Source organism: Oncorhynchus mykiss, unplaced genomic scaffold (assembly GCF_013265735.2).
Source record: "Oncorhynchus mykiss isolate Arlee unplaced genomic scaffold, USDA_OmykA_1.1 un_scaffold_189, whole genome shotgun sequence".
Taxonomy (NCBI): Eukaryota; Metazoa; Chordata; class Actinopteri; order Salmoniformes; family Salmonidae; genus Oncorhynchus; species Oncorhynchus mykiss.
This window is the reverse complement of record NW_023493675.1, coordinates 245,055-389,233: the sequence shown is the minus strand read 5'-3', so window position 1 is coordinate 389,233 and position 144,179 is coordinate 245,055. Positions and strand designations below refer to the sequence as shown.

The following is a 144,179-nucleotide window of genomic DNA, read 5'->3' as shown; positions in this document are numbered from 1 at the left end:
CCCTCATCACTGTCAAGCGCTCCCTAAAACACTTCAGCAAGCAGGCTAATCGACCTGGCCCAGATATCCTGGTAGGATATTTACCTCATCCCGTCAGTAGAGGATGCCTGGTTGCTCTTTAAAAAGTAATTTATTTCCTCACCATCTTAAATATTCAAAAAATGTAGAACTAAGAACTGATATAGTCCTTGGTTCACCCCAGACTTGACTGCCCTTGAACAAAAGAAAAACATCCTGTGGCGTTCTGCATTAGCATTGAATAGCCAGCGATATGCAACTTTTCAGGGAAGTCAGGAACCAATATACACAGTCAGCTAGGAAAGCTAAGGGCTAACTTTTTCAAACAGAAATTTGCATCGTGTAGCACTAATTCCAAAATGCGCTACGCAGGCGGAGAAAAATCCTGGATCATTGTTACTCTAACTTCCACGACGCATACTAAGCCCCATCCTCCTTTCGGCAAATCTGACCACGACTCCATTTTGTTGCTCCCAGCCTATAGACAGAAACTAAAACAGGATACGCCCGTGCTCATGTCTGTTCAACGCTGGTCTGACCAATCTGACCACGACTCCATTTTGTTGCTCCCAGCCTATAGACAGAAACAAGACCAGGATGTCTTGCTCCCAGGCAGACTAAAAAACTTTTTTGTCCGCTTTGAGGACAATACAGTGCCACTGACATGGCCTGCAACCAAAACATGCGGCCTCTCCTTCACTGCAGCCGAGGTGAGTAAAACATTTAAACATGTTAACCCTCGCAAGGCTGCAGGCCCAGACGGCATCCAAATCAAATCAAATCAAATCAAATTTTATTTGTCACATACACGTGGTTAGCAGATGTTAATGCGAGTGTAGCGAAATGCTTGTGCTTCTAGTTCCGACAATGCAGTAATAACAAGTAATCTAACTAACAATTCCAAAACTACTGTCTTGTACACAGTGTAAGGGGATAAAGAATATGTACATAAGGATATATGAATGAGTGATGGTACAGAGCAGCATAGGCAAGATACAGTAGATGGTATCGGGTACAGTATGTACAAATGAGATGAGTATGCAAACAAAGTGGCATAGTATAGTATAAAGTGGCTAGTGATACATGTATTACATAAGGATACCGTCGATGATATAGAGTACAGTATATACGTATGCATATGAGATGAATAATGTAGGGTAAGTAACATTTATATAAGGTAGCATTGTTTAAAGTGGCTAGTGATATATTTACATCATTTCCCATCAATTCCCATTATTAAAGTGGCTGGAGTTGAGTCAGTGTCAGTGTGTTGGCAGCAGCCACTCAGTGTTAGTGGTGGCTGTTTAACAGTCTGATGGCCTTGAGATAGAAGCTGTTTTTCAGTCTCTCGGTCCCAGCTTTGATGCACCTGTACTGACCTCGCCTTCTGGATGATAGCGGGGTGAACAGGCAGTGGCTCGGGTGGTTGATGTCCTTGATGATCTTTATGGCCTTCCTGTGACATCGGGTGGTGTAGGTGTCCTGGAGGGCAGGTAGTTTGCCCCCGGTGATGCGTTGTGCAGACCTCACTACCCTCTGGAGAGCCTTACGGTTGAGGGCGGTGCAGTTGCCATACCAGGCGGTGATACAGCCCGCCAGGATGCTCTCGATTGTGCATCTGTAGAAGTTTGTGAGTGCTTTTGGTGACAAGCCGAATTTCTTCAGCCTCCTGAGGTTGAAGAGGCGCTGCTGCGCCTTCTTCACGATGCTGTCTGTGTGAGTGGACCAATTCAGTTTGTCTGTGATGTGTATGCCGAGGAACTTAAAACTTGCTACCCTCTCCACTACTGTTCCATCGATGTGGATAGGGGGGTGTTCCCTCTGCTGTTTCCTGAAGTCCACAATCATCTCCTTAGTTTTGTTGACGTTGAGTGTGAGGTTGTTTTCCTGACGCATCCCCAGCCGCGCCCTCGGAGCATGCGCAGACCAGCTGGCTGGTGTGTTTACGGACATATTCAATCAATCCCTATCCCAGTCTGCTGTTCCCACATGCTTCAAGAGGGCCACCATTTTTCCTGTTCCCAAGAAAGCTAAGGTAACTGAGCTAAACGTCTACCGCCCCCCCGTAGCACTCACTTCCGTCATCATGAAGTGCTTTGAGAGACTAGTCAAGGACCATATCACCTCCACCCTACCTGACACCCTAGACCCACTCCATTTTGCTTACCGCCGCAATAGGTGCACAGACGACGCAATCTCAACCACACTGCACACTGCCCTAACCATCTGGACAAGAGGAATACCTATGTAAGAATGCTGTTCATCGACTACAGCTCAGCATTTAACACCATAGTACCCTCCAAACTCGTCATTAAGCTCGATACCCTGGGTCTCGACCCCGCCCTGTGCAACTGGGTCCTGGACTTCCTGATAGGCCGCCCCCAGGTGGTGAGGGTAGGTAACAACATCTCCACCCCACTGATCCTCAACACTGGGGCCCCACAATGGTGCGTTCTCAGCCGCATTTTTCTACAGCTGGCCATGCTTTCCACCTGGCTACCCCTACCCGAGAAACAGCTCTGCACCCCCTGCAGCTACTATCCCTACCCGGTAAAGAGCTCTGCACCCCCTGCAGCAACTACCCCTACCCGGTAAAGAGCTCTGCACCCCCTGCAGCAACTACCCCTACCCGAGAAACAGCTCTGCACCCACTGCAGCTACTACCACTACCCGAGTAACTGCACCCACTGCAGCTACTACCACTACCCGAGTAACAGCTCTGCACCCCCTGCAGCTACTACCCCTACCCGAGAAACAGCTCTGCACCCCCTGCAGCTACTACCCCTACCCGAGAAACAGCTCTGCACCCCCTGCAGCTACTACCCCTACCCGAGAAACGGCTCTGCACCCCCTGCAGCTACTACCCCTACCCGAGAAACAGCTCTGCACCCCCTGCAGCTACTCCCCCTACCCGAGAAACAGCTCTGCACCCCCTACAGCAACTTAGTTAAGCCTATTTATTTCCTTACCTTCCTAATCTTACTATATTTGAACATGTTGTACACATGTACTTTTCTATTGTGTTACTGACTGTACCTTTGTTTATCCCATGTGTAACTGTGTTGTTGTTTTTGTAGCACTGCTTTGCTTTATCTTGGTCCCAGTTGTAAATGAGAACTTGGATAAATAAAGGTGAAAAAAAGGCATTATTTATTTATTTAGAAGTTCACTTTTTTTTTTTACATGAGCTTAGCATATGTGGGAACTCCTTCAAGACTGGTTGTCCTGGTAACAGATAGAGGGCAGATCTATTTTCATTTGTTCAAACTAAACTACAGCACTTACTTTGATGTGTCAAATCTGATCCTTTCTTCTCTGCTCCTCCTCTCACAGTTCCACTCAGCCCCGTTGTTTTCCTGCAGTCCACCAGCAGCACAGACAACCTCTTCATACCCAGCAGTAAGGTGCTACCGGGAGAGGCACGATACAGGGACTCCGGGGGGGAGGAAGGGCTAGCGTTGTCCTGGTAACCATAAAGAGGGGACACATACACATATCATTATGGATGCTGATGTCACTATTGCCATAAAGTGCCTTACAGAAACCCAGACCCAGATAGAGCAAGCTGTATGCTAGACCAGACTAAGCTGTATGCTAGACCAGACCAAGCTGTATGCTAGACCAGACCAAGCTGTACCATCTGGTGTTCTGATCTGGAGAGACTCTTCTCTGCCTCGTCAGCATCAGGATGTTGTCGAGGCTCCCCAGAGGATCCATAATAGTCATGTCTCTCTCCTGTGTGAACTAGAACATCAAACAGGTGGTAAACTTATGATCTACTATTACAATCACAGAGCCTTACAAGAGGCATTAATATGTCTAAAAAGGGCCTAAAAACGGCTGATTTTATAAAATATTGTTTGTGATGCAAATGTAAAAGGATCATTCGATGAATTGGGTGAATTTTGCGTCCCATTGATCTTTGATATTCTAAGTATAAATGATGCACCAATATTGACTTTTAAAAGCCTGTTATATTAGATGAAGAGCACTTTAATATAGACCACATGGAAAATTCCATTAATCTAATATAAAAGTAACAAAAATATACGTACCAATGACGGATTGCACCTTTAACAATTGATTCACATTTAAGTCTCAAAAATATATGTTCCAATGGCAATTAAACATGTCCTACAGTACTGAACAACATATTCAAGTGTTGAACTTCAGTATAATGCCCCTTTAAAAACACACGTGTTTTTAAGACAGAACTCACTGGTGTTAATCGGATCTTCTGTCTCCTCCTCTTTCACTCCCAAAACGACTTCCTCCTTCACCTTTATTGAGGCAGCATCTTCTTCCTCTCATTCCCCTATAACATCCTCCTCTTTCATCCTGACAGCTTCTACCACCTCTTCCACTCTGGCAGCCTCTATCCCCTCTCCCACTCCTAAAGGTTCTGTATCTTTTTTCACAGCAACATCCTCTTCTTCTTCTTTCACTATAACAGCCTCCTCTTCCATTCTGAAAGCTTCTTCCTCTCCTTTCACTATAACAGCCTCCTCTTCTTCTTCTTTTACGACAATGTTCAGCTCTAGAGCTTCTTTCTCCGTCCAGCAGACCTCCTCTTCTTTAGCAGGGGAATTGTAGTTTAGTGAGCTCATGGTCCGGGATGTTAGCTAGTTATTTAGCATTAGATAATAGACTAGTGCTAACCTCAGTATCAATCTTTAAAGTTTGCAAATTGAACAAGCACATTAGGTTAAAGTTCACCAGTAGATACGTCAACAGAATTTTGTTTAAAACACTGAGATTAGCTAATGTACATTAACATGGTCTAAATAATCAATCTTACAGTTTTATGTTGGCTAGCAGGCTACCGAGGTGGTTGAAAGAGTTGGCGCCTTGTTGTTCCTGAAGAAGCGTCCCGTCCAGTCCATTATACGTCACGCAAGAAGCATCACCTAAAAGACGCTCATCGCCATCTGTTGACTGGAGTGGGTAACGCAGTTTGGAAACAATCGTTACAACACTTTTTGTGTTGGAAAGAACGTCATAATAATTTAACAATAAGTTGATATATTTTCTATTCCATCTTACAAATAATACTTTCCTGTACACAGAAGTAGAAGCTTAATATGAACATGTATATTGATTGAATTTAATAGACAATTTGTAAAACACATACATAAGGTTGCTCCAGCTGGTGACGCCTCCACATACAATTTAAGAAAATCATGAAGGATAACACAATCATGCTTAACAGATATATATATATATATATATATACACAAGACAATCACAATATAATAAACAACAGGCACCAAAAAAGCAGACCACATGCCATACCGGGCATTTCCCTCTCCCCTCCACCTACTTTAGGTGGGACGGCAGAGTAGCCTAGTGGTTAGAGCTTTGGACTAGTAACCGAAAGGTTGCAAGTTCAAATCCCTGAGCTGACATCCCCTTTGTCTTTCTCAACCACATTTTTGAATCATCTGCATATAGGAAAAGGTCACATGTACAGGCAGATTTCAGATCATTTATATACAATAGAAATAAAAGTGGACCCAGTATACTCCCTTGGGGAACCCCGCAGTTCCAGATTTTGGGTTTAGACAGGGTCCCATCCACATTCCACCATCTGTTTTCTTCCTTGCAGGTAAGGGCTGACCCCATTTCACTGCTAAATTGTTAAAGCCAATCCAAACTTCCCAATGCTGCCCCCAAGCCCTAAGAAGTTAAAGCCCATGGCTCTTAGTTTGATGAACAGAATCTCAAGATCCACTGTATCGAACGCCTTTTGAAGATCTAACATAACCGTACCACAAAATGTTCCTCCGTCTACTTCCTTCCTTATGCCCTCAGTCAGATATAGTAGGCGGGTGTCAGGTGGAATGGGATTTCCTGAAGCCAAATTGGAGCTCATATAATAGGTAATGTAAGGAAATAGAACTGTCAATCTGCTTGAACATAATCTTTTTCCGTGACCTTCGATAAAGCACACGGGATTGAGAGTTAGGCCGATAGTTTCCATGATCTAACGTATTCTCTTTTTTTTTAAATATAAAAGGAATGACCCTTGCAGGTTTTAGTTCACTGGGGGAAATACCCCTAGTTCAAAGAGACGGAGTCACAATGTGAGTTACTCATGACAATACCGCAGCATCCTTTAGAAAATCTGGCAGGAATCTTGTCAAGGCCCGTTGCTATGGAACGGTCAAGTTCTTTCAGCCACTCCAGCACAGTTCACTAAAAAGACACCTTTTCAAATGAAAAAAAAAATCTACTTGAATACCCTGCTGTGAGTAAAACTGCTGGACATGACCCTCCCCCCCCCCCCCATAGCAACCTGATTGACAAGGTAACTTGCTAACTATTGTGTTAGCTATAGATGTAAAATGATGGCGTCGACGGAGATGATTAGTTCTTAATTAAACAACTCTGCGGTATTTTGTTTGTTTTTGTACTATTTGTTTTACGTTATTTGCTCAGGAATTGTTTTGTTTCATTCCATACAGCCGGGAAGGCTAATGGATATTTGGCTTGACACCTAAAACCCTCACAAAACCTTTACAGATGCACAATTGAGAGCATCCTGTCGGGCTGTACCACTGCCCACAACTACAAAGCTCTCCAGAGGGTGGTGCGATCTGCCCAACGCATTATCGGGGGGGGGCAAACTTCTCGACCTCCAACAGCACCTGATGCCATAGGAAGGCCAAAAATAACATCAACCACCCGAGCCACTGTCTGTTCACCCCGCTATCATCCAGAAGGCGAGGTCAGCACAGGTGCATCAAAGCTGGGACCGAGAGACTGAAAAACAGCTTATATCTCAAGGCCATCAGACTGTTAAACAGCCATCACTAGCACATTAGAGGCTGCTGCCTATTGGCATAGACCAGAAATCACTGGCCACTTTAAGGAATGGAACACTAGTCACTTTAATAGTGTTTACATATCTTGCATTACTCATCTCATATGTATATACTGTATTCTATACTATTCCACTGTAACTTAGTCCGTTCCGCTCTGACGTCGCTCGTCCATATACGTATTCAGTCTTAATTCATTCCTACTTAGATGTGTGTGTATTGGTTATATGTTGCGTAATCTGTTAGATATTACTGCACTGTCCAAGCTAGAAGAACAAGCATATCGCTGCACCCGCAAAAAACATCTGCTAACCACGTATATGTGACCAATACAATTTCATTTTGGTAAAATTACAGACACTACCATCTTACACTACTTCTAACAAATGGTAAAATTACAGACACTACCATCTTACACTACTTCTAACAAATGTGTCAAATATGGCTATTGGATCTTCCCAGACTCTTGTCATCGGATGGGCCCCAGCCATCAATCTGCAAGTTTCTTTTGATCTGTGGAAGCTTGCAAGTTGATTAGTGACAATAGATTCATCAAGTATTTGCTTGTTAGTTTGATGAAAATATAATTGAAACTTAAAAGTGAAAATTATTTTGTTTAGAATTTATTTCCTGTTGGGAAGTTTACATTATAGGACCATTCAGGACACTACTATGATACACATCCATCCCTATGATATCCTATGATACTGTGATACACATCCCTGTGATATCCTATGATACTATGATATACATCCCTGTGATATCCTATGATACTATGATATACATCCCTGTGATATCCTATGATATCCTATGATTCCCTATGATACACACCCCTATGATTCCCTATGATACTGTGATACACACCCCTATGATTCCCTATGATACTGTGATACACATCCCTATGGGCCAGTGCTTAATTATCCCCAAAATCAGTCTGAGATAAGTTTATTTACATAAGAATACATGCAGTAGAGAAAACACTGGAAAGTCAATACCTAACACAAATTTCCCGAGTCTCTGCAGCCTACTCTCCACCACGTATCAGGCTTGCACCTCTCCGATGTCCCACTGTTCAGAGGCATATATTTGTCCTACTGTTCAGCAGCCTAAATCTGTCCTCTTTCCTACTGTTCAGTAGCCTACATCCTGATCTCCTGTGTGTTTTATCTCATGTGTTCTCATGTTACCTAACTGATCAAAACGATTTCCACACTGGGAGGAGTGGTAAGGCTTCTCCCCTGTGTGTGTATTCGCTCATGTGTTTTCAAGTTCAATAACTGGGTAAAACTCTTTCCACACTGGGAGCAGTGGTACAGCTTTTCTGCTGTGTGTATTCTCTCATGCCGTTTCAGGTCCCCTAACTGGTTAAAACCCCTTCCACACTGGGAGCAGCGATAAGCCTTCTCTCCTGTGTGTATTCTCTCATGCCGTTTCAGGTCCCCTAACTGGTTAAAACCCTTTCCACACTGGGAGCAGTGGTAAGATTTCTCTCCTGTGTGTATTCTCTCATGTCGTTTCAGGTCCCCTAACTGGTTACAACCCTTTCCACACTGAGAGCAGTGACAAGGCTTCTCTACTGTGTGTGATCTCTCGTGTTTTTTAAGGTAGCTTTTCTGATTAAAACTCTTTCCACACTGGGAGCAGTGGTAAGGCTTCTCCCCTGTGTGTAATTGCTCGTGAGTTTTCAGGTTACAAAAGTGGATAAAACGTTTTCCACACTGAGAGCAGTGGTAAGGCTTCTCCCCTGTATGTATTATCTCATGTGTTTTCAGGTTACGTAAGTGGGTAAAACTCTTTCCACACTGGGAGCAGTGGTACAGCTTTTCTGCTGCGTGTATTCTCTCATGTCGTTTCAGGTCACCTAAGTGGTTACAACCCTTTCCACACTGGGAGCAATAGTACAGATTTTCTCCTGTGTGTATTCTTTCATGTCGTTTCAGGTCACCTAGGTGGTTACAAGCCTTTCCACACTGGGAGCAGTGGTACAGCTTTTCTCCTGTGTGTATTCTCTCATGTCGTTTCAGGTCACCTAACTGGTTACAACCCTTCCCACACTGGGAGCAGTGGTAAGGCTTTTCTCCTGTGTGTACTCTCTCGTGTTTTTTCAGGTAGCTTTTCTGGTTAAAACTCTTTCCACACTGGGAGCAGCAGTAAGGCTTATCACCTGTGTGTACTTGCTCATGTGTTTTCAGGTTATTTAAGTGGGCAAAATCCTTTCCACACTGGGAGCAATGGTAAGGCTTCTCCCCTGTGTGTATTCTCTCATGTGTTTTCAGGTTACGTAAGTGGGTAAAACTCCTTCCACACTGGGAGCAGCAGTACAGCTTTTCTCCTGTGTGTATTCTCTCATGTGTTTTCAGATTACACAAGTAGGTAAAACTCTTTCCACACTGGGGGCAGTGGTAAGGCCTCTCCTCTGTGTGTATTCTCTCGTGTTTTTTTAGGTAGCTTTTCTGGTTAAAACCCTTTCCACACTGGGAGCAGTCGTAAGGCTTCTTCCCTGTGTGTATTCTCTTATGTTGGATCAGGTGTCCTTTCTGGTTAAAACTCTTTCCACACTGGGAGCAGTGGTAAGGCTTCTCCCCGGTGTGTATTATCTCGTGTTGTTTCAGGTCCCATAACCGGTTACAACCCTTTCCACAGTGGGAGCACTGGTGTCTTCTTGCTGGTTTGGACGTCCCTGGCTCTGGTTCCTCTGAGTCTGGTCTTTCTCCTGCCAAAGATAGTGTGTTTTTTTAAAATAGAGACCTGAATGAAACCTCCACATGATAAAACGGCCTTGCTACGAGAGTAAATCCTAATCAGATCCCTCAATAACCTAAGGCCAGTTTTAACAATCTTGGTGTGACATTAAAACAAATGTTGTAGAGTTTCCTAGTAATTACTGATAATGTTTACATTACATATTTTATTCATTCTGTTTTACAAGTCAGAACACAAAAAACGAAACAGTTCTATGACACAGACGTCGCTGGATTCCAATCAGCAGGTGGTTCTAAATATATAACTTTCATAGCTGTATGATACAGAATGTGACCTACACACTTCCTTAAACATAAAATAACTAAAGAAGTAATTTTGTGTGGAAGTGCAAAACTTGTTTTTATGTCGAAGACAGAAAGCACATCAGTAACATCTCCCCGTTGTTGAAAGGGTTCGGCACGCTATGTAATGTTTTCTATCTTGACTGTCACTGATGTCATGACATTTTGGCTAAAGTAAAAAAAATAAGGTGAAATATTTTGTGTAGATGTTCCTAAAAACTGATAGTAACTATATAGAGTAAGTTTATATACAGCCATATTATAAAGTCTGACAGGGCTTGTTCATTCACATGAATTCACTATGACATCATCATATGTTTCTAAAACTGATAGAAACTACACCGAACAAAAATATAAACGCAACATGTAAAGTGAGGCAATCGAGGCAAAGGGTGGCTAATTTTAAGAATCTCAAATTATAAAATATATTTATTTGTTTAACATTTTTTTGGTTACTACATGATTCCATTTTGTGTTATTTCATAGTTGATGTCTTCATTATTATTCTACAATGTAGAAAAGAGTACAAATAAAACACCTGGAATGAGTTGGTGTGCCCAAACTTTTGACTGGTACTGTAAATTCCTCTACCATAAGCTGCCTCCAACGTCGTTTTAGAGAATTTGCCAGTACTTCCAACCGGCCTCACGCAGACTACACCCACCCAGGACCTCCACATCAGGCTTCTTTCACCTGCGGGAGACTGAGACCAGCCACCTGGACAGCTGATGAAACGGAGTAGAACGTCTCTCTGTCATAAAGCCATTTTGTGGGGAAAAACTTATTCTGATTGGCTGGGCCTGGCTCGTCAGTGGGTGTGGCTACGCCCTCCCAGGCCCCCCCATTGCTACGCCCCTGCCCAGTCACGTGAAGTCTATAGATCAGGGCCTAATTCTGATTGGCTGTGCCTGGCTCCCCAGTGGGTGGGCCTATGCCCAGTCATGTGAAGTCCATAGATCAGGGCCTAATGAATGTATTGGCATTGACTGACGTATATGATCTGTAAATCATTGAAATGGTTGCGTTTATATTTTGTTCAGTCATATATATATATATATATATATATACAGCCATGTTCTCCCCACTGTATAGCCATATTATAAAGGATGAAAAGGCTTGTTCATTTACATGTCATGAATTCACTATGACATGATATTTGTATATGTTTTATTAGACTTATATTATGTTATAGGTCATATGGGTTAGTGTTTTATTATGTAATAGATCATATGGGTTGAGTAGTGTTTTATGATGTAATAGATCATATGGGTTGAGTAGTGTTTTATGATGTAATAGATCATATGGGTTAGTGTTTTATTATGTAATAGACCATATGGGTTGAAAAGTGTTTTATTATGTAATAGATCATATGTGAAGAATGGCGCTGAAGTTTTACGATCCCGCAACCAATTATTCGATTGCGTATGTTTCTTCGCGTTATTTGTAACTTATTTTGTACATAATGTTTCTGCCACTGTGTCTTATAACCGAAAACATCTACGAGATCTCAGGACAGCGATTACTCACCCCGTACTGGAGAAATACTTTTTCTTCAATGAGTCGGACGGGAAGGATTTACTTCAGACGCCCGACAAGGCCCTCATCTCCGTCATTCACAGGAGAAAGAGACGGAGGGGAAGGATTAACTTCAGACGCCCGACAAGGCCCTCATCTCCGTCATTCACAGGAGAAAGAGACGGAGGGGAAGGATAAACTTCAGACGCCCGACAAGGCCCTCATCTCCGTCATTCACAGGAGAAAGAGACGGAGGGGAAGGATAAACTTCAGACGCCCGACAAGGCCCTCATCTCCGTCATTCACAGGAGAAAGAGACGGAGGGGAAGGATAAACTTCAGACGCCCGACAAGGCCCTCATCTCCGTCATTCACAGGAGAAAGAGACGGAGGGGAAGGATCAACTTCAGACGCCCGACAAGGCCCTCATCTCCGTCATTCACAGGAGAAAGAGACGGAGGGGAAGGATAAACTTCAGACGCCCGACAAGGCCCTCATCTCCGTCATTCACAGGAGAAAGAGACGGAGGTCTGGGTGCCTTGTAAGGATCCGTCGCCGAGAGGGCAATCTACCTTTACCATCAGTTCTATTAGCCAACGTACAATCAATCAATAATAAAAGACGAAGTACGATCACGTATATCCTACCAACGGGACATTAAAAACTGTTTCACCGAGTCATGATATCACAACCAGCCATTGTTGGGAGTCCCATAGGGCGACGCAGAATTGGCCCAGCGTCATCCGATGTATGCCGTCATTGTAAATAAGAATTTGATCTTAACTTTTTATGGCTGCAGGGGCAGTATTAAGTAGCTTGGATGAAAAGGTGCCCATTGTAAATGGCCAGCTCCTCAGTCTCAGTTGCTAATATATGCATATTATTATTAGTGTTGGATAGAAAACACTCTGAAGTTTCTAAAACTGTTAGAATTATGTCTGTGAGTATAACAGAACTTATATTGCAGGCAAAAACCTGAGAAATTCCACTTCCTGTTTGGATTTTTTCTGGGGGTGGCAGATTTTCAACCAAGCTCTCATTGAAATGACAGCGAGATATGGATGAGTTTTCACTTCCTACGCCTTCCACTAGATGTCAACAGTCAATAGAACTTTGTCTGATGACTAATGTGAAGGGGAGTCGAATGAGACAGGAAATAGTCACCACTGCCACGAGTTGACCATGCTTTCACTATGCGCGTTCACAGGGGAAGGACCAGCGTTCCACCGGTCATCTGAAGTCATTCTAATTCTCCGGTTGGAACGTTATTCAAGATGTATGTAAACTACATTCTAAAGATTGATTCAGTACATCGTTTGACATGTTTCTACTGACTGTTACGGAACTTTTGGACATTTTGTCACGTTATAGCAGATGCGCTTTGCGACTTTGAAATTGTTTACCAAACGCGCTAACCAAAGTAGCGAATTGGACATAAATAAGGGACATTTTCAAACAAATCAAGCATTTATTGTGGACCTGGGATTCCTAGGACTGCATTCTGATGAAGTTCATCAAAGGTAAGGAAACATTTATCATGTATTTTCTGGTTTCTGTTGACTCCAACATGGCGGCTAATTTGGCTTCTGTTCTGAGTTCCGTCTCAGATTATTGCATGGGTTGCTTTTTCGTTATGTTTTTTTGAAATCTGACACAGCGGTTGAATTAAGGAGAGGTATATCTATAGTTCCATGTGTATAACTTGTATTATCATCTCCATTTATGATGAGTATTTCTGTTGAAAAGATGTGGCTCTCTGCAAAATCACTGGATGTTTCTGGAACTAGTGAATGTAACGCGCCAATGTAACCTCAGATTTTTTTATATAAAGATGAACTTTATCAAACAAAACATACATGTATTGTATAACATGAAGTCCTATGAGTGTCATCTGATGAAGATAATTCAAGGTTAGGGATCCGCTTTCTGTGACTGAAGGTACGTAACAGCAATATTTAGACCACATCAAAATATTTTCCAACGGCACAGGTTTCATAAATTCACAAATAGCGATTAAATATTCACTCACTCTTTGAAAATCTTCCTCTGATTGGTCATCCAAAGGGTCCCAGCTATCGTCGTTTTGTTAGATAAAATCCTTCTTTATATCCCAAAATGTTCGTATGGTTGGCGCCATGATTTGTGTAATCCACTCGTTCAACATGCAGAGATAGGAATTTGAAAATCTAAACTTGAAACTTTGTTTCAACAAGTCAAAATATGTTTCTATTGACTATTTAGAATAATATTTAGACACCCGTTCGATAAAATATTAAACGAAGACAACAACCCACAACTGAGAAAAGGGAAAAGGCTGCCTAAGTATGATACACAAGTAATATTTAAAAAAAAAAAAAATTTAGTAATATAATAATAATAATAATATTAATATTTAATATTGCCTGTAAACATTAATTTCTTTAAATTGGAAATTGTCACTTCTCTTGCGTTCTGTGCAACAGGAATGGAACAGTTCCGTATTTCACTGAAAGAATAAACGTTTTGTCCTCAAAATGATAGTTTCCAGATTTTACCATATCAATGACCAAAGGCTCGTATTTCTGTGTTCATTATATTATAATTAAGTCTGATGTGATATTTGACAGAGTAGTCTGACTGTGCAGTGGTAGGCAACAGCAAGCTCATAAGCATTCATTCAAACAGCACATTACTGCGTTTGCCAGCAGCTCTTAGCAATGCTGAGATGCACAGCGCTGTTTATGACTTCAAGCCTATCAACTCCTGAGATTAGGCTGGCAAAACTAAAGTGCCTATAAGAACATCCAATAGTCAAAGGTATATGAAATACAAATGGTATAGAGAGACATAGTCGACATAGTCGATTCCTATAATAACTACAACCTAAAACGTCTTAACTGGGAATATTGAACTTTTTTCATGTTTCATGTTCGGAACTTAAACGCTTTTTTTACATGATACAATTTTACTTTAACTTTCTTCTCCAACACTTTGTTTTTGCATTATTTAAACCAAATTGAACATGTTTCATTATTTATTTGAGACTAAATAGATTTTATTATGTATTATATTAAGTTCAAATAAAATTGTTCATTGTTCATTTAGTATTGTTGTAATTGTCATTATTACAAATATATATATATATATATATATATATAGTGCCTTGCGAAAGTATTCGGCCCCCTTTGAACTTTGCGACCTTTTGCCACATTTCAGGCTTCAAACATAAAGATTTTTTTGTTGTTGTGAAGAATCAACAACAAGTGGGACACAATCATGAAGTGGAACGACATTTATTGGATATTTCAAACTCTTTTAACAAATCAAAAACTGAAAAATTGGGCGTGCAGATGTGTCCCAGATGTGCTCAATTGGAATCAGGTCTTGGGAACGGGCGGGCCAGTCCATAGCATCAATGCCTTCCTCTTGCAGGAACTGCTGACACACTCCAGCCACATGAGGTCTAGCATTGTCTTACATTAGGAGGAACCCAGGGCCAACCGCACCAGCATATGGTCTCACAAAGGGTCTGAGGATCTCATCTCGGTACCTAATGGCAGTCAGGCTACCTCTGGCGAGCACATGGAGGGCTGTGTGGCCCCCCAAAGAAATGCCACCCCACACCATGACTGACCCACCGCCAAACCGGTCGTGCTGGAGGATGTTGCAGGCAGCAGAACGTTCTCCATGGCATCTCCAGACTCTGTCTCGTCTGTCACATGTGCTCAGTGTGAACCTGCTTTCATCTGTGAAGAGCACAGGGCGCCAGTGGCGAATTTGTCAATCTTGGTGTTCTCTGGCAAATGCCAAACGTCCTGCACGGTGTTGGGCTGTAAGCACAGCCCCCACCTGTGGACATCGGGCCCTCATACCACCCTCATGGAGTCTGTTTCTGACCGTTTGAGCAGACACATGCACATTTGTGGCCTGCTGGAGGTCATTTTGCAGGGCTCTGGCAGTGCTCCTCCTGCTCCTCCTTGCACAAAGGCGGAGGTAGCGGTCCTGCTGCTGGGTTGTTGTCCTCCTACGGCCTCCTCCACGTCTCCTGATGTACTGGCCTGTCTCCTGGTAGCGCCTCCATGCTCTGGACACTACGCTGACAGACACAGCAAACCTTCTTGTCACAGCTCGCATTGATGTGCCATCCTGGATGAGCTGCACTACCTGAGCCACTTGTGTGGGTTGTTGAATCTGTCTCATGCTACCACTAGAGTGAAAGCACCGCCAGCATTCAAAAGTGACCAAAACATCAGCCAGGAAGCATAGGAACTGAGAAGTGGTCTGTGGTCCCCACCTGCAGAACCACTCCTTTATTGGGTGTGTCTTGCTAATTGCCTATAATTTCCACCTGTTGTCTATTCCATTTGCACAACAGCATGTGAAATTTATTGTCAATCAGTGTTGCTTCCTAAGTGGACAGTTTGATTTCACAGAAGTGTGATTGACTTGGAGTTACATTGTGTTGTTTAAGTGTTCCCTTTATTTTTTTGAGCAGTGTATATATATATATAAAAATCTGCCGATTAATCGGTATCAGCTTTTTTTGGTCCTCCAATAAATCGGAATCGGCGTTGAAAAATCATACATCGGTCGACCTGTACTGTACGTACATACCCCAACCAGAAGTCATGGATTACAGGCAACATCCCCACTGAGATAAAGGGTAGAGCTGCCGCTTTCAAGGACTCTAATCTGGGAAGTTTATAAGAAATCCCACTATGCCCTCCGACGACCCATCAAACAGGCAAAGATTCAATACAGGACTAAGATCGAATCGTACTACACCGGCTACGAGGTTCGTTGGATATTTGCAGGGCTTGTAAACTATTACAGACTACAAAGAGAAGCAGAGCCAAGAACTGCCCCGTGACACGAGACTACCAGATGAGCTAAATTACTTCTATGCTCGCTTCGAGGCAAGTAACACTGAAGCATGCATGAAAGCATTAGCTGTTCCGGGTCAACATTCGCAAGACCACAGGTCCAGACGGATTCCCCGGATGTGTACTCCAAGCACTGACCAACTAGCAAGTGTCTTCACTGACATTTTCAACCTTGTCCTGACCGAGTCTGTAATACCAACATGTTTCAAGCAGACCACCATAGTTCCTGTGTCCACGAACACTAATTAAGGTAACCTACCTAAATTACTACCGACCCGTAGCACTCACGTCTGTAGCCATGAAGTGCTTTGAAAGGCTGGTCATGGCTCACATTACACCATTATCCCAGAAACCCTAGACCCACTCCATTTTCAAACTGCCCCAACAGATCCACAGATGATGCCATCTCTATTGCACTCCACACTGCCCTTTCCCAACTGGACAAAAGGAACATGATTGTGACAATGCTATTCATTGACTACAGCTCAGCATTCAAAACCATTGTGTCCTCAAAGCTCATCACTAAGCTAAGGACCCTGAGACTAAACACCTCCCTCTGCAACTGGATCCTGGACTTCCTGACGGGCTGCCCTCAGGTGGTAAGGGTAGGTAACAACACATTAGCCACGCTGATCCTCAACACGGGGGCCACTCAGGGGTGTGTACTCCCTGTTCACTCATGACTGCACGGCTAGGTACGACTCCAACACCATCATTAAGTTTGCCGATGACAACAGTGGTAGGCTTGATCACCAACAATGATGAGACAGCCTATAGGGAGGAGGTCAGAGACTTGGTCGTGTAGTGCCAGGACAACAACCTCTCCTTCACCGTGATCAAGACAAAGGAGATGATTGTGGACTACAGGAAAAGGAGGACTGAACACACCCCCACTCTCATCAATGGGCTGCAGTGGAGCAGGTTGAGAGCTTCAAGTTCCTTGAGGTCCACATCACCAACAAACTAATATGGTCCAGACACTCTAAGAAAGTTGTGAAGAGGGCACGACAAAGCCTATTCCTCAGGAGACTGAAAAGGTTCAACAACTGCACCATCGAGAGCATCCTGCCTGACTGGTTGCATCACTGTCTGGTATGGCAACTGCTTGACCTCCGACCGCAAGGAACTACAGAGGGTAGTACGAATGGCCCAGTACATCACTGGGGCCAAGCAATCTGCCATCCAGGACCTCTATACAAGGTGGTGTCAGAGGAAGGCCTTAAAAATTGTCAAAGACTTCAGCCACCCTAGTCAAAGACTGTTCTCTCTTTTACTGCACGGCAAGCGGTACCAGAGCGCCAAGTCTAGGTCCAAAAGGCTTTTTTCCCGGTTGTGTAAAGAACAACAGTAATTGAGTGGGCAGCGTTCATATATGGTGTATTCAGTGGGAAAGTCAACCTGAACATGTGTAACGGAGGTGAGAACGCGCCGTAAGCTCACTCCACAGCTTGAAACGTCACAGATGGAGCTGTCCAACTGGTACCTTTTGTATCGCTCCATCGATTCATTGTCAAGGAGAACGGTCACATGTGATGAGAAGCAGAGGATCACTAGTTTGAGTCCAGTATGGGGACAGAGGAGGAAGCTAAACTGTTAGCAGCACACTGATGTCAAAAAAGTTAGTAATTTCCAAATTAAACCATGTTCTTTAAGGTCTATATAGTATATATATATATTAAACCATGTTCTTTAAGGTCTATATAGTATATATATATATTAAACCATGTTCTTTAAGGTCTATATAGTATATATATATTAAACCATGTTCTGTTAAGGTCTATATAGTATATATATATATTAAACCATGTTCTTTAAGGTCTATATAGTATATATATATATTAAACCATGTTCTGTTAAGGTCTATATAGTATATATATATTAAACCATGTTCTTTAAGGTCTATATAGTATATATATATTAAACCATGTTCTTTAAGGTCTATATAGTATATATATTAAACCATGTTCTTTAAGGTCTGTATGTTGGAGTTCATTTGTCCTGATAAAGTAGGAAATTGAGTAAATTTGGTCCATTAGAGACGGAGGCCAAGACAAAAAAAGAAGCTTGTTTTAAAATATATATTTGACGGAGGCCAAGTCTCACAAAAAATGCTTTTCATTTATAAATATTTAATGGCTTACAGAGTTGGTTTTAAACTATATATTTGTTGTGCAGATCAGATGTTAATTAAGCAATACAGACCACATTGAAGTGTCTTGAGTTTAGTTTGTGTGTTCTAGAGTCTTGTGAAGATGGGGGGGGGGGGGTTGACTGGGACAGGCAATGTAACATCGATAATGTTTTGAGAAAAAGTGTTTGTAAAACAAGCACCTTACATCAGATCATCTTGAAACTGTCTCTCTAAAGCGAACTTTCATCAAGGTTTTATATGGTCTATTGGTTTCCCTCTAAAGCTAACTTTCATCAAGGTTTTATATGGTCTATTGGTTTCTCTCTAAAGCTAACTTTCATCAAGGTTTTATATGGTCTATTGGTTTCTCTCTAAAGCTAACTATCATCAAGGTTGTATATGGTCTATTGGTTTCTCTCTAAAGCTACCTTTCATCAAGGTTTTATATGGTCTATTGGTTTCTCTCTAAAGCTAACTTTCATCAAGGTTTTATATGGTCTATTGGTTCCTCTCTAAAGCTAACTTTCATCAAGGTTTTATATGGTCTATTGGTTCCTCTCTAAAGCTAACTTTCATCAAGGTTTTATATGGTCTACTGGTTTCTCTCTTTTCATTGGCAGAATCCTTTTTCAGTGTTATGATATTCATAACATCCATATCCACCAGTCTATCTTCCTGTCAACTAACAGAACTCCACTGGTTGTCCTGGTAACAGATACCAGTGGGCAGATCTATTGTATTTGTTCAAACTAAACTACAGCACTTACTTTGATGTATCAAATCTGATCCTTTCTTCTCTTCTCCTCCTCTCACAGTTCCACTCAGCCCCATTGTTTTCCTGCAGTCCACCAGCAGCACAGACAACCTCTTCATACCCAGCAGTAAGGTGCTACCGGGAGAGGCATGACATGGGGACTCTGGGAGGGAGGAAGGGCTAGCGTTGTCCTGGTAACCATAAAGAGGGGACACAGACACATGTCATTATAGATGCTGATGTCACGGTTGTCATAAAGTGCTTTACAGAAACCCAGCCCAGACCCCGATAGAGCAAGCTGTATGCTAGACCAGACCAAGCTGTACCATCTGGTGTTCTGATCTGGAGAGACTCTTCTCTGCCTCGTCAGCATCAGGATGTTGTTGAGGCTCCCCAGAGGATCCACCATAGTCATGTCTCTCTCCTGTGTGAATGAGAACATCAAACTGATGGTAAACTTATGATCTTCTATTACAATCACAGAGACTTACAAGAGGCATGAATATGTCTAAAAAGAGCCTAAAACTTTCATCATGATTTTGTAAAATACTGTTTGTGTTGCAAATGTTAAAGGGTCGTGCCTTTTAGTAGAAATTATGCACCTATATTGAATTTTAAAAGCCTGTTATATTAGATGAGGTGCACTTTAACATGTAGACCACCCAGAGAATTCAATACATCTCATTTAAAAGTCCCAAAAATATATGAACCGATGGCAGATTGCCCCTTAATAAACAATTCCTACATTACTGAACAACATATTCAAGTGTAGAACTTCAGTAGAATGCCCTTTGAAAACAACACATTAGTTCAAGAACTGCATAGTTTGTGCCCCTGTGTTTAAGAGAGTACTCACTGGTGTTAATCGGGTATTCAGTCTCCTCCTCTTTCACTCCCAAAACGTTTTCTTCCTCCTGTTTTATTGAGATAGCCTCCTCTTCCTCTTTTGCTCTAAAAGGGTCTTCCTCTTCTTTCTCCACATTCTCTTCTTTCAATGTTATGGCATCTTCCTCCTCTTTGATTCTGAAAGCTTCTACCTCCTCTTCCACGCTGACAACCTCTTTCCCATCTTCCTCTTTCACTGTAATATCATCCTCTTCTTCTTTCAATGTGATAGCCTCCTCTTCCTCCTTTTTCATCCTGAAAGCTTCTTCCTCTCCTTTCCTCAGAGCTTCTTTCTCCTTCAAGTTTAGTGAGCTCATGCCAGTTCGCAGTTGTAAAGGAGAACTTGTTCTCAACTAGTCTACCTGGTTAAATAAAGGTGAAATAAATAAAAATAAAAAATGCTCCGGGAGATTAGCCTAGTGCAGAACCAATGTAACACATTTGCTAATTTAACAAGCAAATTGCGTTTAAATGAACGAGTAGATAGGTAAACAGAATGATGTTCTAAACACTAAGATGAATATACACAAGATTGGTCGAAAGATCTTAAACGTTTCAGTTTTATGTTTGCTAGCAAACCACCGCGATGGCTGAATCAGAAAGCCTTTTGTCGCTGTTGAAGAAGCCTACTGTTCCGTCCACTAGATTTTACGTCACGCAAGAAACATCACCTGAAGGACTCACATCGCCGCCTGCTGACTGGTGTGGGTAACGCAGACTGGGGGGGGGGGGGGGGGGGGGGGGATCCATTAAAACGTCTATTCTGGCAAGCAATGTTATAAGAAGTCATTTAAAAACAACCAGATGTTATGCTTTCTCTTACTTCTTTGCAGCCAATACTTTCCTCCAGGTTTGGCCTGCTCATTAGGTAGGATTAGGTGACAGATTGACAATGGTGGCATATTCCAAGCTCAATTGACCAAGGCTCATCGCTAACAACACATATTAACACCTCACATAATGCTGCCCAAAAACAATGAAAACTTCTCTCACCCAGTGGCATATGGACTATTTAGGTGAGTGTTGGTGTTGCCTCATGAAGTAGTGCCCACTTTGTTTAAGGACAGATAGGACATGGACAGACAGGGCTCTACCTTTGTAGAGCACAAGCCCCTTTGCCCTTCCAGTCTCTGAAGTGCCCTTTTGGGTGGTGGTATAATTTGTATTCATTTTTTGCCATAGTTATTCTGAACTGAACTGAACTGCTTGCAAGTTATTGTTATCTTCACCCCAAAAATTAAAATATCTAAGATTTGTTTTTCTATTTTTCTCAGACTTCAAAAGTGGTCTCCTGATGTGGTTGAATTATTGTTGAGAACATCTAATGTTGTTGTTTGTCTACTTCCGGTGTGATTTTGAGAGCGAAAAACCAGAAAAAACACAGGGACAAATCAGAAACCTTGAAAAAATAAACATAGATATATTAGATGTTGTCATGTTGTTTTCATGAGTGTTTGAGATTAGGTCCCTGAATGGTCAAAAACCTCTTCAAATAGAAGTACGTTTACACAAAATATCTTACAGGTCGACCCTCTCTCACTCTCTCATCATGTCACAAGCTGAATATCTTACAGGTCGACCCTCTCTCACTCTCTCATCATGTCACAAGCTGAATATCTTACAGGTCGACCCTCTCTCACTCTCTCATCATGTCACAAGCTGAATATCTTACAGGTCGACCCTCTCTCACTCTCTCATCATGTCACAAGCTGAATATCTTACAGGTCGACCCTCTCTCACTCTCTCATCATGTCACAAGCTGAATATCTTACAGGTCGACCCTCTCTCACTCTCTCATCATGTCACAAGCTGAATATCTTACAGGTCGACCCTCTCACTCTCTCTCATCATGTCACAAGCTGAATATCTTACAGGTCGACCCTCTTCCACTCTCTCATCATGTCACAAGCTGAATATCTTACAGGTCGACCCTCTCTCACTCTCTCATCATGTCACAAGCTGTCAGCCTCCCAGAGGAAGGGCAATAAAAAGGCCCCAGCTCACTCAACTGCCCCTCCCTCTCAAACAGCCATCAACCCAGAACATCCTGAAGACAGAACATCTAAAAGATCATCTGGGAATCCTTTCTTCCTCATGGAGCTTTTTGAAAGTGAGTTCAATATTCAATGTTTGTCCAGCGCCTTCAGAAAATATTCAATGTTTGTCCAGCGCCTTCAGAAAATATTCAATGTTTGTTCAGCGCCTTCAGAAAATATTCAATGTTTGTTCAGCGCCTTCAGAAAATATTCAATGTTTGTCCAGCGCCTTCAGAAAATATTCAATGTTTGTTCAGCGCCTTCAGAAAATATTCAATGTTTGTTCAGCGCCTTCGGACAATATTCAATGTTTGTTCAGTGCCTTCAGAAAATATTCAATGTTTGTTCAGCGCCTTCAGAAAATATTCAATGTTTGTCCAGCGCCTTCAGAAAATATTCAATGTTTGTCCAGCGCCTTCAGAAAATATTCAATGTTTGTTCAGCGCCTTCAGAAAATATTCAATGTTTGTTCAGCGCCTTCGGACAATATTCAATGTTTGTTCAGTGCCTTCAGAAAATATTCAATGTTTGTCCAGTGCCTTCAGAAAATATTCAATGTTTGTCCAGTGCCTTCAGAAAATATTCAATGTTTGTCCAGTGCCTTCAGAAAATATTCAATGTTTGTTCAGCGCCTTCAGAAAATATTCAATGTTTGTCCAGTGCCTTCAGAAAATATTCAATGTTTGTCCAGTGCCTTCAGAAAATATTCAATGTTTGTTCAGCGCCTTCAGAAAATATTCAATGTTTGTCCAGTGCCTTCAGAAAATATTCAATGTTTGTTCAGTGCCTTCAGAAAATATTCAATGTTTGTCCAGTGCCTTCAGAAAATATTCAATGTTTGTTCAGTGCCTTCAGAAAATATTCAGACCCCTTTTGTTCCATTACAGCTTATTCTAAAATGTATTAAATTACATGTGTTCCTCATCAATCTACACACAATAGCCCAATAATAATTGAATTGACCACAAGTGGACTCCAATCAAGTTGTAGAAACATCTCAAGGATGATCAATGGGAAACAGGATGCGCCTGAGTTCAATTACGAGGATCAGAGCAAAGGGTCTGAAAACTTATGTAAATAAGATTTATGTTTTTTTGTTTTTAATACATTTGCTAAAATTTCTAAAAGCCTTTTATCGCTTCATCATTATGGGGTATTGTGATGTCATTATGGGGTATTGTGATGTCATTATGGGGTATTGTGATGTCATTATGGGGTATTGTGATGTCATTATGGGGTATTGTGTGTAGATTGTTGAGGAAATTGTTATATTTAATCCATTTTAGAATAAGGCTGTAACGTAACAAAATTTGAAAAAAGTCAAGGGGTCTGAATACTTTCCAAAGGCATTGGAAGTGATTGAGGAGAGAGCATCATTACTATATTCTGATTAAAATCATTGACAAAATCATTGACACTTACTCACTTAAGAGAACACCTGACCAAAGCAATGCGTGACCCATGCAGAATTAAAACTATATTCATCTTAATGAGAAATATAATCTAATAAACAAATGTTTGCATAACCAAAGACATGAAAACGGGTGGGAACATTGTATTTAGCTAGGATTTCATAAGGCCAGGAATGTCATTGAGAATAACAATAGACAATAGTTAATGTTGCTAGTTCAGGGATGAAGATAGTGCAGGTTGATGAATGTTAAGGATGTGTTCACAGTGTGGATGTTGACAGAGGGGGATTCCAACCCCAAAGTAATAGTGGTACAAAATATCATAAAGGTCATTTAACATTCTGGTTTAGGGGGTAATAACTTTATGGAAACCACTATTCACACTGGGTACAGACATAGAAAACTGGTTAACATTCTGGTTTAGGGGGTAATAACTTCATGGAAACCACTAATCACACTGGGTACAGACATAGAAAACCATCACACCAAGGAGGTGTAACAGGGATGAATGGCTATTCAATATACAACAGTAGTCTTCTGTAACAAGCAATACCTGGTAAATATGTTTACTGTTGTTCAGATAGAGCCCGATCAGCATACTGTAGTTCAGATAGAGCCCGATCAGCATACTGTAGTTCAGATAGAGCCTGATCAGCATACTGTAGTTCAGATAGAGCCTGATCAGCATACTGTAGTTCAGATAGAGCCCGATCAGCATACTGTAGTTCAGATAGAGCCCGATCAGCATACTGTAGTTCAGATAGAGCCTGATCAGCATACTGTAGTTCAGATAGAGCCCGATCAGCATACTGTTGTTCAGATAGAGCCTGATCAGCATACTGTAGTTCAGATAGAGCCCGATCAGCATACTGTAGTTCAGATAGAGCCTGATCAGCATACTGTAGTTCAGATAGAGCCTGATCAGCATACTGTAGTTCAGATAGAGCCCGATCAGCAGACTGTAGTTCAGATAGAGCCCGATCAGCATACTGTAGTTCAGATAGAGCCCGATCAGCATACTGTAGTTCAGATAGAGCCCAATCAGCATACTGTAGTTCAGATAGAGCCTGATCAGCATACTGTAGTTCAGATAGAGCCTGATCAGCATACTGTAGTTCAGATAGAGCCCGATCAGCATACTGTAGTTCAGATAGAGCCTGATCAGCAGACTGTAGTTCAGATAGAGCCTGATCAGCATACTGTAGTTCAGATAGAGCCTGATCAGCAGGGTGGGCAATATAGTAAACAACTGTATCGTCTGCAGACAGATGCAGGTAACAGTTTATTTTGGCAAAACAACATTGTTAATGTAAACAATATAGTTGTTAATTAGACATTCTAACATATAACACAATGCCGAGGTACTAAAGATTTTATATGCAACATTTGACACACAAAAGTACTCGTTACAATTTTGAATGCTAAGCAGGACAAGGAAAATATTCAAATTCACACACTTATTAAGAGAATCTACGTGGTCATTCCTACTGCCTCTGATCTGGTGGGCTCTACTAAACAGAGAACAACCCTGGTCATTCCTACTGCCTCTGATCTGGCTCTACTAAACAGAGAACATCCCTGGTCATTCCTACTACCTCTGATCTGGTGGGCTCTACTAAACAGAGAACATCCCTGGTCATTTCTACTGCCTCTGATCTGGCTCTACTAAACAGAGAACATCCCTGGTCATTTCTACTGCCTCTGATCTGGCTCTACTAAACAGAGAACATCCCTGGTCATACCTACTGCCTCTGATCTGGCTCTACTAAATAGAGAACATCCCTGGTCATTTCTACTGCCTCTGATCTGAGCTCTACTAAACACAAATGCATCGTTTGAAAACAAGAAAATGCTACCGTCTGCTTTGCTTAATATGAGGAATTTGAAATGATTTACACTTTTAACTTTTGATAATTCAGTATATTTAGAACCAAAGACTTTTACTCGAGTAGTATTTTACTGGGTGACTTTCAATTAACTTTCTTAAGGTTTCTAAACATTTACTCCTGAAGACATGTGGATACTTTTTACACCACATACAGGATATATATATATAGTCCCTTGAATGAGAAGGTGTGTCCAAACTTTTGACTGGTATACAGTACCAGTATATATTTCTTTATTTTTTATATATATATATATATATAGTACCAGTCAAAAGTTTGGACCTACTCATTCAAGGGACTTTCTTTATTTGGGCGGCGCACAACGTCGTCTGGGTTTGGCCAGGGTAATTGTAAATAAGAATTTGTTCTTAACTAACTTGCCTAGTTAAAGGTTACACACACACATATACACAGACACACACATACACAGACCACAAAGGTATTTTGTTGACATTTACATATGTCCCCATTACCAGTAAAACATCCTCAAAACCTACTTCTTTCACTTACTTTCGTGGAGTCATTACATCATCTACCTACGTTATATAGGAATGTAGGTCATCTACCTACGTTATATCAGAATGGCACGTCAGCTTTGACATCGGTTTTGCACATCGGCGTTAAACTAGACATCAGGCTGATGCCGATGTTGGCATTTTTATCAAATATTGTCCGATTCCGATATGCTCACCAATATATCATCCATCAGATGGAACTACTCAGACGTTCATCCATCACTACCAAATATCACTTGATTATCAGAGGGGTCTATTATGACATCAGAAAGAACTACTCAGACATTCCAAATATCACTTGATTATCAGAGGGGTCTATTATGACATCAGAAAGAACTACTCAGACATTCCAAATATCACTTGATTATCAGAGGGGTGTATTATGACATCAGAAAGAACTACTCAGACATTCCAAATATCACTTGATTATCAGAGGGGTGTATTATGACATCAGATAGAACTACTCAGACATTCCAAATATCACTTGATTATCAGAGGGGTGTATTATGACATCAGAAAGAACTACTCAGACATTCCAAATATCACTTGATTATCAGAGGGGTGTATTATGACATCAGATAGAACTACTCAGACATTCCAAATATCACTTGATTATCAGAGGGGTGTATTATGACATCATATAGAACTACTCAGACATTCCAAATATCACTTGATTATCAGAGGGGTGTATTATGACATCATATAGAACTACTCAGACATTCCAAATATCACTTGATTATCAGAGGGGTGTATTATGACATCATATAGAACTACTCAGACATTCCAAATATCACTTGATTATCAGAGGGGTGTATTATGACATCATATAGAACTACTCAGACATTCCAAATATCACTTGATTATCAGAGGGGTGTATTATGACATCATATAGAACTACTCAGACATTCCAAATATCACTTGATTATCAGAGGGGTGTATTATGACATCATATAGAACTACTCAGACATTCCAAATATCACTTGATTATCAGAGGGGTGTATTATGACATCAGATAGAACTACTCAGACATTCCAAATATCACTTGATTATCAGAGGGGTGTATTATGACATCATATAGAACTACTCAGACATTCCAAATATCACTTGATTATCAGAGGGGTGTATTATGACATCAGATAGAACTACTCAGACATTCCAAATATCACTTGATTATCAGAGGGGTGTATTATGACATCAGATAGAACTACTCAGACATTCCAAATATCACTTGATTATCAGAGGGGTGTATTATGACATCAGATAGAACTACTCAGACATTCCAAATATCACTTGATTATCAGAGGGGTGTATTATGACATCAGATAGAACTACTCAGACATTCCAAATATCACTTGATTATCAGAGGGGTGTATTATGACATCATATAGAACTACTCAGACATTCCAAATAGCACTTGATTATCAGAGGGGTGTATTATGACATCATATAGAACTACTCAGACATTCCAAATATCACTTGATTATCAGAGGGGTGTATTATGACATCATATAGAACTACTCAGACATTCCAAATCAGGCTTCATCCATATCATGAAGGTGGATATTGATCCAACCATTTCCAAAGTAATGACCGGGCTGATGGAAACAGGATATGCCTGTACACTTTTCTAAATGCCTACAGAAGATTGTTGGTTTGTTTTACATGGTGGGGTGTTTTTGTGTCAGTAAACATTTATGAGTGAGAAATGGCAGTGGAAACTCCTTTATGAGCAAATATTTATATAATAACCATCATATCGAAGTTAACTTGGAGTCACGCGATGATATATTGTGTGGTCCTCCCACAACGACTTGGGAACCCATGTAGTTTATTAGGCTACAGATTAAATAAATGATGAACTTCACAGGGTGGTGAAAGTTCATGTGTTGAGCTTGATGCTCCTTTCCAATACATTTTGAGGGTCTTATTCTGGTGACATGATGATTGATGCTTGGTTGCCATTTGACAAATAAAATAATGTCGCTCTTATCCATAATAATCTCATCATGTAGGTAGCCTACCAGCACTGTATCTTTGAGCTGTTGGCTACAGTGCACGGGACAAGAGGACTTTTGCTACATAACTCAACGGTTTTTCAAAACCATCAGTAGAGTTGAAAATGCGTAGAATAGGACTGTACAGCCTTACCTGCATTCCCACCTGTACAGTTACTAGAGAGTAGAATAGGACTGTACAGCCTTACCTGCATTCCCACCTGTACAGTTACTAGAGAGTAGAATAGGACTGTACAGCCTTACCTGCATCCCCACCTGTACAGTTACTAGAGAGTAGAATAGGACTGTACAGCCTTACCTGCATTCCCACCTGTACAGTTACTAGAGAGTAGAATAGGACTGTACAGCCTTACCTGCATTCCCACCTTACAGTTAGAGAGTAGGCGAAGTTCCTCAATGTGGGGAAGAATACCTCTAACGTGGAATTTTTAAAAATGTAATTACATTTTTTATTTAAACTTTATTTAACCAGGAAGGGCTCATTGAGATTACAATCTCTTTTACAAGAGTGTCCTGGCCAAGATAGGCAGCACCAAGTCATTACAAAAAATTACAGACAGACAACATGAAAAACTACAAGTAATCTAGTAAAAACCATTGAATTCACAAGAATATAAAACAGCAAATTAAAAACATTGACAGGTCAGGGAATCAGCCTCAAAATCCTTCATCAGTGACTTAAAAACACCAATCGGGACAAGTTCTTCCAGTTTAAAACTATTTTGTAAGGCGTTCCAAGACGATGGCACAGAGTACATCCCTGGTTTTACAAGCACTATACTCCACCAACTGAGCTACAGGACCACAAGGAATGATCAAGGAATGACGCAGATAAACACACACAGCCTGAGTTTCAGAAATATAATTGTATCAAAGACCGTAACATTGAAACTGCATATTTAGTTACAATCAAATATTATTTGTCACAGCCTTACCTGTGGAATAGGACTGTACAGCCTTACCTGTGGAATAGGACTGTACAGCCGTACCTGTGGAATAGCAGCTGACGTGATTTTACTGACATAAAACTTTGGATGGAAACGTGGTTAATCAAGCTATATACAGATCAAATCAAATCAAATCAAATTTATTTATATAGCCCTTCGTACATAAGCTGATATCTCAAAGTGCTGTACAGAAACCCAGCCTAAAACCCCAAACAGCAAGCAATGCAGGTGTAGAAGCACAGGCTAATTATGTTCCTCTCAGGAAGCTCCGTGGTTAATCAAGCTATATACAGGCTAATTATGTTCCTCTCGGGAAGCTCCGTGGTTAATCAAGCTGTATACAGGCTAATTATGTTCCTCTCGGGAAGCTCCGTGGTTAATCAAGCTGTATACAGGCTAATTATGTTCCTCTCAGGAAGCTCCGTGGTTAATCAAGCTGTATACAGGCTAATTATGTTCCTCTCGGGAAGCTCCGTGGTTAATCAAGCTGTATACAGGCTAATTATTCTCCTCTCAGGAAGCTCCGTGGTTAATCAAGCTGTATACAGGCTAATTATTCTCCTCTCAGGAAGCTCCGTGGTTAATCAAGCTGTATACAGGCTAATTATTCTCCTCTCAGGAAGCTCCGTGGTTAATCAAGCTGTATACAGGCTAATTATTCTCCTCTCAGGAAGCTCCGTGGTTAATCAAGCTGTATACAGGCTAATTATTCTCCTCTCAGGAAGCTCTGTGGTTAATCAAGCTGTATACAGGCTAATTATTCTCCTCTCAGGAAGCTCCGTGGTTAATCAAGCTGTATACAGGCTAATTATTCTCCTCTCAGGAAGCTCCGTGGTTAATCAAGCTGTATACAGGCTAATTATTCTCCTCTCAGGAAGCTCCGTGGTTAATCAAGCTGTATACAGGCTAATTAATTATTATACAGGCTAAATAGCCTGCAGAGTTCTGTCCTACTATCCAGGTCTGTACCCAAACAATTTGAACTTCTACTTTTAAAAATCCACCTCTCTAAAAACAAGTCTCTCACCGTTGCCGCCTGCTATAGACCACCCTCTGCCCCCAGCTGTGCTCTGGACACCATATGTGAACTGATTGCCCCCCATCTATCTTCAGAGATCGTGCTGCTAGGCGACCTAAACTGGAACATGCTTAACACCCCAGCCATCCTACAATCTAAACTTGATGCCCTCAATCTCACACAAATTATCAATGAACCTACCAGGTACCTCCCAAAGCCTTAAACACGGGCACCCTCATAGATATCATCCTAACCAACTTCCCCTCTAAATACACCTCTGCTGTCTTCAACCAAGATCTCAGCGATCACTGCCTCATTGCCTGCATCCGTAATGGGTCAGCGGTCAAACGACCTCCTCTCATCACTGTAAAACACTTCAGCGAGCAGGCCTTTCTAATCGACCTGGCCGGGGTATCCTGGAAGGATATTGACCTCATCCCGTCAGTAGAGGATGCCTGGATATTTTTTTTAAATGCCTTCCTAATCATCTTTAAACATGCCCCATTCAAGAAATTTAGAACCAGGAACAGATATAGCCCTTGGTTCTCCCCAGACCTGACTGCCCTTAACCAACACAAAAACATTCTATGGCGTTCTGCATTAGCATCGAACAGCCCCCGTGATATGCAGCTGTTCAGGGAAGCTAGAAACCATTATACACAGGCAGTTAGAAAAGCCAAGGCTAGCTTTTTCAAGCAGAAATTTGCTTCCTGCAACACTAACTCAAAAAAGTTCTGGGACACTGTAAAGTCCATGGAGAATAAGAACACCTCCTCCCAGCTGCTCACTGCACTGAAGATAGGAAACACTGTCACCACTGATAAATCCACCATAATTGAGAATTTCAATAAGCATTTTTCTACGGCTGGCCATGCTTTCCACCTGGCTACTCCTACCCCTGTCAACAGCACTGCACCCCCAACAGCAACTCGCCCAAGCCTTCCCCATTTCTCCTTCTCCCAAATCCATTCAGCTGATGTTCTGAAAGAGCTGCAAAATCTGGACCCCTACAAATCAGCCGGGCTAGACAATCTGGACCCTTTCTTTCTAAAATTATCTGCCGAAATTGTTGCCACCCCTATTACTAGCCTGTTCAACCTCTCTTTCTGAGATTCCCAAAGATTGGAAAGCAGCTGCGGTCATCCCCCTCTTCAAAGGGGGGGACACTCTTGACCCAAACTGCTACAGACCTATATCTATCCTACCATGCCTTTCTAAGGTCTTCGAAAGCCAAGTCAACAAACAGATTACCGACCATTTCGGATCTCACCATACCTTCTCTGCTATGCAATCTGGTTTCAGAGCTGGTCATGGGTGCACCTCAGCCACGCTCAAGGTCCTAAACGATATCTTAACCGCCATCGATAAGAAACATTACTGTGCAGCCGTATTCATTGATCTGGCCAAGGCTTTCGACTCTGTCAATCACCACATCCTCATCGGCAGACTCAACAGCCTTGGTTTCTCAAATGATTGCCTCGCCTGGTTCACCAACTACTTCTCTGATAGAGTTCAGTGTGTCAAATCGGAGGGTCTGTTGTCCGGACCCCTGGCAGTCTCTATGGGGGTGCCACAGGGTTCAATTCTTGGACCGACTCTCTTCTCTGTATACATCAATGAGGTCGCTCTTACTGCTGGTGAGTCTCTGATCCACCTCTACGCAGACGACACCATTCTGTATACTTCCGGCCCTTCTTTGGACACTGTGTTAACAACCCTCCAGGCAAGCTTCAATGCCATACAACTCTCCTTCCGTGGCCTCCAATTGCTCTTAAATACAAGTAAAACTAAATGCATGCTCTTCAACCGATCGCTACCTGCACCTACCAACCTGTCCAACATCACTACTCTGGACGGCTCTGACTTAGAATACGTGGACAACTACAAATACTTAGGTGTCTGGTTAGACTGTAAACTCTCCTTCCAGACCCATATCAAACATCTCCAATCCAAAGTTAAATCTAGAATTGGCTTCCTATTTCGCAACAAAGCATCCTTCACTCATGCTGCCAAACATACCCTTGTAAAACTGACCATCCTACCAATCCTCGACTTTGGCGATGTCATTTACAAAATAGCCCTACTCAACAATTTGGAAGCAGTCTATCACAGCGCAATCCGTTTTGTCACCAAAGCCCCATATACTACCCACCATTGCGACCTGTACGCTCTCGTTGGCTGGCCCTCGCTTCATACTCATCGCCAAACCCACTGGCTCCATGTCATCTACAAGACCCTGCTAGGTAAAGTCCCCCCTTATCTCAGCTCGCTGGTCACCATAGCATCTCCCACCTGTAGCACACGCTCCAGCAGGTATATCTCTCTAGTCACCCCCAAAACCAATTCTTTCTTTGGCCGCCTCTCTTTCCAGTTCTCTGCTGCCAATGACTGCCAATGACTGGAACGAACTACAAAAATCTCTGAAACTGGAAACACTTATCTCCCTCACTAGCTTTAAGCACCAACTGTCAGAGCAGCTCACAGATTACTGCACCTGTACATAGCCCACCTATAATTTAGCCCAAACAACTACCTCTTTCCCAACTGTATTTAATTTATTTATTTTGCTCCTTTGCACACCATTATTTTTATTTCTACTTTGCACATTCTTCCATTGCAAAACTACCATTCCAGTGTTTTATTTGCTATATTGTATTTACCTTGCCACCATGGCCTTTTTTGCCTTTACCTCCCTTCTCACCTCATTTGCTCACATTGTATATAGACTTGTTTACACTGTATTATTGACTGTATGTTTGTTTTACTCCATGTGTAACTCTGTGTCGTTGTATCTGTCGAACTGCTTTGCTTTATCTTGGCCAGGTCGCAATTGTAAATGAGAACTTGTTCTCAACTTGCCTACCTGGTTAAATAAAGGTAAAATAAATAAAATAAATAATTGTGTTCCTCTCAGGAAGCTCCGTGGTTAATCAAGCTGTATACAGGCTAATTAATGTCCTCTCAGGAAGCTCCGGTAAACAGTGGTTGTAGTGCACTGCTGCCACCACCAGGCCTGGAGTGCATTTTGACTTTGTTGATAGCTAACTGCTGTGTTGCTAAAAACGTAGCAGCTAACTAGCTGGCTACCGATCAACCTATTGTGTGTATTGAACATTGATATTGGACTGTAGCAGCTAGCTGGCTACTGATCAACCTATTGTGTGTATTGAACATTCATATTGGACAGCCTTACCTATAGAGTAGCACCACCACCCATCAGCCCATTCTCTTCTTGATGTCAAAGCTGCTTATGATTAATAATCTTATTTATTTCAAGACACACTAAGATGGCCCCATACTATTCCTTTAAAGCCCCTCTGTCAGATATAAATCATCAGAGTGGGAAACCAACTGACATGGAAACAATGGAGCAAATGTATCACTATCAGAGGGGTGTATTATGACATCAGATAGAACTACTCAGACACTCCAAATATCACTTGATTATCAGAGGGGTGTATTATGACATCAGAGAGAACTACTCAGACATTCCAAATCAGGCTTCATCCATATCATGAAGGTGGATACTGATCCAACCATTTCAAAAGTAATGACCGGGCTGATGGAAACAGGATATGCCTTTACAATTTTATAAATCCAGACAGGCAATTTGTTTGTTCATTTTACAGGGTGGGATCCTTTTGTGTCAGTAAAAATGTATGAGCAGGAAATAGAGGTGGAAACTCCTTTATGCGCAAATATTTATATAATAACCATCATATTGAAGTTAAACGTGGAGTCATGTGATGATATGTTGTCAGGTCCTCCCACTATGACTTGGGAACCTATGTAGTTTATTAGGCTACAGATTAAATAAATGATGAACTTCACAGGGTGGTGAAAGTGCATGTGTTGAGCTTGATGCTCCTTTCCAATACATTTTGATGGTCTTATTCTGGTGACATGATGATTGATGCTTAGCTGCCATTTGACAAATAATATTATAAAATAATATGGCTCTCATCCATAATAATCTCATCATGTACAGTGGGGAGAACAAGTATTTGATACACTGCCGATTTTGCAGGTTTTCCTACTTACAAAGCATGTAGAGGTCTGTAATTTGTATCATAGGTACACTTCAACTGTAAGAGACGGAATCTAAAACAAAAATCAAGAAAATCCCATTGTATGATTTTTAAGTAATTAATTTGCATTTTATTGCATGACATAAGTATTTGATACATCAGATTCAACACCTGCTGCTTATTCAAACCAGCCCACTGGGCACAGACATCAGTTCAACATCTAGTTTCTATTTACATTTCTTTGAGTCCTCAACTAAAGTGAATTCAACATGAAATCAACACAAAATGTCACCTGTCATTGGATTTAGGTTCCCAGTTGGGTGAAAAATAAAGATTCCTGATGTTGATGGCTTTTTACAAATCCAATCAGTTTTCTACATTGATCTAACATCATCACATGGATTTATTTAGTTGAAATGACGTGGAAACAACATTTATTCATACAGTGAGAGGCTTGGGTCAATCCGTGAGCGAGTCAGTGAATATTTTCATGTCATTAAATCATCAGTGGGCTACAATGCAAATGTCAACAATGGAACAAATGCATCACATCCAAATATCACTGTATTATCTGTAGTGCTGGAGGAATACCCAGATAAACACACAGTCAGAGTTTAAAAAAGGACCATTTAAACACATGGAATCTGATCTACTCTATATTCAAACTGACAGACTCCATATTCAGTTTTAGTTTCTAATAAAAACAAACAAATATATGTTTGAGTATACTTTGTACAATTCAATTTCATCTGGTAAAAACAATTAAACACAGTCAATAAAATAAGACAATGGGAGCACTGTGTATGTTCTCTGATGAATTTTAAGTCAATGTGATGTGAAATATCAATTTACACACTAGAAGTATTTATTCTATCCTGTGTGGATTTTCATATGACTTTTAAGTGACTGTGATGAGTAATATGTCTTCCCACAGTCTGAACATTTGTAAGGCTTCTCCCCTGTGTGCAGTCTCATGTGTTCTTTCAGCTTTCCTAACCGGTTAAAACACTTTCCACACTGGGAACAGTCGTAAGAATAGGACTGTACAGCCTTACCTGCATCCCCACCTGTACAGTTACTAGAGAGTAGAATAGGACTGTACAGCCTTACCTGCATTCCCACCTGTACAGTTACTAGAGAGTAGAATAGGACTGTACAGCCTTACCTGCATCCCCACCTGTACAGTTACTAGAGAGTAGAATAGGACTGTACAGCCTTACCTGCATTCCCACCTGTACAGTTACTAGAGAGTAGAATAGGACTGTACAGCCTTACCTGCATTCCCACCTGTACAGTTACTAGAGAGTAGGCGAAGTTCCTCAATCTGGGGAAGAATACCTCTAATGTGGAATTTATAAAAATTTAATTACATTTTTTATTTAAACTTTATTTAACCAGGAAGGGTTCATTAAGATTAAAATCTATTTTTTCAAGAGTGTCCTGGCCAGTATTTAACATTCATATTGGACTGTACAGCCTTACCTGCGGAATAGGACTGTACAGCCTTACCTGTGGAATAGGACTGTACAGCCTTACCTGTGGAATAGGACTGTACAGCCTTACCTGTGGAATAGGACTGTACAGCATTACCTGTGGAATAGGACTGTACAGCATTACCTGCGGAATAGGACTGTACAGCATTACCTGCGGAATAGGACTGTACAGCCTTACCTGTGGAATAGGACTGTACAGCATTACCTGCGGAATAGGACTGTACAGCCTTACCTGTGGAATAGGACTGTACAGCCTTACCTGTGGAATAGGACTGTACAGCCTTACCTGTGGAATAGGACTGTACAGCCTTACCTGTGGAATAGCAGCTGACGTGAGTTTTTTGTACGGTATGACTTTACTGACATAAAACTTTGGATGGAAACGTGGTTAATCAAGCTATATACAGGCTAATTATGTTCCTCTCAGGAAGCTCCGTGGTTAATCAAGCTGTATACAGGCTAATTATTCTCCTCTCAGGAAGCTCCGTGGTTAATCAAGCTATATACAGGCTAATTATGTTCCTCTCAGGAAGCTCCGTGGTTAATCAAGCTGTATACAGGCTAATTATTCTCCTCTCAGGAAGCTCCGTGGTTAATCAAGCTATATACAGGCTAATTATGTTCCTCTCAGGAAGCTCCGTGGTTAATCAAGCTGTATACAGGCTAATTATTCTCCTCTCAGGAAGCTCCGTGGTTAATCAAGCTGTATACAGGCTAATTATTCTCCTCTCAGGAAGCTCCGTGGTTAATCAAGCTGTATACAGGCTAATTATTCTCCTCTCAGGAAGCTCCGTGGTTAATCAAGCTGTATACAGGCTAATTATGTTCCTCTCAGGAAGCTCCGTGGTTAATCAAGCTGTATACAGGCTAATTATTCTCCTCTCAGGAAGCTCCGTGGTTAATCAAGCTGTATACAGGCTAATTATTCTCCTCTCAGGAAGCTCCGTGGTTAATCAAGCTGTATACACGCTAATTATTTTCCTCCCAGGAAGCTCCGTGGTTAATCAAGCTGTATACAGGCTAATTATTCTCCTCTCAGGAAGCTCCGTGGTTAATCAAGCTGTATACACGCTAATTATTTTCCTCCCAGGAAGCTCCGTGGTTAATCAAGCTGTATACAGGCTAATTATTCTCCTCTCATGAAGCTCCGGTAAACAGTGGTTGTAGTGCACTGCTGCTACCACCAGGCCTGGAGTGCATTTTGACTTTGTTGATAGCTAGCTGCCGTGTTGCTAACAACGTAGCACCTAACTAACTGGCTACCGATCAACCTATTGTGTGTATTGAACATTCATATTGGACAGTTTTACCTATAGAGTAGCACCACCACCCATCAGCCCATTCTCTTCTTGATGTCAAAGCTGCAGTGTATTGTTGCTGTAGGAGTTTATGATTAATAATCCTATTTACTTCAAGCCCCACTAAGATGTCACCATACTATTCATTTAAAGCCCCTCTGTCAGATATAAATCATCAGAGTGGGAAACCAACTGACATGGAAACAATGTAGCAAATGTATCACTATCAGAGTGTATTATGACATCATATAGAACGACTCAGACATTCCAAACATCACTTGATTATCAGAGGGGTGAATTATGACATCATATAGAACTACTCAGACATTCCAAACATTACTTGATTATCTGAGGGGTGTATTATGACATCATATAGAACTACTCAGACATTCCAAATCAGGCTTCATCCACATCATGAAGGTGGATATTGATCCAACCATTTCAAAAGTAATGACTGGGCTGATGGAAACAGGATATGCCTGAACAATTTTATAAATCCAGACAGGCAATTTGTTTGTTCATTTTACAGGGTGGGATCCTTTTGTGTCAGTAAAAATGTATGAGCAGGAAATAGCGGTGGAAACTCCTTTATGCGCAAATATTTATATAATAACCATCACATCTTAGTTAACTTGGAGTCAAGTGATGAAATGTTGATTGGTCCTCCCACTACGACTTGGAAACCCATGTAGTTTATTAGGCTACAGATGAAATAAGTTATGAACTTCACAGGGTGGTGAAAGTGCATGTGTTGAGCTTGATGCTCCTTTCCAATACATTTTGATGGTCTTCTTCTGGTGACATGATGATAGATGCTTAGCTGCCATTTGACAAATGAAATAATATGGCTCTCATCCATAATAATCTCATCATGTACAGTGGGGAGAACAAGTATTTGATTCACTGCCGATTTGTCAGGTTTCCCTACTTACAAAGCATGTAGAGGTCTGTAATTTTTATCATAGGTACACTTCAACTGTAAGAGACGGAATCTAAAACAAAAATCAAGAAAATCCCATTGTATGATTTTTAAGTAATTAATTAGCATTTTATTGCATGACATAAGTATTTGATACATCAGATCCAACACCTGCCGCTTATTCAAACCAGCCCACTGGGCACAGACGTCAGTCCAACATCTAGTTTCTATTTACATGTCTTCGAGTCCTCAACTAAAGTGAATTCAACATGAAATCTACACAAAATGTCACCTGTCATTGGATTCAGGTTCCCAGTTGGGTGAAAAATATGTTGATGGCTTTTTACAAATCAGTTTTCTACATTGATCTAACATCATCACATGGATTTATTTAGTTGAAATGACGTGGAAACAACATTTATTCATACAGTGAGAGGCTTGGGTCAATCCGTGAGCGAGTCAGTGAATATTTTCATGTCATTAAATCATCAGTGGGCTACAATGCAAATGTCAACAATGGAACTAATGCATCACATCCAAATATCACTGTATTATCTGTAGTGCTGGAGGAATGACACACCCAGATAAACACACAGTCAGAGTTTAAAAAAGGACCATTTAAACACATGGAATCTGATCTACTCTATTTTCAAACTGACAGACTCCATATTCACTTCATGTTTTCTAATAAAAACATTCAAATATATGTTTGAGTATACTTTGTACAATTCAATTTCATAAACAATTAAACACAGTCAATAAAATAAGACAATGGGAGCACTGTGTATGTTCTCTGATGAGTTGTGAGTCAATGTGATGTGAAATATCAATTTACACACTAGAAGTATTTATTCTATCCTGTGTGGATTTTCATATGACTTTTAAGTGACTGTGATGAGTAATATGTCTTCCCACAGTCTGAACATTTGTAAGGCTTCTCCCCTGTGTGCAGTCTCATGTGTTCTTTCAGCTTTCCTAACCGGTTAAAACACTTTCCACACTGGGAACAGTCGTAAGAATAGGACTGTACAGCCTTACCTGCATTCCCACCTGTACAGTTACTAGAGAGTAGAATAGGACTGTACAGCCTTACCTGCATCCCCACCTGTACAGTTACTAGAGAGTAGAATAGGACTGTACAGCCTTACCTGCATCCCCACCTGTACAGTTACTAGAGAGTAGAATAGGACTGTACAGCCTTACCTGCATCCCCACCTGTACAGTTACTAGAGAGTAGAATAGGACTGTACAGCCTTACCTGCATTCCCACCTGTACAGTTACTAGAGAGTAGAATAGGACTGTACAGCCTTACCTGCATCCCCACCTGTACAGTTACTAGAGAGTAGAATAGGACTGTACAGCCTTACCTGCATCCCCACCTGTACAGTTACTAGAGAGTAGAATAGGACTGTACAGCCTTACCTGCATCCCCACCTGTACAGTTACTAGAGAGTAGAATAGGACTGTACAGCCTTACCTGCATTCCCACCTGTACAGTTACTAGAGAGTAGAATAGGACTGTACAGCCTTACCTGCATCCCCACCTGTACAGTTACTAGAGAGTAGAATAGGACTGTACAGCCTTACCTGCATTCCCACCTGTACAGTTACTAGAGAGTAGAATAGGACTGTACAGCCTTACCTGCATCCCCACCTGTACAGTTACTAGAGAGTAGAATAGGACTGTACAGCCTTACCTGCATTCCCACCTGTACAGTTACTAGAGAGTAGAATAGGACTGTACAGCCTTACCTGCATTCCCACCTGTACAGTTACTAGAGAGTAGAATAGGACTGTACAGCCTTACCTGCATTCCCACCTGTACAGTTACTAGAGAGTAGAATAGGACTGTACAGCCTTACCTGCATCCCCACCTGTACAGTTACTAGAGAGTAGAATAGGACTGTACAGCCTTACCTGCATCCCCACCTGTACAGTTACTAGAGAGTAGAATAGGACTGTACAGCCTTACCTGCATTCCCACCTGTACAGTTACTAGAGAGTAGAATAGGACTGTACAGCCTTACCTGCATTCCCACCTGTACAGTTACTAGAGAGTAGAATAGGACTGTACAGCCTTACCTGCATCCCCACCTGTACAGTTACTAGAGAGTAGAATAGGACTGTACAGCCTTACCTGCATTCCCACCTGTACAGTTACTAGAGAGTAGAATAGGACTGTACAGCCTTACCTGCATCCCCACCTGTACAGTTACTAGAGAGTAGAATAGGACTGTACAGCCTTACCTGCATTCCCACCTGTACAGTTACTAGAGAGTAGAATAGGACTGTACAGCCTTACCTGCATCCCCACCTGTACAGTTACTAGAGAGTAGAATAGGACTGTACAGCCTTACCTGCATCCCCACCTGTACAGTTACTAGAGAGTAGAATAGGACTGTACAGCCTTACCTGCATTCCCACCTGTACAGTTACTAGAGAGTAGAATAGGACTGTACAGCCTTACCTGCATCCCCACCTGTACAGTTACTAGAGAGTAGAATAGGACTGTACAGCCTTACCTGCATCCCCACCTGTACAGTTACTAGAGAGTAGAATAGGACTGTACAGCCTTACCTGCATCCCCACCTGTACAGTTACTAGAGAGTAGAATAGGACTGTACAGCCTTACCTGCATCCCCACCTGTACAGTTACTAGAGAGTAGAATAGGACTGTACAGCCTTACCTGCATTCCCACCTGTACAGTTACTAGAGAGTAGAATAGGACTGTACAGCCTTACCTGCATCCCCACCTGTACAGTTACTAGAGAGTAGAATAGGACTGTACAGCCTTACCTGCATCCCTACCTGTACAGTTACTAGAGAGTAGAATAGGACTGTACAGCCTTACCTGCATCCCCACCTGTACAGTTACTAGAGAGTAGAATAGGACTGTACAGCCTTACCTGCATCCCCACCTGTACAGTTACTAGAGAGTAGAATAGGACTGTACAGCCTTACCTGCATCCCCACCTGTACAGTTACTAGAGAGTAGAATAGGACTGTACAGCCTTACCTGCATCCCCACCTGTACAGTTACTAGAGAGTAGAATAGGACTGTACAGCCTTACCTGCATCCCTACCTGTACAGTTACTAGAGAGTAGAATAGGACTGTACAGCCTTACCTGCATCCCCACCTGTACAGTTACTAGAGAGTAGAATAGGACTGTACAGCCTTACCTGCATCCCCACCTGTACAGTTACTAGAGAGTAGAATAGGACTGTACAGCCTTACCTGCATTCCCACCTGTACAGTTACTAGAGAGTAGAATAGGACTGTACAGCCTTACCTGCATCCCCACCTGTACAGTTACTAGAGAGTAGAATAGGACTGTACAGCCTTACCTGCATTCCCACCTGTACAGTTACTAGAGAGTAGGCGAAGTTCCTCAATCTGGGGAAGAATACCTCTAATGTGGAATTTATAAAAATGTAATTACATTTTTTATTTAAACTTTATTTAACCAGGAAGGGTTCATTAAGATTAAAATCTATTTTTTCAAGAGTGTCCTGGCCAGTATTTAACATTCATATTGGACTGTACAGCCTTACCTGTGGAATAGGACTGTACAGCCTTACCTGTGGAATAGGACTGTACAGCCTTACCTGTGGAATAGGACTGTGCAGCCTTACCTGCGGAATAGGACTGTACAGCCTTACCTGTGGAATAGCAGCTGACGTGAGTTTTTTGTACGGTATGACTTTACTGACATAAAACTTTGGATGGAAACGTGGTTAATCAAGCTATATACAGGCTAATTATGTTCCTCTCAGGAAGCTCCGTGGTTAATCAAGCTATATACAGGCTAATTATGTTCCTCTCAGGAAGCTCCGTGGTTAATCAAGTTATATACAGGCTAATTGTTTTCCTCTCAGGAAGCTCCGTGGTTAATCAAGCTGTATACAGGCTAATTATGTTCCTCTCAGGAAGCTCCGTGGTTAATCAAGCTGTATACAGGCTAATTATGTTCCTCTCAGGAAGCTCCGTGGTTAATCAAGCTATATACAGGCTAATTATTCTCCTCTCAGGAAGCTCCGTGGTTAATCAAGCTATATACAGGCTAATTATGTTCCTCTCAGGAAGCTCCGTGGTTAATCAAGCTATATACAGGCTAATTATTCTCCTCTCAGGAAGCTCCGTGGTTAATCAAGCTATATACAGGCTAATTATGTTCCTCTCAGGAAGCTCCGTGGTTAATCAAGCTATATACAGGCTAATTATTCTCCTCTCAGGAAGCTCCGTGGTTAATCAAGCTATATACAGGCTAATTATGTTCCTCTCAGGAAGCTCCGTGGTTAATCAAGCTATATACAGGCTAATTATTCTCCTCTCAGGAAGCTCCGTGGTTAATCAAGCTATATACAGGCTAATTATTCTCCTCTCATGAAGCTCCGGTAAACAGTGGTTGTAGTGCACTGCTGCTACCACCAGGCCTGGAGTGCATTTTGACTTTGTTGATAGCTAGCTGCCGTGTTGCTAACAACGTAGCACCTAACTAACTGGCTACCGATCAACCTATTGTGTGTATTGAACATTCATATTGGACAGCCTTACCTATAGAGTAGCACCACCACCCATCAGCCCGTTCTCTTCTTGATGTCAAAGCTGCAGTGTATTGTTGCTGTAGGAGTTTATGATTAATAATCCTATTTACTTCAAGCCCCACTAAGATGTCACCATACTATTCATTTAAAGCCCCTCTGTCAGATATAAATCATCAGAGTGGGAAACCAACTGACATGGAAACAATGTAGCAAATGTATCACTATCAGAGGGGTGCATTATGACATCATATAGAACGACTCAGACATTCCAAACATCACTTGATTATCAGAGGGGTGAATTATGACATCATATAGAACTACTCAGACATTCCAAATCAGGCTTCATCCACATCATGAAGGTGGATATTGATCCAACCATTTCAAAAGTAATGACCGGGCTGATGGAAACAGGATATGCCTGTACAATTTTATAAATCCAGACAGGCAATTTGTTTGTTCATTTTACAGGGTGGGATCCTTTTGTGTCAGTAAAAATGTATGAGCAGGAAATAGCGGTGGAAACTCCTTTATGTACAAATATTTATATAATAACCATCATGTCTTAGTTAACTTGGAGTCACGTGATGATATGTTGTGTGGTCCTCCCACTACGACTTGGGAAACCATGCAGTTTATTAGGCTACAGATTAAATAAATGATGAACTTCACAGGGTGGTGAAAGTGCATGTGTTGAGCTTGATGCTCCTTTCCAATACATTTTGAGGGTCTTCTTCTGGTGACATGATGATGATTGATGCTTGGCTGCCATTTGACAAATAAAATAATATGGCTCTCATCCATAATAATCTCATCATGTACAGTGGGGAGAACAAGTATTTGATTCACTGCCGATTTGTCAGGTTTCCCTACTTACAAAGCATTTAGAGGTCTGTAATGTTTATCATAGGTACACTTCCACTGTAAGAGACGGAATCTAAAACAAAAATCAAGGAAATCACATTGTATAATTTTTAAGTAATTAATTTGCATTTTATTGCATGACATAAGTATTTGATACATCAGATTCAACACCTGCTGCTTATTCAAACCAGCCCACTGGGCTCAGACGTCAGTTCTACATCTAGTTTCTATTTACATTTCTTTGATTCGTCAACTAAAGTGAATTCAACACGAAATCAACACAAAATGTCACTTGTCATTGGATTTAAATTGCAAGTTCAGTGAATAAAAAAAAAATTACCTTATGTTGATGCTTTTTACAAATCCAATCAGTTTTCTACATTGATCTAACATCATCACATGGATTTATTTAGTTGAAATGACGTGGAAACAACATTTATTCATACAGTGGGAGGCGTCAATGAACAGTTTCATGTCATTAAATCATCAGTGGGCCAACAACACAAATGTCAACAATGGAACTAATGCATCACATCCAAATATCACTTGATTATCTGTAGTGCTGGAGGAATGACACACAGATAATGGGAGCACTGTGTATGTCCTCTGATGAATTTTAAGTCAATGAGATGTGAAATATCAATTTACACACTAGAAGTAATTATTCTATCCTGTGTGGATTTTCATATGACTTTTAAGTGACTGTGATGAGTAATATGTCTTCCCACAGTCTGAGCATTTGTAAGGCTTCTCCCCTGTGTGCAGTCTCATGTGTTCTTTCAGCTTTCCTAACCGGTTAAAACACTTTCCACACTGGGAACAGTGGTAAGGTTTCTCCCCTGTGTGTATTCGTTCATGAGCTTTCAGGCTTCCTAACTGGCTAAAACTCTTTCCACACTGGGAGCAATGGAAAGGCTTCTCCCCTGTGTGTATTCGCTCATGAGATCTCATGTTTCCTAACTGGTTAAAACTCTTTCCACACTGGGAGCAATGGTGTGGCTTCGACCCTGTGTGTGTCCTCTGATGTCTGTTCAGGCTTCCTAACTTGGTAAACCTAGTTCCACACTGGGAGCAGTGGTAAGGCTTCTCCCCTGTGTGTATTCGCTCATGAGATTTCATGTTTCCTAACTTGTTAAAACTCTTTCCACACTCGGCGCAATGGAAAAGCTTCTCCCCTGTGTGTATTCGCTCATGAACTTTCAGCTTTCCTAACTGGTTAAAACTCTTTCCACACTGGGCGCAATTGTGTGGCTTCTCTCCTGGTTGTGTCCTCTCATGTCTTTTCAGGCTTCCTAATTTGGTAATACTCTTTCCAATCTGGGAGCAGAGGTGTTGTCTTGCTGGTTTGGACGTCTCTGGTTCCGCCGAGTTTGGTTTTCCTCCTGCCAAAGACAGTGTTTATTTAAAGAGAGACATGAATGAAATCTCCACATGATAAAACTGCCTTATGAGGTTTAATCAGATCCCTCAATAACCCGAGGCCAGTTTTCAAACATTTCATAATTTAAAACAATCTTGGTGTGATTTTAAAACAAATGTTGTAGAGCATCCTGGTAATTACTGATATGTTTACATTACTTATTTTTAATTCTGTTTTACAAGTCAGAACACAAAACACTAGACAGTCCTATGACACGGACATCGCTGGATTCCTATCAAGCAGGTGGTTCTAAATATATAACATTCATGGCTGTATGATACAGAATGTGACCTACACACTTCCTTAAACATAAAATAAGAAATAAAAGGGAAGTTCACACATTTCTAACATTTTGACTATCATTAATGTCACGATATTTTGGGTAAAGTAAAAAAAGAATGAAATATTTTGGGAAGATTAAAAATATAAATATGTAAAGTGTTGGTCCCATGTTTCATGAAATAAAATATCCCCGAATTTTTCCACATGCATGAAAGCTTATTTACCTGAAATTTGGTGAACAAATTTGTTTACATCCGTTAGTGAACATTTCTCCTTTGCCAAGATAATCCATCCACCTGACAGGTGTGGCATTTCAAGAACCTGATTAAACAGCATGCTCATTACACCTTGCGCTGGGGCCAATAAAAGGCCACTAAAATGTGCCGTTTTGTCACACAACAATGCCACAGATGTCTCAGAGGGAGCGTGCAATTGGCATGTGACTGCAGGAATGTCCACTGGAGCTGTTGTCAGGGAATTTAATGTACAGTACCAGTCAAAAGTTTGGACTCACCTACTCATTCAAGGGTCTTTCTTTATTTTTACTATTTTCTACATTGTGGAATAATAGTGAAGACATCAAAACTAGGAAAAAACAATATGGAATCATGTAGTAACCAAAAAGTGTTAAACAAATCTAAATATATATTAGATTCTTCAAAGTAGCCACCCTTTGCCTTGATGACAGCTTGGCATTCTCTCAACCAGCTTCACCTGGAATGCTTTTCCAACAGTCTTGTAGGAGTTCCCACATATTCTGAGCATTTGTTGGCTGCTTTTCCTTCACTCTGCGGTCCAACTCATCCCAAACCATCTCAATTGGGTTGAGGTCGGGTGATTGTGGAGGCCAAGGTCATCTGATGCTGTACTCCATCACTCTCCTTCTTGGTAAAATAGCCCTTACACAGCCTGGAGGTGTGTTTGGTCATTGTCCTGTTGAAAAACAAATGATAGGCCCACTAAGCTCAAACCAGATGGGATGGCGTATCGCTGCAGAATGCTGTGGTAGCCATGCTGGTTGAGTGTGCATTGAATTCTAAATAATTCACAGACAGTGTGACCAGCAAAGTACCCCCACTCCACCTCCTCCATGCTTCACGGTGCACACATGCAGAGATCATCTGTTCACCTACTCTGTCTCACAAAGAACCCGAAAATCTCAAATTTGGACAAAGGACAGATCTAATGTCCATTGCTCGTGTTTCTTGGCCCAAGCAAGTCTCTTCTTATTATTGGTGTCCTTGAGTAGTGGGTTTCTTCGCAGAAATTCAACATTGAAGGCCTGATTCACACAGTCTCCTCTGAACATGTTGATGTCTGTTACTTCTACTCTGTGAAGCAGTTATTTGTGCTGCAATTTGAATAATGAACTTCTCCTCTGCAGCAGATAATCCATCCACCTGACAGGTGTGGCATATCAAGAAGGGAGACTCTGCAGGTCTCAGAGGGAGTTTGCAATTGGCATGCTGACTGCAGGAATATCCACTGGAGCAGTTTCCAGAGAATTGAATGTTTATCTCTCTACCATAAGCTTAGGCAGAAATTAACATTCAATTAATTATAGAGAATTTGGCATCCAATCGGCTTCACAACCGCAGACCACGTACAGCCAGCTCAGGACCTCCACATTGTCTTAGACCTGCCACCCAGACAGCTTCATTGGCTGGGCTGGTCTTGGCTCCCCAGCGGGTAGGCCTGTCTTCCAAGTGGGTGGGCTTATGCCCTCCCAGGCCCACCCATGGCTGTTCCCCTGCCCAGTAATGTGAAGTCCATAGGCCGAATTAATTTATTTACAATGACTGACTTACTGACTTATATGATATGATATGAACTGTAACTCGTTGAAATTGTTACATGTTGCGTTTATACTTTTGTTCAGTATATAGTACCATTAGGTATAATAATATATATATATATATATATATATATATATATATATATATATATATATATATATATATATATATATATATATATATATATATATTTTTTCAGTACCAGACAAAAGTTTGGACACACCTGCTCATTCCAAGGTTTTTCTTTATTTTTTATTATTTTCTACATTATTATTCTACAATGAAGACATCAAAACTATGAAATATATATTTTATGTTTGAGATTCTTCAAAGTAGCCTCCCTTTGCCTTGATGACAGCTTTTTGCACACTCTTGGCATTCTCTCAACCATCTTCATGAGGTAAAATCAAATGTTAAACATGTTTAGCAGATGTTATTGCGGCTTAATGCTTGTTGCTCCAACAGTGCAGTAATAACTAACAAGTAATATCTAACAATTTCACAACAATACACACACGTCTAAAGTAAAGGAATTAATAATATATAAATATTTGGACGAGCGATGTCAGAGTGGCATAGACTAAGATACAGTAGAATAGCATAGAATACAGTATGTACACATGAGATGAGTAATGCCAGATATGTAAACATTATTAAAGTGACTAGTGTTTCATTCCTTAAAGTGGCCAGTGATTTCTGGTCTATGCCAATAGGGCAGCAGCCTCTAATGTGCTAGTGATGGCTGTTTAACAGTCTGATGGCCTTGAGATAGAAGCTGTTTAACAGTCTGAAGGCCTTGAGATAAACAGCTTCTTTCAGTCTCTCGGTCCCAGCTTTGATGCACCTGTTCTGACCTCGCCTTCTGGATGATAGCGGGGTGAACAGGCAGTGGCTCGGGTGGTTGTTGTCCTTGATGATCTTTTTGGCCTTCCTGCGACATCGGGTGCTGTACGTGTCCTGGAGGGCAGGTAGTTTGCCTCCGGTGATGCGTTGGGCAGACCACACCACCCTCTGGAGAGCCTTGCGGTTGCGGGCGGTGCAGTTTCCGTACCAGCCCGACAAGATGCTCTCAATTGTGCATCTGTAAAGGTTTGTGAGGGTTTAAGGTGCTGTTGTGCCTTCTTCACCACACTGTCTGTGTGGGTGGACCATTTCAGATTGTCAGTGATGTGTAGGCTGAGGAACTTAAAGCTTTCCACCTTCTCCACTGCGGTCCCATCGATGTGGATGGGGACGTGCTCCCTCTGCTGTTTCCTGAAGTCCACAATCAGCTGTTTTGTTTTCGTTGGGTGTGAGGTTAATTTCCTGGCACCACACTCCCAGGGCCCTCACCTTCTCCCTGTAGGCTGCCTCGTAATTGTTGGTAATCAGGCCCACTACTGTTGTGTTGTCTGCAAACTTGATGATTGAGTTGGAGGCGTGTGTGACCACGCAGTCATGGGTGAACAGGGCGTATGGGAGGGGGCTGAGCAAGCATCCTTGTGGGGCCCCAGTGATGAGGATCAGCGAAGTGGAGGTGTTGTTTCCTACCTTCACCACCTGGGGGCGGCCCGTCAGGAAGTCCAGGACCCAGTTGCACAGGGCGGGGTTCAGACCCAGGCTTAATGATGAGCTTGAAGGGTACTATGGTGTTGAATGCTGAGCTACAGTCAATGAACAGTTTTCTTATTCCTTATTCCTTATTTCTAATTCCTCTTGTCCAGATGGGATAGTGCAGTGTGCAGTATGATGGTGATTGCATCGTCTGTGGATCTAATGGGGCGGTAAGCAAATTGAAGTGGGTCTAGGGTGTCAGGTAGAGGTGATATGATCCTTGACTAGTCTCTCAAAGCACTTCACGATGACAGAAGTGAGTGCTACAGGACGATAGTCATTTAGTTCAGTTACCTTTGCTTTTTGGGGTACATGAACAATGGTGGACATCTTGAAGCATGTGGGGACAGCAGACTGGGATAGGGAGAGATTGAATATGTTGAATATGTTGAGCCAGTTGGTCTGCACATGCTCTAAGGATGAGACTTGGGATGCCGTCTGAACCTGGCAGCTTTGCAAGGGTTAACACGCTTAAATGTCTTACTCATTTCGGCCACGGAGAAGTGTCGGTGGCACTGTGTTATCCTCATAGCGGGCAAAGAAGGTGTTTAGCTTGTCCGGAAGCAAGACGGCGGTATCCGCGACGTGGCTGGTTTTCCCTTTCTAGTCGGTGATTGTCTGTAAACCCTGCCACATACAGACCCTGCTATATACGTCTCGCGTCTAAGCCGGTGTATTGCGACTCCACTTTGTCTCTATACTGACGTTTTGCCTGTTTGATTGCCTTACGGAGGGAATAACTACACTGTTCGTATTCATCCATATTCCCAGTAACCTTTCCATGGTTAAATGTGATGGTCTGTGCTTTCAGTTTAGCGTGGATGCTGCCATCTATCCACGGTTTCTGGTTAGGGTAGGTTGTGCCTTGTTAAAAGTTAATTTGTGTTAATTTCTTTCTTTTTTAATGCATTTGAGCCAATCAGTTGTGTTGTGACAAGGTAGAGTTGGTATAGAGAAGATGTGATGAGGTGCTCTCATGAGGACCGCCACAGGAAAGGAAGACCCAGTTAGGACGAGTTAATGGCACCTCAGATTGCAGCCCAAATAAATGCTTCAGAGAGTTCCAGTAACAGGCACATCTCAACATCAACTGTTCAGAGGAGACTGTTTAGAAGGACACCAATAAGAAGAAGAGACTTGCTTGGGCCAAGAAACACGAGCAATGGACATTAGACCGGTGGATATCTGTCCTTTGGTCTAATGAGTCCAAATGTGAGATTTTTGGAGAGAGCTGCATCAGATGACCTAGCCTCCACAAATCAACTGGCCTCAACCCAATGAAATTTTTACATTTTTTTATGTATCCGTTATTTTACCAGGTAAGTTGACTGAGAACACATTCTCATTTGCAGCAACGACCTGGGGAATAGTTACAGGGGAGAGGAGGGGGATGAATGAGCCAATTGTAAACTGGGGATTATTAGGTGACCGTGATGGTTTGATGGCCAGATTGGGAATTTAGCCAGGACACAGGGGTTAACACCCCTACTCTTACGATAAGTGCCATGGGATCTTTAATGACCGCAGAGAGTCAGGACACCCGTTTAACGGTGTCCTGACAACTGAGATGGTTTTGGATGAGTTGGATGGCAGAGTGAAGGAAAAGCAGCCAACAAGTGCCCAGCATATGTGGGAACTCCTCCTAAAATTGTCTGAGACTCCAGTCACCCAAGTTATAGACTGTTTTCTTTGCTACCCCACGGCAAGCAGTGGGGTAGGGGCTTGTAAGTAAGCATTTCACGTTAAAGTCCACACTTGTTGTATTCAGCATTTCACGTTAAAGTCCACACTTGTTGTATTCAGCATTTCACGTTAAAGTCCACACTTGTTGTATTCAGCATTTCACGTTAAAGTCCACACTTGTTGTATTCAGCATTTCACGTTAAAGTCCACACTTGTTGTATTCAGCGCATGTGGCAAATAAAGTTTGGTTTGAAGACTGTTGGAAAATAATTCCAGGTGAAGCTGGTTGAGAGAATGCCAAGAGTCTGCAAAGCTGTATTTGTATTAGTCGGGGACAGCCCTACTGGGAACAGATACCAGTGGGCAGATCTATTTATTTGTTCAAACTAAACTACAGCACTTACTTTTATGAGTAAAATCTGATCCTTCCTTCTCTTCTCCTCCTCTCACAGTTCCAGTCAGCTCCGTTGTTTTCCTGCAGTCCACCAGCAGCACAGACAACCTCTTCATACCCAGCAGTAAGGTGCTACCGGGAGAGGCACGACACGGGGACTCTGGGTGGGAGGAAGGGCTAGCTTTGTCCTGGTAACGATAAAGAGGGGACACAGAGACATATCATGATGGATGCTGATGTCACTGTTGACATAAAGTGCTCTACAGAAACCCAGCCCAGAGCCCGATAGAGCAAGCTGTATGCTAGACCAGACCAAGCTGTACCATCTGATGTTCTGATCTGGAGAGACTCCTCTCTGCCTCGTCAGCATCAGGATGTTGTTGAGGCTCCCCAGAGGATCCACGAAAGTCATGTCTCTCTCCTGTGTGAACGAGAACATCAAACAGATGGTGAACTTATGATCTTCTATTGCAATCAACGAAATGGGTGCTGTTGCGTCCCTTTGATATTTTAAGTAGAAATGATGCACCAATATTTAATTTTAAAAGCCTGTTATACTAGATGAGGGGAACTTTAATATAGACCACATGGAGAATGAGAATTCAATACATCGAAATCCTATAACAATGGCAGATTGCCCCTTAAACAATTCCTACAGTACTGAACAACATATTCAAGTGTAGAACTTCAGTAGAATGCCCCTTTAAAAACACACATTAGTTCAACAACGGCATAGTTTGTGCCCCTGTTTAAGACAGTACTCACGGGTGTTAATCGGAACTTCTGTCTCCTCCTCTTTTATTGAGATATCCTCCTCTTCCTCTTTTACTCCAAATGGTTCTTCCTCTTCTTTCAATGTTATGGCATCTTCCTCCTTTTTGATTCTGAAAGCTTCTACCTCCTCCCCTTCCACTCTGACAACCCCATCTCCTACTCTGACAATCCCATCTTCCTCTTTAACTGTAATATCATCCTCTTCTTCTTTCAATGTGATAGCCTCCTCTTCCTCCTTTTTCATCCTGAAAGCTTCTTCCTCTCCTTTCATCAGAGCTTTTTCTCCGTCGAGCTTAGTGAGCTCATGCTCCGAGCGATTAGCCTAGTGCAATATCAATGTAACACATTTGCTAATTTAACAAGCAAATCACGTTTAAATGAACTAGTAGATAGAACATAACGTAAACATAATTATGTTCTAAACACTAAGAGTAATATACACAATATTGGTCTAAAGAGCATCAATGTTTTACGTTCGCTAGCAAACCACCGCGGTGGGTGAATCAGAAGCCCTTTGTCGCTGTTGAGGACGCTTCCAGTTCCGTCCACTAGATTATACGTCACGCAAGAAGCATCACGTGAAAGACTCACATCGCTTCCCGCTGACTGGAGTGGCTAACGCAGATTGGAAAAGTATTAATTACAATGTTTATTCTGGAAAGCAATACCATAAGTAGTCATTTCAAAACAACCAGATGTTGTTTTCTCTTACTTCTTACAGCCAATACTTTACTCCAGGGCTGACCTGCCCATTAGACAGGATTAGGTGGCAGATTGAAGAGGGTGGCATATTCGAGCTAAATTGACCAAGGCTCCTCACTAACAACACTTCACATAATGGTGCCCAAAAACAATGAAAACTTCTCTCACCCAGTGGCATATGGGATATTTAGGTGAGTGTTGCTGTTGCCACATGAAGCAGTGCCCACTTTGCAAAAGGCAACATGGACAGATATGCCTCTACCTGTGTAGAGAAAGATGCCCCATTGTCCTTCCTGTCTCTGAAGTGCCCTTTATGGTGGTGGTATAGTTTGTATTATTTTTTTCTCATAGTTATTCTGAACCCACTGTCTGCAAGTCGTTGTTAAATTCGCCTGAGTGATTTGTATTTTCCTTAACTTTCTGAAGAGGAAACAGCCCAGAAATGCCCCTGTCTGAGTGCATTTGTCTACCACTATGTGTAGCTGTTAGCGATGATGCTAATGATCCACTATGTGTAGCTGTTAGCGATGATGCTAATGATCCACTATGTGTAGCTGTTAGCGATGATGCTAATGATCCACTATGTGTAGCTGTTAGCGATGATGCTAATGATCCACTATGTGTAGCTGTTAGCGATGACACTAATGATCCACTATGAGTAGCTGTTTTTATTTATTTATTTTTTAACCTTTATTTAACTAGGCAAGTCAGTTAAGAACTAATTCTTATTTACATTGACGCCCTACCACTTGCCATACCCTAACCCGGACGATGCTGTGTGCCGCCCCATGGGACTCCCAATCACGGACGGTTGTGATACAGCCCAGGATCAAACCAGGGTCTGTAGTGACGCTTCTAGCACTGAGATGCAGTGTCTTAGACCGCTGCGCCACTCGGGAACCAATGACGGTGTGTAGTGTCTGAGTGCAGTCTACCACTATGTGTAGCTGTTAGCGATGATGCTAATGACAACCATCTTCTGGTTGATGGAAAAGCTTTCCCACAAACCTTGTCAATTAAATGTTAACAACAAAGCAGTCTGTTCCTACCTGGCAGAATGATATCATGATTATTTGCATCAATCCAGTTGTGATTTGTTCAGCAAACTCTGCAATTACATGTGTGCTACAGAGACACTACAAACCAAGCAAGGCTCTTGCTGGTGCCACTTGTGGCAACACATGGACCATATGGTTTAATGGTGATCTCTATTCTGCACCATATGGTTTAACAGTGATCTCCATTCTACACCATATGGTTTAATGGTGATCTCCATTCTGCACCATATGGTTTAAAGGTGATCTCTATTCTGCACCATATGGTTTAATGGTGATCTCCATTCTGCACCATATGGTTTAACAGTGATCTCCATTCTGCACCATATGGTTTAACAGTGATCTCCATTCTACACCATATGGTTTAATGGTGATCTCCATTCTGCACCATATGGTTTAAAGGTGATCTCTATTCTGCACCATATGGTTTAATGGTGATCTCTATTCTGCACCATATGGTTTAATGGTGATCTCCATTCTGCACCATATGGTTTAACAGTGATCTCCATTCTGCACCATATGGTTTAATGGTGATCTCCATTCTGCACCATATGGTTTAACAGTGATCTCCATTCTGCACCATATGGTTTAATGGTGATCTCCATTCTGCACCATATGGTTTAATGGTGATCTCCATTCTGCACCATATGGTTTAATGGTGATCTCCATTCTATGAAAGCTGCTCTTCTCATTCCAACCACAACCATAAATAACTCTCTTAATTCAGGCACTGTGCCTTATTCCCTGAAGACTCTGCCTCCATTAAACCAACCTTGAAAACACCTGGACTGGTGTCCACCTTCAGGTCGCCAGCTGTACAGTGTTTCCTCCGACACATTGGTGCGGCTGGCTTCCGGGGTAAGAGAGCAGTGTGTCAAGAAGCAGTGCGGCTGGCTTCCGGGGTAAGAGAGCAGTGTGTCAAGAAGCAGTTCGGCTGGCAGGGTCGTGTTTCGGTGGACGCATTGTTCTCAACCTTCGCCTCTCCTGAGTCTGTACGGGAGTTACAGCGATGGGACATCACGAAATTTGGGACAAAAAGGGGGAGATTTTGTTTTTTGAATAGACCAGGACCCCAACACCCTAAACAATTACAGACCAATTGTTCTGCCTTTATTTTATCAGGCAGGTAAAATTAAGAACAAATTCTTATTGATGGCCTGGCTGTAATATACAAAGCCACTCTGTTAGATGTGATCAGACATTTAAAGCCACTCTGTTAGATGTGACCAGACTACTAGCGTCCCACCTCGACAACAGCCAGTGAATTGCAGGGCGCCATATTCAAAACAACAGAAATCCTATAATTAAAATTCCTCAAACATACAAGTATTTTACACCATTTTAAAGATCAACTTCTTGTAAATCCAGCTGAGTGCCCGATTTCAAATAGGCTTTATAGCGAAAGCACACCAACCGATTATGTTAGGTCAGCACCTAGTCACAGATAACCATACAGCCATTTTCCAGCCATGGAGAGGGCTCATAAAAGTAAGAAATAGCGATTTAAATGAATCACTAACCTTTGGTGATCTTCATCAGATGGCACTCACAGGACTTCATGTTACACAATAAATGCGTGTTTTGTTCGATAAAGTTAATCTTTGTCCAAAAATCTCATTTGAAATTGTTGTCATGTTCAGAATATTGCATTGTCTCAAACAAACATCCGGTGAAAGTGCAGAGAGCCACATCAATTAACAGAAATACTCATCATAAACATGGATAAAAGGTACAAGTGTTGAACATACGAATACAGATAAACTTCTCCTTAATGCAACCGCTGTGTCAGATTTGAAAAATGCTTTACGGCGAAAGCACACTTTGCGATTATGTTAGGTCAGCCCCTAGCCACAGAGAACCATACAGCCATTTTCCAACCACGGAGAGGAGTCACAAAAGTCTGAAATAGAGATTAAAATTAATCACTTACCTTTGATGATCTTCATCTGGTGGCACTCCCAGGTCTCCATGTTAGACAATAAATGTTTAAATGTTTAAATAAATGTAAATCTTTGTGTCCAAATACCTCATTTTGTTGGTGCGTTTTGTCCAGTAATCCGAATGCAGAAGGAGCGTGCACTAAGTCCAGCCGAAAAGTTTTTAAAAAGTACAACAAAAGTTAGTAGAAACATGCCAAACGATGTTTAAAATCAATCCTCAGGTTGTTTTTGTCAATAATATTTCAACCGGACAAAAGCTTCGTCAATAGGAAAGGAAAAACAAGAAAGGCGCGTTCCCGATCAGGCGCATGGCTGATAAATGGAAATTTCCACTGGCCACTGATTGAAAGTGCTGTTTCTCCCTCATTTTTTCAGATTAAAAGCCTGAAACAATGCCCAAACATTGGTCACATGTAGAGGAAGCCATAGAGCTCGTGAACTGGGTCCTAAGCCTTTGCACCTGGCTACTCCTACCCCGGTCAACAGCACTGCACCCCCCACAACAACTCGCCCAAGCCTTCCCCATTTCTCCTTCTCCCAAATCTGCTCAGCTGATGTTCTGAATGAGCTGCAAAATCTGGATCCCTACAAATCAGCCGGGCTAGACAATCTGGACCCTTTCTTTCTAAAATTATCTGCCAAAATTGTTGCCACCCCTATTACTAGCCTGTTCAACCTCTCTTTCGTGTCGTCTGAGATTCCCAAAGATTGGAAAGCCGCTGCGGTCATCCCCCTCTTCAAAGGGGGTGACACTCTTGACCCAAACTGCTACAGACCTATATCTATCCTACCATGCCTTTCTAAGGTCTTCGAAAGCCAAGTCAACAAACAGATTACCGACCATTTCGAATCTCACCATACCTTCTCTGCTATGCAATCTGGTTTCAGAGCTGGTCATGGGTGCACCTCAGCCACGCTCAAGGTCCTAAATGATATCTTAACCGCCATCGATAAGAAACATTACTGTGCAGCCGTATTCATTGATCTGGCCAAGGCTTTCGACTCTGTCAATCACCACATCCTCATCGGCAGACTCGACAGCCTTGGTTTCTCAAATGATTGCCTCGCCTGGTTCCCCAACTACTTCTCTGATAGATTTCAGTGTGTCAAATCGGAGGGTCTGCTGTCCGGACCTCTGGCAGTCTCTATGGGGGTGCCACAGGGTTCAATTCTTGGACCGGCTCTCTTCTCTGTATACATCAATGAGGTCGCTCTTGCTGCTGGTGAGTCTCTGATCCACCTCTACGCAGACGACACCATTCTGTATACTTCTGGCCCTTCTTTGGACACTGTGTTAACAACCCTCCAGGCAAGCTTCAATGCCATACAACTCTCCTTCCGTGGCCTCCAATTGCTCTTAAATACAAGTAAAACTAAATGCATGCTCTTCAACCGATCGCTACCTGTACCTACCCGCCTGTCCAACATTACTACTCTGGACGGCTCTGACTTAGAATACGTGGACAACTACAAATACTTAGGTGTCTGGTTAGACTGTAAACTCTCCTTCCAGACCCATATCAAACATCTCCAATCCAAAGTTAAATCTAGAATTGGCTTCCTATTTCGCAACAAAGCATCCTTCACTCATGCTGCCAAACATACCCTTGTAAAACTGACCATCCTACCAATCCTCGACTTTGGCGATGTCATTTACAAAATAGCCTCCAATACCCTACTCAACAAATTGGATGCAGTCTATCACAGTGCAATCCGTTTTGTCACCAAAGCCCCATATACTACCCACCATTGCGACCTGTACGCTCTCGTTGGCTGGCCCTCGCTTCATACTCGTCGCCAAACCCACCGGCTCCATGTCATCTACAAGACCCTGCTAGGTAAAGTCCCCCCTTATCTCAGCTCGCTGGTCACCATTGCATCTCCCACCTGTAGCACACGCTCCAGCAGGTATATCTCTCTAGTCACCCCCAAAACCAATTATTTCTTTGGCCGCCTCTCCTTCCAGTTCTCTGCTGCCAATGACTGGAACGAACTACAAAAATCTCTGAAACTGGAAACGCTTATCTCCCTCACTAGCTTTAAGCACCAGCTGTCAGAGCAGCTCACAGATTACTGCACCTGTACATAGCCCACCTATAATTTAGCCCAAACAACTACCTCTTTCCCTACTGTATTTTATTTATTTATTTATTTTGCTCCTTTGCACCCCATTATTTTTATTTCTACTTTGCACATTCTCCCATTGCAAATCTACCATTCCAGTGTTTTACTTGCTATATTGTATTTACTTTGCCACCATGGCCTTTTTGCCTTTACCTCCCTTATCTCACCTCATTTGCTCACATCGTATATAGACTTGTTTATACTGTATTATTGACTGTATGTTTGTTTTACTCCATGTGTAACTCTGTGTTGTTGTATGTGTGGAACTGCTTTGCTTTATCTTGGCCAGGTCGCAATTGTAAATGAGAACTTGCCTACCTGGTTAAATAAAGGTGAAAAAAAAAAAAAAGGTGAAAAAAAAAGTATGGTTTTTGTCATAAATAATTAAATAATATTTCAACCGGAGAAAAGCTTCGTCAATAGAAAAGGAGAAACAAGAAAGACGCGCTTGGCTCATGTCTGGAAATTTCCACTGTCCTCTCATTGAAAGTGCTGTATCGCCCTCACTTTTCAGAGTAAAAGCCTGAAACAATGCCTAAACACTGGTCACATGTAGAGGAAGCCATAGAGCTCTTGAACTGGGTCCTAAGTCTTTGTATGGTGGATAGGCTTTCAATGGAAAAACATCCTTTAAAAATAATGGTACTTCCTGGTTGGATTTTCCTCGTTTTCACCTGCCATATCCATTCTGTTATACTCGCAGACATTATTTTAAGTTTTGGAAACTTTAGAGTGGAAGATTTAGGCAGTTTAATTTGGGCTTTTCATCCAAAATTCCAAATGCTGCACCCCTACCCTAGTGAAGTTAAAGCCACTCTGTTAGATGTGACCACCCTATTAAAGACACTCTGTGTACTTCCCTGGTTAGGTTGCCGACGCATGCCAGATCTCATCTTACAACGTCTGAATAAGTATTTAACATATCAGCCAACCACATCATATGATATAGCATTCCGATGACCTACTGCACAGTTAAAGATGTGACACGCAACCATTGGTTGATGCAATGCAACATCTGCACGTCTCGTCGGTCAGGAACTCCACCAAGATCTGTATGTCATCATCATACTATTCATTTACAGCCCCTCTGTCAGATATAAATCATCAGAGTGGGAAACCAACTGACATGGAAACAATGGAGCAAATGTATCACTATCAGAGTGTATTATGACATCAGATAGAACTACTCAGACATTCCAAATATCACTTGATTATCAGAGGGGTGAATTATGACATCATATAGAACTACTCAGACATTCCAAATATCACTTGATTATCAGAGGGGTGAATTATGACATCATATAGAACTACTCAGACATTCCAAATCAAGCTTCATCTGTAAAATGTGACCATGCTATTTATTTTACAGCCACTCTGTCAGATATAAATCATCAGAGTGGGCCACCAACTGAAATGGGTATGGGGAGAAACACCTCTGGTAGTGGGGTTACTAAGAGTCTGGAAGGTTACCGTTGTGGCTTGTTCCAGCAATGCATTGAAGGGTTCCCGCCAAGGTACGGAGGCCCTCCACAACGTTAAGAAGTAACTCCTTGTGTCTTCCAATGGTGGCTCCTTGGAGGGAAACAATGGAGCAAAATGCATCACATCCAAATAGATTATCTGTAGTGCTGGAGGAATGACACACTCAGATAAACACACACATAGCCAGAGTTTTTAAATGATAATTTAATCACAGAGCAGTCTACATTAACACGGGCGTACTGTATATTTAAACTGAAATACTCCATATTCAATTCATGTTTTTCTAATAAAAACATACAAATCTATTTTTTGTACAGTTCGATTTCATATGGCATAATCAAAAAACACATTCTTCGTAAAAAATATAAGACAACGGGAGCACTGTAAGTTCTCTGATGATGTGATGTGAAATATCAATTTACAGGTCCTGGGAGCATTGGAAGGCTTATCTCCTGTGTGTGTCCTCATGTCTTTTCAGGTTCGCTAGCGAGGAAAATTTCTTTCTACACTGGGAGCAGTGGTAAGGCTTCTCCCCTGTGTGCAATCTCTTATGTTCTTTCAGGTGACTTAACTGGGCAAAACTCTTTCCACACTGAGAGCAGTGGTAAGGCTTCTCTCCGGTGTGTGTTCTTTGATGACGTTTCAGGTGACCTAACTGTGTAAAACGCTTTGCACACTGGGAGCAGTGGTATGGCTTTTCCCCTGTATGTATTCTCTCATGTTCTTTCAGGTCCCTTGACTGGTTAAAACTCTTTCCACACTGGGAGCAGTGGTGTGGCTTTTCTCCTGTATGTATTCTCTCATGATCTTTCAGGTCCCTTGACTGGTTAAAACTCTTTCCACACTGGGAGCAGTGGTATGGCTTTTCTCCTGTATGTATTCTCTCGTGCATTTTCAGGGACCCTATCCGGGTAAAACTCTTTCCACACTGGGAGCAGTGATGAGGAGTATTTCCTGTGTGTGTCCTTTCATGTCTTTTCAGGCTCGCTGACAAGGAAAAGTTCTTTCCACACTGGGAGCATTGGAAAGGTTTATCGCCTGTGTGCGTCTTCTCATGTATTTTCAGGCATCCTGATGAGGAAAATCTCTTTACACACAAGGAGCAGGGGTAAGGCTTGTCTCCTGTGTGCATTCTCTCATGCATTTTCAGGGACCCTATCCGGGTAAAACTCTTTCCACACTGGGAGCAGTGGTAAGGTTTATCACCTGTGTGTGTCCTCTCGTGTCTTTTCATGTTCCCTAACTGGGTAAAACTCTTCGCACACTGGGAGCAGTGGTATGGTCTTGCTGGTTTGGCCATTTCTTCCTCTGGTTCCTCAGAGTCTGGTCTTTCTCCTGCCAAAAACAAACAAAGTGTTTATTTAATCATAGAGACATGAATGAAACTTCCACATGATTCCACATATTTAATCCAAATCAGATCCATTTTACAGTGTGGCTTTAGAGGAATACAGAGAGATTCTGGTAACTAGCATTAGCGCAATGACTGGAAGTCTACAGGTACAGTCGCATATGCTAAATAAAATAAGGGCTAAATAAAACAAAGGCTAAATAAAATAAGGGTTAAATAAAATAAGGGTTAAATAAAATAAGGGTAAAATAAAAGAAAGAGGGAAAAAGAAAGACATCCAGTCATTTCACTAACACTAGTTATCATTGGCTCACAAAACAACCTCTTAAGTTCCTTCCTGCTGCACACAGACACCATAACAACGGTATCCAGGACTGACAGAAAGAATCTCACGCTGTTCCTACATTAAAAAACAACATATTCAATGTAGAACTTAACTAGAATGTCCATACAGGGGGATTCCTCACTACGTGTCATCCTTCTACAGTAGAATGTCCATACAGGGGGATTCGTCACTACGTGTCATCCTTTTACAGTAGAATGTCCATACAGGGGGATTCGTCACTACATGTCATCCTTCTACAGTAGAATGTCCATACAGGGGGAGATGAGATGATAATGTAGCAATACAGAGCCTGTTCTTCCATTTACAGCTGTTTTGGAGATGAGATGATAATGTAGCAATACAGAGCCTGTTCTTCCATTTACAGCTGTTATGGAGATGAGATGATAATGTAGCAATACAAAGCCTGTTCTTCTATTTACAGCTGTTATGGAGATGAGATGATAATGTAGCAATACAGAGCCTGTTCTTCTATTTACGGCTGTTATGGAGATGAGATGATAATGAAGCAATACAGAGCCTGTTCTTCCATTTACAGCTGTTATGGAGATGAGATGATAATGGAGCAATACAGAGCCTGTTCTTCTATTTACAGCTGTTATGGAGATGATCATGTAGCAATACAGAGCCTGTTCTTCTATATGGAGATGAGATGATCATGTAGCAATACAGAGCCTGTTATTCTATATGGAGATGAAATGATAATGGAGCAATACAGAGCTTGTTCTTCCATTTACAGCTAAATTGAATTGCCTTGAGGTTTGTGTTTTTACAGTCTTGTAAAGACAGGGGGGTTTACAGGGACAGGCAATGTGACATCCATCACTTTATTAACAATTTATCAGCGCTGGTTAATAAAGTAGCTTAAAAAAGAATTTTCTGCTGCTTCCCCCACGGATCGGATCTGGATCCAACCAGGTCTATACGGAACCGAGACATTTGGTTTGTTCACAGGTTATGGATCCAACCAGGTCTATACGGAACCGAGACATTTGGTTTGTTCACAGGTTATGATCCAACCAGGTCTATACGGAACCGAGACATTTGGTTTGTTCACAGGTTATGGATCCAACCAGGTCTATACGGAACCGAGACATTTGGTTTGTTCACAGGTTATGGATCCAACCAGGTCTATACGGAACCGAGACATTTGGTTTGTTCACAGGTTATGGATCCAACCAGGTCTATACGGAACCGAGACATTTGGTTTGTTCACAGGTTATGGATCCAACCAGGTCTATACGGAACCGAGACATTTGGTTTGTTCACAGGTTATGGATCCAACCAGGTCTATACGGAACCGAGACATTTGGTTTGTTCACAGGTTATGGATCCAACCAGGTCTATACGGAACCGAGACATTTGGTTTGTTCACAGGTTATGGATCCAACCAGGTCTATACGGAACCGAGACATTTGGTTTGTTCACAGGTTATGGATCCAACCAGGTCTATACGGAACCGAGACATTTGGTTTGTTCACAGGTTATGGATCCAACCAGGTCTATACGGAAGGTTATGGATCCAACCAGGTCTATACGGAAGGTTATGGATCCAACCAGGTCTATACGGAACCAAGACATTTGGTTTGTTCACAGGTTATGGATCCAACCAGGTCTATACGGAAACGAGACATTTGGTTTGTTCACAGGTTATGGATCCAACCAGGTCTATACGGAACCGAGACATTTGGTTTGTTCACAGGTTATGGATCCAACCAGGTCTATACGGAACCGAGACATTTGGTTTGTTCACAGGTTATGGATCCAACCAGGTCTATATGGAACCGAGACATTTGGTTTGTTCACAGGTTATGGATCCAACCAGGTCTATACGGAACCGAGACATTTGGTTTGTTCTCAGGTTATGGATCCAACCAGGTCTATACGGAACAGAGACATTTGGTTTGTTCACAGGTTATGGATCCAACCAGGTCTATACGGAACAGAGACATTTGGTTTGTTCACAGGTTATGAATCCAACCAGGTCTATACGGAACAGAGACATTTGGTTTGTTCACAGGTTATGGATCCAACCAGGTCTATACGGAACCGAGACATTTGGTTTGTTCACAGGTTATGGATCCAACCAGGTCTATACGGAACCGAGACATTTGGTTTGTTCACAGGTTATGGATCCAACCAGGTCTATACGGAACCGAGACATTTGGTTTGTTCACAGGTTATGGATCCAACCAGGTCTATACGGAACCGAGACATTTGGTTTGTTCACAGGTTATGGATCCAACCAGGTCTATACGGAACCGAGACATTTGGTTTGTTCACAGGTTATGGATCCAACCAGGTCTATACGGAACCGAGACATTTGGTTTGTTCACAGGTTATGGATCCAACCAGGTCTATACGGAACAGAGACATTTGGTTTGTTCACAGGTTATGGATCCAACCAGGTCTATATGGAACCGAGACATTTGGTTTGTTCACAGGTTATGGATCCAACCAGGTCTATACGGAACCGAGACATTTGGTTTGTTCACAGGTTATGGATCCAACCAGGTCTATATGGAACAGAGACATTTGGTTTGTTCACAGGTTATGGATCCAACCAGGTCTATACGGAACCGAGACATTTGGTTTGATCACAGGTTTTGGATCCAACCAGGTCTATACGGAAGGTTATGGATCCAACCAGGTCTATACGGAAGGTTATGGATCCAACCAGGTCTATACGGAAGGTTATGGATCCAACCAGGTCTATACGGAAGGTTATGGATCCAACCAGGTCTATATGGAACCGAGACATTTGGTTTGTTCACAGGTTATGGATCCAACCAGGTCTATACGGAACCGAGACATTTGGTTTGTTCACAGGTTATGGATCCAACCAGGTCTATATGGAACAGAGACATTTGGTTTGTTCACAGGTTATGGATCCAACCAGGTCTATATGGAACCGAGACATTTGGTTTGTTCACAGGTTATGGATCCAACCAGGTCTATACGGAACCGAGACATTTGGTTTGATCACAGGTTATGGATCCAACCAGGTCTATACGGAAGGTTATGGATCCAACCAGGTCTATACGGAAGGTTATGGATCCAACCAGGTCTATACGGAAGGTTATGGATCCAACCAGGTCTATACGGAAGGTTATGGATCCAACCAGGTCTATATGGAACCGAGACATTTGGTTTGTTCACAGGTTATGGATCCAACCAGGTCTATACGGAAGGTCATGGATTCAACCAGGTCTATACGGAAGGTCATGGATCCAACCAGGTCTATACGGAAGGTCATGGATCCAACCAGGTCTATACGGAAGGTCATGGATCCAACCAGGTCTATACGGAAGGTTATGGATCCAACCAGGTCTATACGGAAGGTTATGGATCCAACCAGGTCTATACGGAAGGTTATGGATCCAACCAGGTCTATACGGAAGGTTATGGATCCAACCAGGTCTATACGGAAGGTTATGGATCCAACCAGGTCTATAAGGAAGGTTATGGATCCAACCAGGTCTATACGGAAGGTTATGGATCCAACCAGGTCTATACGGAAGGTTATGGATCCAACCAGGTCTATACGGAAGGTCATGGATCCACATTGAACATCCTTTGTTTTGTTTTTTTTCTGAAATAAATGGAGGAATTTCTTTTACATTCATTTATTAGTTAACGTTTTGAACTTTAAATTTCAACGTCTCCCCACCAACCATCAACCCCATTCACATGGGATTTGCGGAATGTTGCCCGGAAAAATAATAATTGGTCAACGTTTATATGGTCCCCTTTCACCCAGCTTACCTTTTACCACATTCTGGTCAGCAATTGCCTTTAATATCGCCATCGATTAGCTGCAACTGAGCAAGAGACATTCAACCTTTGACCTTGTTGTTTGCGATCGTTGTAAATGGTAAATAATTAGTCAATATTTAGCTTTTAAATTGTGTTAATTTAACTGTTATTCACGGTACATACATCTTTATGTGCACCCAATATCCTTATTAATTTGGGTTTCAACACCTGAGGAAGTGGAAACTCAAATCACATTAGCTAGATCTCTAAATAATAATACTACTCCTAACAGGCCCATTGGCCGCCGGCCATGTCACCTTCATAATATATAAATCACATTAGCTAGATCTCTAAATAATAATACTACTCCTAACAGGCCCATGGGGCGCCGGCCATGTCACCTTCATAATATATTTTTTGTAAGCGTCAATTTTGACCATCCCACCCAACTATAAAACCAGCCTGGAACAAACTTGGGATTGTTCATGTAATAGGAACACACACACACTGCACACACCCTTTGATTTTCCCATGAAGAACTTAAACAATTTCAACAATATTTTTTATTCAATAGCTGGCCGAATTTCACGAAACTGGCACTTGACAACAACAAAAAATAAATTGCTCTTGGATCACTAAGATTCGATTGATCTATTTCATAATAATTGTTATGTTATTTTTATGTATAAATAATAAAAGCCTAAATTACTTAAGTATCCATTTTATTTTGACTAATAAATCCTAAATATTGGTGCGTAACGGTAATGACAAGAGGGTTTTGAAACGGTAATGACAAGAGGGTTTTGAAACGGTAATGACAAGAGGGTTTTGAAACGGTAATGACAAGAGGGTTTTGAAACGGTAATGACAAGAGGGTTTTGAAACGGTAATGACAAGAGGGTTTTGAAACGGTAATGACAAGAGGGTTTCATTACGGTAATGACAAGAGGGTTTCATTACGGTAATGACAAGAGGGTTTCATTACGGTAATGACAAGAGGGTTTCATTACAGTAATGACAAGAGGGTTTTGAAACGGTAATGACAAGAGGGTTTTGTAACGGTAATGACAAGAGGGTTTTGTAACGGTAATGACAAGAGGGTTTTGAAACGGTAATGACAAGAGGGTTTCATTACGGTAATGACAAGAGGGTTTTGAAACGGTAATGACAAGAGGGTTTTGTAACGGTAATGACAAGAGGGTTTTGTAACGGTAATGACAAGAGGGTTTCATTACGGTAATGACAAGACGGTTTTGAAACGGTAATGACAAGAGGGTTTCATTACGGTAATGACAAGAGGGTTTCATTACGGTAATGACAAGAGGGTTTCATTATGGTAATGACAAGAGGGTTTCATTACGGTAATGACAAGAGGGTTTCGTAACGGTAATGATAAGCTGGTTTCAGAAATGAGCGTTGCATAGATTGCCTTCAAAAAAACTGTACTAGAAATTCAGTACCCCAATACATTATCAGACTGTGTCATTTGTTAACACCAATTTCATAATAATAAAATCACTGATCTTAATGATGACCCCCTCTTATGTAAGTATTGTAATACCACGCATGTATTCAGATCCAGAGTCATCGTGGAGGTACTCAGATCCAGAGTCATCGTGGAGGTACTCAGATCCATAGTCATCGTGGAGGTCCTCAGATCCAGAGTCCTCGTGGAGGTCCTCAGATCCAGAGTCCTCGTGGAGGTACTAAGATCCAGAGTCATTGTGGAGGTACTCAGATCCAGAGTCAACGTGGAGGTACTCAGATCCAGAGTCATCGTGGAGGTACTCAGATCCAGAGTCATCGTGGAGGTCCTCAGATCCAGAGTCATCGTGGAGGTACTCAGATCCAGAGTCATCGCGGAGGTACTCAGATCCAGAGTCATCGTGGAGGTCCTCAGATCCAGAGTCATCGTGGAGGTCCTCAGATCCAGAGTCATCGTGGAGGTCCTCAGATCCAGAGTCATCGTGGAGGTCCTCAGATCCAGAGTCATCGTGGAGGTACTCAGATCCAGAATCATCGTGGAGGTACTCAGATCCAGAGTCAACATGGAGGTACTCAGATCCAGAGTCCTCGTGGAGGTACTCAGATCCAGAGTCATCATGGAGGTCCTCAGATCCAGAGTCATCGTGGAGGTCCTCAGATCCAGAGTCATCGCGGAGGTCCTCAGATCCAGAGTCATCGTGGAGGTACTCAGATCCAGAGTCATCATGGAGGTCCTCAGATCCAGAGTCATCGTGGAGGTTCTCAGATCCAGAGTCATCGTGGAGGTCCTCAGATCCAGAGTCATCATGGAGGTCCTCAGATCCAGAGTCATCGTGGAAGTCCTCAGATCCAGAGTCATCGTGGAGGTCCTCAGATCCAGAGTCATCGTGGAGGTCCTCAGATCCAGAGTCATCGTGGAGGTCCTCAGATCCAGAGTCATCGTGGAGGTCCTCAGATCCAGAGTCATCGTGGAGGTCCTCAGATCCAGAGTCATCGTGGAGGTCCTCAGATCCAGAGTCATCGTGGAGGTCCTCAGATCCAGAGTCATCGTGGAGGTCCTCAGATCCAGAGTCATCGCGGAGGTCCTCAGATCCAGAGTCATCGTGGAGGTCCTCAGATCCAGAGTCATCGTGGAGAAGAAACTAAAGTATGTGGGCGTAGCGTTTGGACCGGAGCAAGGACATTGGGTAGCCGTCTGAAACAGAGAACGCCTCGTTATATTTTTGCCGATAGTTCAGCAACTTCTGCTGTTCTCTTGGTGTGGTGCAAAGTGAAGTACGCCTCTGTTTCATGAAGCTGCCGAAGCAGTTCTTCCATTGCCAGGAGAAATGGTAATGCATGTTAATATACAGTACCAGTAAAAAGTTTGGACACACCTACTCATTCAAGGCCTTTTCTTTATTTTCACTATTTTCTACATTGTGGAATAACAGTAAAGATATCAAAACTATGAAATAACACACATGGAATCATGTAGTAACCAAAAACAAAGAAGTGTTAAACAAATCCAGAATATCTTTTATATTTGAGATTCTTCAGAAAGCCATCCTTTGCCTTGATGACAGCTTTGCTTTACTCTTGGCATTCTGTGGACGGGTCTCGGGTCTGTTCCTACTTTATTATGACGGTAGGTTTGTATCTTTAGTCGCATACGAGATCTCAGACAGAACGGGCACCATTTTGACGACACTTGGGTGAATGACGCGTCTTGCCGTAGAGATCCGCCATTTACATAATCACTAATGTGAACTGATGTACAGTCTAATCCTGTTCTGTACACCGGGTCATATTGTTTACCCAGTAACTAATATGAACTGATGTACAGTCTAATCCTGTTCTGTACACTGGGTCATACTGTTCACCCAGGAACTAATGTGAACTGATGTACAGTCTAATCCTGTTCTGGCCACCGGGTCATACTGTTCACCCATTAACTTAGACTGCAGTGATGCTGACATGCCATCAATGACGATACAGTCAGAATCTTTCTGGACTCTGTTTATTTACTAAGGTTCCCCTGAACTAGCTGGTGCCGAGGCAGCGGCTGCTCTTCCTGGGGTCCAAAGAAGGAATCAAAACACAACAAACAAAACCCAGTACTCCATTAACATCCAGAGACCCACACAGCTGAGTGCATTCGTCTCAAGATACCCAGGCCCAGACAGACATATACCACAGTGGTATCACATACCTAGGCCCAGACAGACATATACCACAGTGGTATCACATACCCAGGCCCAGACAGACATATATCACAGTGGTATCACATACCTAGGCCCAGACAGACATATATCACAGTGGTATCACATACCCAGGCCCAGACAGACATATATCACAGTGGTATCACATACCCAGGCCCAGACAGACATATATCACAGTGGTATCACATACCTAGGCCCAGACAAACATATATCACAGTGGTATCACATACCCAGGCCCAGACAAACATATATCACAGTGGTATCACATACCCAGGCCCAGACAGACATATATCACAGTGGTATCACATACCCAGGCCCAGACAAACATATATCACAGTGGTATCACATACCTAGGCCCAGACAGACATATATCACAGTGGTATCACATACCCAGGCCCAGACAGACATATATCACAGTGGTATCACATACCTAGGCCCAGACAGACATATATCACAGTGGTATCACATACCCAGGCCCAGACAGACATATACCACAGTGGTATCACATACCCAGGCCCAGACAGACATATATCACAGTGGTATCACATATCTAGGCCCAGACAAACATATATCACAGTGGTATCACATACCCAGGCCCAGACAGACATATACCACAGTGGTATCACATTCCTAGACAGACATATATCACAGTGGTATCACATACACAGGCCCAGACAGACATATATCACAGTGGTATCACATACCCAGGCCCAGACAGACATATATCACAGTGGTATCACATACCCAGGCCCAGACAGACATATATCACAGTGGTATCACATACCCAGGCCCAGACAGACATATATCACAGTGGTATCACATACCCAGGCCCAGACAGACATATATCACAGTGGTATCACATACCTAGGCCCAGACAGACATATATCACAGTGGTATCACATACCCAGGCCCAGACAAACATATATCACAGTGGTATCACATACCCAGGCCCAGACAGACATATATCACAGTGGTATCACATACCTAGGCCCAGACAGACATATATCACAGTGGTATCACATACCCAGGCCCAGACAGACATATATCACAGTGGTATCACATACCTAGGCCCAGACAGACATATATCACAGTGGTATCACATACCCAGGCCCAGACAAACATCTATCACAGTGGTATCACATTCCTAGACAGACATATATCACAGTGGTATCACATACACAGGCCCAGACAGACATATATCACAGTGGTATCACATACCCAGGCCCAGACAGACATATATCACAGTGGTATCACATACCCAGGCCCAGACAGACATATATCACAGTGGTATCACATACCCAGGCCCAGACAGACATATATCACAGTGGTATCACATACCTAGGCCCAGACAGACATATATCACAGTGGTATCACATACCCAGGCCCAGACAAACATATATCACAGTGGTATCACATACCCAGGCCCAGACAGACATATATCACAGTGGTATCACATACCTAGGCCCAGACAGACATATATCACAGTGGTATCACATACCCAGGCCCAGACAGACATATATCACAGTGGTATCACATACCCAGGCCCAGACAGACATATATCACTGTGGTATCACATACCTAGGCCCAGACAGACATATATCACAGTGGTATCACATACCCAGGCCCAGACAGACATATATCACAGTGGTATCACATACCCAGGCCCAGACAGACATATATCACAGTGGTATCACATACCTAGGCCCAGACAAACATATATCACAGTGGTATCACATACCCAGGCCCAGACAAACATATATCACAGTGGTATCACATACCCAGGCCCAGACAGACATATATCACAGTGGTATCACATACCCAGGCCCAGACAAACATATATCACAGTGGTATCACATACCTAGGCCCAGACAGACATATATCACAGTGGTATCACATACCCAGGCCCAGACAGACATATATCACAGTGGTATCACATACCTAGGCCCAGACAGACATATATCACAGTGGTATCACATACCCAGGCCCAGACAGACATATACCACAGTGGTATCACATACCCAGGCCCAGACAGACATATATCACAGTGGTATCACATATCTAGGCCCAGACAAACATATATCACAGTGGTATCACATATCCAGGCCCAGACAGACATATACCACAGTGGTATCACATACCCAGGCCCAGACAGACATATACCACAGTGGTATCACATACCCAGGCCCAGACAGACATATATCACAGTGGTATCACATACCCAGGCCCAGACAGACATATACCACAGTGGTATAACATACCTAGACCCAGACAAACATATATCACAGTGGTATCACATACCCAGGCCCAGACAAACATATACCACAGTGGTATCACATACCCAGGCCCAGACAGACATATATCACAGTGGTATCACATACCCAGACAAACATATATCACAGTGGTATCACATACCCAGGCCCAGACCCAGACAAACATATATAGCAGACCCAGGCCCAGACAAACATATATAGCATACCCAGGCCCAGACAAACATATATCACATACCCAGGCCCAGACAAACATATACCACAGTGGTATCACATACCCAGGCCCAGACAAACATATACCACAGTGGTATCACATACCCAGGCCCAGACAGACATATACCACAGTGGTATCACATACCCAGGCCCAGACAAACATATACCACAGTGGTATCACATACCCAGGCCCAGACAAACATATACCACAGTGGTATCACATACCCAGGCCCAGACAAACATATACCACAGTGGTATCACATACCCAGGCCCAGACAAACATATACCACAGTGGTATCACATACCCAGGCCCAGACAAACATATACCACAGTGGTATCACATACCCAGGCCCAGACAAACATATACCACAGTGGTATCACATACCCAGGCCCAGACAAACATATACCACAGTGGTATCACATACCCAGGCCCAGACAAACATATACCACAGTGGTATCACATACCCAGGCCCAGACAGACATATATCACAGTGGTATCACATACCTAGGCCCAGACAGACATATATCACAGTGGTATCACATACCCAGGCCAAGACAGACATATACCACAGTGGTATCACATACCCAGGCCCAGACAGACATATATCACAGTGGTATCACATATCTAGGCCCAGACAAACATATATCACAGTGGTATCACATACCCAGGCCCAGACAGACATATACCACAGTGGTATCACATACCCAGGCCCAGACAGACATATACCACAGTGGTATCACATACCCAGGCCCAGACAGACATATATCACAGTGGTATCACATACCCAGGCCCAGACAGACATATACCACAGTGGTATAACATACCTAGGCCCAGACAAACATATATCACAGTGGTATCACATACCCAGGCCCAGACAAACATATACCACAGTGGTATCACATACCCAGGCCCAGACAGACATATATCACAGTGGTATCACATACCCAGACAAACATATATCACAGTGGTATCACATACCCAGGCCCAGACCCAGACAAACATATATAGCAGACCCAGGCCCAGACAAACATATATAGCATACCCAGGCCCAGACAAACATATATCAAATACCCAGGCCCAGACAAACATATACCACAGTGGTATCACATACCCAGGCCCAGACAAACATATACCACAGTGGTATCACATACCCAGGCCCAGACAGACATATACCACAGTGGTATCACATACCCAGGCCCAGACAAACATATACCACAGTGGTATCACATACCCAGGCCCAGACAAACATATACCACAGTGGTATCACATACCCAGGCCCAGACAAACATATACCACAGTGGTATCACATACCCAGGCCCAGACAAACATATACCACAGTGGTATCACATACCCAGGCCCAGACAAACATATACCACAGTGGTATCACATACCCAGGCCCAGACAAACATATACCACAGTGGTATCACATACCCAGGCCCAGACAAACATATACCACAGTGGTATCACATACCCAGGCCCAGACAAACATATACCACAGTGGTATCACATACCCAGGCCCAGACAAACATATACCACAGTGGTACCACATACCCAGGCCCAGACAAACATATACCACAGTGGTATCACATACCCAGGCCCAGACAAACATATACCACAGTGGTATCACATACCCAGGCCCAGACAAACATATACCACAGTGGTATCACATACCCAGGCCCAGACAAACATATACCACAGTGGTATCACATACCCAGGCCCAGACAGACATATACCACAGTGGTATCACATACCCAGGCCCAGACAGACATATACCACAGTGGTATCACATACCCAGGCCCAGACAAACATATACCACAGTGGTATCACATACCCAGGCCCAGACAAACATATACAGTGGTATCACAACCACCACATAATCATATAATACAACATCTATTATAAAACAATGTCTCTCTTCACACTCCCCGTCCTGCCGTAAGGTGTTCTTTAGTCTGGTTTTAATCTCTTTTTATTGTTATCTTGAGTTGCCTGGGTGACAGAGAGTTCTATTTAATACTGTCTATCTTGAGTTACCTGGGTGACAGAGAGTTCTATTTAATACTGTCTATCTTGAGTTACCTGGGTGACAGAGAGTTCTATTTAATACTGTCTATCTTGAGTTGCCTGGGTGACAGAGTTCTATTTAATACTGTCTATCTTGAGTTGCCTGGGTGACAGAGTTCTATTTAATACTGTCTATCTTGAGTTACCTGGGTGACAGAGAGTTCTATTTAATACTGTCTATCTTGAGTTACCTGGGTGACAGAGAGTTATATTTAATACTGGAACCAGCATGGAACCCTAGAGATGTGTTATTGACTGTGAGTATGGACCAGCATGGAACCCTAGAGATGTGTTATTGACTGTGAGTATGGACCAGCATGGAACCCTAGGGATGTGTTATTGACTGTGACTATGGACCAGCATGGAACCCTAGAGATGTGTTATTGACTGTGAGTATGGACCAGCATGGAACCCTAGAGATGTGTTATTAACTGTGAGTATGGACCAGCATGGAACCCTAGAGATGTGTTATTGACTGTGACTATGGACCAGCATGGAACCCTAGAGATGTGTTATTGACTGTGACTATGGACCAGCATGGAACCCTAGAGATGTGTTATTGACTGTGACTATGGACCAGCATGGAACCCTAGAGATGTGTTATTGACTGTGACTATGGACCAGCATGGAACCCTAGAGATGTGTTATTGACTGTGACTATGGACCAGCATGGAACCCTAGAGATGTGTTATTGACTGTGACTATGGACCAGCATGGAACCCTAGAGATGTGTTATTGGCTGTGACTATGGACCAGCATGGAACCCTAGAGATGTGTTATTGACTGTGAGTATGGACCAGCATGGAATCCTAGATACAGTTGAGGTCGTAAGTTTTTCAACCACTCCACATATTTATTGTTAACAAACTATAGTTTTGGCAAGTTAGTTAGGACATCTACTTTGTGCATGACACAAGTAATTTTTCCAATATTTGTTTACAGACAGATTATTTAACTTATAATTCACTGTATCACAATTCAGTGGGTCAGAAGTTGACATAAACTAAGTTGGCTTTGCCTTTAAACAGCTTGGAAAATTCCAGAAAATGATGTCATGGCTTTAGAAGCTTTTGATAGACTAATTTACATCATTTTTGTCAATTGGAGGTGTACCTGTGGATGTATTTCAAGGCCTACCTTCAAACTCAGTGCCTCTTTGCTTGACATCATGAGAAAATCAAAAGAAATCAGCCAAGACCTCAGAAAAAAAATTGTAGACCTCCACAAGTCTGGTTCATCCGTGGGAGCAATTTCCAAACGCCTGAAGGTACCACGTTCATCTGTACAAACAACAGTACGCAAGTATAAACACCATGGGACCATGCAGCTGTCATACCGCTCAGGAAGGAGACGCGTTCTGTCTCCTAGAGATGAACGTACTATGGTGCGAAAAGTGCAAACCAATCCCAGAACAACAGCAAAGGACCTTGTGAAGATCCTGGAGGAAACAGGTACAAAATGATCTACATCCACAGTAAAACAAGTTCTATATTGACATAACCTGAAAGGCCGCTCAGCAAGGAAGAAGCCACTGCTCCAAAACTGCCATAAAAAAGCCAGACTACGGTTTGCAACTGCACATGGGGACAAAGATCATACTTTTTGGAGAAATGTCCTCTGGTCTGATGAAACAAAAATAGAACTGTTTGGCCATAATGACCATCATTATTTTTGGAGGAAAAAGGGGGAGGCTTGTAAGCCGAAGAACACCATCCCAACTGTGAAGCACGGGGGTGACAGCATCATGTTGTGTGGGTACTTTGCTGCAGGAGGGACTGTTACACTTCACTAAATAAATGGCATCAGGAGGAAGGACAATTATTATGGATATATTGAAACAGCATCTCATGACATCAGTCAGGAAGTTAAAGCTTGTTTGCAAACGGGTCTTCCAAATCGACAATGGTCCCAAGCACACTTCCAAAGTTGTAGCAAAATGACTTAACTTGACAACAAAGTCAAGGTATTGGAGTGGCCATCACAAAGCCCTGACCTCAATCCTATAGAAAATGTGTGGGCAGAACTGAAAAGGCGTGTGCGAGCAAGGAGGCCTACATACCTGACCCAGTTACACCATCTCTGTCAGGAGGAATGGGCCAAAATTCACCCAACTTATTTTGGGAAGCTTGTGGAAGGCTACCCAAAATGTTTGACCCAAGTTAAACAATTTAAAGGTAATGCTACCAAATACTAATTGAGTGTATGTGAACTTCTGACCCACTGGGAATGTGATGAAAGAAATAAAAGCTGAAATAAATCATTCTCTCTACTATTATTCTGACATTTCACATTCTTAAAATAAAGTGGTGATCCTAACTGACCTAAGACAGGGCATTTTAACAAGGATTTAATGTCAGGAATTATGAAAAACTGAGTTTAAATATATTTGGCTAAGGTGTATGTTAGTAAGGTTTCATATAAACAATTAGATTTATATTTTAGAGTAAGGTTTCATGTAAAAAAATGATTTATGTGAGTAAGGTTTCATATCAACAATTTGATCGATATTTTTGAGTAAGGTTTCATGAAAACAGTATGACTTCAAGTTGCATAAACAAAAACACAAATTCCCAGTCAGAAACATAAGTCAGAACACAGCCTCTCTATTCTCTCATGTGATTTCAGGTCCTCTGACTGAGAAAATGTCTTTCCACATTGAGAACAGTGGAAAGGCTTCTCTCCTGAATGTGTTCTTTCATGTGATTTCAGGTGCTTTAACAGGTTAAAACTCTTCCCACATTGGGAGCAGTGGTAAGACTTCTTTCCAGAGTGTATTCTGTTATGTATTTTCAGGCTCCCTAACTGGGTGAAACTCTTGCCACACTGAGAACATTGGTAAGGCTTTTCTCCTGTGTGTATTCTCTCATGCCTTTTCATGTTAACTAACAAGGTAAAACTCTTTCCACATTGGGCACATTGGAATGGCTTTTCTCCTGTGTGTATTCTCTCATGCCTTTTCATGTTAACTAACACGGTAAAACTCTTTCCACATTGGGAACATTGGAATGGCTTTTCTCCCGTGTGTGTCCTCTCATGCTCTTGAAGGTTCCGTAACTTCATAAAACTCTTTCCACAATGGGAACAGTGGTGTCGTCTTGCCGGTTTGGGAGTCTCTGGTTCTGGTTTCCCTGAAGGACTCTTCCCGCTATCGGAGAATCTCTTCCTACTGGAGTGAGAATCTGGTCTCTTTCCTGCCAAAGACATTTTATTTTGTTAAACAAAGACCTGAATGAAACCTGAAACATGATACAACTTTATTTCTATTAGGGTTGCAAAAACCCAGGTAGCTTTTCACAAAAATCCCAAGTTTTCCAGATATCCTGGTTGGGGATAGAGGTCTTCACGGGTCCAAAAAGTTGGACCCGTTCTGAAAGGGACCTGGGGTTCTACCACCCGGATCCGAAAGGGACCTGGGGTTCTACCACCCGGATCCTAAAGGGACCTGGGGTTCTACCACCCGGATCCTAAAGGGACCTGGGGTTCTACCACCCGGATCCTAAAGGGACCTGGGGTTCTACCACCCGGATCCGAAAGGGACCTTGGGTTCTACCACCCGGATCCGAAAGGGACCTTGGGTTCTACCACCCGGATCCGAACGGGACCTGGGGTTCTACCACCCGGATCCGAACGGGCCCTGGGGTTCTACCACCCGGATCCTAAAGGGACCTGGGGTTTTACCACCCGGATCCTAAAGGGACCTGGGGTTCTACCACCCGGATCCGAAAGGGACCTTGGGTTCTACCACCCGGATCCGAACGGGACCTGGGGTTCTACCACCCGGATCCTAAAGGGACCTGGAGTTCTACCACCCGGATCCTAAAGGGACCTGGGGTTCTACCACCCGGATCCTAAAGGGACCTGGGGTACTACCACCCGGATCCTAAAGGGACCTGGGGTTCTACCACCCGGATCCTAAAGGGACCTGGGGTTCTACCACCCGGATCCGAACGGGACCTGGGGTTCTACCACCCGGATCCTAAAGGGACCTGGAGTTCTACCACCCGGATCCTAAAGGGACCTGGGGTTCTACCACCCGGATCCTAAAGGGACCTGGGGTTCTACCACCCGGATCCTAAAGGGACCTGGGGTTCTACCACCCGGATCCTAAAGGGACCTGGGGTTCTACCACCCGGATCCTAAAGGGACCTGGGGTTCTACCACCCGGATCCTAAAGGGACCTGGGGTTCTACCACCCGGATCCTAAAGAGACCTGGGGTTCTACCACCCGGATCCTAAAGGGACCTGGGGTTCTACCACCCGGATCCGAACGGGACCTGGAGTTCTACCACCCGGATCCTAAAGGGACCTGGAGTTCTACCACCCGGATCCTAAAGGGACCTGGGGTTCTACCACCCGGATCCTAAAGGGACCTGGGGTTCTACCACCCGGATCCTAAAGGGACCTGGGGTTCTACCACCCGGATCCGAACGGGACCTGGGGTTCTACCACCCGGATCCTAAAGGGACCTGGAGTTCTACCACCCGGATCCTAAAGGGACCTGGGGTTCTACCACCCGGATCCTAAAGGGACCTGGAGTTCTACCACCCGGATCCTAAAGGGACCTGGGGTTCTACCACCCGGATCCTAAAGGGACCTGGGGTTCTACCACCCGGATCCGAACGGGACCTGGGGTTCTACCACCCGGATCCGAACGGAACCTGGGGTTCTACCACCCGGATCCTAAAGGGACCTGGGGTTCTACCACCCGGATCCGAACTAACAAAAAGCAGCAGGAAAGTTGTATTTTGTTAAAACTACTTTATTATCTGAAGCTGACAGAGTAGGAGAAGAGCGGGAGAGGGGCCGTACTATGAAAGCCCGGGCTACAGTAGACTAATAGCTACCATTACTAGGTTACTTATAAAATAAGATAGTACCTGTCTTGGACTAAAAACCCGGGAGAAACTAGTTAAGCTACATAGCTAAGGTTAGCTAGCTACTCTAATTCAGGCCGGGGGGGCATACGCTTTAAGATCCTACAGTTACAAACAACAACAACAACTCTAATTCAGACTATTAGGTAGCAGTCTACCTGTTGGCTCTTGGTCGTTGCAGACTATCCTTCTCCTTGACCTTTTATTCCGTCATTTTAATTCCATCTTCTATTAATTAATCCATTTTGCTGTTTGCCTACAATCCTAAGTGACTTGACCAGCCACTACTGAAGTGCTTTAGTAGAAGAAAGAGATGAACTGAACTGAACGTTGATCCTCCCCATCGGGCTTCTGTTTTCCAAACTGACTTCCTGTCCTGATTGGTTAACATGTTGTGCAGAAGGCCGTGCCACGGGAGGAAAACGCAAGGTCATGTGTCTCCTAACTTTTGCCACACAGAGAGGATCTGTAGCCTAGCGCTGCTTTGATCACTTGTGATTGGACAACAACAAGCGTCATGTGCAACGCTCCACTTTCGTGAAAAGCAAGAGCAGCAACAGAAATGATTTTAAAAATAAATAAAATGTCTCTCTCTACTGCAGAAGTCACGTTCAGATCTGTATGGGCCCTTATCTCTCTACTGCAGAAGTCACGTTCAGATCTGTATGGGCCCTTCTCTCTCTACTGCAGAAGCCACGTTCAGATCTGTATGGGCCCTTCTCTCTCTACTGCAGAAACCACGTTCAGATCTGTATGGGCCCTTCTCTCTCTACTGCAGAAGCCACGTTCAGATCTGTATGGGCCCTTCTCTCTCTACTGCAGAAGTCACGTTCAGATCTGTATGGGCCCTTCTCTCTCTACTGCAGAAGCCACGTTCAGATCTGTATGGGCCATTCTCTCTCTACTGCAGAAGTCACGTTCAGATCTGTATGGGCCCTTCTCTCTCTACTGCAGAAGCCACGTTCAGATCTGTATGGGCCCTTCTCTCTCTACTGCAGAAGTCACGTTCAGATCTGTATGGGCCCTTCTCTCTCTACTGCAGAAGCCACGTTCAGATCTGTATGGGCCATTCTCTCTCTACTGCAGAAGTCACGTTCAGATCTGTATGGGCCCTTCTCTCTCTACTGCAGAAGTCACGTTCAGATCTGTATGGGCCCTTCTCTCTCTACTGTAGAAGCCACGTTCAGATCTGTATGGGCCCTTCTCTCTCTACTGCAGAAGTCACGTTCAGATCTGTATGGGCCCTTCTCTCTCTACTGCAGAAGCCACGTTCAGATCTGTATGGGCCCTTCTCTCTCTACTGCAGAAGCCACGTTCAGATCTGTATGGGCCCTTCTCTCTCTACTGCAGAAGTCACGTTCAGATCTGTATGGGCCCTTCTCTCTCTACTGCAGAAGTCACGTTCAGATCTGTATGGGCCCTTCTCTCTCTACTGCAGAAGTCACGTTCAGATCTGTATGGGCCCTTCTCTCTCTACTGCAGAAGTCACGTTCAGATCTGTATGGGCCCTTCTCTCTCTACTGCAGAAGTCACGTTCAGATCTGTATGGGCCCTTCTCTCTCTACTGCAGAAGTCACGTTCAGATCTGTATGGGCCATTCTCTCTCTACTGCAGAAGCCACGTTCAGATCTGTATGGGCCCTTCTCTCTCTACTGCAGAAGTCACGTTCAGATCTGTATGGGCCCTTCTCTCTCTACTGCAGAAACCACGTTCAGATCTGTATGGGCCCTTCTCTCTCTACTGCAGAAGCCACGTTCAGATCTATATGGGCCCTTCTCTCTCTACTGCAGAAGTCACGTTCAGATCTGTATGGGCCCTTCTCTCTCTACTGCAGAAGCCACGTTCAGATCTGTATGGGCCCTTCTCTCTCTACTGCAGAAGTCACGTTCAGATCTGTATGGGCCTTTCTCTCTCTACTGCAGAAGTCACGTTCAGATCTGTATGGGCCCTTCTCTCTCTACTGCAGAAGCCACGTTCAGATCTGTATGGGCCCTTCTCTCTCTACTGCAGAAGCCACGTTCAGATCTGTATGGGCCCTTCTCTCTCTACTGCAGAAACCACGTTCAGATCTGTATGGGCCCTTCTCTCTCTACTGCAGAAGCCACGTTCAGATCTGTATGGGCCCTTCTCTCTCTACTGCAGAAGCCACGTTCAGATCTGTATGGGCCCTTCTCTCTCTACTGCAGAAGTCACGTTCAGATCTGTATGGGCCATTCTCTCTCTACTGCAGAAGCCACGTTCAGATCTGTATGGGCCCTTCTCTCTCTACTGCAGAAGCCACGTTCAGATCTGTATGGGCCCTTCTCTCTCTACTGCAGAAGTCACGTTCAGATCTGTATGGGCCCTTCTCTCTCTACTGCAGAAGTCACGTTCAGATCTGTATGGGCCCTTCTCTCTCTACTGCAGAAGTCACGTTCAGATCTGTATGGGCCCTTCTCTCTCTACTGTAGAAGCCACGTTCAGATCTGTATGGGCCCTTCTCTCTCTACTGCAGAAGTCACGTTCAGATCTATATGGGCCCTTCTCTCTCTACTGCAGAAGTCACGTTCAGATCTGTATGGGCCCTTCTCTCTCTACTGCAGAAGTCACGTTCAGATCTGTATGGGCCCTTCTCTCTCTACTGCAGAAGCCACATTCAGATCTGTATGGGCCCTTCTCTCTCTACTGCAGAAGCCACGTTCAGATCTGTATGGGCCCTTCTCTCTCTACTGCAGAAGTCACGTTCAGATCTGTATGGGCCCTTCTCTCTCTACTGCAGAAGTCACGTTCAGATCTGTATGGGCCCTTCTCTCTCTACTGCAGAAGTCACGTTCAGATCTGTATGGGCCCTTCTCTCTCTACTGCAGAAGTCACGTTCAGATCTGTATGGGCCATTCTCTCTCTACTGCAGAAGCCACGTTCAGATCTGTATGGGCCCTTCTCTCTCTACTGCAGAAGTCACGTTCAGATCTGTATGGGCCCTTCTCTCTCTACTGCAGAAACCACGTTCAGATCTGTATGGGCCCTTCTCTCTCTACTGCAGAAGCCACGTTCAGATCTGTATGGGCCCTTCTCTCTCTACTGCAGAAGTCACGTTCAGATCTGTATGGGCCATTCTCTCTCTACTGCAGAAGCCACGTTCAGATCTGTATGGGCCCTTCTCTCTCTACTGCAGAAGTCACGTTCAGATCTGTATGGGCCCTTCTCTCTCTACTCCACGTTCAGATCTGTATGGGCCCTTCTCTCTCTACTGCAGAAGTCACGTTCAGATCTGTATGGGCCCTTCTCTCTCTACTGCAGAAGTCACGTTCAGATCTGTATGGGCCCTTCTCTCTCTACTGCAGAAGTCACGTTCAGATCTGTATGGGCCCTTCTCTCTCTACTGCAGAAGCCACGTTCAGATCTGTATGGGCCCTTCTCTCTCTACTGCAGAAGTCACGTTCAGATCTGTATGGGCCCTTCTATCTCTACTGCAGAAGTCACGTTCAGATCTGTATGGGCCCTTCTATCTCTACTGCAGAAGTCACGTTCAGATCTGTATGGGCCCTTCTCTCTCTACTGCAGAAGTCACGTTCAGATCTGTATGGGCCCTTCTCTCTCTACTGCAGAAGTCACGTTCAGATCTGTATGGGCCCTTCTCTCTCTACTGCAGAAGTCACGTTCAGATCTGTATGGGCCCTTCTCTCTCTACTGCAGAAGCCACGTTCAGATCTGTATGGGCCCTTCTCTCTCTACTGCAGAAGTCACGTTCAGATCTGTATGGGCCCTTCTATCTCTACTGCAGAAGTCACGTTCAGATCTGTATGGGCCCTTCTATCTCTACTGCAGAAGTCACGTTCAGATCTGTATGGGCCCTTCTCTCTCTACTGCAGAAGTCACGTTCAGATCTGTATGGGCCCTTCTCTCTCTACTGCAGAAGTCACGTTCAGATCTGTATGGGCCCTTCTCTCTCTACTGCAGAAGTCACGTTCAGATCTGTATGGGCCCTTCTCTCTCTACTCCACGTTCAGATCTGTATGGGCCCTTCTCTCTCTACTGCAGAAGTCACGTTCAGATCTGTATGGGCCCTTCTCTCTCTACTGCAGAAGTCACGTTCAGATCTGTATGGGCCCTTCTCTCTCTACTGCAGAAGTCACGTTCAGATCTGTATGGGCCCTTCTCTCTCTACTGCAGAAGCCACGTTCAGATCTGTATGGGCCCTTCTCTCTCTACTGCAGAAGTCACGTTCAGATCTGTATGGGCCCTTCTCTCTCTACTGCAGAAGTCACGTTCAGATCTGTATGGGCCCTTCTCTCTCTACTGCAGAAGTCACGTTCAGATCTGTATGGGCCCTTCTCTCTCTACTCCACGTTCAGATCTGTATGGGCCCTTCTCTCTCTACTGCAGAAGTCACGTTCAGATCTGTATGGGCCCTTCTCTCTCTACTGCAGAAGTCACGTTCAGATCTGTATGGGCCCTTCTCTCTCTACTGCAGAAGTCACGTTCAGATCTGTATGGGCCCTTCTCTCTCTACTGCAGAAGCCACGTTCAGATCTGTATGGGCCCTTCTCTCTCTACTGCAGAAGTCACGTTCAGATCTGTATGGGCCCTTCTATCTCTACTGCAGAAGTCACGTTCAGATCTGTATGGGCCCTTCTATCTCTACTGCAGAAGTCACGTTCAGATCGGTATGGGCCCTTCTATCTCTACTGCAGAAGTCACGTTCAGATCTGTATGGGCCCTTCTCTCTCTACTGCAGAAGTCACGTTCAGATCTGTATGGGCCTTTCTCTCTCTACTGCAGAAGTCACGTTCAGATCTGTATGGGCCTTTCTCTCTCTACTGCAGAAGTCACGTTCAGATCTGTATGGGCCCTTCTCTCTCTACTGCAGAAGTCACGTTCAGATCTGTATGGGCCTTTCTCTCTCTACTGCAGAAGCCACGTTCAGATCTGTATGGGCCCTTCTCTCTCTACTGCAGAAGTCACGTTCAGATCTGTATGGGCCCTTCTCTCTCTACTGCAGAAGTCACGTTCAGATCTGTATGGGCCCTTCTCTCTCTACTGCAGAAGTCACGTTCAGATCTGTATGGGCCCTTCTCTCTCTACTGCAGAAGTCACGTTCAGATCTGTATGGGCCCTTCTCTCTCTACTGCAGAAGCCACGTTCAGATCTGTATGGGCCCTTCTCTCTCTACTGCAGAAGCCACGTTCAGATCTGTATGGGCCCTTCTCTCTCTACTGCAGAAGTCACGTTCAGATCTGTATGGGCCCTTCTCTCTCTACTGCAGAAGCCACGTTCAGATCTGTATGGGCCCTTCTCTCTCTACTGCAGAAGTCACGTTCAGATCTGTATGGGCCTTTCTCTCTCTACTGCAGAAGTCACGTTCAGATCTGTATGGGCCTTTCTCTCTCTACTGCAGAAGTCACGTTCAGATCTGTATGGGCCCTTCTCTCTCTGCTGCAGAAACCACGTTCAGATCTGTATGGGCCCTTCTCTCTCTACTGCAGAAGTCACGTTCAGATCTGTATGGGCCCTTCTCTCTCTACTGCAGAAGTCACGTTCAGATCTGTATGGGCCCTTCTCTCTCTACTGCAGAAGTCACGTTCAGATCTGTATGGGCCCTTCTCTCTCTACTGCAGAAGTCACGTTCAGATCTGTATGGGCCCTTCTCTCTCTACTGCAGAAGCCACGTTCAGATCTGTATGGGCCCTTCTCTCTCTACTGCAGAAGTCACGTTCAGATCTGTATGGGCCCTTCTCTCTCTACTGCAGAAGTCACGTTCAGATCTGTATGGGCCCTTCTATCTCTACTGCAGAAGTCACGTTCAGATCTGTATGGGCCCTTCTATCTCTACTGCAGAAGTCACGTTCAGATCTGTATGGGCCCTTCTCTCTCTACTGCAGAAGTCACGTTCAGATCTGTATGGGCCCTTCTCTCTCTACTGCAGAAGTCACGTTCAGATCTGTATGGGCCCTTCTCTCTCTACTGCAGAAGTCACGTTCAGATCTGTATGGGCCCTTCTCTCTCTACTGCAGAAGTCACGTTCAGATCTGTATGGGCCCTTCTCTCTCTACTGCAGAAGCCACGTTCAGATCTGCATGGGCCCTTCTCTCTCTACTGCAGAAGTCACGTTCAGATCTGTATGGGCCCTTCTCTCTCTACTGCAGAAACCACGTTCAGATCTGTATGGGCCCTTCTCTCTCTACTGCAGAAACCACGTTCAGATCTGTATGGGCCCTTCTCTCTCTACTGCAGAAGTCACGTTCAGATCTGTATGGGCCCTTCTCTCTCTACTGCAGAAGTCACGTTCAGATCTGTATGGGCCCTTCTCTCTCTACTGCAGAAGTCACGTTCAGATCTGTATGGGCCCTTCTCTCTCTAATGCAGAAGTCACGTTCGGATCTGTATGGGCCCTTCTCTCTCTACTCCACGTTCAGATCTGTATGGGCCCTTCTCTCTCTACTGCAGAAGTCACGTTCAGATCTGTATGGGCCCTTCTCTCTCTACTCCACGTTCAGATCTGTATGGGCCCTTCTCTCTCTACTCCACGTTCAGATCTGTATGGGCCCTTCTCTCTCTACTCCACGTTCGGATCTGTATGGGCCCTTCTCTCTCTACTCCACGTTCAGATCTGTATGGGCCCTTTTCTCTCTACTGCAGAAGTCACGTTCAGATCTGTATGGGCCCTTCTATCTCTACTGCAGAAACCACGTTCAGATCTGTATGGGCCCTTCTCTCTCTACTGCAGAAACCACGTTCAGATCTGTATGGGCCCTTCTCTCTCTACTGCAGAAGCCACGTTCAGATCTGTATGGGCCCTTCTCTCTCTACTGCAGAAGTCACGTTCAGATCTGTATGGGCCCTTCTCTCTCTACTGCAGAAGTCACGTTCAGATCTGTATGGGCCCTTCTCTCTCTACTGCAGAAGTCACGTTCAGATCTGTATGGGCCCTTCTCTCTCTGCTGCAGAAACCACGTTCAGATCTGTATGGGCCCTTCTCTCTCTACTGCAGAAGTCACGTTCAGATCTGTATGGGCCCTTCTCTCTCTACTGCAGAAGCCACGTTCAGATCTGTATGGGCCCTTCTCTCTCTACTGCAGAAGTCACGTTCAGATCTGTATGGGCCCTTCTCTCTCTACTCCACGTTCAGATCTGTATGGGCCCTTCTCTCTCTACTCCACGTTCAGATCTGTATGGGCCCTTCCGGACGAGTCAGTTAAAATCACACCCTCAGACTGAAGTATGTTGCAAACGATAGAACAGTGGAATAATTCAGTTTGAGCCGACAGGGAGGAGGTCAGAGACCTGTCCATGTGGTGCCAGGACAACAACCTCTCCCTCAACGTGATCAAGACAAAGGAGATGATTATGGACTACAGGAAAAAGAGGACCGAGCACACCCCCATTCTCATCGATGGGGCTGCAGTGGAGCAGGTTGAGAGCTTCAAGTTCCTTGGTTTTCCACATCATCAACAAACTAACATGGTTCAAGCACACCAAGACACCTGTGAAGAGGGCACGGTAAAACCTATTCCCCCTCAGGAGACTGAAAATATTTGGCATAGGTCCTCAGATCCTCAAAAGGTCCTACAGCAGCACCAGCGAGAGAATCCTGACTGGTTGCATCACTGTCTGGTATGGCAACTGCTTGACCTCCGCCCGCAAGGAACAACAGAGGGTAGTGCGAACGGCCCAGTACATCACGGGGGCCAAGCTTCCTGCCGTCCAGGACCTCTATACTAGGTGGTGTCAGAGGAAGGCCCTAAAAAATGTAAAAGACTCCAGCCACCCTAATCATAGACTGTTCTCTCTGCTACCGCACGGCAAGCGGTACCGGAACGCCAAGTCTAGGTCCAAGAGGCTTCTAAACAGCTTCAACCCCCAAGCCCCACTATAGGTAGGGGTTATAACAGGTGGGATATCTAACAACACTATAGGTAGGGGTTATAACAGGTAGGATATCTAACAACACTATAGGTAGGTGTTATAACAGGTAGGATACCTAACAACACTATAGGTAGGTGTTATAACAGGTAGGATATCTAACAACACTATAGGTAGGTGTTATAACAGGTAGGATATCTAATAACACTATAGGTAGGTGTTATAACAGGTAGGATATCTAACAACACTATAGGTAGGTGTTATAACAGGTAGGATATCTAATAACACTATAGGTAGGTGTTATAACAGGTAGGATATCTAATAACACTATAGGTAGGTGTTATAACAGGTAGGATATCTAATAACACTATAGGTAGGTGTTATAACAGGTAGGATATCTAACAACACTATAGGTAGGTGTTATAACAGGTAGGATATCTAATAACACTATAGGTAGGTGTTATAACAGGTAGGATATCTAACAACACTATAGGTAGGTGTTATAACAGGTAGGATATCTAACAACACTATAGGTAGGTGTTATAACAGGTAGGATATCTAATAACACTATAGGTAGGTGTTATAACAGGTAGGATATCTAACAACACTATAGGTAGGTGTTATAACAGGTAGGATATCTAACAACACTATAGGTAGGTGTTATAACAGGTAGGATATCTAACAACACTATAGGTAGGTGTTATAACAGGTAGGATATCTAATAACACTATAGGTAGGTGTTATAACAGGTAGGATATCTAACAACACTATAGGTAGGTGTTATAACAGGTAGGATATCTAATAACACTATAGGTAGGTGTTATAACAGGTAGGATATCTAACAACACTATAGGTGTTATAACAGGTGCTCATGTCAAAATAGGGGGATATCTTTCTTTAAGTGGTGGGGTTGCTCTTTGCTATAACACAAACTCCAGATTGTGGCTTTATGTTAATTACATGGGGTTTATACACCCATGTTTATTGACAACACCTATTTAACCCCTACTGCTTTCACCTATGCAATAGGTGGTCCTAGTAAATAATGAAAGTTACCAGCACAGCCACTGACGATTTTATTAACTTATTCTCATTACCGAAACGAGCCTAAAAATGATGCGGTAATGAGAAATGTGTGTTTTGGTAAAGAGAGGCCCTCAGCTTCATCTGGAAGAAATAGGAGACAGATGTTATGAGTCAGTAAACTACTGACCACATCACTAAAGCCCATTCATGCCTCCATGTTGGTAAGGTAATGGTTCTCTAAGTGTTTACCACATCACTAAAGCCCATTAATGTCTCCATGTTGGTAAGGTAATGGTTCTCTAAGTGTTGACCACATCACTAAAGCCCATTAATGCCTCCATGTTGGTAAGGTAATGGTTCTCTAAGTGTTGACCACATCACTAAAGCCCATTCATGCCTCCATGTTGGTAAGGTAATGGTTCTCTAAGTGTTTACCACATCACTAAAGCCCATTAATGCCTCCATGTTGGTAAGGTAATGGTTCTCTAAGTGTTGACCACATCACTAAAGCCCATTAATGCCTCCATGTTGGTAAGGTAATGGTTCTCTAAGTGTTGACCACATCATTAAAGCCCATTCATACCTCCATGTTGGTAAGGTAATGGTTCTCTAAGTGTTGACCACATCACTAAAGCCCATTCATGTCTCCATGTTGGTAAGGTAATGGGTCTCTTAAGTTTTTCCCAATCTTATCTTTTTTGTCATTTCGGTAATGTCAAGGTCAAGTGTCGTAAAGGGGGTGTTTGAGAATAAGATCCTCATTCTGAACGCATAAGTGAAAAAGGTTAACGAACTTGGGCTCATCTCAGTGCTCCTCCACTAGACGATGCATCATGGGGGAATAAAACTGAATAAAAACAAATATTGTAGTTTTTTTACAGCAACTTGAACAAGTGTTACGGTAATGAGAAATATGTCCACTTACACGTTTTTATACAAATATTAGTAACTTTTAAATTTCAGCACCTCGTCTTCAAACATGTGACCGAACAATCTTCAAGGACTGAAGAGTTTGTTTCCCCGTTTTTAAGACACTACTTACTGGTGTTACTCAGATCTCCCGTCTCCTCTTCCTCCTCTTTCAACGTGACAGTAATCTGCCCCTCCTCTTCCTCCTCTTTCAACGTGACAGTAATCTGCCCCTCCTCTTCTTCCTCTTTCAACGTGACAGTAATCTGCCCCTCCTCTTCTTCCTCTTTCAACGTGACAGTAATCTGCCCCTCCTCTTCTTCCTCTTTCAACGTGACAGTAATCTGCCCCTCCATCTTCACTCCAAAAACTTCTTCCTCCTCTTGTTTAACAGTAACATCCTCCTCTTTCACTCTGAAAGCTTCTTTCTCTTCTTTCACAGTAACAGCCTCCTCTTCTTTCACAGTAACAGCCTCCTCTTCTTTCACTGTAACAGCCTCCTCTTCTTTCACTGTAACTGCCTCCTCTTCTTTCACTGTAACAGCCTCCTCTTCTTTCACTGTAACAGCCTCCTCTTCTTTCACTCTGAAAGCTTCAATCGCTTCTTCTTTCACAGTAACAGACTCATCCTCTACTTCTTGTTTAACTGTGTCAGCCTCTTCTTCTTTCTCCGTCCAGCAGACCTCTTCTTCTTCAGCAGGAGTGGAGTAGCTTAGTGAACTCATGGTCGGGGATGTTAACTAGCTAGCTACTTAGCATTAGCGATTAGCCTAGTGCAAAACTAATTTAGCAAGCTAGCTACCTGACAAACAACGTAAATATTAACGTTACATTAAATGGGCAAACAAGTAGACACGACAGAAGTATGTTTAAAACACAGTGACTGTTTTCGATAATGTTGGATACGGAGGTGGCCGACGAACGGTTGTTACTGTTGATGAAGTGTCCCGTCCACTACATTAGACGTCACACTAGAAGTATCGCCTGAAATCTGCACATCTGCCATCTGCTGACTGGAGTGGGTAACGCGGTAGTATTTATTTTATTTTGGGGGGGGAAACATTTGTTTCATAGAAGTGTGATATTTTATGTAAACGTACGTGTGTGAACGAACGCGTGTGTTCATGAATTAGTGCAGATTTTGTAAAGAGGGAATTTAAATACTATACTACACAACAGTAGTAGGTCTGATTACCAACAATGACGAGACATCAACAAAGCTGGGACCGAGAGACTGAAAAACAGCTTCTATCTCAAGGCCATCATACTGTTTTTTAATCAATCACTAAGCTGGTTAATACCCGTTTACTCAACCCTGCACCTTAGAGGCTGTATGTACACAGACATGGAATCACTGGTCACTTAAAAAAATGTTTACATACTTTTGTACCCACCTCATATGCATATACTGTATTCTACAGTATTTTAGTCAATGCCACTCCGACATCGCTCATCCTAATATTTATATATTTCTTAATTCCATTATTTTACTTTTAGACGTGTGTGCATTGTTGTGAATCGTTAGATACTACTGCACTGTTGGAGCTAGGAACACAATCATATCGCTACACCCGCAATAACATCGGCTAAATATGTGTATGTGGCCAATACAATTGGATTTGATTTTAAAGAGCATCTGTGTGAGCATTTAAGCCCTAGTTCATGCAGCGCTCTATCGCCGCACCAAACAAACAAAAATATGTAACTTTCTCTTAGGAAAGATTAGCGACAGAGTGGCCTGTCGGCTCAAACTGAATTATTCCACTGTTCTGTCGTTAGCAACATACTTCAGTCTGAGACTGACATCATTGAAGTCGATTGTTGTGACGTCTAAATGAGGGGTGTTGCAGAAAACAAAGTAATCAACGATTGGCTCATCCTCAACCAATCAGAGTAACAACGCCAGACGAACCGTCACTCCAAAACTAGACTCATTGTCTAGGTCTCCCTCTAAACCTGATTAAACTAAACATGGGTAAATGATGCGTCTTGGCCAGAGAGATCTGGCACATACAAAATGACACCGATTGGCCAGATGGTGGCGCTATAAACAAGAGATTGAAAATGTACACTTTGAAAGGTCATGCTCCCTTCACCCCGTTTTACTCAGTCAGGAAATTCGGTACAAAAATCCCTCTCCTCCACCAGTAACCACAGCCACAAGTCAGAAGGCCCGCCTCCTCGACCAATCAGACGGGGGAGCGTGTACGCTGACCGGATTCATAAGTGCCATGGGATATTTAGTGACCACAGAGTTGAGACACCAGTTTAAAGTCCCATCTTCTTCCATTTTGTTGAGGAACATTCCATTGTTAGTTAGTAATTCAACATAATTCAAGTGAAATTAGTGTTGTAAATATGTATGGTATAAAATACAGTGATCTGTCTTTGCAATTACAGTCTTCTTGTTAATTTCAGCTTCATATTTCTCTTTGGCTTTTGTTTGTCTGTTTTTCCTCTTGGTGGCATTCATACGTCTTTGTGTCAACAACTTGAAATGGAACCCCATTTAAATAGGAGCCTTTTCCTCTCCCAACTGTTGTTTTCCTGTTAAAGGTGAAGGTCAACTTCTGGTGAAGGTCAACAACATGATATATTACTATTAGAATGAAAGGCATCTGGTGAAGGTCAACAACATGCTATATTACTATTAGAATGAAAGGCATCTGGTGAAGGTCAACAACATGATATATTACTATTAGAATGAAAGGCATCTGGTGAAGGTCAACAACATGATATATTACTATTAGAATGAAAGGCTGGGCATCTGGTGAAGGTCAACAACATGATATATTACTATTAGAACGAAAGGCTGGACATCTGGTGAAGGTCAACAACATGATATATTACTATTAGAATGAAAGGCTGGACATCTGGTGAAGGTCAACAACATGATATATTACTATTAGAATGAAAGGCTGGACATCTGGTGAAGGTCAACAACATGATATATTACTATTAGAATGAAAGGCATATGGTGAAGGTCAACAACATGATATATTACTATTAGAATGAAAGGCATCTGGTGAAGGTCAACAACATGATATATTACTATTAGAATGAAAGGCATCTGGTGAAGGTCAACAACATGATATATTACTATTAGAAAGAAAGGCTGGGCATCTGGTGAAGGTCAACAACATGATATATTACTATTAGAATGAAAGGCTGGACATCTGGTGAAGGTCAACAACATGATATATTACTATTAGAATGAAAGGCTGGACATCTGGTGAAGGTCAACAACATGATATATTACTATTAGAATGAAAGGCTGGACATCTGGTGAAGGTCAACAACATGATATATTACTATTAGAATGAAAGGCATCTGGTGAAGGTCAACAACATGATATATTACTATTAGAATGAAAGGCTGGGCATCTGGTGAAGGTCAACAACATGATATATTACTATTAGAATGAAAGGCTGGACATCTGGTGAAGGTCAACAACATGATATATTACTATTAGAATGAAAGGCATCTGGTGAAGGTCAACAACATGATATATTACTATTAGAATGAAAGGCTGGGCATCTGGTGAAGGTCAACAACATGATATATTACTATTAGAATGAAAGGCATCTGGTGAAGGTCAACAACATGGTATATTACTATTAGAATGAAAGGCATCTGGTGAAGGTCAACAACATGATATATTACTATTAGAATGAAAGGCTGGACATCTGGTGAAGGTCAACAACATGATATATTACTATTAGAATGAAAGGCTGGACATCTGGTGAAGGTCAACAACATGATATATTACTATTAGAATGAAAGGCATCTGGTGAAGGTCAACAACATGATATATTACTATTAGAATGAAAGGCATCTGGTGAAGGTCAACAACATGATATATTACTATTAGAATGAAAGGCTGGGCATCTGGTGAAGGTCAACAACATGATATATTACTATTAGAATGAAAGGCATCTGGTGAAGGTCAACAACATGATATATTACTATTAGAATGAAAGGCTGGGCATCTGGTGAAGGTCAACAACATGATATATTACTATTAGAATGAAAGGCTGGGCATCTGGTGAAGGTCAACAACATGATATATTACTATTAGAATGAAAGGCTGGGCATCTGGTGAAGGTCAACAACATGATATATTACTATTAGAATGAAAGGCTGGGCATCTGGTGAAGGTCAACAACATGATATATTACTATTAGAATGAAAGGCATCTGGTGAAGGTCAACAACATGATATATTACTATTAGAATGAAAGGCTGGGCATCTGGTGAAGGTCAACAACATGATATATTACTATTAGAATGAAAGGCTGGGCATCTGGTGAAGGTCAACAACATGATATATTACTATTAGAATGAAAGGCTGGGCATCTGGTGAAGGTCAACAACATGATATATTACTATTAGAATGAAAGGCATCTGGTGAAGGTCAACAACATGATATATTACTATTAGAATGAAAGGCATCTGGTGAAGGTCAACAACATGATATATTACTATTAGAATGAAAGGCATCTGGTGAAGGTCAACAACATTATATATTACTATTAGAATGAAAGGCATCTGGTGAAGGTCAACAACATGATATATTACTATTAGAATGAAAGGCTGGGCATGTGGTGAAGGTCAACAACATGATATATTACTATTAGAATGAAAGGCTGGGCATCTGGTGAAGGTCAACAACATGATATATTACTATTAGAACGAAAGGCTGGGCATCTGGTGAAGGTCAACAACATTATATATTACTATTAGAATGAAAGGCTTGTATGGAAACCAACATCGTTTCTCTGTCCAATAGAATAACTCCTCTGTCCAATAGAATAACTCCTCTGTCCAATAGAATAACTCCTCTGTCCAATAGAATAACTCCTCTGTCCAATAGAATAACTCCTCTGTCCAATAGAATAACTCCTCTGTCCAATAGAATAACTCCTCTGTCCAATAGAATAACTCCTCTGTCCAATAGAATAACTCCTCTGTGCTTGGAATGGAATACCTTATGACAGCGAGCTCATTTTAGATGAGGGTATTAACAGAGATGAGGGTATTAACAGAGATGAGGGTATTAACAGAGATGAGGGTATTAACAGAGACGAGGGTATTAACAGAGATGAGGGTATTAACAGAGATGAGGGTATTAACAGAGATGAGGGTATTAACAGAGATGAGGGTATTAACAGAGATGAGGGTATTAACAGAGATGAGGGTATTAACAGAGATGAGGGTATTAACAGAGATGAGGGTATTAACAGTCAGCTACTACTACTAGGGACATTGGTCCTTCCTCAATGTTATGAATGTTAGGGGACATTGGTCCTTTCTCAATGTTATGAATGTTAGGGACATTGGTCCTTCCTCAATGTTATGAATGTTAGGGATATTGGTTCTTCCTCAATGTTATGAATGTTAGGGACATTGGTCCTTCCTCAATGTTATGAATGTTAGGGACATCGGTCCTTCCTCAATGTTATGAATGTTAGGGATATTGGTTCTTCCTCAATGTTATGAATGTTAGGGGACATTGGTCCTTCCTCAATGTTATGAATGTTAGGGACATTGGTCCTTTCTCAATGTTGTGAATTTGAGTGACATTGCCAATTCTTGTTCCCGAATGTATTTAGATATTTGGTTCTCAAACTTGAACTCGAGATGCAGAGCATTCATTAATTATTCAGACTGCTTCACTTTTTAGTATTTGGGGAGTTTCTCCCATTTTTCTCTGCAGATCCTCTCAAGATCTGTCAGGTTGGATGGGGAGATGTTGCTGCACAGCTATTTTCAAGTCTCTCCAGAGATGTTCAATCGAGTTCAAGTCTGGGCTCTGTCTTGGCCACTCGGTGACATTCAGAGACTTGGCCCGAAGCCACACCTGCGTCGTCTTGGCTGTGTGCTTAGGGCCGTTGTTCTGTTGGAAGGGTGAACCTTCGCCCCAGTCTGAGGTCCTGAGCGCTCTGGAGCAGATTTTCATCAAGAATCTCTCTGTACTTTTCTCCGTTCATCTTTCCATCGATCATCTCCTTGACCAAGGCCCTTCTCCCCTGATTGGTCAGTTTGTCTGGGCGGCCAACTCTAGGAAGAGTCTTGGTGGTTCCAAACTCCTTCCATTTAAGAATGATAGAGGCCACTGTGTTCTTGGGGACCGTCAATGTTGCAGAAATGTTTTGTCTCCCTTCCCCAGATCTGTGCCTCGACACAATCCTGTCTCGGAGCTCTATGTTTAACCCCATGGCTTGCTTTTTGCTCTGACATGCACTGTCAACTGTTGGACCTTATATATAAAATCAAGTCCAATCAATTGAATTTACCACAGGTGGACTCCCAATGAAGTTGGAGAAACATCTCAAGGATGCTCAACGGAAACAGGATGCACCGAAGGTCATTTTTGAGACTCATAGCAAAGGGTCTGAATACTTAAACAAGGTATTTCATTTTTTTTCTTCTCATTTTGAATACATTTGCAAACATTTCTAAAAACCTGTTTTTCGCTTTGTCATTATGGGGTATTGTGATGTCATTATGGGGTATTGTGATGTCATTATAAGGTATTGTGATGTCATTATGGGGTATTGTGATGTCATTATGGGGTATTGTGTGTTGATTGATGAGCATTTTTATATATTTCTAATCCATTTTAGAATAAGGCTGTAACGTCACAAAATGTGGAAAAGGCAAGGTGTCTGAATACTTTCCAAATGTAATTTAAAAAAAATGTGTTTCATGCAAATCGGAATACACTCCCTCATCTGATTGGTCAAGTAGACGGACCTTCTGACTTTGTGACTGTGGTAAACTTTGGAATTTTGTGGAAAACACCGGAAACGCTACTCTTCTGGCACCGAATGATGTGGCATCTATGGCCAAAAGTCTCTAAACAAAATGTTTTCCAGACTTGTACCTAAAATAAAATGGCTGCTATTTGACCAATAACCCTGCAGGTGGGCGTGGTCTGGCACATAAATCAGTCCAAGGATATTCGTATTGTAACAACATTTGGTACACATGTTGCAAACACGGTCAAGACTCAATATATGCAAGAACATTCATATCTACCACACGGTAGGTGATCTGTTTGACTCAGAGTGGTGAAATTTGGCACACATGCTCAGGGATATGAGTCTAGCTAACTCAAATTATATCTCAAGACACCACTGGGCTAATTTTGACGAAACTTGGGTGAATGATGTGTTTTTGCAATAGATCCGGCATTTGCTAAATTACACTGATTGGCCCAAAGGGGGCGCTGCATCATTCGTGGGGGTCAACATGTTTACTGTTGCCTTTTTTCTATTCAATTCAACTCTCCTTAAAGTCGGCATCTGAACAGTGATTGGCTAGATCTGATAGATCTGAACAGTGATTGGCTAGATCTGATAGATCTGAACAGTGATTGGCTAGATCTGATAGATCTAAACAGTGATTGGCTAGATCTGATAGATCTGAACAGTGATTGGCTAGATCTGATAGATCTAAACAGTGATTGGCTAGATCTGATAGATCTGAACAGTGATTGGCTAGATCTGATAGATCTAAACAGTGATTGGCTAGATCTGAACAGTGATTGGCTAGATCTGATAAATCTGAACAGTGATTGGCTAGATCTGATAGATCTAAACAGTGATTGGCTAGATCTGATAGATCTGAACAGTGATTGGCTAGATCTGATAGATCTAAACAGTGATTGGCTAGATCTGATAGATCTGAACAGTGATTGGCTAGATCTGATAGATCTGAACAGTGATTGGCTAGATCTGATAGATCTGAACAGTGATTGGCTAGATCTGATAGATCTGAACAGTGCGTAAGGCAATTTCATATTAATTCAAGTAGACGAACAGATAATATTAAAATGAACAGACTAGGGCTATACTGCTCCTACATGGTGTAACAATACATCATGTAGATGTATATAATGAACAGACTAGGTCTATACTGCTCCTACATGGTGTAACAATACATCATGTATATAATGAACAGACTAGGTCTATACTGCTCCTACATGGTGTAACAATACATCATGTATATAATGAACAGACTAGGTCTATACTGCTCCTACATGGTGTAACAATACATCATGTATATAATGAACAGACTAGGTCTATACTGCTCCTACATGGTGTAACAATACATAATGTAGATGTACAGTGCCTTGCGAAAGTATTCGGCCCCCTTGAACTTTGCAACCTTTTGCCACATTTCAGGCTTCAAACATAAAGATATAAAACTATTTTTTTGTGAAGAATCAACAACAAGTGGGACACAATCATGAAGTGGAACGACATTTATTGGATATTTCAAACTTTTTTAACACATCAAAAACTGAAAAATTGGGCGTGCAAAATTATTCAGCCCCCTTAAGTTAATACTTTGTAGCACCACCTTTTGCTGTGATTACAGCTGTAAGTCGCTTGGGGCATGTCTCTATCAGTTTTGCACACCGAGAGACTGAAATTTTTTCCAATTCCTCCTTGCAAAACAGCTCGAGCTCAGTGAGGTTGGATGGAGAGCATTTGTGAACAGCAGTTTTCAGTTCTTTCCACAGATTCTCGATTGGATTCAGGTCTGGACTTTGACCTGGCCATTCTAACACCTGGATATGTTTATTTTTGAACCATTCCATTGTAGATTTTGCTTTATGTTTTGGATCATTGTCTTGTTGGAAGACAAATCTCCGTCCCAGTCTCAGGTCTTTTGCAGACTCCATCAGGTTCTTCCAGAATGGTCCTGTATTTGGCTCCATCCATCTTCCCATCAATTTTAACCATCTTCCCTGTCCCTGCTGAAGAAAAGCAGGCCCAAACCATGATGCTGCCACCACCATGTTTGACAGTGGGGATGGTGTGTTCAGGGTGATGAGCTGTGTTGCTTTTACGCCAAACACAACGTTTTGCATTGTTGCCAAAAAGTTAAATTTTGGTTTCATCTGACCAGAGCACCTTCTTCCACATGTTTGGTGTGTCTCCCAGGTGGCTTGTGGCAAACTTTAAACAACACTCTTTATGGATATCTTTAAGAAATGGCTTTCTTCTTGCCACTCTTCCATAAAGGCCAGATTTGTGCAATATACGACTGATTGCTGTCCTATGGACAGAGTCTCCCACCTCAGCTGTAGATCTCTGCAGTTCATCCAGAGTGATCATGGGCCTCTTGGCTGCATCTCTGATCAGTCTTCTCCTTGTATGAGCTGAAAGTTTAGAGGGACGGCCAGGTCTTGGTAGATTTGCAGTGGTCTGATACTCCTTCCATTTCAATATTATCGCTTGCACAGTGCTCCTTGGGATGTTTAAAGCTTGGGAAATCTTTTTGTATCCAAATCCGGCTTTAAACTTCTTCACAACAGTATATCGGACCTGCCTGGTGTGTTCCTTGTTCTTCATGATGCTCTCTGCGCTTTTAACGGACCTCTGAGACTATCACAGTGCAGGTGCATTTATACGGAGACTAGATTACACATTATCACATTCATCATTAGTCATTTAGGTCAACATTCAGAGATCCTGACTGAACTTCTGGAGAGAGTTTGCTGCACTGAAAGTAAAGGGGCTGAATAATTTTGCACGCCCAATTTTTCAGTTTTTGATGTGTTAAAAAAGTTTAAAATATCCAATAAATGTTGTTCCACTTCATGATTGTGTCCCACTTGTTGTTGATTCTTCACAAAAAAAATACAGTTTTATATCTTTATGTTTGAAGCCTGAAATGTGGCAAAAGGTCGCAAAGTTCAAGGGGGCCGAGTACTTTCGCAAGGCACTGTATATAATGAACAGACTAGGTCTATACTGCTCCTACATGGTGTAACAATACATCATGTAGATAATGAACAGACTAGGTCTATACTGCTCCTACATGGTGTAACAATACATAGATGAAAAATGAACATCCACTAGTAGCTAACACAAAATATGATTTGAATCCAGAAAAATGTGTTGCATTCATCAAATCCTTTTTGAAATCATCAACAGTGTTTTCTCTGACATGGTGGAATAACGGAACTCTCAAGACAACTGGGAACTCTGGGAAAAAAAACAAGGTCAAATCACGATGTCAGTGATCTTCAGGTTGGAAAGTTGGGGGTCTATACACACACGTACACATGGATTTAGTGTTGTAGATATGTGGTAGTAGAGTAGAGGCCTGAGGACACACAATATGTTGTAGATATGTGGTAGTAGAGTAGAGGCCTGAGGGCACACAATATGTTGTAGATATGTGGTAGTGGAGTAGAGGCCTGAGGACACACAATATGTTGTAGATATGTGGTAGTAGAGTAGAGGCCTGAGGACACACAATATGTTGTAGATATGTGGTAGTGGAGTAGAGGCCTGAGGACACACAATATGTTGTAGATATGTGGTAGTAGAGTAGAGGCCTGAGGACACACAATATGTTGTAGATATGTGGTAGTAGAGTAGAGGCCTGAGGGAACACAATATGTTGTAGATATGTGGTAGTAGAGTAGAGGCCTGAGGACACACAATATGTTGTAGATATGTGGTAGTAGAGTAGAGGCCTGAGGGAAGACACTTAATATGTTGTAGATATGTGGTAGTAGAGTAGAGGCCTGAGGACACACAATATGTTGTAGATATGTGGTAGTAGAGTAGAGGCCTGAGGGAAGACACTTAATATGTTGTAGATATGTGATAGTAGAGTAGAGGCCTGAGGGCACACAATATGTTGTAGATATGTGGTAGTAGAGTAGATGCCTGAGGACACACACTATGTTGTAGATATGTGATAGTAGAGTAGAGGCCTGAGGGCACACAATATGTTGTATATATGTGGTAGTAGAGTAGAGGCCTGAGGACACACACTATGTTGTAGATATGTGGTAGTAGAGTAGAGGCCTGAGGGCACACAATATGTTGTAGATATGTGGTAGTAGAGTAGAGGCCTGAGGACACACAATATGTTGTAGATATGTGGTAGTAGAGTAGAGGCCTGAGGGCACACTCTATGTTGTAGATATGTGGTAGTAGAGTAGAGGCCTGAGGGCACACACTATGTTGTAGATATGTGATAGTATAGTAGAGGCCTGAGGGCACACAATATGTTGTATATATGTAGTAGTAGAGTAGAGGCCTGAGGACACACACTATGTTGTAGATATGTGGTAGTAGAGTAGAGGCCTGAGGGCACACAATATGTTGTAGATATGTGGTAGTAGAGTAGAGGCCTGAGGACACACAATATGTTGTAGATATGTGGTAGTAGAGTAGAGGCCTGAGGGCACACAATATGTTGTAGATATGTGGTAGTAGAGAAGAGGCCTTAGGGCACACAATATGTTGTAGATATGTGGTAGTAGAGTAGAGGCCTGAGGACACACAATATGTTGTAGATATGTGGTAGTAGAGTAGAGGCCTGAGGACACACGATATGTTGTAGATATGTGGTAGTAGAGTAGAGGCCTGAGGACACACAATATGTTGTAGATATGTGGTAGTAGAGTAGAGGCCTGAGGACACACACTATGTTGTAGATATGTGGTAGTAGAGTAGAGGCCTGAGGACACACACTAATGTTGTAGATATGTCGTAGTAGAGTAGAGGCCTGAGGACACACAATATGTTGTAGATATGTGGTAGTAGAGTAGAGGCCTGAGGACACACACTATGTTGTAGATATGTGGTAGTAGAGTAGAGGCCTGAGGACACACACTATGTTGTAGATATGTGGTAGTAGAGTAGAAGCCTGAGGACACACAATATGTTGTAGATATGTGGTAGTAGAGTAGAGGTCTGAGGACACACACTTAATGTGCTGTGAAATCTGTTTTGAATGTTTTGTAATGTTTTTAAAATGTTTAACTGCCTTAGTTTAGCTGGACCCCAGGAAGAGTAGGGGCCTGAGGGAACACACTTAATGTGTTGTAGATATGCCTTAGTTTAGCTGGACCCCAGGAAGAGTAGGGGCCTGAGGACACACACTTAATGTGTTGTAGATATGCCTTAGTTTAGGGAGGAATCCATCATAAATACAAACACAAAGACTTGTGCCACTTACTTACTTATGTAATCGTTGACTCTTTGCAATAGTGTTACTGGATTTAAAGTCCTACATGTTTTATTACCCAATTAAATTAAACACGGTTAAACACTCCTAAGAATTTGTAAGACTCTTTTTTTTGTGCATAAAATGGACAGAGACCAGTCTCGAAATCAATCAGCAGTGTTTATTCTCGAGAGTACTGAACATGAAACATTTTACAACGGGTTATAAACTGAAAATGACGTCATTAGTCTTCGTACCGCCTCTTCTCCACACCGGTACAATGGCTGTATAGTTCTCAAGCCTTCCCACATTTATGACCGAGCCAAAGTCTGCCTGTGTAGATAAGCATTCTAGCCAGTCTGACGATAAGTTCATTCATTTCTACCAAGGAACAGAAAGTCATTGTTCTAATTCTTGATTATATTTACACACATTATATTCAGTACTAGGATTAAAAGAAAATTCATACATCTATACAGTAACATAATAGTATTCTGATTAGTCAGTCCTGATTGAAATGTATACATAATTAGTCATTATTGATAATAAAAAAATCCCTTAACAAATAGAAAATCATATGATGAACAACAGAGGGTTTATACTTATCAAATCAATCAAAGCTCATCAAAACCAAACAGACCGTTTTAAATATTTAATCTGATATTAGACGTGATGGGGCGGCAGGGTAGCCTAGTGGTTAGAGCGTTGGACTAGTAACCGGAAGGTTGCGAGTTCAAACCCCCGAGCTGACAAGGTACAAATCTGTCGTTCTGCCCCTGAACAGGCAGTTAACCCACTGTTCCCAGGCCGTCATTGAAAATAAGAATTTGTTCTTAACTGACTTGCCTGGTTAAATAAAGGTAAAATAAAAAATAAAATAAATAAAATAAATGATCATGTCTCTAAATGAAAAAACAACAAAAGTGAACATTTTTTTCTGGTTTCATACAATTTGATTTCACGTGGCATGAAACAAAAACACAAATGATCAGTCAGAAACACAAGTCAGAACACAGCCTCTCTATTCTCTCATGTGATTTCAGGTCCTCTGGCTGGGAAAATGTCTTTCCACACTGAGAGCAGTGGTATGTCTTCTCCTCCTGTGTATGTATTCTTTCATGCTTATTCAGGTGCCTTAACCAGTTAAATCTCTTTCCACACTGGGAGCAGTGGTAGGTCTTATCCCCGCCTGTGTGTGTCCTGTGATGCACAATCAGGGCTTCTAACTGGGTAAACCGCTTTCCACACAAGGAACATTGGAGTTTTTTTTGTGTGTGTATATGCTCATGCGATTTCAGAGTGCTTAACCTCAGAAAACTCTTTCCACAATGAGAACATGTGTTTGACTTCTCTCCAGAGTGCATTTGCATATGACCTTTGAGGCCCGTTAAAAGCCTAAAACTCATTCCACACTGAGAACAGTGGTAAGGCTTTTCTCCTGTGTGTATTCTCTCGTGTTGTTTCAGCTGTTGCGATTTTCTAAAACTCTTTCCACAGTAGGAACAGTGGTACGGCTTCTCACCTGTGTGTATTCTCTCATGCATTTTCAAGGTTTTTGACTCTGAAAAGGCAATTCCACATTTGGAGCAGCGATAAGGCTTCTCTCCAGAGTGTATTCGCTTATGACTTTTCAGACTCCCTAACTGAGTAAAACTCTTTCCACACTGGGAACAGTGGTACGGCTTTTCCCCTGTGTGTATTCTCTCGTGTAATTTCAGTTCCCCTGGTCGGGAAAATGTCTTTACACACTGAGAGCATTGGAATGGTTTTTCCCCTGTGTGTATTCTCTCATGCATTTTCAAGATGTTTAACCTTGTAAAACTCTTTCCACACTGGGAACAGTGGTACGGCCTTTCCCCTGTGTGTATTCTCTCGTGTAATTTCAGGTCCCCTGGTCGGGAAAATGTCTTTACACACTGAGAGCATTGGAATGGTTTTCCCCATGTGTGTATTCTCTTATGAACTTTAAGTTCTGTTGACGCAACATATCTCTTACCACACTGAGAGCATTGGAATGGTTTTTCCCCTGTGTGTCGTCTCTCATGCATTTTCAAGACTTTTAAACTTGTAAAACTCTTTCCACACTGGGAACAGTGGTACGGCTTTTCCCCTGTGTGTATTCTCTCATGTGATTTCAGGTCCCCTGGCCGGGAAAATGTCTTTACACACTGGGAGCATTGGAATGGTTTTTCCCCTGTGTGTATTATCTTATGAACTTTCAGTTCTGTTGACTCAAAAAATCTCTTACCACACTGAGAGCATTGGTAAGGCTTATCTCCTGTGTGTCGTCTCTCATGCGATTTTAGCCTACATAAATGAGTAAAACTCTTTGCACAGTGAGAGCAGTTGTAAGACTTCTCTGCGTGTGTTCTCTTGTGGTTTTTAAGATTTCCTAAATGGTTAAAACTCTTTCCACACTGGGAACAGTGGTGTCGTCTCACTGGTTCAGACGTCTCTGGTTCCTCTGAGTCGGGTCTCTCTTCTGCCAAAGATAAAAAGAGTGGTTAAAACAGGGAGACCTGAATGAAATCTCCACATACATTTTAGTCATTTATCAGACCCTCTTATCCAGAGAGACTTACAGGCAAGTGCTCTTCCTCACTACGTGTCATCCTTCTACAGTAGAATGTCCATACAGGGGAATTCCTCACTACGTGTCATCCTTCTACAGTAGAATGTCCATACAGGGGGATTCCTCACTACGTGTCATCCTTCTACAGTAGAATGTCCATACAGGGGGATTCCTCAATTTGTGTCATCCTTCTACAGTAGAATGTCCATACAGGGGAAATCCTCACTACGTGTCATCCTTCTACAGTAGAATGTCCATAAAGGGGAATTCCTCACTACGTGTCATCCTTCTACAGTAGAATGTCCATACAGGGGGATTCCTCACTATGTGTCATCCTTCTACAGTAGAATGTCCATACAGGGGGATTCCTCACTACGTGTCATCCTTCTACAGTAGAATGTCCATACAGGGGGATTCCTCACTACGTGTCATCCTTCTACAGTAGAATGTCCATACAGGGGGATTCCTCACTACGTGTCATCCATCTACAGTACAGGGGGATTCTACAGTTTAGCTGGACCCCAGGAAGAGTAGGGGCCTGAGGGAACACACTTAATGTGTTGTAGATATGCCTTAGTTTAGCTGGACCCCAGGAAGAGTAGGGGCCTGAGGGAACACACTTAATGTGTTGTAGATATGCCTTAGTTTAGCTGGACCCCAGGAAGAGTAGGGGCCTGAGGGAACACACTTAATGTGTTGTAGATATGCCTTAGTTTAGCTGGACCCCAGGAAGAGTAGGGGCCTGAGGGAACACACTTAATGTGTTGTAGATATGCTTTAGTTTAGCTGGACCCCAGGAAGAGTAGGGGCCTGAGGACACACACTTAATGTGTTGTAGATATGTCTTAGTTTAGCTGGACCCCAGGAAGAGTAGGGGCCTGAGGGAACACACTTAATGTGTTGTAGATATGCCTTAGTTTAGCTGGACCCCAGGAAGAGTAGGGGCCTGAGGACACACACTTAATGTGTTGTAGATATGCCTTAGTTTAGCTGGACCCCAGGAAGAGTAGGGGCCTGAGGACACACACTTAATGTGTTGTAGATATGCCTTAGTTTAGCTGGACCCCAGGAAGAGTAGGGGCCTGAGGGAACACACTTAATGTGTTGTAGATATGCCTTAGTTTAGCTGGACCCCAGGAAGAGTAGGGGCCTGAGGGAACACACTTAATGTGTTGTAGATATGCCTTAGTTTAGCTGGACCCCAGGAAGAGTAGGGGCCTGAGGACACACACTTAATGTGTTGTAGATATGCCTTAGTTTAGCTGGACCCCAGGAAGAGTAGGGGCCTGAGGACACACACTTAATGTGTTGTAGATATGCCTTAGTTTAGCTGGACCCCAGGAAGAGTAGGGGCCTGAGGACACACACTTAATGTGTTGTAGATATGCCTTAGTTTAGCTGGACCCCAGGAAGAGTAGGGGCCTGAGGACACACACTTAATGTGTTGTAGATATGCCTTAGTTTAGCTGGACCCCAGGAAGAGTAGGGGCCTGAGGGAACACACTTAATGTGTTGTAGATATGCCTTAGTTTAGCTGGACCCCAGGAAGAGTAGGGGCCTGAGGACACACACTTAATGTGTTGTAGATATGCCTTAGTTTAGCTGGACCCCAGGAAGAGTAGGGGCCTGAGGGAACACACTTAATGTGTTGTAGATATGCCTTAGTTTAGCTGGACCCCAGGAAGAGTAGGGGCCTGAGGGAACACACTTAATGTGTTGTAGATATGCCTTAGTTTAGCTGGACCCCAGGAAGAGTAGGGGCCTGAGGACACACACTTAATGTACAGCCTGGAATCGAACCAGGGTCTGTAGTGACGCCTCTAGCACGGAGATGCAGTGCCTTCGACCGCTGTGCCACTCAGGAGCCCAAGCAATGGTGCAATATTTGAAAAATGTTGGAGTTCAGGCTTTATTTGACCTGATCAATTAGGAAATTACATTCATTTGACCATTACAGAGGAGGCCAAGTCTGGCTGATAGAAACGGGCTTAGAGAGCTTTCATTACAGAGGAGGCCAAGTCTGGCTGATAGAGCTTTCATTACAGAGGAGGCCAAGTCTGGCTGATAGAACTTTCATTACAGAGGAGGCCAAGTCTGGCTGATAGAAACGGGCTTAGAGAGCTTCCATTACATAGGAGGCCAAGTCTGGCTGATAGAAACGGCTTAGAGAGCTTTCATTACAGCTTTCATTACAGAGGAGGCCAAGTCTGGCTGATAGAAACGGCTTAGAGAGCTTTCATTACAGAGGAGGCCAAGTCTGGCTGATAGAAACGGCTTAGAGAGCGTTCATTACAGAGGAGGCCAAAGAGTTTTGTCCATGTTTTTAACACTCACAGCTGTCCCCGATCGAAGTTCTGAAGATGAGATGTTAATGAAGCAATACAGACCAACTTGAAGGGTCTTGAGTTTAGCTTGTATGTTCTACAGTCTTGTAAAGACAGGGGGGGTTGACTGGGACAGACAATGTAACATCCATAATGTTTTGAGAAAAAGTTTTTGTAAAACATGAACCTTACATTGGATCATCTTGAAACTTTCTCTCTAAAACTAACTTTCATCAAGGATTTATATGGTCAATTGGTTCCTCTCTTTTCATTGGCAGAATCCTTTTTCAGTGTTATGATATTCATAACATCCATATCCACCAGTCTATCTTCCTGTCAACTAACAGAACTCTGCTGGTTGTCCTGGTAACAGATACCAGTGTGGCAGATCTATTGTATTTGTTCAAACTAAACTACAGCACTTACTTTGATGAGTCAAATCTGATCCTTTCATCTCTTCTCCTCTCACAGTTCCACTCAGCCCCGTTGTTTTCCTGCAGTCCACCAGCAGCACAGACAACCTCTTTATACCCAGCAGTAAGGTGCTACCGGGAGAGGAACGACACGGGGACTGCGGCAGGGAGGAAGGAATAACGTTGTCCTGGTAACCATAAAGAGGGGATACAGACACATATCATTATGGATGCTGATGTCACTGTTGACATAAAGTGCTTTACAGAAACCCAGCCCAGAGCCCGATAGAGCAAGCTGTATGCTAGACCAGACCAAGCTGTACCATCTGGTGTTCTGATCTGGAGAGACTCTTCTCTGCCTCGTCAGCATCAGGATGTTGTTGAGGCTCCCCAGAGGATCCACCATAGTCATGTCTCTCTCCTGTGTGAATGAGAACATCAAACTGATGGTAAACTTATGATCTTCTATTACAATCACAGAGACTTACAAGAGGCATGAATATGTCTAAAAAGAGCCTAAAACTTTCATCATGATTTTGTAAAATACTGTTTGTGTTGCAAATGTTAAAGGGTCGTGCCTTTTAGTAGAAATTATGCACCTATATTGAATTTTAAAAGCCTATTATTTTAGATGAGGTGCACTTCTTTCTCCTTCACGTTTAGTGAGCTCATGCCAGTTCGCAGTTGTAAAAGAGAACTTGTTCTCAACTAGTCTACCTGGTTAAATAAAGGTGAAATAAATAAAAATAAAAAATGCTCCGGGAGATTAGCCTAGTGCAGAACCAATGTAACACATTTGCTAATTTAACAAGCAAATTGCGTTTAAATGAACGAGTAGATAGGTAAACAGAATGATGTTCTAAACACTAAGATTAATATACACAAGATTGGTCTAAAGATCTTAAACGTTTCAGTTTTATGTTTGCTAGCAAACCACCGCGATGGCTGAATCAGAAAGCCTTTTGTCGCTGTTGAAGAAGCCTACTGTTCCGTCCACTAGATTATACGTCACGCAAGAAGCATCACCTGAAAGACTCACATCGCCGCCTGCTGACTGGAGTGGGTAACGCAGACTGGGGGGGGGGGGGGGGGGGATCCATTACAACGTCTATTCTGGCAAGCAATGTCATAAGAAGTCATTTAAAAACAGCCAGATGTTATGTGTTCTATTCCTTCCTACAGCCAATACTTTCCTCCAGGCCTGACCTGCCCATTAGACAGGATTAGGTGACAGATTGAAGAGGGTGGCATATTCCAAGCTCAATTGACCAAGGCTCATCGGTAAGAACACATAATAACACCTCACATAATGCTGCCCAAAAATAATGAAAACTTCTCTCACCCAGTGGCATATGGACTATTTAGGTGAGTGTTGGTGTTGCCTCATGAAGTAGTGCCCACTTTGTTTAAGGACAGATAGGAGGTGGACAGAGAGGGCTCTACCTTTGTAGAGCACATGCCCCTTTGCCCTTCCAGTCTTTGAAGTGCCCTTTTGGGTGGTGGTATAATTTGTATTCATTTTTTGCCATAGTTATTCTGAACCAACTGCTTGCAAGTTATTGTTATCTTCACCCCAAAAATTAAAATATCTAAGATTTGTTTTTCTATTTTTCTCAGACTTCAAAAGTGGTCTCCTGATGTGGTTTAATTATTGTTGAGAACATCTAATGTTGTTGTTTGTCTACTAACGGTGTGATTTTGAGAGCGAAAAACCAGAAAAAACAGGGACAAATCAGAAACCTTGAAAAAATAAACATAGATATATTAGATGTTGTCATGTTGTTTTCATGAGTGTTTGAGATTAGGTCCCTGAATGGTCAAAAAACCTCTTCAAATAGAAGTACGTTTATAACACAAAATATCTTACAGGTCGACCCTCTCTCTCTCTCTCATCATGTCACAAGCTGTCAGGCTCCCAGAGGAAGGGCAATAAAAGGCCCCAGCTCACTCAACTGCCCCTCTCTCACTCTCTCATCATGTCACAAGCTGTCAGGCTCCCAGAGGAAGGGCAATAAAAGGCCCCAGCTCACTCAACTGCCCCTCCACTCTCCAACAGCCATCAACCCAGAACATCCTGAAGACAGAACATCTAAAAGATCATCTGGGAATCCTTTCTTCCTCATGAAGCTTTTTGAAAGTGAGTTCAATATTCAATGTTTGTCCAGCGCCTTCAGAAAATATTCAGACCCCTTTTGTTCCATTACAGCTTATTCTAAAATGTATTAAATTCTATTTGTTCCTCATCAATCTACACACAATAGCCCAATAATAATTGAATTTACCACAGGTGGACTCCAATCAAGTTGTAGAAACATCTCAAGGGTGATCAATGGGAAACAGGATGCGCCTGAGTTCAATTACGAGGATCAGAGCAAAGGGTCTGAAAACTTATGTAAATAAGATTTATGTTTTTTTGTTTTTAATAAATTTGCTAAAATTTCTAAAAGCCTTTTATCGCTTCATCATTATGTGGTATTGTGATGTCATTATGGGGTATTGTGATGTCATTATGGGGTATTGTGATGTCATTATGTGGTATTGATTGTAGATTGCTGAGGAAATTGTTTTATTTAATCCATTTTAGAATAAGGCTGTAACGTAACAAAATTTGAAAAAAGTCAAGGGGTCTGAATACTTTCCAAAGGCATTGGAAGTGATTGAGGAGAGAGCATCATTACTATATTCTAATTAAAATCATTGACAAAATCATTGACACTTACTCACTTAAAGAGAACACCTGACCAAAGCCAGGCGTGACCCATGCAGAATTAAAACAACATTATTCTTAATGAGAAATATAATCTAGTAAACAAATGTTTGCATAACCAAAGACATGAAAACTGGTGGGAACATTGTATTTAGCTAGGATTTCATAAGGCCAGGAAGGTCATTGAGAATAACAATAGACAATAGTTAATGTTGCTAGTTTAGGGATGAAGATAGTGCAGGTTCATGAATGTTAAAGATGTGTTCACAGTGTGGATGTTGACAGAGGGGATTCCAACCCCAAAGTAATAGTGGTACAAAATATCATAAAGGTCATTTAACATTCTGGTTTCGGGGGTAATAACTTTATGGAAACCACTATTCACACTGGGTACAGACATAGAAAACTGGTTAACATTCTGGTTTAGGGGGTAATAACTTTATGGAAACCACTATTCACACTGGGTACAGACATAGAAAACTGGTTAACATTCTGGTTTAGGGGGTAATAACTTTATGGAAACCACTATTCACACTGGGTACAGACATAGAAAACTGGTTAACATTCTGGTTTAGGGGGTAATAACTTCATGGAAACCACTAATCACACTGGGTACAGACATAGAAAACCATCACATCAAGGAGGTGTAACAGGGATGAATGGCTATTCAATATACAACAGTAGTCTTCTGTAACAAGTAATACCTGGTAAATATGTTTACTGTTGTTCAGATAGAGCCCGATCAGCATACTGTACTTCAGATAGAGCCCGATTAGCATACTGTAGTTCAGATAGAGCCCGATCACCATACTGTAGTTCAGATAGAGCCTGATCAGCAGACTGTAGTTCAGATAGAGCCTGATCAGCAGACTGTAGTTCAGATAGAGCCTGATCAGCATACTGTAGTTCAGATAGAGCCTGATCAGCATACTGTAGTTCAGATAGAGCCCGATCAGCATACTGTAGTTCAGATAGAGCCTGATCAGCAGGGTGGGCAATATAGTAAACAACTGTACCGTCTGCAGACAGATGCAGGTAACAGTTTATTTTGGCAAAACAACATTGTTAATGTAAACAATATAGTTGTTTATTAGACATTCTAACATATAACACAATGCCGAGGTACTAAAGATTTTATATGCAACATTTGACACACAAAAGTACTCGTTACAATTTTGAATGCTAAGCAGGACAAGGAAAATATTCAAATTCACACACTTATTAAGAGAATCTACGTGGTCATTCCTTCTGCTTCTGATCTGGTGGGCTCTACTAAACAGAGAACATCCCTGGTCATTCCTACTGCCTCTGATCTGGTGGGCTCTACTAAACAGAGAACATCCCTGGTCATTCCTACTGCCTCTGATCTGGTGGGCTCTACTAAACAGAGAACATCCCTGGTCATTCCTACTGCCTCTGATCTGGTGGGCTCTACTAAACAGAGAACATCCCTGGTCATTCCTACTGCCTCTGATCTGGTGGGCTCTACTAAACAGAGAACATCCCTGGTCATTCCTTCTGCCTCTGATCTGGTGGGCTCTACTAAACAGAGAACATCCCTGGTCATTCCTACTGCCTCTGATCTGGTAGGCTCTACTAAACAGAGAACATCCCTGGTCATTCCTACTGCCTCTGATCTGAGCTCTACTAAACAGAGAACATCCCTGGTCATTCCTACTACCTCTGATCTGGTAGGCTCTACTAAACAGAGAACATCCCTGGTCATTTCTACTGCCTCTGATCTGGCTCTACTAAACAGAGAACATCCCTGGTCATACCTACTGCCTCTGATCTGGCTCTACTAAACAGAGAACATCCCTGGTCATTTCTACTGCCTCTGATCTGAGCTCTACTAAACACAAATGCATCGTTTGAAAACAAGAAAATGCTACCGTCTGCTTTGCTTAATATAATAGAATTTAATATATATAATATAGAATTTGAAATGATTTACACTTTTAACTTTTGATAATTCAGTATATTTAGAACCAAATACTTTTAGACTTTTACTCAAGTAGTATTTTACTGGGTGACTTTCAATTAACTTTCTTAAGGTTTCTAAACATTTACTCCTGAAGACATGTGGATACTTTTTACACCACATACAGGATATATATATATAGTCCCTTGAATGAGAAGGTGTGTCCAAACTTTTGACTGGTATACAGTACCAGTATATATTTCTTTATTTATATATATATATATATATATATATATCATCATATAGGAATGTAGGTCATCTACCTACGTTATATAGGAATGTAGGTCATCTACCTACGTTATATAGGTATGTAGGTCATCTACCCACGTTATATAGGTATGTAGGTCATCTACCTACGTTATATAGGTATGTAGGTCATCTACCTACGTTATATAGGAATGTAGGTCATCTACCTACGTTATATAGGTATGTAGGTCATCTACCTACGTTATATAGGAATGTAGGTCATCTACCTACGTTATATAGGTATGTAGGTCATCTACCTACGTTATATTGGTATGTAGGTCATCTACCTACGTTATATAGGAATGTAGGTCATCTACCTACGTTATATTGGAATGTAGGTCATCTACCTACGTTATATTGGTATGTAGGTCATCTACCTACGTTATATAGGAATGTAGGTCATCTACCTACGTTATATAGGTATGTAGGTCATCTACCTACGTTATATAGGTATGTAGGTCATCTACCTATGTTATATAGGTATGTAGGTCATCTACCTACGTTATATAGGTATGTAGGTCATCTACCTACGTTATATAGGTATGTAGGTCATCTACCTACGTTATATAGGTATGTAGGTCATCTACCTACGTTATATAGGTATGTAGGTCATCTACCTACGTTATATAGGTATGTAGGTCATCTACCTACGTTATATAGGTATGTAGGTCATCTACCTATGTTATATAGGTATGTAGGTCATCTACCTACGTTATATAGGAATGTAGGTCATCTACCTACGTTATATAGGTATGTAGGTCATCTACCTACGTTATATAGGTATGTAGGTCATCTACCTACGTTATATAGGTATGTAGGTCATCTACCTACGTTATATAGGAATGTAGGTCATCTACCTACGTTATATAGGTATGTAGGTCATCTACCTACGTTATATAGGTATGTAGGTCATCTACCTACGTTATATAGGTATGTAGGTCATCTACCTACGTTATATAGGTATGTAGGTCATCTACCTACGTTATATTGGAATGTAGGTCATCTACCTACGTTATATTGGTATGTAGGTCATCTACCTACGTTATATAGGAATGTAGGTCATCTACCTACGTTATATAGGTATGTAGGTCATCTACCTACGTTATATAGGTATGTAGGTCATCTACCTATGTTATATAGGTATGTAGGTCATCTACCTACGTTATATAGGTATGTAGGTCATCTACCTACGTTATATAGGTATGTAGGTCATCTACCTACGTTATATAGGTATGTAGGTCATCTACCTACGTTATATAGGTATGTAGGTCATCTACCTACGTTATATAGGTATGTAGGTCATCTACCTACGTTATATAGGTATGTAGGTCATCTACCTATGTTATATAGGTATGTAGGTCATCTACCTACGTTATATAGGAATGTAGGTCATCTACCTACGTTATATAGGTATGTAGGTCATCTACCTACGTTATATAGGTATGTAGGTCATCTACCTACGTTATATAGGTATGTAGGTCATCTACCTACGTTATATAGGAATGTAGGTCATCTACCTACGTTATATAGGTATGTAGGTCATCTACCTACGTTATATAGGTATGTAGGTCATCTACCTACGTTATATAGGAATGTAGGTCATCTACCTACGTTATATAGGTATGTAGGTCATCTACCTACGTTATATAGGTATGTAGGTCATCTACCTACGTTATATAGGTATGTAGGTCATCTACCTACGCTATATAGGAATGTAGGTCATCTACCTACGTTATATAGGTATGTAGATCATCTACCTACGTTATATAGGTATGTAGGTCATCTACCTACATTATATAGGTATGTAGGTCATCTACCTACGTTATATAGGTATGTAGGTCATCTACCATAGGTATGTAGGTCATCTACCTACGTTATATAGGTATGTAGGTCATCTACCTATGTTATATAGGAATGTAGGTCATCTACCTACGTTATATAGGTATGTAGGTCATCTACCTACGTTATATAGGTATGTAGGTCATCTACCATAGGTATGTAGGTCATCTACCTACGTTATATAGGTATGTAGGTCATCTACCTATGTTATATAGGAATGTAGGTCATCTACCTACGTTATATAGGTATGTAGGTCATCTACCTACGTTATATAGGTATGTAGGTCATCTACCTACGTTATATAGGTATGTAGGTCATCTACCTACGTTATATAGGTATGTAGGTCATCTACCTATGTTATATAGGAATGTAGGTCATCTACCTACGTTATATCAGAATGTCACGTCAGCTTTGACATCAGTTTTGCACATCGGCGTTAAACTAGACATCAGGCTGATGCCGATGTTGGCATTTTTATCAAATATTGGCCGATTCCGATATGCTCACCAATATATCATCCATCAGATAGAACTACTCAGACATTCCAAATATCACTTGATTATCAGAGGAGTGTATTATGACATCAGATAGAACTACTCAGACATTCCAAATCAGGCTTCATCCATAGAATAGGACTGTACAGCCTTACCTGCATTCCCACCTGTACAGTTACTAGAGAGTAGAATAGGACTGTACAGCCTTACCTGCATTCCCACCTGTACAGTTACTAGAGAGTAGAATAGGACTGTACAGCCTTACCTGCATCCCCACCTGTACAGTTACTAGAGAGTAGAATAGGACTGTACAGCCTTACCTGCATTCCCACCTGTACAGTTACTAGAGAGTAGAATAGGACTGTACAGCCTTACCTGCATCCCCACCTGTACAGTTACTAGAGAGTAGAATAGGACTGTACAGCCTTACCTGCATCCCCACCTGTACAGTTACTAGAGAGTAGAATAGGACTGTACAGCCTTACCTGCATCCCCACCTGTACAGTTACTAGAGAGTAGAATAGGACTGTACAGCCTTACCTGCATCCCCACCTGTACAGTTACTAGAGAGTAGAATAGGACTGTACAGCCTTACCTGCATTCCCACCTGTACAGTTACTAGAGAGTAGAATAGGACTGTACAGCCTTACCTGCATTCCCACCTGTACAGTTACTAGAGAGTAGAATAGGACTGTACAGCCTTACCTGCATCCCCACCTGTACAGTTACTAGAGAGTAGAATAGGACTGTACAGCCTTACCTGCATTCCCACCTGTACAGTTACTAGAGAGTAGGCGAAGTTCCTCAATCTGGGGAAGAATACCTCTAATGTGGAATTTATAAAAATGTAATTACATTTTTTATTTAAACTTTATTTAACCAGGAAGGGTTCATTAAGATTAAAATCTATTTTTTCAAGTGTCCTGGCCAGTATTTAACATTCATATTGGACTGTACAGCCTTACCTGTGGAATAGGACTGTACAGCCTTACCTGTGGAATAGGACTGTACAGCCTTACCTGTGGAATAGGACTGTACAGCCTTACCTGCGGAATAGGACTGTGCAGCCTTACCTGCGGAATAGGACTGTACAGCCTTACCTGTGGAATAGGACTGTACAGCCTTACCTGTGGAATAGGACTGTACAGCCTTACCTGTGGAATAGGACTGTACAGCCTTACCTGCGGAATAGGACTGTACAGCCTTACCTGTGGAATAGGACTGTACAGCCTTACCTGCGGAATAGGACTGTACAGCCTTACCTGTGGAATAGGACTGTACAGCCTTACCTGTGGAATAGGACTGTACAGCCTTACCTGTGGAATAGGACTGTGCAGCCTTACCTGTGGAATAGGACTGTGCAGCCTTACCTGTGGAATAGGACTGTACAGCCTTACCTGTGGAATAGGACTGTACAGCCTTACCTGCGGAATAGGACTGTACAGCCTTACCTGTGGAATAGGACTGTACAGCCTTACCTGTGGAATAGGACTGTACAGCCTTACCTGTGGAATAGGACTGTGCAGCCTTACCTGTGGAATAGCAGCTGACGTGAGTTTTTTGTACGGTATGACTTTACTGACATAAAACTTTGGATGGAAACGTGGTTAATCAAGCTATATACAGGCTAATTATGTTCCTCTCAGGAAGCTCCGTGGTTAATCAAGCTGTATACAGGCTAATTATTCTCCTCTCAGGAAGCTCCGTGGTTAATCAAGCTATATACAGGCTAATTATGTTCCTCTCAGGAAGCTCCGTGGTTAATCAAGCTGTATACAGGCTAATTATGTTCCTCTCAGGAAGCTCCGTGGTTAATCAAGCTGTATACAGGCTAATTATTCTCCTCTCATGAAGCTCCGTGGTTAATCAAGCTATATACAGGCTAATTATGTTCCTCTCAGGAAGCTCCGTGGTTAATCAAGCTATATACAGGCTAATTATGTTCCTCTCAGGAAGCTCCGTGGTTAATCAAGCTATATACAGGCTAATTATGTTCCTCTCAGGAAGCTCCGTGGTTAATCAAGCTGTATACAGGCTAATTATTCTCCTCTCAGGAAGCTCCGTGGTTAATCAAGCTATATACAGGCTAATTATGTTCCTCTCAGGAAGCTCCGTGGTTAATCAAGCTGTATACAGGCTAATTATTCTCCTCTCATGAAGCTCCGGTAAACAGTGGTTGTAGTGCACTGCTGCTACCACCAGGCCTGGAGTGCATTTTGACTTTGTTGATAGCTAGCTGCCGTGTTGCTAACAACGTAGCACCTAACTAACTGGCTACCGATCAACCTATTGTGTGTATTGAACATTGATATTGGACTGTAGCAGCTAGCTAACTGGCTACTGATCAACCTATTGTGTGTATTGAACATTCATATTGGACAGCCTTACCTATAGAGTAGCACCACCACCCATCAGCCCATTCTCTTCTTGATGTCAAAGCTGCAGTGTATTGTTGCTATAGGAGTTTATGATTAATAATCCTATTTACTTCAAGCCCCACTAAGATGTCACCATACTATTCATTTAAAGCCCCTCTGTCAGATATAAATCATCAGAGTGGGAAGCCAACTGACATGGAAACAATGGAGCAAATGTATCACTATCAGAGTGTATTATGACATCAGAAAGAACTACTCAGACATTCCAAACATCACTTGATTATCAGAGGGGTGAATTATGACATCATATAGAACTACTCAGACATTCCAAATCAGGCTTCATCCACATCATGAAGGTGGATATTGATCCAACCATTTCAAAAGTAATGACCGGGCTGACGGAAACAGGATATGCCTGAACAATTTTATAAATGCAGGCAGGCAATTTGTTTGTTCATTTTACAGGGTGGGATCCTTTTGTGTCAGTAAACATTTATGAGCAGGAAATAGCGGTGGAAACTCCTTTATGAGCAAATATTTATATAACAACCATCACATCTTAGTTAACTTGGAGTCACGTGATGATATGTTGTGTGGTTCTCCCACTACGACTTGAGAAACCATGTAGTTTATTAGGCTACAGATGAAATAAGTTATGAACTTCACAGGGTGGTGAAAGTGCACGTGATGAGCTTGATGCTCCTTTCCAATACATTTTGGTCTTATTCTGGTGACATGATGATCGATGCTTAGCTGCCATTTGACAAATAAAATAATATGGCTCTCATCCATAATAATCTCATCATGTACAGTGGGGAGAACAAGTATTTGATTCACTGCCAATTTGTCAGGTTTCCCTACTTACAAAGCACGTAGAGGTCTGTAATGTTTATCATAGGTACACTTCAACTGTAAGAGACGGAATCTAAAAACAAAAATCAAGAAAATCCCATTGTATGATTTTTAAGTAATTAATTTGCATTTTATTGCATGACATAAGTATTTGATACATCAGATTCAACACCTGCTGCTTATTCAAACCAGCCCACTGGGCTCAGACGTCAGTCCAACATCTAGTTTCTATTTACATTTCTTTGATTCGTCAACTAAAGTGAATTCAACATGAAATCAACACAAAATGTCACCTGTCATTGGATTTAGGTTCCCAGTTGGGTGAAACATAAAGATTCCTGATGTTGATGGCTTTTTACAAATCCAATCAGTTTTCTACATTGATCTAACATCATCACATGGATTTATTTAGTTGAAATGACGTGGAAACAACATTTATTCATACAGTGAGAGGCTTGGGTCAATCCGTGAGCGAGTCAGTGAATATTTTCATTTCATTAAATCATCAGTGGGCTACAATGCAAATGTCAACAATGGAACAAATGCATCACATCCAAATATCACTGTATTATCTGTAGTGCTGGAGGAATGACACACCCAGATAAACACACACAGTCAGAGTTAAAAAAAGGACCATTTAAACACATGGGAACTGATCTACTTTATATTCAAACTGACATTCTCCATATCCACTTCATGGTTTCTAATAAAAACATACAAATATATATGTTTGAGTATACTTTGTACCATTCAATTTCATGTGGTAAAAACAGGTAAACACATTCTCAGACAACAATATAAGACAACGGGACCACTGTGTATGTTCTCTGATGAGTTGTGAGTCAATGTGATGTGAAATATCAATTTACACACTAGAAGTATTTATTCTATCCTGTGTGGATTTTCATATGACTTTTAAGTGACTGTGATGAGTAATATGTCTTCCCACAGTCTGAACATTTGTAAGGCTTCTCCCCTGTGTGCAGTCTCATGTGTTCTTTCAGCTTTCCTAACCGGTTAAAACACTTTCCACACTGGGAACAGTCGTAAGGCTTCTCCCCTGTGTGGATTCGTTCATGAGCTTTCAGGCTTCCTAACTGGCTAAAACTCTTTCCACACTGGGAGCAATGGAAAGGCTTCTCCCCTGTGTGTATTCGCTCATGAGATCTCATGTTTCCTAACTGGTTAAAACTCTTTCCACACTGGGAGCAATGGTGTGGCTTCGACCCTGTGTGTGTCCTCCGATGTCTGTTCAGGCTTCCTAACTTGGTAAACCTAGTTCCACACTGGGAGCAGTGGTAAGGCTTCTCCCCTGTGTGTATTCGCTCATGAGATTTCATGTTTCCTAACTTGTTAAAACTCTTTCCACACTCGGCGCAATGGAAAAGCCTCTCCCCTGTGTGTATTCGCTCATGAACTTTCAGCTTTCCTAACTGGTTAAAACTCTTTCCACACTGTTCGCAATTGTGTGGCTTCTCTCCTGGTTGTGTCCTCTCATGTCTTTTCAGGCTTCCTAATTTGGTAATACTCTTTCCAATCTGGGAGCAGAGGTGCTGTCTTTCTGGTTTGGAAGTCCCTGGTTCCGCAGAGTTTGGTTTTCCTCCTGCCAAAGACAGTGTTTATTTAAAGAGAGACATGAATGAAATCTCCACATGATAAAACTGCCTTATGAGGTTTAATCAGATCCCTCAATAACCCGAGGCCAGTTTTCAAACATTTCATAATTTAAAACAATCTTGGTGTGATTTTAAAACAAATGTTGTAGAGCATCCTGGTAATTACTGATATGTTTACATTACTTATTTTTAATTCTGTTTTACAAGTCAGAACACAAAACACTAGACAGTCCTATGACACGGACATCGCTGGATTCCTATCAAGCAGGTGGTTCTAAATATATAACATTCATAGCTGTATGATACAGAATGTGACCTACACACTTCCTTAAACATAAAATAAGAAATAAAAGGGAAGTTCACACATTTCTAACATTTTGACTATCATTAATGTCACGATATTTTGGGTAAAGTAAAAAAAGAATGAAATATTTTGGGAAGATTAAAAATATAAATATGTAAAGTGTTGGTCCCATTTTTCATGAAATAAAATATCCCCGAATTTTTCCACATGCATGAAAGCTTATTTACCTGAAATTTGGTGAACAAATTTGTTTACATCCGTTAGTGAACATTTCTCCTTTGCCAAGACAATCCATCCACCTGACAGGTGTGGCATTTCAAGAACCTGATTAAACAGCATGCTCATTACACAGGTACACCTTGCGCTGGGGCCAATAAAAGGCCACTAAAATGTGCAGTTTGATCACACAACAATGCCACAGATCTCTGAGGGAGCGTGCAATTGTCATGCTGACTGCAGGAATGTCCACTGGAGCTGTTGTCAGGGAATTGAATGTACAGAACCAGTCAAAAGTTTGGACTCACCTACTCATTCAAGGGTTTTTCTTTATTTTTTAAAACTATTTTCTACATTGTGGAATAATAGTGAAGACATCAAAACTAGGAAAAAACAATATGGAATCATGTAGTAACCAAAAAGTGTTAAACAAATCTAAATATATATTAGATTCTTCAAAGTAGCCACCCTTTGCCTTGATGACAGCTTGGCATTCTCTCAACCAGCTTCACCTGGAATGCTTTTCCAACAGTCTTGTAGGAGTTCCCACATATTCTGAGCATTTGTTGGCTGCTTTTCCTTCACTCTGCGGTCCAACTCATCCCAAACCATCTCAATTGGGTTGAGGTCGGGTGATTGTGGAGGCCAAGGTCATCTGATGCTGTACTCCATCACTCTCCTTCTTGGTAAAATAGCCCTTACACAGCCTGGAGGTGTGTTTGGTCATTGTCCTGTTGAAAAACAAATGATAGGCCCACTAAGCTCAAACCAGATGGGATGGCGTATCGCTGCAGAATGCTGTGGTAGCCATGCTGGTTGAGTGTGCATTGAATTCTAAATAATTCACAGACAGTGTGACCAGCAAAGTACCCCCACTCCACCTCCTCCATGCTTCACGGTGGGAACCACACATGCAGAGATCATCTGTTCACCTACTCTGTGTCTCACAAAGAATGTTGGACAAAGGACAGATCTAATGTCCATTGCTCGTGTTTCTTGGCCCAAGCAAGTCTCTTCTTCTTATTGGTGTCCTTGAGTAGTGGGTTTCTTCGCAGAAAATCAACATTGAAGGCCTGATTCACACAGTCTCCTCTGAACATGTTGATGTCTGTTACTTCTACTCTGTGAAGCAGTTATTTGTGCTGCAATTTGAATAATGAACTTCTCCTCTGCAGCAGATAATCCATCCACCTGACAGGCATATCAAGAAGGGAGACTCTGCAGGTCTCAGAGGGAGTTTGCAATTGGCATGCTGACTGCAGGAATATCCACTGGAGCAGTTTCCAGAGAATTGAATGTTTATCTCTCTACCATAAGCTTAGGCAGAAATTAACATTCAATTAATTATAGAGAATTTGGCATCCAATCGGCTTCACAACCGCACACCACGAGCTCAGGACTTCCACATTGTCTTAGACCTGCCACCCAGACAGCTTCATTGGCTGGGCTGGTCTTGGCTCCCCAGTGGGTAGGCCTGTCTTCCAAGTGGGTGGGCTTATGCCCTTCCATGGCTGTTCCCTGCCCAGTAATGTAAAGTCCATAGATTAGGGCCGAATGAATTTATTTACAATGACTGACTTACTGACTGATTTCCTTATATGATATGAACTGTAACTCGTTGAAATTGTTACATGTTGCATTTATACTTTTGTTCAGTATATAGTACCAGACAAAAGTTTGGACACACCTACTCATTCCAAGGTTTTTCTTTATTTTTACTATTTTCCACATTATTATTCTACAATGAAGACATCAAAACTATGAAATAACACATGTAGTAACCTAAAAAGTATAACCAAATATATATTTTATATTTTGAGATTCTTCAAAGTAGCCACCCTTTGCCTTGATGACAGCTTTGCAGTTTGTCAGTGATTTGAACGCTGAGTAACTTGAAGCTTTCCACCTTCTCAACTGCGGTCCTGTCGATGTGGATAGGGGTGTGCTCCCTCTGCTGTTTCCTGAAGTCCAAGATCAGCTCCTTTGTTTTGTTGACGTTGGGTGTGAGGTTAATTTCCTGGCACCACACTCCCAGGGCACTCACCTTCTCCCTGTAGGCTGTCTCGTCATAGTTGGTAATCAGGCCCACTACTGTTGTGTCGTCTGCAAACTTGATGATTGAGTTGGAGGCGTGTGTGACCATGCAGTCATGGGTGAACAGGGAGTACAGGAGGGGGCTGAGCACGCATCCTTGTGGGGCCCCAGTGATGAGGATCAGCGAAGTGGAGGTGTTGTTTCCTACCTTCACCACCTGGGGGCGGCCCGTCAGGAAGTCCAGGACCCAGTTGCACAGGGCGGGGTTCAGACCCAGGCTTAATGATGAGCTTGAAGGGTACTATGGTGTTGAATGCTGAGCTACAGTCAATGAACAGTATTCTTACATAGGTATTCCTCTTGTCCAGATGGGATAGGGCAGTGTGCAGTGTGGTTGTGATTGCATCGTCTGTGGATCTATTAGGGCGGTAAGCAAATGGAAGTGGGTCTAGGGTGACAGGTAAGGTAGAGGTGATATGATCCTTGACTAGCCTCTCAAAGCTCTTCATGATGACAGAAGTGAGTGCTACAGGACGATAGTTACCTTTGATTTCTTGGGTACGGGAACAATGGTGGACATATTGAAGCATGTGGGGACAGCAGACTGGGATAAGGAGAGATTGTATATGTTGAATATGTTCAGCCAGCTGGTCTGCACATGCTCTGAGGATGCGGCTTGGGATGCCGTCTGAGCCGACAGCTTTGCAAGGGTTAACACGCTTACATGTCTTACTCACGTCAGCCACGGAGAAGGAGATCTCCACAGTCCTTGGTAGCACTGTGTTATCCTCATAGCGGGCGAAGAAGGTGTTTAGCTTGTCCGGAAGCAAGACGCCGGTATCCGCGACGTGGCTGGTTTTCCCTTTGTAGTCTGTGCTTGTCTGTAGACCCACATACGTCTCGTGTCCCCCTTGTGTCTGAGCTGATGAATTGCGTCTCCACTTTGTCTCTATACTGACGTTTTGCCTGTTTGAGGGAATAACTACACTGTTCGTATTCGTTCCCAGTCACCTTGCCATGGTTAAATGTGATGGTCTGTGCTTTCAGTTTAGTGTGAATGCTGCCATCTATCCACGGTTTCTGGTTAGGGTAGGTTGCGCCTTGTTAAAATTTCTTTCCTTTTTAATGCATTTGAGCCAATCAGTTGTGTTGTGACAAGGTAGAGTTGGTATAGAGAAGATGTGATAAAACTGTCTCTCATGAGGACCGCCACAGGACAGGAAGACCCAGTTATCCCTGCTGCAGAGGACGAGTTAATGGCACCTCAGATTGCAGCCCAAATAAATGCTTCATAGAGTTCCAATCACAGGCACATCTCAACATCAACTGTTCAGAGGAGACTGTTCAGGGGAGACTGTTTAGGGGAGACTGTTTAGGGGAGACTGTTTAGGGGAGACTGTTCAGGGGAGACTGTTTAGAGGAGACTGTTTAGAGGAGACTGTTTAGGGGAGACTGCGTGAATCAGGTGTTCATGGTCGAATTGCTGCACAGAAACCACTACTAAAGGACACCAATAAGAAGAAGAGACTTGCTTGGGCCAAGAAACACAAGCATTGGACATTAGACCGGTGGATATCTGTCCTTTGGTCTAATGAGTCCAAATGTGAGATTTTTGGAGAGTGCTGCATCAGATGACCTGGCCTCCACAAATCAACTGGCCTCAACCCAATTTAATTTTTACGTTTTTTAATGTATCCGTTATTTTACCAGGTAAGCTGACTGAGAACACATTCTCATTTGCAGCAACGACCTGGGGAATAGTTACAGGGGAGAGGAGGGGGATGAATGAGCCAATTGTAAACTGGGGATTATTAGGTGACCGTGATGGTTTGATGGCCAGATTGGGAATTTAGCCAGGACACAGGGGTTAACACCCCTACTCTTACGATAAGTGCCATGGGATCTTTAATGACCGCAGAGAGTCAATTGAGATGGTTTTGGATGAGTTGGATGGCAGAGTGAAGGAAAAGCAGCCAACAAGTGCCCAGCATATGTGGGAACTCCTCCTAAAATTGTCTGAGACTCCAGTCACCCAAGTTATAGACTGTTTTCTTTGCTAGGGGGGCTTGTAAGTAAGCATTTCACGTTAAAGTCCACACTTGTTGTATTCAGCATTTCACGTTAAAGTCCACACTTGTTGTATTCAGCATTTCACGTTAAAGTCCACACTTGTTGTATTCAGCGCATGTGGCAAATAAAGTTTGGTTTGAAGACTGTTGGAAAACAATTCCAGGTGAAGCTGGTTGAGAGAATGCCAAGAGTCTGCAAAGCTGTATTTGTATTAGTCGGGGACAGCCCTACTGGGAACAGATACCAGTGGGCAGATCTATTTATTTGTTCAAACTACACTACAGCACTTACTTTGATGAGTCAAATCTGATCCTTTCATCTCTTCTCCTCCTCTCACAGTTCCAGTCAGCTCCGTTGTTTTCCTGCAGTCCACCAGCAGCACAGACAACCTCTTCATACCCAGCAATAAGGTGCTACCGGGAGAGGCACGACACGGGGACTCTGGGTGGGAGGAAGGGCTAGCTTTGTCCTGGTAACGATAAAGAGGGGACACAGAGACATATCATGATGGATGCTGATGTCACTGTTGACATAAAGTGCTCTACAGAAACCCAGCCCAGAGCCCGATAGAGCAAGCTGTATGCTAGACCAGACCAAGCTGTACCATCTGATGTTCTGATCTGGAGAGACTCCTCTCTGCCTCGTCAGCATCAGGATGTTGTTGAGGCTCCCCAGAGGATCCAGCATAGTCATGTCTCTCTCCTGTGTGAACGAGAACATCAAACAGATGGTGAACTTATGATCTTCTATTGCAATCAACGAAATGGGTGCTGTTGCGTCCCTTTGATATTTTAAGTAGAAATGATGCACCAACATTTAATTTTAAAAGCCTGTTATATTAGATGAGGGGAACTTTAATATAGACCACATGGAGAATGAGAATTCAATACATCGAAATCCTATAACAATGGCAGATTGCCCCTTAAACAATTCCTACAGTACTGAACAACATATTCAAGTGTAGAACTTCAGTAGAATGCCCCTTTAAAAACACACATTAGTTCAACAACGGCATAGTTTGTGCCCCTGTTTAAGACAGTACTCACGGGTGTTAATCGGAACTTCTGTCTCCTCCTCTTTTATTGAGATATCCTCCTCTTCCTCTTTTACTCCAAATGGTTCTTCCTCTTCTTTCACATTCTCTTCTTTCAATGTTATGGCATCTTCCTCCTTTTTGATTCTGAAAGCTTCTACCTCCTCTCCTACTCTGACAACCCCATCTCCTACTCTGACAATCCCATCTTCCTCTTTAACTGTAATATCATCATCTTCTTCTTTCAATGTGATAGCCTCCTCTTCCTCCTTTTTCATCCTGAAAGCTTCTTCCTCTCCTTTCATCAGAGCTTCTTTCTCCGTCGAGCTTAGTGAGCTCATGCTCCGAGCGATTAGCCTAGTGCAATATCAATGTAACACATTTGCTAATTTAACAAGCAAATCACGTTTAAATGAACTAGTAGATAGAACATAACGTAAACAGAATTATGTTCTAAACACTAAGAGTAATATACACAAGATTGGTCTAAAGAGCATCAATGTTTTACGTTCGCTAGCAAACCACCGCGGTGGGTGAATCAGAAGCCCTTTGTCGCTGTTGAGGACGCTTCCAGTTCCGTCCACTAGATTATACGTCACGCAAGAAGCATCACGTGAAAGACTCACATCGCCTCCCGCTGACTGGAGTGGCTAACGCCGATTGGAAAAGTATTAATTACAATGTTTATTCTGGAAAGCAATACCATAAGTAGTCATTTCAAAACAACCAGATGTTGTTTTCTCTTACTTCTTACAGCCAATACTTTACTCCAGGGCTGACCTGCCCATTAGACAGGATTAGGTGGCAGATTGAAGAGGGTGGCATATTCGAGCTAAATTGACCAAGGCTCCTCACTAACAACACATAATAACACTTCACATAATGGTGCCCAAAAACAATGAAAACTTCTCTCACCCAGTGGCATATGGGATATTTAGGTGAGTGTTGCTGTTGCCACATGAAGCAGTGCCCACTTTGCAAAAGGCAACATGGACAGATATGCCTCTACCTGTGTAGAGAAAGATGCCCCATTGTCCTTCCTGTCTCTGAAGTGCCCTTCATGGTGGTGGTATAGTTTGTATTATTTTTTTCTCATAGTTATTCTGAACCGACTGTCTGCAAGTCGTTGTTAAATTCGCCTGAGTGATTTGTATTTTCCTTAACTTTCTGAAGAGGAAACAGCCCAGAAATGCCCCTGTCCGAGTGCATTTGTCTACCATTATGTGTAGCTGTTAGCGATGATGCTAATGATCCACTATGTGTAGCTATTAGCGATGGTGCTAATGATCCACTATGTGTAGCTGTTAGCGATGATGCTAATGATCCACTATGAGTAGCTGTTAGCGATGATGCTAATGATCCACTATGAGTAGCTGTTTTTATTTATTTATTTTTTAACCTTTATTTAACTAGGCAAATCAATCCAGTTGTGATTTGTTCAGCAAACTCTGCAATCACATGTGTGCTACAGAGACACCACTAACCAAGCAAGGCTCTTGCTGGTGCCACTTGAATTAAAGGGTATCTACACCCCAAAAATGAAAACATTTTGGGAGAAAAACAGGAAACAGGAAAACCGGGACAGAAACCTGGAAAAACTAAACAAAGAAAATGAAATTAGAGAAACGAAAAAAAACGGAATAAAAAATAAATAAAAATAAAATGATTTAATAGGACTTTACTGACCTTTAACCTCCCTGCTCCTCAATACTTCTTCCACTGGATCAAAGCTTCAGCCAAGTAGGATACATGATAGTGGCAACACATGGAGTAGGGTTGGATATAGTCATGGTAGGATACATGATAGTGGCAACACATGGAAGTGGGTTGGATATAGTCATGGTAGGATTCATGATAGTGGCAACACATGGAGTAGGGTTGGATATAGTCATGGTAGGATACATGATAGTAGCAGAGAGAACATTTTAGGATTTGGGTGACTGGAGTCTTTGACAAATTTTGGGGGCCTTCTTCCTTCTTCTGACACCGCCTAGTATATAGGTTCTGGATGGCAGGAAGCTTGGCCCCAGTGATTACAGTACAGGAGGAGACTAAGCACACACCCCTGAGGGGCCCCCGTGTTAAGGATCAGTGTGGCATATGTGTTGTTGCCTACCCTTATATGCCCCCCAAAAGGTCTGCTCACAGCCCTGGACAAGAGTTACACACATATTAATGTTGTCCATGCCCAGGGCGCCTCTCCAGGGAACGGTTGGATGTCATCTTGCAATTGCCAATCAAAAAGGGGGTATTGGCTGTACCTGGCTGTACCTGGCTGTACCTGGCTGTACCTGGCTGTACCTATCTGTACCTAGCTGTACCTGGGTAAAAAACACTTTTTTGTGTTTTGTGCACAGCAGACATACGTGATATTGTGTCTTTTAAGACAATTGGTGTACGACACTTAAATAAAATCAATTACTGTTACAACAGAATTGTAAAACATTTCTGTTCTTTCTTCACACTAAAGATAAGATACACATCCAACACTGATGCAAAGACACTATTCTCTTAAAGCCACACTCTGTAGAATACACATCCAACACTGATGTAAAGACACTATTCTCTTAAAGCCACACTCTGTAGGATAAATATCCAAGGGTCCCTGCTCATCTGCGGGAACGTGCCTTAGGCATGCTGCAAGGAGGCATGAGGACTGCAGATGTGGCCAGGGCAATAAATTGCAATGTCCGTACTGTGAGACGCTTAAGACAGCGCTACAGGGAGACAGGACATACAGCTGATCGTCCTCGCAGTGGCAGACCACGTGTAACAGCACCTACACAGGATCGGTACATCTGAACATCTCACCTGCGGGACAAGTACATTATGGCAACAACAACTGCCTGAGTAACACCAGGAACGCACAATCCCTCCATCAGTGCTCAGACTGTCCGCAATAGGCTGAGAGAGGCTGGACTGAGGGCTTGTAGGCCTGTTGTCAGGCAGGTCCTCACTAGACATCACCGGCAACAACGTTGCCTATGGGCACAAACCCACCATCGTTGGACCAGACAGGACTGGCAAAAAGTGCTCTTCACTGACAAGTCACGGTTTTGTCTCCAGGGGTGATGGTCGGATTCGCGTTTATCGAAATGAGCGTTACACAGAGGCCTGTACTCTGGAGCGGGATCGACTTGGAGGTGGAGGGTCCGTCATGGTCTGGGGCGGTGTGTCACAGCATCATCGGACTGGGCTTGTTGTCATTGCAGGCAATCTCAACGCTGTCTCTCCATTCTGCACCATATGGTTTAAAGGTGATCTCCATTCTGCACCATATGGTTTAATGGTGATCTCCATTCTGCACCATATGGTTTAACAGTGATCTCCATTCTGCACCATATGGTTTAATGGTGATCTCTATTCTGCACCATATGGTTTAACAGTGATCTCCATTCTGCACCATATGGTTTAATGGTGATCTCTATTCTGCACCATATGGTTTAACAGTGATCTCCATTCTGCACCATATGGTTTAACAGTGATCTCCATTCTGCACCATATGGTTTAATGGTGATCTCCATTCTGCACCATATGGTTTAATGGTGATCTCCATTCTGCACCATATGGTTTAACGGTGATCTCCATTCTGCACCATATGGTTTAATGGTGATCTCCATTCTGCACCATATGGTTTAACGGTGATCTTCATTCTGCACCATACGGTTTAATGGTGATCTCCATTCTGCACCATATGGTTTAACGGTGATCTCCATTCTGCACCATATGGTTTAATGGTGATCTCCATTCTGCACCATATGGTTTAACAGTGATCTCCATTCTGCACCATATGGTTTAACAGTGATCTTCATTCTGCACCATATGGTTTAATGGTGATCTCCATTCTGCACCATATGGTTTAATGGTGATCTCCATTCTATGAAAGCTGCTCTTCTCATTCCAACCACAATCATAAATAACTCTCTTAATTCAGGCACTGTGCCTTATTCCCTGAAGACTCTGCCTCCATTAAACCAACCTTGAAAACACCTGGACTGGTGTCCACCTTCAGGTCGCCAGCTGTACAGTGTTTCCTCCGACACATTGGTGCGGCTGGCTTCCGGGGTAAGAGAGCAGTGTGTCAAGAAGCAGTGCGGCTGGCTTCGGGGTAAGAGAGCAGTGTGTCAAGAAGCAGTTCAGCTGGCAGGGTCGTGTTTCGGTGGACGCATTGTTCTCAACCTTCGCCTCTCCTGAGTCTGTACGGGAGTTACAGCGATGGGACATCACGAAATTTGGGACATAAAGGGGGAGATTTTGTTTTTTGAATACACCAGGACCCCAACACCCTAAACAATTACAGACCAATTGTTCTGCCTTTATTTTATCAGGCAGGTAAATTAAGAACAAATTCTTATTGATGGCCTGGCTGTAATATACAAAGCCACTCTGTTAGATGTGATCAGACATTTAAAGCCACTCTGTTAGATGTGACCAGACTACTAGCGTCCCACCTCGACAACAGCCAGTGAATTGCAGGGCGCCATATTCAAAACAACAGAAATCCTATAATTAAAATTCCTCAAACATGCAAGTATTTTACACCATTTTAAAGATCAACTTCTTGTAAATCCAGCTGAGTGCCCGATTTCAAATAGGCTTTATAGCGAAAGCACACTAACCGATTATGTTAGGTCAGCACCTAGTCACAGATAACCATACAGCCATTTTCCAGCCATGGAGAGGGCTCATAAAAGTAAGAAATAGCGATTTAAATGAATCACTAACCTTTGGTGATCTTCATCAGATGGCACTCACAGGACTTCATGTTACACAATAAATGCGTGTTTTGTTCGATAAAGTTAATCTTTATGTCCAAAAACCTCATTTGAAATTGTTGTCATGTTCAGAAATGCATTGTCTCAAACAAACATCCGGTGAAAGTGCAGAGAGCCACATCAATTAACAGAAATACTCATCATAAACATGGATAAAAGGTACAAGTGTTGAACATACGAATACAGATAAACTTCTCCTTAATGCAACCGCTGTGTCAGATTTGAAAAATGCTTTACGGCGAAAGCACACTTTGCGATTATGTTAGGTCAGCCCCTAGCCACAGAGAACCATACAGCCATTTTCCAACCACAGAGAGGAGTCACAAAAGTCTGAAATAGAGATTAAAATTAATCACTTACCTTTGATGATCTTCATCTGGTGGCACTCGCAGGTCTCCATGTTAGACAATAAATGTTTAAATGTTTAAATAAATGTAAATCTTTATGTCCAAATACCTCGTTTTGTTGGTGCGTTTTGTCCAGTAATCCGAATGCAGAAGGAGCGTGCACTAAGTCCAGACGAAAAGTTTTTAAAAAGTACAACAAAAGTTAGTAGAAACATGCCAAACGATGTTTAAAATCAATCCTCAGGTTGTTTTTGTCAATAATATTTCAACCGGACAAAAGCTTCGTCAATAGGAAAGGAAAAACAAGAAAGGCGCGTTCCCGATCAGGCGCATGGCTGATAAATGGAAATTTCCACTGGCCACTGATTGAAAGTGCTGTTTCTCCCTCATTTTTTCAGATTAAAAGCCTGAAACAATGCCCAAACACTGGTCACATGTAGAGGAAGCCATAGAGCTCGTGAACTGGGTCCTAAGCCTTTGCACCTGGCTACTCCTACCCTGGTCAACAGCACTGCACCCCCCACAACAACTCGCCCAAGCCTTCCCCATTTCTCCTTCTCCCAAATCTGCTCAGCTGATGTTCTGAATGAGCTGCAAAATCTGGACCCCTACAAATCAGCCGGGCTAGACAATCTGGACCCTTTCTTTCTAAAATTATCTGCCAAAATTGTTGCCACCCCTATTACTAGCCTGTTCAACCTCTCTTTCGTGTCGTCTGAGATTCCCAAAGATTGGAAAGCAGCTGCGGTCATCCCCCTCTTCAAAGGGGGTGACACTCTTAACCCAAACTGCTACAGACCTATATCTATCCTACCATACCTTTCTAAGTTCTTCGAAAGCCAAGTCAACAAACAGATTACCGACCATTTCGAATCTCACCATACCTTCTCTGCTATGCAATCTGGTTTCAGAGCTGGTCATGGGTGCACCTCAGCCACGCTCAAGGTCCTAAATGATATCTTAACCGCCATCGATAAGAAACATTACTGTGCAGCCGTATTCATTGATCTGGCCAAGGCTTTCGACTCTGTCAATCACCACATCCTCATCGGCAGACTCGACAGCCTTGGTTTCTCAAATGATTGCCTCGCCTGGTTCCCCAACTACTTCTCTGATAGATTTCAGTGTGTCAAATCGGAGGGTCTGCTGTCCGGACCTCTGGCAGTCTCTATGGGGGTGCCACAGGGTTAAATTCTTGGACCGGCTCTCTTCTCTGTATACATCAATGAGGTCGCTCTTGCTGCTGGTGAGTCTCTGATCCACCTCTACGCAGACGACACCATTCTGTATACTTCTGGCCCTTCTTTGGACACTGTGTTAACAACCCTCCAGGCAAGCTTCAATGCCATACAACTCTCCTTCCGTGGCCTCCAATTGCTCTTAAATACAAGTAAAACTAAATGCATGCTCTTCAACCGATCGCTACCTGTACCTACCCGCCTGTCCAACATTACTACTCTGGACGGCTCTGACTTAGAATACGTGGACAACTACAAATACTTAGGTGTCTGGTTAGACTGTAAACTCTCCTTCCAGACCCATATCAAACATCTCCAATCCAAAGTTAAATCTAGAATTGGCTTCCTATTTCGCAACAAAGCATCCTTCACTCATGCTGCCAAACATACCCTTGTAAAACTGACCATCCTACCAATCCTCGACTTTGGCGATGTCATTTACAAAATAGCCTCCAATACCCTACTCAACAAATTGGATGCAGTCTATCACAGTGCAATCCGTTTTGTCACCAAAGCCCCATATACTACCCACCATTGCGACCTGTACGCTCTCGTTGGCTGGCCCTCGCTTCATACTCGTCGCCAAACCCACTGGCTCCATGTCATCTACAAGACCCTGCTAGGTAAAGTCCCCCCTTATCTCAGCTCGCTGGTCACCATTGCATCTCCCACCTGTAGCACACGCTCCAGCAGGTATATCTCTCTAGTCACCCCCAAAACCAATTCTTTCTTTGGCCGCCTCTCCTTCCAGTTCTCTGCTGCCAATGACTGGAACGAACTACAAAAATCTCTGAAACTGGAAACACTTATCTCCCTCACTAGCTTTAAGCACCAACTGTCAGAGCAGCTCACAGATTACTGCACCTGTACACAGCCCACCTATAATTTAGCCCAAACAACTACCTCTTTCCCTACTGTATTTTATTTATTTATTTTGCTCCTTTGCACCCCCTTATTTTTATTTCTACTTTGCACATTCTCCCATTGCAAATCTACCATTCCAGTGTTTTACTTGCTATATTGTATTTACTTTGCCACCATGGCCTTTTTGCCTTTACCTCCCTTATCTCACCTCATTTGCTCACATCGTATATAGACTTGTTTACACTGTATTATTGACTGTATGTTTGTTTTACTCCATGTGTAACTCTGTGTTGTTGTATGTGTGGAACTGCTTTGCTTTATCTTGGCCAGGTAGCAATTGTAAATGAGAACTTGTTCTCAACTTGCCTACCTGGTTAAATAAAGGTGAAATATATATTTTTTTTAACTATGGTGGATAGGCTTTCAATGGAAAAACATCCTTTCAAAATAATGGTACTTCCTGGTTGGATTTTCCTCGTTTTCACCTGCCATATCCATTCTGTTATACTCGCAGACATTATTTTAAGTTTTGGAAACTTTAGAGTGGAAGATTTAGGCAGTTTAATTTGGGCTTTTCATCCAAAATTCCAAATGCTGCACCCCTACCCTAGTGAAGTTAAAGCCACTCTGTTAGATGTGACCACCCTATTAAAGACACTCTGTGTACTTCCCTGGTTAGGTTGCAGACGCATGCCAGATCTCATCTTACAACGTCTGAATAAGTATTTAACATATCAGCCAACCACATCATATGATATAGCATTCCGATGACCTACTGCACAGTTAAAGATGTGACACGCAACCATTGGTTGATGCAATGCAACATCTGCACGTCTCGTCGGTCAGGAACTCCACCAAGATCTGTATGTCATCATCATACTATTCATTTACAGCCCCTCTGTCAGATATAAATCATCAGAGTGGGAAACCAACTGACATGGAAACAATGGAGCAAATGTATCACTATCAGAGTGTATTATGACATCAGATAGAACTACTCAGACATTCCAAATATCACTTGATTATCAGAGGGGTGAATTATGACATCATATAGAACTACTCAGACATTCCAAATATCACTTGATTATCAGAGGGGTGAATTATGACATCATATAGAACTACTCAGACATTCCAAATCAAGCTTCATCTGTAAAATGTGACCATGCTATTTATTTTACAGCCACTCTGTCAGATATAAATCATCAGAGTGGGCCACCAACTGAAATGGGTATGGGGAGAAACACCTCTGGTAGTGGGGTTACTAAGAGTCTGGAAGGTTACCGTTGTGGCTTGTTCCAGCAATGCATTGAAGGGTTCCCGCCAAGGTACGGAGGCCCTCCACAACGTTAAGAAGTAACTCCTTGTGTCTTCCAACGGTGGCTCCTTGGAGGGAAACAATGGAGCAAAATGCATCACATCCAAATAGATTATCTGTAGTGCTGGAGGAATGACACACTCAGATAAACACACAAACACACACATAGCCAGAGTTTTAAAATGATAATTTAATCACAGAGCAGTCTACATTAACACGGGCGTACTGTATATTTAAACTGAAATACTCCATATTCAATTCATGTTTTTCTAATAAAAACATACACATCTATTTTTTGTACAGTTCGATTTCATATGGCATAATCAAAAAACACATTCTTCGTAAAAAATATAAGACAACGGGAGCACTGTAAGTTCTCTGATGATGTGATGTGAAATATCAATTTACAGGTCCTGGGAGCATTGGAAGGCTTATCTCCTGTGTGTGTCCTCATGTCTTTTCAGGTTCGCTAGCGAGGAAAATTTCTTTCTACACTGGGAGCAGTGGTAAGGCTTCTCCCCTGTGTGCAATCTCTTATGTTCTTTCAGGTGACTTAACTGGGCAAAACTCTTTCCACACTGAGAGCAGTGGTAAGGCTTCTCTCCGGTGTGTGTTCTTTGATGACGTTTCAGGTGACCTAACTGTGTAAAACGCTTTGCACACTGGGAGCAGTGGTATGGCTTTTCCCCTGTATGTATTCTCTCATGTTCTTTCAGGTCCCTTGACTGGTTAAAACTCTTTCCACACTGGGAGCAGTGGTGTGGCTTTTCTCCTGTATGTATTCTCTCATGATCTTTCAGGTCCCTTGACTGGTTAAAACTCTTTCCACACTGGGAGCAGTGGTATGGCTTTTCTCCTGTATGTATTCTCTCGTGCATTTTCAGGGACCCTATCCGGGTAAAACTCTTTCCACACTGGGAGCAGTGATGAGGAGTATTTCCTGTGTGTGTCCTTTCATGTCTTTTCAGGCTCGCTGACAAGGAAAAGTTCTTTCCACACTGGGAGCATTGGAAAGGTTTATCGCCTGTGTGCGTCTTCTCATGTATTTTCAGGCATCCTGATGAGGAAAATCTCTTTACACACAAGGAGCAGGGGTAAGGCTTGTCTCCTGTGTGCATTCTCTCATGCATTTTCAGGGACCCTATCCGGGTAAAACTCTTTCCACACTGGGAGCAGTGGTAAGGTTTATCACCTGTGTGTGTCCTCTCGTGTCTTTTCATGTTCCCTAACTGGGTAAAACTCTTCGCACACTGGGAGCAGTGGTATGGTCTTGCTGGTTTGGCCATTTCTTCCTCTGGTTCCTCAGAGTCTGGCCTTTCTCCTGCCAAAAACAAACAAAGTGTTTATTTAATCATAGAGACATGAATGAAACTTCCACATGATTCCACATATTTAATCCAAATCAGATCCATTTTACAGTGTGGCTTTAGAGGAATACAGAGAGATTCTGGTAACTAGCATTAGCGCAATGACTGGAAGTCTACAGGTACAGTCGCATATGCTAAATAAAATAAGGGCTAAATAAAACAAAGGTTAAATAAAATAAGGGTTAAATAAAATAAGGGTTAAATAAAATAAGGGTAAAATAAAAGAGGGAAAAAGAAAGACATCCAGTCATTTCACTAACACTAGTTATCATTGGCTCACAAAACAACCTCTTAAGTTCCTTCCTGCTGCACACAGACACCATAACAACGGTATCCAGGACTGACAGAAAGAATCTCACGCTGTTCCTACATTAAAAAACAACATATTCAATGTAGAACTTCACTAGAATGTCCATACAGGGGGATTCCTCACTACGTGTCATCCTTCTACAGTAGAATGTCCATACAGGGGGATTTGTCACTACGTGTCATCCTTTTACAGTAGAATGTCCATACAGGGGGAGATGAGATGATAATGTAGCAACACAGAGCCTGTTCTTCCATTTACAGCTGTTATGGAGATGAGATGATAATGTAGCAATACAGAGCCTGTTCTTCCATTTACAGCTGTTATGGAGATGAGATGATAATGTAGCAATACAGAGCCTGTTCTTTAGACCTGGTTTGTTCACAGGTTATGGATCCAACCAGGTCTATACGGAACCGAGACATTTGGTTTGTTCACAGGTTATGGATCCAACCAGGTCTATACGGAACCGAGACATTTGGTTTGTTCACAGGTTATGGATCCAACCAGGTCTATACGGAACCGAGACATTTGGTTTGTTCACAGGTTATGGATCCAACCAGGTCTATACGGAACCGAGACATTTGGTTTGTTCACAGGTTATGGATCCAACCAGGTCTATACGGAACCGAGACATTTGGTTTGTTCACAGGTTATGGATCCAACCAGGTCTATACGGAACCGAGACATTTGGTTTGTTCACAGGTTATGGATCCAACCAGGTCTATACGGAACCGAGACATTTGGTTTGTTCACAGGTTATGGATCCAACCAGGTCTATACGGAACCGAGACATTTGGTTTGTTCACAGGTTATGGATCCAACCAGGTCTATACGGAACCGAGACATTTGGTTTGTTCACAGGTTATGGATCCAACCAGGTCTATACGGAACCGAGACATTTGGTTTGTTCACAGGTTATGGATCCAACCAGGTCTATACGGAACCGAGACATTTGGTTTGTTCACAGGTTATGGATCCAACCAGGTCTATACGGAACCGAGACATTTGGTTTGTTCACAGGTTATGGATCCAACCAGGTCTATACGGAACCGAGACATTTGGTTTGTTCACAGGTTATGGATCCAACCAGGTCTATACGGAATCGAGACATTTGGTTTGTTCACAGGTTATGGATCCAACCAGGTCTATACGGAACCGAGACATTTGGTTTGTTCACAGGTTATGGATCCAACCAGGTCTATACGGAACCGAGACATTTGGTTTGTTCACAGGTTATGGATCCAACCAGGTCTATACGGAACCGAGACATTTGGTTTGTTCACAGGTTATGGATCCAACCAGGTCTATACGGAACCGAGACATTTGGTTTGTTCACAGGTCATGGATCCAACCAAGTCTATACGGAACCGAGACATTTGGTTTGTTCACAGGTCATGGATCCAACCAGGTCTATACGGAACCGAGACATTTGGTTTGTTCACAGGTCATGGATCCAACCAGGTCTATACGGAACCGAGACATTTGGTTTGTTCACAGGTCATGGATCCAACCAGGTCTATACGGAACCGAGACATTTGGTTTGTTCACAGGTCATGGATCCAACCAGGTCTATACGGAACCGAGACATTTGGTTTGTTCACAGGTCATGGATCCAACCAGGTCTATACGGAACCGAGACATTTGGTTTGTTCACAGGTTATGGATCCAACCAGGTCTATACGGAACCGAGACATTTGGTTTGTTCACAGGTTATGGATCCAACCAGGTCTATACGGAACCGAGACATTTGGTTTGTTCACAGGTTATGGATCCAACCAGGTCTATACGGAACCGAGACATTTGGTTTGTTCACAGGTTATGGATCCAACCAGGTCTATACGGAACCGAGACATTTGGTTTGTTCACAGGTTATGGATCCAACCAGGTCTATACGGAACCGAGACATTTGGTTTGTTCACAGGTTATGGATCCAACCAGGTCTATACGGAACCGAGACATTTGGTTTGTTCACAGGTTATGGATCCAACCAGGTCTATACGGAACCGAGACATTTGGTTTGTTCACAGGTTATGGATCCAACCAGGTCTATACGGAACCGAGACATTTGGTTTGTTCACAGGTTATGGATCCAACCAGGTCTATACGGAACCGAGACATTTGGTTTGTTCACAGGTCATGGATCCAACCAGGTCTATACGGAAGGTTATGGATCCAACCAGGTCTATACGGAACCGAGATATTTGGTTTGTTCACAGGTTATGGATCCAACCAGGTCTATACGGAACCGAGACATTTGGTTTGTTCACAGGTTATGGATCCAACCAGGTCTATACGGAACCGAGACATTTGGTTTGTTCACAGGTTATGGATCCAACCAGGTCTATACGGAACCGAGACATTTGGTTTGTTCACAGGTTATGGATCCAACCAGGTCTATACGGAACCGAGACATTTGGTTTGTTCACAGGTTATGGATCCAACCAGGTCTATACGGAACCGAGACATTTGGTTTGTTCACAGGTTATGGATCCAACCAGGTCTATACGGAACCGAGACATTTGGTTTGTTCACAGGTTATGGATCCAACCAGGTCTATACGGAACCGAGACATTTGGTTTGTTCACAGGTTATGGATCCAACCAGGTCTATACGGAACCGAGACATTTGGTTTGTTCACAGGTTATGGATCCAACCAGGTCTATACGGAAACGAGACATTTGGTTTGTTCACAGGTTATGGATCCAACCAGGTCTATATGGAACCGAGACATTTGGTTTGTTCACAGGTTATGGATCCAACCAGGTCTATACGGAACCGAGACATTTGGTTTGTTCACAGGTTATGGATCCAACCAGGTCTATACGGAACCGAGACATTTGGTTTGTTCACAGGTTATGGATCCAACCAGGTCTATACGGAACCGAGACATTTGGTTTGTTCACAGGTTATGGATCCAACCAGGTCTATACGGAACCGAGACATTTGGTTTGTTCACAGGTTATGGATCCAACCAGGTCTATACGGAACCGAGACATTTGGTTTGTTCACAGGTTATGGATCCAACCAGGTCTATACGGAACCGAGACATTTGGTTTGTTCACAGGTTATGGATCCAACCAGGTCTATATGGAAGGTTATGGATCCAACCAGGTCTATACGGAAGGTTATGGATCCAACCAGGTCTATACGGAAGGTTATGGATCCAACCAGGTCTATACGGAAGGTTATGGATCCAACCAGGTCTATACGGAAGGTTATGGATCCAACCAGGTCTATACGGAAGGTTATGGATCCAACCAGGTCTATACGGAAGGTTATGGATCCAACCAGGTCTATACGGAAGGTTATGGATCCAACCAGGTCTATACGGAAGGTTATGGATCCAACCAGGTCTATACGGAAGGTTATGGATCCAACCAGGTCTATACGGAAGGTTATGGATCCAACCAGGTCTATACGGAAGGTTATGGATCCAACCAGGTCTATACGGAAGGTTATGGATCCAACCAGGTCTATACGGAAGGTCATGGATCCACATTGAACATCCTTTGTTTTGTTTTTTTTCTGAAATAAATTGAGGAATTTCTTTTACATTCATTTATTAGTTAACGTTTTGAACTTTAAATTTCAACGTCTCCCCACCAACCATCAACCCCATTCACATGGGATTTGCGGAATGTTGCCCGGAAAAATAATAATTGGTCAACGTTTATATGGTCCCCTTTCACCCAGCTTACCTTTTACCACATTCTGGTCAGCAATTGCCTTTAATATCGCCATCGATTAGCTGCAACTGAGCAAGAGACATTCAACCTTTGACCGTGTTGTTTGCGATCGTTGTAAATGGTAAATAATTAGTCAATATTTAGCTTTTAAATTGTGTTAATTTAACTGTTATTCACGGTACATACATCTTTATGTGCACCCAATATCCTTATTAATTTGGGTTTCTACACCTGAGGAAGTGGAAACTCAAATCACATGAGCTAGATCGCTACCTCTAAATAATAATACTACTCCTAACAGGCCCATGGGGCGCCGGCCATGTCACCTTCATAATATATAAATCACATTAGCTAGATCTCTAAATAATAATACTACTCCTAACAGACCCATGGGGCGCCGGCCATGTCACCTTCATGATATATAAATCACATTAGCTAGATCGCTACCTCTAAATAATAATACTACTCCTAACAGGCCCATGGGGCGCCGGCCATGTCACCTTAATGATATATAAATCACATTAGCTAGATCGCTACCTCTAAATAATAATACTACTCCTAACAGGCCCATGGGCCGCCGGCCATGTCACCTTCATAATATATAAATCACATTAGCTAGATCGCTACCTCTAAATAATAATACTACTCCTAACAGGCCCATGGGGCGCCGGCCATGTCACCTTAATGATATATAAATCACATTAGCTAGATCGCTACCTCTAAATAATAATACTACTCCTAACAGGCCCATGGGGCGCCGGCCATGTCACCTTCATAATATATAAATCACATTAGCTAGATCGCTACCTCTAAATAATAATACTACTCCTAACAGGCCCATGGGCCGCCGGCCATGTCACCTTCATGATATATAAATCACATTAGCTAGATCGCTACCTCTAAATAATAATACTACTCCTAACAGGCCCATGGGCCGCCGGCCATGTCACCTTCATAATATATAAATCACATTAGCTAGATCGCTACCTCTAAATAATTATACTACTCCTAACAGACCCATGGGGCGCCGGCCATGTCACCTTCATGATATATAAATCACATTAGCTAGATCGCTACCTCTAAATAATAATACTACTCCTAACAGGCCCATGGGGCGCCGGCCATGTCACCTTCATAATATATAAATCACATTAGCTAGATCTCTAAATAATAATACTACTCCTAACAGGCCCATGGGGCGCCGGCCATGTCACCTTCATAATATATTTTTGTAAGTGTCAATTTTGACCATCCCACCCAACTATAAAACCAACCTCGAACAAACTTGGGATTGTTCATGCAATAGGAACACACACACACTGCACACATCCTTTGATTTTCCCATGAAGAACTTAAACAATTTCAACAATATTTTTTATTCAATAGCTGGCCGAATTTCACGAAACTGGCACTTGACAACAACAAAAAATAAATTGCTCTTGGATCACTAAGAATCGATTGATTTATTTCATAATAATTGTTATGTTATTTTTATGTCTAAATAATAAAAGCCAAAATTACTTAAGTATCCATTTTATTTTGACTAACCAATCCTAAATATTGGTGCGTAACGGTAATGACAAGAGGGTTTTGAAACGGTAATGACAAGAGGGTTTTGTAACGGTAATAACAAGAGGGTTTTGAAACGGTAATGACAAGAGGGTTTCATTACGGTAATGACAAGAGGGTTTCATTATGGTAATGACAAGAGGGTTTCGTAACGGTAATGACAAGAGGGTTTCATTACGGTAATGACAAGAGGGTTTCATTACGGTAATGACAAGAGGGTTTCATTACGGTAATGACAAGAGGGTTTCGTAACGGTAATGACAAGAGGGTTTCATTACGGTAATGACAAGAGGGTTTCATTACGGTAATGACAAGAGGGTTTCGTAACGGTAATGACAAGAGGGTTTCGAAACGGTAATGACAAGAGGGTTTCATTACGGTAATGACAAGAGGGTTTCATTATGGTAATGGCAAGAGGGTTTCGTAACGGTAATGACAAGAGGGTTTCGTAACGGTAATGACAAGAGGGTTTCGTAACGGTAATGACAAGAGGGTTTCATTACGGTAATGACAAGAGGGTTTCGTAACGGTAATGACAAGAGGGTTTCATTACGGTAATGACAAGAGGGTTTCATTACGGTAATGACAAGAGGGTTTCATTACGGTAATGACAAGAGGGTTTCGAAACGGTAATAACAAGAGGGTTTCATTACGGTAATGACAAGAGGGTTTCGAAAAGGTAATGACAAGAGAGTTTTGAAACGGTAATGACAAGAGGGTTTCATTACGGTAATGACAAGAGGGTTTTGAAACGGTAATGACAAGAGGGTTTTGTTACGGTAATGACAAGAGGGTTTCATTACGGTAATGACAAGAGGGTTTCGAAACGGTAATGACAAGAGGGTTTTGAAACGGTAATGACAAGAGGGTTTTGAAACGGTAATGACAAGAGGGTTTCGAAACGGTAATGACAAGAGGGTTTTGAAACGGTAATGACAAGAGGGTTTCGGTAATGGTTTCGGTTTCGGGTTTCGGTTACGGTAATGACAAGAGGGTTTCATTACGGTAATGACAAGAGGGTTTCGTAACGGTAATGACAAAAGGGTTTCATTACGGTAATGACAAGAGGGTTTCATTACGGTAATGACAAGAGGGTTTCATTACGGTAATGACAAGAGGGTTTCGAAACGGTAATGACAAGAGGGTTTCATTACGGTAATGACAAGAGGGTTTCGTAACGGTAATGACAAGAGGGTTTCGTAATGGTAATGACAAGAGGGTTTCGTAACGGTAATGGCAAGAGGGTTTCATTACGGTAATGACAAGAGGGTTTCGTAACGGTAATGACAAGAGGGTTTCGTAATGGTAATGACAAGAGGGTTTCGTAACGGTAATGATAAGCTGGTTTCAGAAATGAGCGTTGCATAGATTGCCTTCAAAAAAACTGTACTAGAAATTCAGTACCCCAATACATCATCAGACTGTGTCATTTGTTAACACCAATTTCATAATAATAAAATCACTGATCTTAATGATGACCCCCTCTTATGTAAGTATTGTAATACCACGCATGTATTCAGATCCAGAGTCATCGTGGAGGTACTCAGATCCAGAGTCATCGTGGAGGTACTCAGATCCAGAGTCAACGTGGAGGTACTCAGATCCAGAGTCATCGTGGAGGTACTCAGATCCAGAGTCATCGTGGAGGTACTCAGATCCAGAGTCATCGTGGAGGTACTAAGATCCAGAGTCATTGTGGAGGTACTCAGATCCAGAGTCAACGTGGAGGTACTCAGATCCAGAGTCATCGTGGAGGTACTCAGATCCAGAGTCATCGCGGAGGTACTCAGATCCAGAGTCATCGTGGAGGTCCTCAGATCCAGAGTCATCGCGGAGGTCCTCAGATCCAGAGTCATCGTGGAGGTACTCAGATCCAGAGTCATCGCGGAGGTACTCAGATCCAGAGTCATCGCGTAGGTCCTCAGATCCAGAGTCATCGTGGAGGTCCTCAGATCCAGAGTCATCGTGGAGGTCCTCAGATCCAGAGTCATCGTGGAGGTCCTCAGATCCAGAGTCATCGTGGAGGTCCTCAGATCCAGAGTCATCGTGGAGAAGAAACTAAAGTCTGAGGGCGTAGCGTTTGGACCGGAGCAAGGACATTGGGTAGCCGTCTGAAACAGAGAACGCCTCGTTGTATTTTTGCCGATAGTTCAGCAACTTCTGCTGTTGTCTTGGTGTGGTGCAAAGGTGAAGTACGCCTCTGTTTCATGAAGCTGCCGAAGCAGTTCTTCCATTGCCAGGAGAAATGGTAATGCATGTTAATATACAGTACCAGTCAAAAGTTTGGACACACCTACTCATTCAAGGCCTTTTCTTTATTTTCACAATTTTCTACATTGTGGAATAACAGTGAAGACATCAAAACTATGAAATAACACACATGGAATCATGTAGTAACCAAAAACAAAGAAGTGTTAAACAAATCCAGAATATCTTTTATATTTGAGATTCTTCAGAAAGCCATCCTTTGCCTTGATGACAGATTTGCTTTACTCTTGGCATTCTGTGGACGGGTCTCGGGTCTGTTCCTACTTTATTATGACGGTAGGTTTGTATCTTTAGTCGCATACGAGATCTCAGACAGAACGGGCACCATTTTGACGACACTTGGGTGAATGACGCGTCTTGCCGTAGAGATCCGGCATTTACATAATCACTAATGTGAACTGATGTACAGTCTAATCCTGTTCTGTACACTGGGTCATATTGTTTACCCAGTAACTAATATGAACTGATGTACAGTCTAATCCTGTTCTGGCCACCGGGTCATACTGTTCACCCAGTAACTTAGACTGCAGTGATGCTGACATGCCATCAATGACGATACAGTCAGAATCTTTCTGGACTCTGTTTTATTTATTTATTAAGGTTCCCCTGAATTAGCTGGTGCCGAGGCAGCGGCTGCTCTTCCTGGGGTCCAAAAAAGGAATCAAAACACAACAAACAAAACCCAGTACTACATTAACATCCAGAGACCCACACAGCTGAGTGCATTCGTCTCAAGATACCCAGGCCCAGACAGACATATATCACAGTGGTATCACATACCCAGGCCCAGACAGACATATACCACAGTGGTATCACATACCCAGACCCAGACAAACATATATCACAGTGGTATCACATACCCAGGCCCAGACAGACATATACCACAGTGGTATCACATACCCAGGCCCAGACAAACATATATAGCATACCCAGGCCCAGACAAACATATATAGCATACCCAGGCCCAGACAGACATATACCACAGTGGTATCACATACCCAGGCCCAGACAAACATATATCACAGTGGTATCACATACCCAGGCCCAGACAGACATATATCACAGTGGTACCACATACCCAGGCCCAGACAAACATATATCACAGTGGTACCACATACCCAGGCCCAGACAGACATATACCACAGTGGTATCACATACCCAGGCCCAGACAAACATATACCACAGTGGTATCACATACCCAGGCCCAGACAAACATATACCACAGTGGTATCACATACCCAGACAAACATATATCACAGTGGTACCACATACCCAGGCCCAGACAGACATATACCACAGTGGTACCACATACCCAGGCCCAGACAGACATATACCACAGTGGTATCACATACCCAGACCCAGACAAACATATACCACAGTGGTATCACATACACAGACAAACACATATCACAGTGGTATCACATACACAGACAAACACATATCACAGTGGTATCACATACCCAGGCCCAGACAGACATATACCACAGTGGTATCACATACCCAGGCCCAGACAAACATATACCACAGTGGTACCACATACCCAGGCCCAGACAAACATATACCACAGTGGTATCACATACCCAGGCCCAGACAAACATATACCACAGTGGTATCACATACCCAGGCCCAGACAGACATATACCACAGTGGTATCACAACCACCACATAATCACATAATCATATAATACAACATCTATTATAAAACAATGTCTCTCTTCACACTCCCCGTCCTGCCGTAAGGTGTTCTTTAGTCTGGTTTTAATCTCTTTTTATTGTTATCTTGAGTTACCTGGGTTACAGAGAGTTCTATTTAATACTGTCTATCTTGAGTTACCTGGGTGACAGAGAGTTCTATTTAATACTGTCTATCTTGAGTTACCTGGGTGACAGAGAGTTCTATTTAATACTGTCTATCTTGAGTTACCTGGGTGACAGAGAGTTCTATTTAATACTGTCTATCTTGAGTTACCTGGGTGACAGAGAGTTCTATTTAATACTGTCTATCTTGAGTTACCTGGGTTACAGAGAGTTCTATTTAATACTGTCTATCTTGAGTTACCTGGGTGACAGAGAGTTCTATTTAATACTGTCTATCTTGAGTTACCTGGGTGACAGAGAGTTCTATTTAATACTGTCTATCTTGAGTTACCTGGGTGACAGAGAGTTCTATTTAATACTGTCTATCTTGAGTTACCTGGGTGACAGAGAGTTCTATTTAATACTGTCTATCTTGAGTTACCTGGGTGACAGAGAGTTCTATGTAATACTGTCTATCTTGAGTTACCTGGGTGACAGAGAGTTCTATTTAATACTGTCTATCTTGAGTTACCTGGGTGACAGAGTTCTATTTAATACTGTCTATCTTGAGTTACCTGGGTGACAGAGAGTTCTATTTAATACTGTCTATCTTGAGTTACCTGGGTGACAGAGAGTTATATTTAATACTGTCTATCTTGAGTTACCTGGGTGACAGAGAGTTATATTTAATACTGTCTATCTTGAGTTACCTGGGTGACAGAGAGTTCTATTTAATACTGTCTATCTTGAGTTACCTGGGTGACAGAGAGTTCTATTTAATACTGTGCTTTTCCTAGCCTCTGTTCTGGACCTGGGACTGTGAAGAGACCACTGGTTGCATGTCTTGTGTAGAACCCATGAATGTTCAAACTGTGTGCTGACTGGTTGAAACAGACAGTCGTTACATTCAACACATCAACACCTCACACAAAAGACCAATAGTGATGCAGTCAATCTCGCCTCAACTTTGAGCCAGGAGAGATTAACATGTCATGTCATTGTCATTCTCCCTCCTTGTACATCTAAGTGCTGTCGGTGCCTCCTCCGACAGGTCGACTTTCGGCTACTTTTACCTTACCTCACCAACAGTATCTTTGCCTTTAGCTCGTTGACTAGTTACACAAATGAACTCAATGAAACAAAACAACAAAATTCAAGAGGTTTCAAAGTTAGAATAAAACAAAGATATAAAATCTAATAATCGATCATTTGAATTGGACCCAGATCATATAATTAATGTCTAAGGGTTCACACTTCAATCAATTATAATCCATAGATCACAATAAAATACACATTTTAAAATATGATTTTAGACTAGATTGTACAAACTCCTCCCATCCCTGCTCCTTACTGGCTAGCCACACCTGAAAGGGGTGGGGCTAGCCATTGAAATGCCCACATCTGCAGTCATCAGTCCTCTTTCAACCAAACCAGCATGGAACCCTAGAGATGTGTTATTGACTGTGACTATGGAACCCTAGAGATGTGTTATTGACTGTGACTATGGACCAGCATGGAACCCTAGAGATGTGTTATTGGCTGTGAGTATGGAACCCTAGAGATGTGTTATTGACTGTGAGGATGGACCAGCATGGAACCCTAGAGATGTGTTATTGACTGTGAGTATGGACCAGCATGGAACCCTAGAGATGTGTTATTGACTGTGAGGATGGACCAGCATGGAACCCTAGAGATGTGTTATTGACTGTGACTATGGACCAGCATGGAACCCTAGAGATGTGTTATTGACTGTGACTATGGACCAGCATGGAACCCTAGAGATGTGTTATTGACTGTGACTATGGACCAGCATGGAACCCTAGAGATGTGTTATTGGCTGTGAGTATGGAACCCTAGAGATGTGTTATTGGCTGTGAGTATGGAACCCTAGAGATGTGTTATTGACTGTGACTATGGACCAGCATGGAACCCTAGAGATGTGTTATTGGCTGTGAGTATGGAACCCTAGAGATGTGTTATTGACTGTGACTATGGAACCCTAGAGATGTGTTATTGACTGTGAGTATGGACCAGCATGGAACCCTAGGGATGTGTTATTGACTGTGACTATGGACCAGCATGGAACCCTAGAGATGTGTTATTGGCTGTGAGTATGGAACCCTAGAGATGTGTTATTGACTGTGACTATGGACCAGCATGGAACCCTAGAGATGTGTTATTGGCTGTGACTATGGACCAGCATGGAACCCTAGAGATGTGTTATTGACTGTGAGTATGGACCAGCATGGAATCCTAGATACAGTTGAGGTCGTAAGTTTTTCAACCACTCCACACATTTATTATTAACAAACTATAGTTTTGGCAAGTCAGTTAGGACATCTACTTTGTGCATGACACAAGTAATTTTTCCAACATTTGTTTACAGACAGATTATTTCACTTATATATCACTATCACAATTCAGTGGGTCAGAAGTTGACATACACTATGTTGACTTTGCCTTTAAACAGCTTGGAAAATTCCAGAAAATTATGTCATGGCTTTAGAAGCTTCTGATAGACTAATTGACATCATTTTTGTGGATGTATTTCAAGGCCTACCTTCAAACTCAGTGCCTCTTTGCTTGACATCATGAGAAAATCAAAAGAAATCAGCTAAGACCTCAGAAAAAAAATTGTAGACCTCCACAAGTCTGGTTCATCCGTGGGAGCAATTTCCAAATGCCTGAAGGTACCACGTTCATCTGTACAAACAATATTACGCAAGTATAAACACCATGGGACCATGCAGCCGTCATACCGCTCAGGAAGGAGACATGTTCTGTCTCCTAGAGATGAACGTACATTGGTGCGAAAAGTGCAAATCAATCCCAGAACAGCAGCAAAGGACCTTGTGAAGATGCTGGAGGAAACAGGTACAAAAGTATCTATATCCACAGTAAAACGAGTTCTATATTGACATAACCTGAAAGGCCGCTCAGCAAGGAAGAAGCCACTGCTCCAAAACTGCCATAAAAAAGCCAGACTACGGTTTGCAACTGC

General features: G+C 42.5%; 6 protein-coding genes across 7 annotated transcripts; all 6 read right to left on the bottom strand.

The window, feature by feature from the left end:
- Positions 1-8,275: 8,275 nt before the first annotated feature.
- Positions 8,276-19,319, bottom strand: LOC118947684 (zinc finger protein 501-like; the record flags this gene model as incomplete). Its single annotated transcript, XM_036972656.1, has 2 exons — positions 19,158-19,319; positions 8,276-9,552 (listed from the first exon to the last, which is right to left on the bottom strand). Coding segments are annotated over exons 1-2 (1,383 nt in total), but the record flags the coding sequence as incomplete, so codon positions are not given.
- Positions 19,320-43,127: 23,808 nt separating this feature from the next.
- LOC118947683 (gastrula zinc finger protein XlCGF17.1-like) lies at positions 43,128-50,550 on the bottom strand. The gene is made up of 3 exons (XM_036972655.1): positions 50,497-50,550; positions 50,184-50,361; positions 43,128-44,387 (listed from the first exon to the last, which is right to left on the bottom strand). Exons 1-3 carry the CDS (start codon positions 50,497-50,499, stop codon positions 43,672-43,674), a joined length of 897 nt encoding a protein of 298 aa, XP_036828550.1. The 5' UTR covers positions 50,500-50,550; the 3' UTR covers positions 43,128-43,671.
- Positions 50,551-58,469: 7,919 nt separating this feature from the next.
- On the bottom strand, positions 58,470-87,578 carry LOC110512135 (zinc finger protein 436-like). 2 transcript variants are annotated; one of them, XM_036972653.1, is made up of 2 exons: positions 86,716-87,578; positions 58,470-59,585 (listed from the first exon to the last, which is right to left on the bottom strand). In XM_036972653.1, the coding sequence occupies exons 1-2, from the start codon at positions 87,305-87,307 to the stop codon at positions 58,696-58,698; spliced, it is 1,482 nt and encodes a 493-aa protein (XP_036828548.1). In that variant the 5' UTR covers positions 87,308-87,578; the 3' UTR covers positions 58,470-58,695. The 2 variants fall into 2 exon arrangements, with proteins under 2 accessions (XP_036828548.1, XP_036828549.1); XM_036972654.1 differs by lacking the exon at positions 58,470-59,585 and adding an exon at positions 74,253-75,122.
- Positions 87,579-99,389: 11,811 nt separating this feature from the next.
- Positions 99,390-104,247, bottom strand: LOC110487314 (zinc finger protein 883). The gene is made up of 3 exons (XM_036972698.1): positions 104,196-104,247; positions 103,886-104,060; positions 99,390-101,045 (listed from the first exon to the last, which is right to left on the bottom strand). The coding sequence occupies exons 1-3, from the start codon at positions 104,196-104,198 to the stop codon at positions 99,556-99,558; spliced, it is 1,668 nt and encodes a 555-aa protein (XP_036828593.1). The 5' UTR covers positions 104,199-104,247; the 3' UTR covers positions 99,390-99,555.
- A 10,233-nt stretch (positions 104,248-114,480) lies between these two features.
- LOC110515502 (gastrula zinc finger protein XlCGF7.1-like) lies at positions 114,481-121,246 on the bottom strand. Its single transcript, XM_036972693.1, has 3 exons — positions 121,214-121,246; positions 120,901-121,078; positions 114,481-115,972 (listed from the first exon to the last, which is right to left on the bottom strand). Exons 1-3 carry the CDS (start codon positions 121,214-121,216, stop codon positions 115,257-115,259), a joined length of 897 nt encoding a protein of 298 aa, XP_036828588.1. The 5' UTR covers positions 121,217-121,246; the 3' UTR covers positions 114,481-115,256.
- A 9,236-nt stretch (positions 121,247-130,482) lies between these two features.
- Positions 130,483-131,691, bottom strand: LOC118936364 (zinc finger protein 239-like). Its single transcript, XM_036972695.1, has one exon. It carries the CDS (start codon positions 131,465-131,467, stop codon positions 130,613-130,615), a length of 855 nt encoding a protein of 284 aa, XP_036828590.1. The 5' UTR covers positions 131,468-131,691; the 3' UTR covers positions 130,483-130,612.
- Between the last annotated feature and the right edge of the window lie 12,488 nt (positions 131,692-144,179).

Bases quoted from the DNA above. Each gene is read 5' to 3' on its own strand.
- LOC118947683 (XM_036972655.1), bottom strand. The intron at 44,388-50,183 runs GTAAGTGCTGTA...TGTCTTTGGCAG, and splicing joins ATCAGATTTTACTCATAAAA to GAGGAAAACCAAACTCGGCG.
- LOC110512135 (XM_036972653.1), bottom strand. From the start codon at position 87,307: ATGAGTTCACTAAGCTACTCCACTCCTGCTGAAGAAGAAGAGGTCTGC. The intron at 59,586-86,715 runs GTAAGTAGTGTC...TGTTTTTGGCAG, and splicing joins GGGAGATCTGAGTAACACCA to GAGAAAGACCAGACTCTGAG.
- LOC110487314 (XM_036972698.1), bottom strand. The intron at 101,046-103,885 runs GTAAGTGCTGTA...TATCTTTGGCAG, and splicing joins ATCAGATTTGACTCATCAAA to AAGAGAGACCCGACTCAGAG.
- LOC110515502 (XM_036972693.1), bottom strand. The intron at 115,973-120,900 runs GTAAGTGCTGTA...TGTCTTTGGCAG, and splicing joins ATCAGATTTGACTCATCAAA to GAGGAAAACCAAACTCTGCG.
- LOC118936364 (XM_036972695.1), bottom strand. From the start codon at position 131,467: ATGGCCAAACCAGCAAGACCATACCACTGCTCCCAGTGTGCGAAGAGT.